The following is a 120,693-nucleotide window of genomic DNA, read 5'->3' as shown; positions in this document are numbered from 1 at the left end:
AAGTATGAATGTGAGTGTGAATGCTTGTTTGTCTATATGTGCCCTGTGATTGGCTGGCCACCAGTCCAGGGTGTACCCCGCCTCTCGCCCGAAGACAGCTGGGATAGGCTCCAGCATACCCCCACTCTAGTGAGGATAAGCGGTAAGATGGATGATCAAGGAGGGTTTGTTTTGTTGAAATGTTTTTTTTTTTTGCTCTTAATGTGATTTATTTGCCATTGAACTAGTTTGCCCTGTTCTGGGCATGCCCAGCCGGGAGAAGGCCCCGGGGCAGACCTAGGACACGCTGGAGGTGGCCAGGGTTTCCCTACTGAGACTTTTTACTATTTTTGGGGGGGTGTAAAAAAATGTTTTTACTTTTTCATACAATTTTTTTTTGGGGGGGGGGAATCTCAGTGCCCCCCATGAGACATTTTTTTAATCAATTTATCAAATTTATCATTTTTTTAGTTTTTGTTAATATTTTTGTTTAATATTTAATAATATGGGGGGGTGTAAAAAAATGTTTTTACTTTTTCATACAATTTTTTGGGGGGGAAAAAAAATCTCAGTGCCCCCCATGAGACATTTTTTTAATCGATTTATCAAATTTATCTTTTTTTTTTGTTTTTGTTCATATTTTTGTTTAATATTTAATAATATGGGGGGGTGTAAAAAAATGTTTTTACTTTTTCATACAATTTTTTGGGGGGGAAAAAAAATCTCAGTGCCCCCCATGAGACATTTTTTTTAATCAATTTATCAAATTTATCATTTTTTTAGTTTTTGTTAATATTTTTGTTTAATATTTAATAATATGGGGGGGGTGTAAAAAAATGTTTTTACTTTTTCATACAATTTTTTTGGAGGGAAAAAAAATCTCAGTGCCCCCCATGAGACATTTTTTAATCAATTTATCAAATTTATCATTTTTTTTAGTTTTTGTTAATATTTTTGTTTAATATTTAATAATATGGGGGGGTGTAAAAAAATGTTTTTACTTTTTCATACAATTTTTTTTGGGGGAAAAAAAATCTCAGTGCCCCCCATGAGACATTTTTTTAATCAATTTATCAAATGTATCATTTTTTTTTGTTTTTGTTAATATTTTTGTTTAATATTTAATAATATGGGGGGGGTGTAAAAAAATGTTTTTACTTTTTCATACAATTTTTTTGGAGGGAAAAAAAATCTCAGTGCCCCCCATGAGACATTTTTTAATCAATTTATCAAATTTATCATTTTTTTTAGTTTTTGTTAATATTTTTGTTTAATATTTAATAATATGGGGGGGTGTAAAAAAATGTTTTTACTTTTTCATACAATTTTTTTTGGGGGGGGGAATCTCAGTGCCCCCCATGAGACATTTTTTTAATCAATTCATCAAATTTATCATGTTTTTTAGTTTTTGTTAATATTTTTGTTTAATATTTAATAATATGGGGGGGGTGTAAAAAAATGTTTTTACTTTTTCATACAATTTTTTGGGGGGGAAAAAAAATCTCAGTGCCCCCCATGAGACATTTTTTAAATCAATTTATCAAATTTATCATTTTTTTTTAGTTTTTGTTAATATTTTTGTTTAATATTTAATAATATGGGGGGGTGTAAAAAATTTTTTTTACTTTTTCATACAATTTTTTGGGGGGGAAAAAAATCTCAGTGCCCCCCATGAGACATTTTTTAAATCAATTTATCAAATGTATCATTTTTTTTTAGTTTTTGTTAATATTTTTGTTTAATATTTAATAATATAACAATTTGTTTAATATTGTCTATCTTAATTTATACATAAAGCTCTGTGATTGGCTGGTGACCAGTCCATGGTGTACCCCACTTGCGCTTGAAGTCAGCTGGGATAGGCTCCAGCACACCCCTACAACCCTAATGAGGATAAGCATAGAAGATGGATGAATGAAATGTATACATATACTAGATTATAGATGGATCAACAGCGCCTCTGCTGGTTGCAGCCAAGTAGTGCACCCAGTCTGCCTCCATTGCTTCCAAACATGACACATGAATATACTTTCATACACACACATTGTGCACTAACTGTATATGTGTATGTGTGTGTGATTTATTCCTCCAGTGGTGGAGAAGGTGGCTGAAGGAGGAGGTGACTCAGGTAAATCTTATTGCCGTCACTGCCCCCCCCAACCCCCCACTCCCGGTCATGCTCTTGCTTGCGTCAAGACCTTTCAATTCCCATAAGCGCTGAGTAATTCCCTAAAGCCTCACCACGGAACCGCGAATACGGATAACCACAACGCTGGCTTCCTCCTCCTCCTCTAGGCGATGGCGGGAAGGCCGAGGCCACGCCGCGGCTCTCTCAGGCCAAGTTCAACATGTCCAGCTTCATCGGGGGCGTGGTGCTCGTGCTGTGTCTGCAGGCGGCCGGAGTCTTCGCCATGCGCTTCCTCAAATCCAAGGAGCAGAGCACCTACGACCCCATGTGAGTGCGGCTGCGTCAAACAGCGGCCTCTAGCGGCAGTTCAGTAACTGTGCAGGACTTCATTATCCACCTCAGCAGGACATGTTAAGACAAATGTACACTTTGGTGAGCAGCCAGGAAGTCCATGATGCCATTGTTGTGTGTGTGTGTGTGTGTGTGTGTGCAGAGAGCAGCCTCAGTGAAACGAAGGACGAGGATGAAGGACGCCACACGGGAATGACTCATGGAATTGTGACAAGTCACGGCCCTCTTCTGATTGGTCTCCACCACCCCCTACCCCCCACCCCCAGGCCCCCAGTCTCCAAATGCTACATAGTGTAACGGGTGCAAGTGTTGGTGTTTTTATTCCAGATTTTTGCACTACTTTTCTGATGTGATGACTTGTGAGCAGTCTAGAGTATTTTATGGATTGATTTATTATATTTGATTATGTGGATTCAATCACTTAATGCTGTGATTTGCGTGTGCTAACGCTGCACCATTATACCATCATAACATTCATAGATTACAATTATTTGGATTTGTGTTCACTCTGACCAATCACAATTATTATTATTATTATTACAATTACTATTCTTTGGATTTAGGAAAAATATTTCACGTAAAAATTTTAATTGTTATTCATAATCATTACATTAAAATAATTTTGTAAATAAAATTAATATAAATTATAATCTAGTAATATGAAATTGACAAACCATATTAATATGTTCTGTGGCCATCATAAAACCTTTATTAAAAGGGGACCTATTATGCTCATTTTTCGGCCCCTTTGTATTGAGTTGTGGACTCCTATAGAGCAGCTACACACAATAACCAGCACACATAGCTATCTAGTTCTTCCAGAATCTGCACCTATTCCGCTGTATTTTTGTTTTGATTTTGTGGTTCCTGTGAAAACTGTCGGTTTTAATTTATTACACATGTCTTCGGGGTACACTCTGGGCTGGTCACCAGCCAATCACAGGACACATATAGACAAACAAGCATTCCCATTCTTACCTATGTAGTACAGCAGTACAGAAAATGATTGAAAAAACAATAAATTTAAGCAAAGTTGATGAATCATGCCGGGGAGCCTGAAAGGCTTTGCAGTTCCGTTTCATGCTGTCAGAAAGAAGCCCCCGTTTGAGGCCTTTTAGGGGACATTTGGCGGGACATGCTACTTCCCGTCTGGACCAAAACCAAAAAGCATGAATGTCCCCACACAGAACTGAGCCGGCGATGGCAGCGGTCCAAATTTGTTGACACAAAAAAAAGAGTATAAAAAGGTTGTTGTCATTCCACTCACTCTTAATCAGTTGCAAATGGTGCCTTCAGGTGCTGTGGGATTTTTAAGCTGCGTTTGTCAACAGGATAGTCGCCACAACTTGGACAAGTGTGTGCTTGTGCTTGCGTTGAACGAGTCTTAACAGTTACTAGCACACAAAGCCACGCCCCCTCCCACACTGGCAGCCAGCAGAGGGCGTGGTCAGTCGGTGTACACAGCACCACTTTACACGCACACACAAACACCCAAGGCAACTTTGCACACCACTTCCCACGCATGTAGCCCACGGAGACTGCCGATTAAGAAGGTAAAGTAAGCTACTTTTGTGTTGTGTTTGTTGTGTTCGCTTGAACGCGCGACTGTCGCTTTAAAAGAAACATGGCGACAGGTGTCCCGTCTCACGCGCTCTCTGCTTATCACGATCAATAAGAAAGTAAAACAAGCTCGTTCGGGGAATTAAAGACGAGCAAAGTCGACGTCGGTATCCGCCGCTAGTGTACTTTTGCGTGGCATCAACAGGTGTCGGGTCTAGCCAGCCCGGTTGATGGTGGCTCACTTCCTGTTGGACGACTCAACGGCTGGCCACTGCGCATGCGCCAATTAACTCGAAGCTTACACGCCTGCCTCGGGCAACCTCCCCCCTTCACACACACGTTAGCTTCGGTGTGTTTTTTTAACAGGAAGTATAATAACTCACCTGACAGCATGTGACTTTTAAAAGTATTTCACACGAAGTCACCATGATGAGAGAAGTTGCTGAGTCACCTTCGGCTCAATTCGAGAGTCCCTGCCACTCACGAGGTCTCAGACATTCACGGATTTGTGGCAAAACGACGGTGGCTTTGAAGGTTTGGCCTTTTTTTTTTATTTCCGCGTGTGTTAGAAGTGTTTTTGGAGTTTTAAAAAATCTACATTTCTGAAAAACTTTTCATAAAAATGCTAAAAATGGAGGACCAAAGTGGTGGTGTTGCCAGTATGGATCCAAAATGGAGTCACATGACTGCACCACAGCGCCATCTTCTGGCTTGGCGTGCGTATTACGTGTGTTTTCACGCCTCGTTGTTGACATAAAAAGAGTATAAAAAGGTTGTTGTCGTTCCACTCACTCTTAATCAGTTGCAAATGTTGCCTTCAGGTGCTGTGGGACTAAGCTAAAGGATATTTTTTTTCCTGGCACAGGGATGGAGGCCGATGTGGAGGTGCAGGCACAGGGCTCCCTGGACCTGAGCCACCTGACTGAGGAGGAGCAGTCCAGCATCCTGCAGGTCTTGCTGCGAGACATGGACCTGCGGCGCCGCGACGAGGGACGCATAAGGTCAGAGGTGGCTGGCGGTCATTCGGGTAGACTCGGCAATTAGGTACAGCGGCGCGCTCTATTTGATAGTGAGCAGCGCTGATGGACTGAGCGTGATTATCGTGGGTTTGACGTCATGACAGGTGTACCTAATGTTGTGGCTGGTGAATGTATGTAAAACGTCATGCGTAGATGGCAATTAAATGCTGCTTGCTGGAATGTGTATTACGTGTAACAGGAAACACCTGTGTATCTTCTCGTCTTTCTTTGAACGGATCATTTCCTTCCGCCACACTTGTTCACCCTCTCTAATAAACGCATCATAATGTGGAACTGGAACTAGAACTAGAACTAGAACTGGAAGTGGTTCAGAGCGGTCAAGGTGTACTGTAGTATCCTTTCGATGACGTCCTCCACGGGCGTCCTCGTCGTGTTTGCTAACCATGCCTTGTGTCAACATCACCTCACAGGATGCTGCAGCAGACCAGGACCGACCCCACGCTCCTGCGCACCCTATCGGGGGCGTGGTTCAGCGAGGCGTCCAGCAGGCGCCACCGCAGCCGCATGTCCGGCTCGGACCTCGTCCACGCCACCATACGCCGCAAGACGTCAAAATGCAGCGGTCGGTCTTGGCGACGATGACGTAGTAACAGAACCAAGAGGTCATGCCTGACCATGTTGACCATGTTGCTTTTTGTCACCACGGTAACAGATGTGCCGATTACCAACCTGTTCAACGGGAGAAGGGAGGAGCAGGAGGAGGAGCAGCCGTCAAAAAGCCCCTCCCTCGAAGGGAAGAGTCGACTGAAGGAGTCGACGGAGGAGAGCGCAGAGTCAGTTAAGAACTCAAAAAACATCCTTTTATTTTTAGTTCTATCATGAAAAACACTATTAAATGTTTGATTTAACAAAATGACACTAATTATGATATATTAATTATATTAACATTTTAAAATGAAACCTATGTATTGCTACTAACGTGTATTTGTATCATTAACTAAATGAATATTATCCTTGCAAGCGCTATTAAAATTACTTGTAAAAATGAGGGCTGTCGCCTTAACAGCAGTTAAATTTTTAGTGTAATTAACACATGCACACGAGAGCAAGCACGCCTGGGGTCAGAGGTCGTACACACAGCTAAGAGACCTGAGCTCGATTCCACCCGCGGGGCATCTCTGTGTGGAGTTTGTATGAGTATGAGTATGTTCTCCGGGTACTCCGGTGTTTTCCTCCCACATTCCAAAAACATGCATGCTATGTACCTTTAAGCATGCTGGAAATGACATTTCCCTTAAATGACGTGATGTCTGTGAACACAACACCACTTATTGCTCATCATAACACCATTGAAAGTGGGATTCAAATGTTGTACTACTATTAAAGAGGCTAGTGTTGGACAAATAGACTTGTATTGTAGTATTGTATTATGTCAGTTCATTTGGAGCGCTCCATACTAATATATATCATTTATCTTTTTTTTCATTACAGTAAAAATAGGCATATTTCAGAAATAGTTGCTAACGATGATTAATCATGATTAGTTAAAAAGCTGTGATTAATCTCATAAAAATGTTTAATCTCGTGACAGCCCTAGTAATTTTTTTAAATATATTGCTAAAATATGTATACTATAATAAGAAGTAAATATGTTAATATAATAGATGAAAGTTATTAAATTACAATTATTAAAAAGATCATACATATCACATTTGTACATTTGTCCAGTCCAGGGTGTACCCCGCCTCTCGCCCGAAGACAGCTGGGATAGGCTCCAGCACCCCCCGCGACCCTCGTGAGGAAAAAGCGGTAGAAAATGAATGAATGAATGAATATTGCTAAAATATGTATACTATAATAAGAAGTTCATTCATTTTCTACCGCTTTTCCTCACGAGGGTCGCGGGGGATGCCGGCCAATCACAGGGCACATATAGACAAACAACCATTCACACTCACATTCATACCTATGGACAATTTGGAGTGGCTAATTAACCTAGCATGTTTTTGGAATGTGGGAGGAAACCGGAGTACCCGGAGAAAACCCACGCATGCACGGGGAGAACATGCAAACTCCACACAGACATGGCCGAGGGTGGAATTGAACCCTGGTCTCCTAGCTGTGAGGTCTGTGCGCTAACCCCTAGACCACCGTGCCGCCTATAATAAGAAGTAAATATGTTAATATAATAGATGAAAGTTATTAAATTACAATTATTAAACAGATCGTACATATACATTTGTACATTTGTCCAGTCTAGGGTGTACCCCACCTCTTGCCCAAAGTCAGCTGGGATAGGCTCCAGCATACCCGTGACCCTAGCAAGGATACACAGTATAGAAAATGGATGAATGATTAATATGGCAATAATGTGGCGATTAGCGCACTACTTTAAACAATTCAAATTCACTTAAAAAGATTTAAAAAAAAAAGAATTATAGTTGAATAATTTGGTGTGTGTGTGATTTCAGGAGTCAAGCCAGTTTTGAATCTGCGGCCATCAGGAAAAGTCCGACAACCAAGGTCTGTCTTTGCTTAAAAGTCATTCATTATTAATATTCATAATCCTATAAATCAGGTGTGTGTCCTGACTACAATAACATGTCGACCGTGTGGGTGGAAGATGAGCATTAGTGTGTCTCGAGTGACGTGTACGGTAATCCATGTGAAAGGCGAGAACGGAGCTCGTCTACAGCCACGGCCGCGGCGAGCTGCTGTTCTTGTAAGCACCCCCGCGTGTCCCGTGTGTCCTTTTAGGACGCGTACCAGCGGTACAAGAGGGAGTCTGTGTCGCTGTGCAGCATCCTCAGCGACTCGGAGCCGTCGTCTTTGAAAAGCAACAACTTTCACTCCAGCGCCGCGGTACACACACACACACACACTTGTGATGACTCAGCGGGCGCTGACGCAGGACTATGCGTGTCGTAGCTGGGCAGCGGCATGAGTCTCTTCAGCTCGGGGGTCTTCGGGGCGGTGGAGGTCAAAGGCCGTATGCAGTTCTCGCTGGCGTTCGACGGCCACAAGGAGGAGCTGCGTGTCAAGGTGCACCGCTGCGAGGACATCTCGTGCGTGGGCAACAACCGCTCTGACCCGTGAGTGGATGCCGGGGGGGGGGGGGGGGGGGGCGCCGCTGAGACATCACGCCATCACGCCCTCCATGACTGTGTGTGTGTGTGTGTGTGTGCTTGGCAGATACGTCAAGTCCTACCTGCTGCCCGACATGTCCAGTCGCGGCAAGAGGAAGACGGCGGTGAAGAGGAAGACGCAGAATCCCGTCTTCGAGCAAATTCTCAAAGTGAGACAGCGGTTCTGGCCAAACTTTATTTAGTTTACGGTCAGTAAAATGTGTTTTTTGTTGGGTTTCGCCTGCGGAAGGGAAGCCAATCACACCCTGGCCACGGGTGGCCACGCCCACGCCCAGTAAACATCCTGTGCATACATCATAAAACGCATCTGATACTATAAACGCCGGCCCGTGTCGTCGTCGCCATGACAACCTTTGATCCTGACATGTTCTTCATCAGTACAAGTTGCGAGCCAACGAGATGAAAAGCCGCACCTTGAACCTGTCGGTGTGGCACGCCGAGCCCCTGGGGAGGAACGTGTTCCTGGGCCAGGTGGAGGTGGCGCTGGGCCTCTGGGACTGGACCTGCACGCAGCCCCTCTGGCAGGACCTGCAGCCGCGGGTGGGCGGGAGTCAAGTTAGTAGCCACTTCGTTAGGTACACCCACACCGTCCAATACTGCGTCGTCGTGGTTTTGCTGAAGCACAGTGCTCCTGTCATATATAGAAGATCTTTGACAAGCAGTAGGCGAGCACTACTGCCTACTATTTGTTTTGCAGTTGGTCCTTAAAAACAAAAACAGCAAAGCACTCCTTTCAATAAATCTTTGGCTAGCATCTGTGCATCTAATCTGTGCAAAACATGCTCGTCAAAGATCTATTGAAAGGAGTGCTTTGCTGTTTTTGTTTTTAAGGACCAAGTGCAAAACAAATGCCAGTCAAAGATCCACTATATGGCAGTAGTGCTCTCTCCTACTGCTTGTCAAAGATCTTCTATTAATGACAGGAGCACTGTGCTTCAGCAAAAGCTGCTCCTGTCATTTCGAGGATCTTTGAAGCAGCATAAACATTGTTTTCATGTATGACTTTAAATTACAATTTTAATTGAAATGTGCAGTGATTGATTACATTTGAAATGATTGATTTCAATAATTGAATAGTCAATTCAATAAATGAACGTTGCTTTAACGATGAGCCATTTAGTGAGGTGTATGCCCCACAACTACCGTGATATCCTGCCATCATTTAAAGCCACTTTGAGTCCAGGCCTTTGCAGCCTCGCTTGAAGGCGGGCAGGGGAGGCGGCGTCTCGTCTTCGGTGCCGAGATGCGGACACGCTGTGAATTTCAACGAAGGTTTTTTTACGTAACCGTCTGTCCCGTGTCTCCTTGTGCCAGTTTTACGTGCCGCCGGAGAGCATCAGCAGCCGCGGGAGCCTCCTCTTCTCCATCAAGTTCATCCCAGAAGGCTTCGAGGGTAGGAAGCAAGTGGAATTCTACTTGAAGACCACAAGGCTGACATCTTTTTGCGTTCCTTTGTGTGTGTTGAGAAGGTGGCCTGCCGCTCACGGGAGAGCTCCACATCTGGCTGCAGGAGGCCCAAGGCCTGCTGTCCAAAAAAGGAGGCGCTATTGACTCGTTTGTGAGAAGGTTTGTGTTTGCGTGTCGTCACCTCATATCAGGAAGCGGCACGCTTACACGTTCCACTTTAACCCCCCCCTCCACCTCTTAGTTACATCCTGCCAGACGCCGGCTGTCAGAGCGGCCAGAAGACGCAGGTGGTGAAACGCGCCGTCAGCCCCACGTACAACCACACCATGGTCTACGACGGCTTCCAGACCAGCGACCTGGAGGAGGCTTGTGCCGAGCTGACCGTGTGGCAGCGCGAGGGCTTCAAATTGCACATGATAGGCGGGGTCCGCCTCAGCTGCGGAACAGGTCAGATGCCGTCAACGGCCGCACTGCGTGGAAAAAAAAAAAAACAAGCATGCTTAAGCCATCCTCGCGTGCAGGTCAGAGCTACGGCGACGCCGTCGGCTGGATGGACTCCACGGAGGAGGAGGTGTCCGTGTGGTCCTCCATGATCAAAAACCCAAACCACTGGGTCGAAACCACACTGCCCATCAGAACCAACCTCACGCAACGCTCCTCCAATTGACCGGGACTGAAAAACTTGTTACATTAGCTCACTTTTTTCTAACAATTCCCCTCCAAATAGACTTTGTGGACGAATGGATCACCTTTCTGTTAGAAAACCTGCTAGTTTTTATCTCGCGCGACGGCTGTGACCTTGTTTTCCTTCTTATGTAATTAAATAACAAACCTGTTTTCTAGGTTGGCTGCTCGGTGGAAATATTATACTAAACAGACACATTTAGTCAGATGAGCTGGGAATGCAGAAGAGCGGTCATGCCCGATACAAATGCAATGGTGACAATGCATACGCTACCGGTCAAAAGTTTAGAGACACTTGGTGCTCTCTTTCTCTCTCGCCTGTTCAGAGACCCATTCAACAGGATACTAAAGTGTCTCCAAACTTTTGACTAGCACTGTATGCCACTGTTATCTTTGGCAAATATAATAATACATGAATTTAACTAAAAGTTCCCTTTTTAGATACTAAACACCATGCAGTACTAAAATCTAAAACAAGGGGAAAAAAACATTACTGTAGCATTCACGCTAGGCCACTAGATGGCGGTGTGGTTACTTCTAATACAACTAATAGTACTATTAATTTGACTGTGACCTGATACAGCGTAAATATGGAGCCGGTAAAAGGTTTTTATCTACATAGTTGTGAATATCTAAATGACACAATGTAACAATATAATATGTGACCGGAAGGAAAGAAAACCTGTCGTGTCTCGGCCCTCCATAGCATTAGTTTGACGCCATTGCTGTAGACAGTAACGCCCATGCGCAGAAGTGAGCTCTCGGGGTCACTTCCGGCAACAAGGTGTCTACGGCGGGAACACGGACGGATAGACAACTTCAAAAGTCGGTCGTTAGACAAAGCTCATTGGCAGAGCGCATCAGACGTGTGTGGTGACGTCATCAAAGCCCTGTTGGCACAGCACGTGCGAGACGACGACGACGACCACGAGACGCGACCGCACTTCCTGTTTACTGTTTACTCCCTACGACATAATAGCTGGCCCGTGAAAGCGTGCTAGCATTAGCACATTTACTGTATTCATTAAGTATTAATTGTAATAAAATAAAAACAACTGACTGAGGAGAGACTAACAGGCTTGTTGGGAGCTTCCCCTCCCCACCGTTGTTGCCACGGTAACAAGGCTGTTAGCTGTTAGATGATGATCGGGATATGGATGATGGATGTAAAGGCTAAACGATGAAGTGCCACACTCAGGTAGATGAATATTCCGCATAACGTGTTTTTCTTTAGTGCTCACACTTGTTTGCTAGGTGCTTGCTAAGGCAACTCCACATCAACCTCGCTTGCCCTCTGCCTGTCTGGCCCATCCAGGTCGTCCCCTGTAGAGACGGCCAAACATGTCCAAGAGGTTGATCCAAAACCTCACCAAGGCCATCTATAAACATGTGCACCATTGTGAGTACCTTACGCCGTGTGGTGAGCCACGCGGTGGCCATGTGGTCGTGCTAACCCCTCCTGTCGTGTCAAGTCAATCAAACAGAGGTCGAGTGCCTCATTCGGGAGTTTTACAATTTGCTGGGACAGCCGACGAGCTCCGGGAAAAGCGACAACAACTTGGAAGAACGAAAGTTCAAGGCCATTCTGAAGAACGAATTTGGACTCACCAACGACATCCTCATGGAACGAGGTAACACCAACTTGACACACGCGCACTTGACATACAGCAGGTCTTCGGTCTGCGTGCAGGTTCCGGTGCTGTGACGTAAGTCAGAACTTCATTCATTCATTTTCTACCGCTTTTTCCTCACGAGGGTCGCGGGCGTGCTGGAGCCTATCCCAGCTGTCTTTGGGGCGAGAGGCGGGGTACACCCTAGACTGGTGGCCAGCCAATCACAGGGCACATATAGACAAACAACCATTCACACTCACATTCATACCTATGGACAATTTGGAGTGGCTAATTAACCTAGCATGTTTTTGGAATGTGGGAGGAAACCGGAGTACCCGGAGAAAACCCACGCATGCACGGGGAGAACATGCAAACTCCACACAGAGATGGCCGAGGGTGGAATTGAACCCTGGTCTCCTAGCTGTGAGGTCTGCGCGCTAACCACGAGACCGCCGTGCCGCCCCTAAGTCAGAACTTGTTTGAAAAAAAAAAAAAAAGCTACATTACGCAAGTGCTCAGAACACGTTAGAATGGGACTGTGTGTGGAACTCTGCTTGTTAACACGTCTCACACGCACCTGGTCTCCAAAGAATAAGAAGATGTAGCACGAAAGATTGGTCTTAGGGCTTATATTTAACAATCACATGCAATGAGATGCGATTGCTGCCTCAAGATCTTGCAAGATTAAAAACTGGAGAAGATTTCCGGTTAAGAAAAAAACATCTTGTGGACACAAAGCCTGGGCTGGCTTAGCTTAGCTTAGCTTAGCTTAGCTTTTATAAAGCACTTCTCAAGGCACCAAAAAGCGAACCCATTATTCATTCACTGCTCAGTCACACACTGGCGGTGGTTATGTACATCCGGGGGCACAGCTGCCCTGGAGTGGTTTAATGGAAACATGGCCGCCGGTTTGCGCCTACGGCCTCTCTGACCACCATCAAACATTTATTCCCAGTCAAACCCACGGGTAAACACGCAGGAAGAGGGTTCACTCTGTATTGATTTTAGCGCCTTGGTGGTTGCGTTTGTTCCATAGAACAGCGGCACGAACGGCGTGAGCCCTTTTGTCAGTCATACAGTCTTTGTCTCGCTGGGTGGAGGCGGGGCTGCTAGCATAAGTTAAAAAAGTTAAAATCTCGTTTCCTCTCATTCTCGTAGACCCAATCTCGTGTTTCGCCTCGTCCCGTGACACCGCCCCCCCCCCCCACGGGATTGATGAAAGGTATAGAAGTCATTTGTCTTCTTTTTAGTGGATCTTTTAAGATTTGTCAGCGTTAGAGAACATTATGTACATGTACAGTCGTCCCTCGACACATTGCGGTTTGAATTTTGCGGTCTCGCCATATTGTGTTTTTTTTTTTAACACTTATTAGTAAATAATTTGTCAAAAAATACTGAAAGACAAGTCCTATGTATTCATGTGGTCACTCGGCATCAGTAATGCTAGTGATGAGACATTACCTTCCATTAAGCTCCACATGGAGACATAACACAGTGAAAAAAGCTCTCCTCCCATTCTGTGTGGAAGTGGTATGTTTTTTTTTTGGGTGGTTGGCTTAAGTTTAGAGTAAATAAAGCGGAGGCTAGCCAGCGTCTTGTGACATGGCAGCTGTCGCTTGAGTTGTCTTATTGTCTTATGTTTACTATATTGAGTAATAGGCTTGTAGGGGTGTTATTTCATATATATAATAAATGTAAAAAAAACATATTCAGAATGTCATAAACTAAATATGACAATGTCATTTATTAATATTGAATCCTACTTCATGGAAATGAACTTATCGCGATCGAGTCTGGAAGCAATTAACTGGGGTAACCGAGGGACGACTGTATAAGCCATTAAGAAGCTGCATTCAAATTGTGAATGTAGTATTCTACATTGGCCACTAGGTGTCAGTAATTTCCTAGTGAGACAAACACGGACCAGCTGGGACACATTTATTGCAACACACCAGCACTATGTTGGCTAATGGGAGTGTAAAAGTGACTTTAGGGGTGTTATTTCATGTCTACAGGGCTCTAATAATGTTAAAATCCATATTTAGGTAACATGTTTTTTTTTGCCCTAATTATGAAAATATATAACATTTATGAATAAGGGATCCTACGGTCAGCGCTGGAACCAATTAACCGCCATCGATGACGGATCAATGTATAGCTTTTTAACTTTTGCGTGCGGTGTGTTCAAGGACCGCTGAATAAAGTGCAAAATGCTATCGCTTGATGGAAAAAACATCAACGAAGCAAAGACATAAACATGTCAAAATAATGTGGGCATGTGCCGCTCTCCTCTCACAGCGAGCAACGGGTGCCGCTGTGGGCCTCACGCCTTCTCAAAAGCACCCACAGGCGGCCATGTTGCTTGTAGTTCTAAACATTTTTTGCCCTTTTTATGTGTTTTTACTCACTTTTCCATTATGCAAATGGACACAAATGGACTGCTTTCCACACGTTATTTCCGAAAAACAATATTTCAGTGTAAAAAGCCATTTTCTCCCACAAAAATGATATTTTGCCCCATTATTGCGGTGATAACCTGCCCGCTGTGTTTTCCAGTCTTCAGGAAGTTTGACAAAGACAACGACGGCTTTGTCAGCGTCAAAGAGTGGGTGGAGGGCCTGTGCGTGTTCCTTCGTGGCTCCTTGGATGAGAAAATGAAATGTGAGTTAGCTAAAAGCTAAATCTTGCAGCCATCACCCCTCCCGCTGACGCCGCTTTTTTTGTTGCGCCGTGTGTGGCAGACTGCTTTCAGGTGTACGACCTGAGCGGCGACGAGCACATCTCCAGGGAGGAGATGCTGCTGATGACGAGGAACTGCCTGCGCCTCCACGGGGAGGAGGACCCGTTCGATGGGATCAAAGACCTGGTGGAGATCACACTCAAGAGGATGGTGAGATGTGGTGGGCGGGGATACGACATGGATCGATGAACCATCGATGATGCTATAAATGACGTTTCCTTCGACAGGACCACGACAACGACGAGAAGCTGTCCTTTGACGACTACGAAAAGTCAGTCAAAGAGTTGAACATCGTGCTGGAGGCTTTTGGGACCTGCCTGCCCAGCGCCACGGTAACGTCACGCTCATTCTTGACGTTGACAACGTGATCGGCAAACTTGACATTAAAGCTCAACTTTTCTCTCTCCCGAATTTCCCAGAGGGTTGAAGCGTTTGAACAGCGTGTATTTCAGGATAAGTCAGACCGCAGATGACTTCCACCCCCTCAAATCTTTTATTATACATATCATCCACGGCTCTTTGTGTTCCACTGAAAAATGTGTAAATAAAAATATTTTTCTAACATCATGCAGAATGCTGTATTTTGAACAGAATCATTTCTGAAGTGGATCAATTAACATTTATGGCGGTTAATCAGTTTAGAGCCCTCAGGCAGGGAATACCACCCCATGCTAAGGGAGCTGAGTGTGGGGCGGACAGGAAATGAGATCAGAGTTGAGCTTTAGCTTGGCGTGGCTTACGGCCCGCAGTGGACCTATCCAGTGATGTAACGTGTGGAGGTTCTACACAGTATGGACTCAAAGGGGTTCCTCATCAAGTGACCCGTTATGTCGCCATGGTTACACAAAATGGTCCAAACTATACACAACCCACAATAGAACAATAAATGTGAAGAATAATAGAATGGCTTTGCTTTGTATGCCTGTAATAAAATATCTAAAAATCAAAAAATTTTGTAAAAAATCTAAATTCACAGTGAAAATCATTTCAATTTGTTAATGTTGTGTTTGATTGTAAAAAGATATAAATTTCCCCTTGTCTATTGAGATGGGTCGTTGTTTTTGTATTTGAAAATATATTATTGAATGATATATATTTTCGTAGCTGCTCATTGAATCGTTGAATAAATCGATTTCAATCCTAAACATTTGATATCAAGTATATTTTACATTAATCATTTATTTTACACAATACACATAATTTAGTAAGAAATTAATTTAAGACATGTTCTCCATGTGCATTCACACAATGAGGAATCCTGCTTTGTAGGAGCAGCCAAACAACTGTTTACTTTTGACGCCATGTTTCTTGTAACTACTTCCTTGCTGTTTACACTTCAAAATAAAGGCCAGTCCTATCGGGACAACGGTGCATTCATTGAAGCATAAGCATTTATCTTTTTATTTTGAAAATGTTTACTTTTGCCGCCATGTTTCTTGAAACTACTTTCTTGCTGTTTACACTTCAAAATAAAGGCCAGCTCTGTCTGGACAACGGCGCATTCATTGAAGCCTAAAACATTTATGTTCTTATTTTGAAAAACTAACGACTTGCACATCCGTGTAGCAAAATCGCTACCAGAGCGCATCGATTGATTACGAGTATTTTGGACATGTAGCGGAAACATCAACGTGTACAAATCCAACGTGAGTGAGATATGTTTAGCAGTCACGGTATTCAACCCGTTACGGTTGTGCTCAGCAACACGAAAAACTGCTTCCTTCATCTTTCATCGAAGTTAATTTCCCACCTGTCACTGAACGAGGTAAGATGGCTAGGGCTAGCCGTCGTGGCTACACGGCTGACAGTAGTTGAAGTTAGCATAACATTTCCCCTGCTTTAAGCGTTATATATGTTATAACGCAGTTGACTGTTTTAATGTTTGAGAGTGTTTAAGGTTCCACTTTAGCGTAAAAGTAACACGATGCTACTGTTTTCATAGAATCAAGCCTTGGAGTTGTCCCGCAGTCATGGACCTTCAGTGTTCCTCAGCTGGACTCTCAACCGAAGCTCGTCCTCCAGCTTTGATAGCCACCGTGTGGAGATGTGCAGGCATCTGGGTGAGAAGCTGGGCCTGCGGGATGGAGAGGAAGTAAGTCTTTTGGATGCCCTGTCAGATAGTCTCCAGACTCAACAGGCAGTGTTTTGTGTCCTTCAGGGCTTCTTGAGACCTTGTCAGCAGGTCTCGTCTGTGCATCGTGTCTTCGTGGAGCCTCTGTCGTCTGATGACTGGGAGATCTTGGTATGTCATACATTGACATACTGAAGTCATGGCTATGATGATTGATGATGATTCTTTTTCTGTGTCCGACTCCTGCAGGAGCTCCACAGCGGCATGCTGGAGCAGCAGCTTTTGGATCAGATTAGAGTCGTATTCCAAGATGCTGTTTTTCCCGTGTGGGTGGACAACCACACGGTCATCTTCATCCAGATAGGTGTGATGTTTGTAACCACCATTCTTGAAGATTGAACCTTCAAACGTGGGTGCTAATTCATTACTGACGTTCTACAGCGCTGTTGTCGCCGTCTGTGCCTTATGGTCGCCTGGAGCCCTTCACAGAGCTCATCGTGTCCCCAAAGAACCACGCCGGCCGCCCCGAGGGTCCCTCTCAGCCTCCAAACTGCCTGTCAGACCCCCCGCCCCAAACCATGTCCTCTTCTGTGCCTCAAGGTCTGCAGTGGGGTGGCATCGCTGACATTAAAAGTCTGTTTGGCTTCATGACAACGGGCACATGTGACCCAATCAAGGAGATCCCTTCTGTCCCGGATGTCCCCGCCCTTCTCGAGGACTCCCTCTACAGAGTATGCGGCGCGGCTCCTCTGTCCCCCAGCGCCATGAGTCACATGGCGCCAGGCGTGCTTCACGTCTTTCCTTGGAGATCAGATTCAGGCATCGGCGGAGGTCCGCCTGCTGTGACGTACGGTCTGCTCTCCACAGTCCCGTCCCCCAAAGAGGCCAAGGACCGAGCCAAGCTGGCCGCGGAGAAGAAGGACGGAGCAGACAGAGACAAGGATGTGACATCAGAGGAAGTGACGGCGGTTCGTTTGATCTGCCATGACGTTGATGAGCTGGCAGAGGCGCAAAGGAGGCCCAGCGAGGGAACGCTCCACTGCGGCAGAGTCTGGGTGAGACGTCCGCGCTTTTCCCATGAAAGTCATCATCATGCTTAGTTTCCTGTTTGTCTGCGCCAGATTCCACCGCCGATGACCACAAGGATGAACATCTCGCCGCACTCCACTGTAAGAATCAAACCCGTGAGATCGACAGTGAAGGTAGCGTCCGCCATTCGCCTCCAGCCTGTAAATCCACTGGTGAGTTCCAAGACTCGGATGTGTCTCAGTGAACAACTGTTGGTCACTACAAGGTGGGATGGTTATTTTGGCAAAAATTGCACTGAAATGCCATCGATATTTCTGATTTGGAATCAGTGTCACTTTGAATACTCTTTGCTAGTTCCGTCTCACCGCACTCACTAGCAGCGCTCTGTGTGTACACCCCTAGCGCCAACAAACAATTTATTGCGGCACCAAAATCATCAAGTTGTTTTTTTTTTTTTATTGTAGGGCTGGGCCAGGGGTGGGCAAACTTTTTGACTCGCGGGCCGCATTGATATAACAAAATTTCCTGGGGGGGGGGGGCAGACTATATATTTTACACGTAACAGTCCACCTGGTATTATTGTATCTGTAAAATTGTCATGCAATCTGCTATTATTATTTATTATTTTATATTTATATTTAAATATTTTAAAAATAATAAAATATTACAATAATTAAAATAAAATTAAATAATATAAATAAATAATAAATAATAATAAAAAAAATAAATAATTATAATAATTATTATATTATTATTATGTAAAATATGCAAATATAACAATATTATTATATATAATTAATATAATAATTAGCATTAATATAATAAATATAATAATCATAATAGTTATAATAATAATAATATAAAAATTATTATTTACATTTTTATTATTATTATGTGCTATTATGTGTCCCTTTTTTCAGGAGCACTTTGTAAACAACAGACCATGTCAAACAACGAAATTGATACAACCATCAAAAGGTTGGCTCAGGCCATGATGCCAGCTTGTATGTTGAGTTTAAATGAAATACTTTTGAAAGATTGGGCGGGCCGTATTCAAACACTTGGCGGGCCGGATGTGGCCCCCGGACCGTAGTTTGCCCACCCCTGGGCTGGGCGATATGGGCCAAAACTCATATCCTGATATATTTAGGCTGAATATCGACGTTGCAAATAAGGCAGCCGCACACTAAAAGATGTCACCTTAAGAGCATTTTTTTAACCTTATTTTTTTAACATTTTTTTTAAAACAAAACATCAACATTAATTCAATCCAATTTCAGTCCTCAAATATTTATTTTTAATTTATTTATTTTAAACAAAACGTCAACATTAATTCAAACAAACTCAAAACAAAAAGGGGGACCTTTTTAGAGCAGTTTTAAGCCATAAAACGCCCCCAGGACATTTATGAGGCGCTTGGATCTTGTAAAAAGAGGAAGTGGAAGAGCATGGAGGAGTGTAACGTATTGCATGGACACACACACATAGTTTAGTTCCAAATGTGAAAAGTATAAATAGTTCATGGTGTTATATTGGTATATAAATTGTTATTTGATGTGAAACAAGGCTTTTTTGTGTTCTTTGTGTCGTGGTATAGTTCATGAAATATTTCAGGCTATTACAAAAGCCAAAAAAAACAGCAAAATCTTTTCACAAAAAGTTGTTTTTCTCCCTTTTTTAGTCAGGAGCTTATATTTTACTGAAACCTGCCTGTGTTCCACTGTCTGTTACTAAAGAACAGGCAAAGACAAGAGTCAAATAGACATAGAGACATAGACTTTCTTTATTGTCATTGCACAAATGAAATTGTGAAATTACCAACGAAATGACGTTGCGTGGCTCCCGTGTAATAATGAATAACAAATAATAAATAATAATGTGGAGAATAAATACATGACATCAAATACGAACAATGTACAGCGTAAACAGTAATTTGTACAAATAATTTAAATAATTTAGAATAAATAACAATAAATAATTATAAAATTAATTAATTAATAATTAATAAAATAGGCGGCATGGTGGTCTAGGGGTTAGCGCGCAGACCTCACAGCTAGGAGACCAGGGTTCAATCCCACCCTCGGGCATCTCTGTGTGGAGTTTGCATGTTCTCCCCGTGCATGCGTGGGTTTTCTCCGGGTACTCCGGTTTCCTCCCACATTCCAAAAACATGCTAGGTTAATTAGCTTTGACTCCAAATTGTCCATAGGTATGAATGTGAGTGTGAATGGTTGTTTGTCTATATGTGCTCTGTGATTGGCTGGCGACCAGTCTAGGGTGTACCCCGCCTTACGCCCAAAGACAGCTGGGGTAGGCTCCAGCACCCCCCGCGACCCTTGTGAGGAAAAGCGGTAGAAAATGAATGAATGAATGAATTTAATAAAATAAAGAAAATAAACAATAAATAAATCTTTCTTTTGGTAGGTTCCATTTGCATATTGCCATAGAACACAATATTCTGTGTGCCTTGAAAAATCAGTCCAAATCGTCCAAAATGGCCGCTACTGATGGGGTCTTTTAAAAAATGACTGACTGAAGTTCATTCTAACTGACTGTATGGATTATACAGCATTGTTATGGTGTTTGTCCACTCTACTGCCCTCTGGTGGCACAGTGGCGCATGACAGGACAACGAATTCATGCAGTTCTATTTTCAGGAATTTTCATCACCACTTTTGCTCATATTTTTCTTCCTTCATTTGTCAATGCATGTGCATGACTCAACATGTGCTTTATTAAGATTCGTGTTCCTCAAACGTCTACGCTATTGAGTTCCATTCGACGTATCCGTCATATTCTTTCCTTTTGTTATTTTTGATAATGTCTCCACAGGCGGAGGAGGAAGAGGAGGAGATCCAGGCAGCCTTCCTCAGCTGGCTGCACACTCAGTGTCACCAACCCTTGGCATGTTTGACGCCGCGCACCGGCTCCGTCCTCCTACACGCCGCCGACGGTGAGTCACGGCTACATAATCTCAGGAATACGCCACGCGGACAAAAAGCCTGGATGCGCTTTCTCGTCTCTTTCTTCCAGCCAAGTTAGAGTTTACTGTGACGGTCCTGAAACCAGACCCGGAACCAGAGACTGACCTGCCGGACCAGCTCTTTCTGCTCACGCCTTCCGTCTTGCAGAAGACACATATACATGTTAGTTGAATTGGATCTGCTGTTGAGATGCTTTGACGCTCACGTGTTGTTCTCCATGTTCAGGTAGTCAGAGAGCCTGCCGTCACATCGTCTGCCAACACGGAACCCGACACAGCAAAGCAAGAACTTCCCTCATTAGCTTCACTAGGGTGAGTCTCCAGTCTCCATAGAAGAGTTTATCACCGTAACAACGCTTTTGGTTCTTCTTCAGCGGTGTCGACGAGGCGAGCAGGAGAAGCTTTGAGTTCATCTCCCACAGTCTGCTAGCTTCGCCGTTGTCCCGAGAGCTGGGAGTGACGGGACGGGGCCTCAGAGGAGGAGCGCTGCTCATCACCGGCGCCAAGGTGAGACATCGGTAACCGGTTCTTGGTTGTGGCAACGTTTCCATTCCAAGAGCTCTTTCCATGGTTTGCATCAAAAATTAGCCTAAGAATTCCGATAGCGATCATCCAGTGAGTGAGATGGTGGGATACCCATCACATGGATTAAGGCTGCATTTTCAATGTACTCACGATGAGCGGAATTGGGCCCCGGTTAGACAATATTTCAAAATAAAAGAATAAATGGAGTGTCCAACCTTCATCACTATTACAGCTGCAAACCATCCATCCATCCATTTTCTATGCCGCTTCTCCTCATTAGGGTATGCTGGAGCCTATCCCAGCTGTCTTGGGGCGAGAGGCTTGTACACCCTGGACTGGTGGCCAGCCAATCACAGGGCACATATAGACAAACAACCATTCACACTCACATTCATACCTATGGACAATTTGGCTAAATAACCTAGCATCTTTTTGGAATGGGGGAGGATGTGGCAACACTACGTGCCACGGCAGACATGTTGGATTTGTTTGGAGGAGTTGCTGTCGAAGAGATCTCGGCAGACATTCTAACATCTTGTAGAACAGGGGTCCCAAACATGCGGCCCGCGGGCCAAATGTGGCCCGCAGGACACTAGTTTGAGGCCCCCGCCTTGATATGAAAGTCTAATGTTAGTGCGGCCCCGCGCAAGTTTGATATGGATACTGTATGGTATCATGTACCCAGAAAAAATTATTACGTTTGATTCATGTTCATGTTAAAGGTTAAATAACTGTTAATAGTTATCCTCCCTATCCGTGTGGAAGTGGTAAGTTTTTGGCTATTTAAGTTGAAAGGAAATAACTTGAAGGCCACCGTTTAGGTAGCTAGCTCTCTAGTTTGCGAGTTAGCATGTGTCTCAAGACCCTGCAGTTGCGCAATATGTTGTAAATAAGAAGAGTATAAATGTGACTATAGTCGTGTTTTGTCATGTCTACAGGGCTCTAATAACGCTTATATGCTTATATGTGGTTTCTTAAGTTTTTATTATTTGCCGTTTTATTATTATTATTATATTTATTTATTACTGATTGATTGATTTTCTTTATTCTTGATTTGTTTATTTATTTTTCATCTTATTTTGTGCAGAAAAATAAAAATTAAGATATTTGAGAACAGTGGAATGTTTTATCAGAGCTTTTATTGTAGAAAATCGAAACCAAAGCAAAGTTTATTCATTTTTCTGTTTTTAATAAATGCGTTTTTTTTTTGTTTTTTTTAAAACCTGATGCGGCCCAGCCTCGCCCAGACCCTAGCTCCAGTGGCCCCCAAGTAAATTGAGTTTGAGACCCCTGTTGTAGAACGTCCGATTTACAGAAAGGCTCAGTGAGCTTACCAAACACATTTAGTGATCCAATAATCAGTTCTAAAGGTATTCAAATCAATAAAACAACAAGGGTGCCCACATTTATGCACCTGGCTACTTTTCTTTACATAATGATTGCAGACTTTCTGTAAATCCTATAAAGTTCATTTCCCTTCTCATCTATCACTGTTTTACCTATATTTACCTGGAATGGCCGATCCCAACAAGCAGTCACTTAGAAAGGAACGTCAGGAACATTACCAGGGGTGCCCAAACCTTTTCACCCCACTGTATGTTTGTGAGTGTATGTCACCTCATCAAGGTGTGCGTTGTCTCCCCCAGGGCAGTGGAAAGAGCGTGCTCTCTAGGGCCCTCTGCAGGAGAGCAGCAGATGAGCTGGACGCGCACGTGGAGGTGTTGGAGTGCAAGAAGTTGCAAGGTGGCGAGACGACACGACACGACACGACACGACACGACACGCTTGTGCTGCATGGCGGGTTTAATGCGACAAGACAACGCGTGTGTGTTTTCTCCTCTCTCAGGAAAAAGGGCGGAGACGGTGCGACAGACGCTGCAGGACGTTTTCACGCAGGCGCAGTGGAAGCAGCCCTCCGCGGTCCTACTGGATGACTTGGACCACGTGACCCGGGCGCCCACCTCGCCGGAGCACGAGCACGGGCCCGAGGCGCAGCTTCACCTGCATGTGGCACAAAGTACACAACACACACACATTCATACGTAATCTTAAATATCGTGTAAGATGGCGGAGCCAGTCTTGGTGTTTTCAGGCTTGGTGGACATCGTGGACCAGCTGGTGGACAGCAACAGTCTCATCTGTTTGATCGTCACCAGCGTGACTCAGCAGTCCTTACACAACACACTCACCTGTGTGCGAGGCGCACACTTCTTCCAGGGATTCACACACGTGCAACCGCCTGACCAGGTTGGTTCGAGTTTCTTTCCTTCTGTCCAAATCACCAGACAAGACGATACACGGGATTTGAACCTTCTTTGTAAGACAAGTACCATGAAAAGTATAACAAAAATATGGCAGTGTTTAATGTATATCCTGGTACCTTGCATTGCCCCACGCTGTGTGTATGCTAGCGGGCCCCGCCTCCACCCACCCAGACAAACAGACTGGCTGTGTTGGAAACTGCATACTTACCTACTACTCATACTAACTGTTTTTGAGTATGCAGTATGCCATTTTGGGGTATCCGAGTATGTATCATCAGCTTACTACTCATACCCAAATTACCCAGGATGCAACATGACGTGACCGTGAAAAAAAAATGTTGGCTGACCACAGAGCAGCAGGATCAAACAGCAGGAAATATGACAGGATATATTACGAGTTGGTTGGCTTCTTGTTTTCAAAGTAAAAGCGGTGATTTATCACTATGGGTTTTTTTGTATGAGAAAAAATAACCGAAAGTGCTTTGCTCACTTAGGCTAGCTTAAATTTTGCCGAATTCGTCGTAACGAAATTGTAAACGGTTGGTATTTGGACAAGTATGAGAAAAGTAAAAATAACCGAAAGTGCGTTGCTCACTTCAGCTAGCTTAAATTTCGCCGAATTCGTCGTCACGAAATTGTAAACAGTTGGTATTTGGACAAGTGTGAGAAAAGTAAAAATAACCGAAAGTGCGTTGCTCACTTCGGCTAGCTTAAATTTCGCCGAATTCGTCGTAACGAAATTGTAAACAGTTGGTATTTGGACAAGTGTGAGAAAAGTAAAAATAACCGAGAGTGCTTTGCTCACTTCGGCTAGCTTAATTTTTTGCCGAATTCGTCGTAACGAAATTGTAAACAGTTGGTATTTGGACAAATAAATGGCACACTCGGGATCTAAACGGCCGCTTTCTCGCCTGATTTTAAAAAATCTCAATAAAGTGATGTATTTAAAGAGTTTAGAGCTAAAGTGAAATTAGCTTCAGCCTGTCGATTTCGGCTCGGGTAGCAGCGCAATGCATTGTGGGTTATGTAGTACGCAGTAGTGTAAACGCAGTATGGAGTGTGAATAGTATGCGGTTTCCGACACAGGCACTGTCTAGCTGAAAAAAAAGTTTCATTTTTTGTGTGATGGATGTTTTTATTATCATCCCGGGCTTGTTGCCCTCAAGGCAGGTTTCCTCAACCAGAAACCTTATCGTATTTTAACCTTGAGACGGTCTGACACCCCTACTATCTACACAATCACACACACACAAATACACCCCTCACCTGGACACACGTAAGAAGACCACGGGTTCAATGCCGCACCTCCACGCGTGTGTGTGTGCAGGCTCAGAGAGCAGACATCTTGCGTTGTCTGATCCAAACAAAGTGTCCCCAGAGCTCTGCCGCCTTCGACCTGGAGGCCGTTGCCAAGCAGACGGAGGGTTACGTGCCCCAGGATCTGGTGGTGCTGCTGGAGAGAGCCATCCATGCCAACGCTGCTCGAGGGGGACGCCATCACCACGGTAACCAACATCATAAATGTTGTCATGAAGCAGTAGTTGACTCGGGTGTTTTTCCAGGTGTGTGTGTATCTCAGCAGGACTTTGAGCAGGCTCTTACGGGGTTCACCCCTCCTTCCCTTTGGGGGGTGGACCTCCATACGCCGAGTGGAGGCGGGCTGGAGGGGGTGGGGGGGCTGACGGAGGTGCGACAGCAGCTCATGGACACCATTCTGCTCCCTGCCAAGGTTGAGTACATGCACATCCTCGGAGGAGGTCATAGTCGCTCACTCGTTGATTTTTTTTTTGCTGCAGTATCCCATCCTTTTTGCCAACCTTCCCATCCGCCATCGCTCGGGAATCCTGCTCTACGGCGCTCCGGGCACGGGGAAGACCCTGCTGGCCCGAGCCGTGGCCAAAGACAGCGGCATGAACTTCATCGCCATTAAGGTGAGCTTGGCTGTGGGTCTGCAGAGCCTCAGACCGGAATGAAGCAATACGTCTTGGTCTCCGTCAGGGACCAGAACTTCTGAGCAAGTACATCGGAGCAAGTGAGCAAGGGGTCCGAGATGTCTTCCAGAGGTGAGATTGGAGTGAAGTTGATCCCCGCCTCTTTGCGGTTTGACATAGTTTTTTAAAATTGTAAATCTTAACTGCTTTGATGGCGCCGAGTGCTAATAGCTATGGGTCCCCAAGAGGGCGCTGTCTCACAAATTAACCACAGAGCGGAGTCTGGAATCAGCACCCGTCAATCAGCAAAAAGTAGGATTTGTCCAACTTGATCATTATGCCGCTGCAATAAATTGGCATGTTGCACGGTGGACTAGTGGTTAGCGTGCAGTCTATGTCGCGTATCCACACTAGGGTTGTAGAGCAATGACACTAAATGATATCCAAGTTGGATTCCCCAATTGGGGGATACATTGTGGTGGTCTCCCTGCGTGCCCACATCGTTTGTGTTTATGTTGTCACGCAGGGCTCAGGCCGCCAAACCTTGCGTCCTCTTCTTTGACGAGTTTGACTCTCTGGCGCCCAGGAGGGGTCACGACAGCACGGGCGTGACGGACCGCGTCGTCAATCAGCTGCTGACCCAACTGGACGGCGCCGAGGGATTAAAAGGTGTTCCATGTGTACCTTTTGTATGTCGGGTCACATGGGTGCTCATGCTTTTATTTTTCAAGGCGTTTATGTCCTCGCTGCCACCAGTCGACCGGACCTCATCGACCCGGCCCTGCTGCGCCCTGGACGCCTGGACAAGTCGCTGTACTGCCCCCCGCCCCAACAGGTATGATCAGTTTCATAGCAGGACCGTCAATGTTGTCGTCTTGATGGTGCTGTCGACCCCCAGGAGGACCGGCTGGCCATCCTGAAGGTTCTGAGCGCTGGAGTCCCCATGGCTGCCGACGTGGACCTGGAGGCGCTGGCTGCCCGCACGGAAGGCTTCACCGGAGCCGACCTGAAGGCGCTGCTGTACAACGGCCAGCTGGAGGCGCTAAACAGCAGCCTGGATGCGGACGCCGCAACGCACGTAAGACAACGTAACAGCCCACACACCTTGACAATGATTTTTTTAAAAATGTGACTACTATGCTAATACATTGTATGAATGGACATATCGATGTGTTACCTACATCAGAAATGTCACTTTGTAGATTTCATATGATCTCCATCAGCTGACATGAAGCCCCCCCCCTCCTGATTCGCTCTTTTGCATGTTAATTATTATCATTATGTAATAAGTACAAGAGTGACTTTGGATGCTAATCGTTATGTAATGATTATACTGGACAAACATTGCCTTGGTGGAGGTAATGCTGTCAGATCCGGTCTAACACATTCCTCCTCTGGTGTCCATCTCAGGACGGGCTGCCGTGCGACCTGAGCCTGTCCTCCATGCTGTTCCCCAACCACAGCAGCAGCTCCGAGGAGCCGGCGGACGAGGGGGACGCCGGAAGAGAGAGTCCAGAACCTTCCAAGCAGCACCAACATCATGGCAGCGGTCTGTGGAGGCTCTACTTTGGAAGCTCCTTTGACTCGGAGTGTGGGAATCCACCACCGGCGGCGGCGGCAGACGGGGTGAGTAGGACGACTTCTGCATGTGTGGACATGACACACCTGCAGGATGCTAAGCTAAAAAACTAAACGTTTGAGTGGTAATGCTAAATCAGTTTCCTTCTCTGGCAGCGCCTTGCTCAACCCGCCTCCCTGACCTATGACCGCCCTGCACACGCTCTCGCTCCCACGCTGCCCCCCCTCGTCATGTCCTCCCTCCGTGGCGGCTTGGAGGAGCTGAGCGACGAGCGTCTGCAGCGCCTCCAAGAGGACGTCCGTCACATCAAGATCAACCACCGCCGATCCGAGGTAAGCCCGTGTAGTCATCCATGACTCTTTCCACTCCACGTGACGCATTCACTGACACGACGTGCGCAGGGGGTGCGAGCACGGGACCGGTCGGTCTCCGGACGGACGAGCTTCCTGCTGTGTCACGCTCACCTGCACGCCGCCCTGGACGTCACCAGGCCATCTCTGAGCACAGACGACTGGGGCAGATACACAAGGCTGTGAGTGGCGCCGCACACACACACACACACACACACGCCAACAACAACACACTAAAGTCCATGTGTGTGGAACTAAATGTTTCCAGGTATGAGGCCTTCAGAGGTTCGGGAGTGGGAATTGCGGCACAAACATTCCGACCTGGACAGCGTGTGACGTTAGCCTGACGACACGCCTGCGGTGATGGAACATAATTACAGTATAATTCACATTTCTCACTCTAACCTCCGTGCAATTCATTTAGATGATATTTTAAATCAAAGATAAAAGTATTTTTATTCTATAAATGGCGTACCTTCATGTTTGCTGTCATGTTGCCGAAAGAAGAGAAGACTCGCGTCGTGTTTAGTCTTTCAACCTTTAATGTAAACAGCAGTTTTTGTGGGGCTTTGGAGAACAAAAAAGACAAAACATGTTTTAAATAGGAAGGCAAAGGGGGGGACGGGGGCAGCGTGTAAATACTGTATATAGATATATAAAAAAAATGATACTAGAAATAACCGTGATCTGTTTTTAAATTACTAAAATACATCAACTTTCAAATTGGAAAGCTTCCCTTTGCGTGAGAAGAACACGTCATTGTAACAGCTCCACAATCCGAAAGGAATCGCCACATGATAGAAAGGAAATATTGCTCAGGAATGTCGAGTACAGCAGTTAAAAAGAGGGAAGGAAGGAAGGCGGGACGACAAAAAAGTGGTAACAGTCGTCAGCGGACAGGAAAAAAAGCACGTGTCGGGGAGTTTACGTTGAAAAAAGTACTTCAGCCGTGTGACGGGTAACATTTAGCTGCCACAAATACTGTGAAAATCTGTGTTTGTGTGTCATGTGACAGGAAATAGCAATAGCAGTGAGGACCGAACAAAGATGGCCGCCCCCATCCCCTCCCTCCACTGAAAGCCCTGAGGACAAATCATAAGAAAGCGAACGAGGAAGAAGGAATCGCGTGCTGGTTAGTCGTCGCCATGGTAACCAGCTCTTGTATTGTTTGGTGGCATCACAGTTCATCAAACCATCTTGGACAGTTTCGCTCCAGTTGTGGGGGTGTGGGGGGTGGTGGTGGGGGGGTCCAGTGAGAACAGCACAAGTGATTTGGAGGGGGCGGGGCCTAGTTACAATCGTAAACAAAGTCATAGTTACTAGGCTCTTTGGGAATGGGGGGCGGGGCCTCCGGGATCTGGATGTTCTCCAGGTCCAAGAGGCGGAGCTTCATCTCCATGGAGAGCAGTGTGTCCATGTCGGATTTGGTGTCGTTGCTGGTCATCTCCTTGCCCAGCAGGGCGTTCAGACCGTCCGTCCACACGCAGTACTACGCACATAAAACTCGATTAGCCACTCGCTCGCATCTTCAATGGCATCATCGTGGATCCATGATCAGGACCAGATTAGAACATTACTTATTGAAATTTGTACTAAGAGACTGTAATGGAGCCAGATTGGTGCGGCGCTAAATAAGATGTTACACGTCTTACCTCATGCTTGTCCGGAGCGATAAAGTTTAAATATTCATCCGACTCGTAGAGGATGGAGAAGGCCAGCTCCAGCACCTCCTGGAGAAGACATGATGGGTGGAAGAACATGTTAGGACTTGTCTTATCCTGCTGAACGTTAGCGACTCAATCAGAGAACATCAGGAACATCAGTCATGGTTGACTATGGCCTAGTATTAGTCCAAAAATATTCAAAGTTACTCTATGTGAGTCAAGTTATATGGGCCTGTTGCCCAAAGACAGCTGGGATAGGCTCCAGCATACCCCAGCGGCCCGATAAGGGAGGATAAGCGGAATAGAAAATGGATGGAAGTTACTAGGCATCACTAGGCATCAGTAATGTTACTCTTGTTACTGTTAATGTTATCTCCTCTCATTCCATGTGGAAGTGGTAAGTTTATCTTCTTTGTCTTTCTTCCCCAGTCCATCTGAAACACTTTAAGTTCACAGTAGAATAAGTGAATTAGGGTGGCTAACTCGTTAGCGCAGTGGCTTGCCATGCTGGCGGCGACCATGTTATGTCCCTGCAGTGATCCCACAGCCGGCGCAGTGTGATGTAAGTGACTACAGGGGTGTTATTTCCTGTCTACTGGGCTCGAATCGTGTTTCCTACTTTACGGGAATTCACCCATCGCGGTCGGGTCTGGAGGCAGCCGACGGTGATAAAGGAGGGACGACGGTAGATAATGTCATGCACTGACGCACCTTGTTCTGCTTGAGGGCGCCCTTCTCCTTCATGTGAGGACAGTCTTTGCCCGTGATGACAGCCTTGATGTCCGCCACCGGCACTGGGGAGGAAAGCAGGTCAGTATTTTACCTTCTATCACACACCGTCCCATTTGGTACTTCTACACTTTGGTACTTATACACACGGTTGTTACAGTCATCAGAATGAATGGCGGCTGTTTGGTGGTGGACTGTGGTCTGCTAGGCAAAACAAATACCAGCGATATGTAGCATTCTGGCCACTAGGTAGCATTTATGAGCCCTTAATACACTACCCTGCCCTGCATCCACGTAGACACCAGACATGAAAAAACAGCATGAAAAAAAGGTTCTCCTCCCATTCCGTGTGGAAGTGGTAAGGCAGGGGTGGGCAAACTTTTTGACTCGCGGGCCGCATTGATATAACAAAATTTCCGGGGGGGCAGACTATATATTTTACACGTAACAGTCCACCTGGTATTATTGTATCTGTAAAATTGTCATGCAATCTGCTATTATTATTTATTATTTTATATTTATATTTAAATATTTTAAAAATAATAAAATATTATAATAATTAAAATAAAATAAAAATAATAATTATATTATTATTATGTAAAATATGCAAATATAACAATATTATATATAATTAATATAATAATTAGCATTAATATAATAAATATAATAATCATAATAGTTATAATAATAATATAATTATTATTATTATAATTATTATAATTATTATGTGCTTGTGTCCCTTTTTTCAGGAGCACTTTGTAAACAACAGACCATGTCAAACAACGAAATTGATACAACCATCAAAAGGTTGGCTCAGGCCATGATGCCAGGTTGTATGTTGAGTTTAAATGAAATACTTTTGAAAGATTGGGCGGGCCGTATTCAAACACTTGGCGGGCCGGATGTGGCCCCCGGGCCGTAGTTTGCCCACCCCTTTGGTAAGGAGAACATTTGAGGCTAACTGGTTCACTCACATCTAGAGGCCCTGTCACATACTAGTGCAAGCGGTGTAAACAACGCATAATAATAGACGTGTAATTGACTATAGGGGTGTTATTTCATGTCTACAGGACTTCAATAATGTTAAAAAAACATTTAGAAAGTCATAGCTAGTTATTTTTTATATTATATTCATGAACATTCCATCCTATATCGGGGTCGGGTCTGGAAGCCGTTAACCGCCAGGAATGAAGGACGAGTGTACTTCTGCTGTAGTAAAGTTGCCTTCCAAAATAAAAGCCCCTTCACACTAAAAGTCCTATGTTGATGTTTCATGGGCAGAGTTTAGAATGATGCTAACTATGCTAGCTTCCTCTGCCATGTAAACATTCAGAAGGCTAATTAGAATTGAAATGAGAATCTAATTGGTTTCAAACGAACATTAAAAGACCATAGATTTGAAATGAATGAAAGAAGAAGCAGCCATCTTAGGCTCCACCTACGTTTGTCCTGCAGGGAGTCGTGGGGCACCTCCCCCTGGGGGCTCTCCTCCAGGTCTCCGTAGTGCAGGACTTTGTGGTTGGGAGACAGCCGGCAGTACCAGAACTTGTCTGCGGGGGGGGAGGGAAGATAAAGATGGATTTAAACAGGAAGTCAGCGGCCGCTGAGTCACGGTGGCATCTAAGCCGAGCTGGAGGAGAACCAGGAGGAGCAGACGGGCCGTGATGGTCTACGGAAACCTGACAGTAGCGACAGATTGAAGACGAATGTTTGCTTTGTCTGGTTGGAGGCAAGGGAGAAGGATGCTTGGAGCTGGTGCTCCTCTGGCAAAATAGGAGCCTTTTGGTGGAGCCATGGAGGCGGTGAGGTGGGTGTCATCTAGTGTGCATACAGACATACCTTATCAACACGCTCAATGACCTCACATCTTTACTCCTTAGCTGATCTCCTTCCTCCTTATCTGACCTTCCTCCTCGACATTCCTCCTTGGCTGACCTCCTTCCTCCTCAACTTCCCTCATTTGACCTCCTTCCTCATCTGATTTCCTTCCTCCTCAGCTGACCTCCTTCCTCCTTACCTGACCTCCTACCTCCTCAACTTTCCTCCTTAGCTGACCTTCCTCCTCAGCTGACCTCCTTCCTCCTTAACTTTACTCCTGAGCTGACCTCCTTCCTCATCTGATTTCCTTCGTCCTCAACTTTCCTCCTTAGATGACCTTCCTCCTCAACATTCCTCCTTAGCTGACCTCCTTCCTCCTCAACTTTACTCCTGAGCTGACCTCTTTCCTCCTCAACTTTCCTCCTTAGATGACCTTTCTCCTCAACATTCCTCCTTCCTCCTCAACATTCCTCCTTAGCTGACCTCCTTCCTCAACTTTCCTCCTTAGATGACCTTTCTCCTCAACACTCCTCCTTCCTCGTCAACTTTCCTCCTGAGCTGACCTTTCTCCTCCTCCAACTTTTCACCTGAGCTGGCCGCCTCCTTCTCATCTTTCCTCCTTGCTGGCCTTCTCCTTCCTCCTCAGCTTTCTGCCTGAGCTGGCCTCCTTCCTCCTCAACTTTCCACCTTGGCTGGCCTCCTTCCTCTTTAGCTGGCCTCCTTCTCAGCCTCCTGGAGCTGACCACATTCCTCCTCAGCTGCAGGTGTAGAGGTGTATGCCATGAGCTGTACATCCAAGTACATACTGTACTATACGTTGCCCCAAAACAAGTACATACTGTACTGTACGTAGTCCCAAAACAAGTACATACTGTACTGTATGTAGTCCCAAAACAAGTACATACTGTACTGTACGTAGTCCCAAAACAAGTACATACTGTACTGTACGTTGCCCCAAAACAAGTACATACTGTACTGTACGTAGTCCCAAAACAAGTACATACTGTACTGTACGTAGTCCCAAAACAAGTACATACTGTACTGTACGTAGTCCCAAAACAAGTACATACTGTACTATACGTTGCCCCAAAACAAGTACATACTGTACTGTACGTAGTCCCAAAACAAGTACATACTGTACTGTATGTAGTCCCAAAACAAGTACATACTGTTTTGTACTGTACGTAGTCCCAAAATGCAGAGTTCGTGTCTAGCACGACTCCAGTTCCTTTCTTCTGAGGCAGCCAATGGCTTCCAATTGACGAGCATCATAAATCATAAAAGCATGGCGAGCATAAAAGAGGACTTGGGTCCCACCTTGCCTCCTGCGACTGCTGATCTTGCGGAAGCAGGTTCCTTCACATAATCTGTTGAGCCTCTGTTGTTTGATCAACTCCATGATCTCTGGCTGGATCTTCTCCCTCAGCTCCCTGCAGGAAGGAAAAAAACACACACCAGCTCATACAACGTCATCCTCCATGGTCATGTATGAAGTATTCATGCACACGCATGACGAGCCACTGCTGCATTCAATGCAACTGCATGCATAAATTATGCAAATGAGGCAGCAAAGGACTGGATTTTGACGACAGGTGTGAGCTACTGCATTAAACGGGGGCGGGACCGGACCACGCCGTCCATTAGCGTGATCACTCAGTCACTCTGCGAGGACGCTAACACTTTTTTATTTTGACACGTTTTTCCCTGCAAAGACAAAGCGGGGGACGGCGGCGCCATTAAAAGGACGCTCAAAGATGATTGAATAGGAGACATAAAAAGAGACGCGCGCTTCACGAGCGCCCATGGTCTTGAGTATGCTTTAGTTTTGCTATAAAAGCTGATTGGCTGACTCACAGGATGGGGCGGGACTGGAAGTCCTCCTGATTCATTCTCTCCGACTGGCGTATCTTGAGGATCTCGGTGTAGCTCAGGTTCTGCAGGCGACTCTTGAAATGGTCCAGGGAATTAGGCTTGAGAGTGAGCGCTCGCATGATCTGCTCCCTCACCACCTGCATGACCTGCAACACAGGAAGGGGGGGGGGCGGAGGGGGGCGGGGTCACAAAGTCAAACAGATGACCTACTTCCGTTGGACATCGGTGTCGACCATTAGATTAGACATCCTTCCTCCTTCCGAGATGATTTCCTTCCTCCCGAGATGACCTCCCCTCCCTAACCTTCCTCCTTAAATCGTCTTTTCCGGGGCGTGACGGTGCCGAAAAACCCAAAGTGAAATCCGCCAGCCGACCTTCCAAAGCCTCTGGAGTCGCTACTAATCTGGACTAAGTGGCGGAAAATCGGAAGACGACGCGAGCGAGCGGTCGTAATCTTCTTAAAGCGGCCTCTTAATTTGTCAAGTTTAGAAAAAAAAAAAAACGCGGCGGTTCGCCTCGTGTGGCGATGGCAAAGAAAGGATTTGAAGCGTTTCTAAATGTAGATCTGAAAAGCCCCCAGGAGGTCTCACTCTGTAAAAAAAAAAAAAAAAAAATAATAATAATAAACCCACACATTCTTAGCAGCGACACATTGCGGGGATTAAAAGCTAAAGTGCTAAACTCGGCCAACTTCATCACTTTTAGGACGTTAGCCTGCTTGGTGGGCTCCTTTCTTTCAATGCTCTTAAACGTTTGGAACGTTTAAAACCGTCATTTGTGTTGATGAAGTGTTCCTCACTTTGAAAAACGTCCTTCCTCAGGCTTCGCTACACATGTGGGTGTGGACAAACGGTGCATTAGCATTAAAGCTGTATACACACACTCAGCTTGTTCCCTTGTTAAAAGCTGCCCAACATGCTATTGTAAACCCCCCCACCAAGTGACTGAAATATGTTACTTTTACGGTGTTTTGCGTACTAGTTAGTCCTTGATATGTGATGATGGTAAACATGTTGACAAAAGAACACCGTCGCTTTAAGAGACTAAAGCAGTTGCATCCCATAAGAACCCAAGGCATGCACCGAGCATCCTAGCTTGCCAAAAAATACATGAAAAAAAAAAAGAGTGGGAGGTGAGGCGTGCGGGACGACATAAATATCCCGTCTGAAGCCAAAGAAAAGGAGAAAGAGAGGAGAAGGGGTGGAGGGACGAGGAGAGGGTAAAATAGGAGACGCAAACAAAGACGCTACGAGAGCTCATCAAATCACAAAAAGAGGAGGAGGAGGGTGGCGTTTTATTAGTGGGAGGGGCTGGTCCCGATTGCACACGGTGGTGCAGCATGGACGTCTGCCTCGGCAAAAAATAAAACACAGCACCGCCATGTGATACCCGGGGGTGGGGGTGGAGGGCGTGTCCAGGTTGTACATCTCCGCACAAAGACAGCAGTGATGATGGACGATGGACGATGGATGATAGGTACTTGGTTGCTTTTCCTCCATTGATGGATGTTTCTATTTCAATCCTAGGGGGGGGACGTGTGCGTGTGGACGTCGGCCGCCCAGGACTTGATGGACGGGTTGTCGACATAAGCAGGTACATGCTTCGTGGGGTGCTATCCCAAATCTTGTACACTAACTGGAAAAGACGGTCGCCATATTTTCTTCTTTCCTTACCTCTTCTAGCCCCTATTCCTCATCCCTAACCCCTAGTCCTCACCCCAATCCCCATCCCTCACCCCTAAGTCCAACCCCCATCCCTCACCCCTAACCCTTAGCCCTCACACTAACCCCCATCCCTAGCCCCAATCACCCACCCCTAAACCTTACTACCTAACCCTTAACTGCTATCGATCACCCCAAACTCGCTACCTAACCTTAGCCCCAACCCCCATCCCTATCCCCCACTACCTAACCTTAGCCCCTATCCCTCACCCCGAACCCAACCCCGATCTCTCACCCCTAACCCTCACCACCTAACCTAGCCCCTGTTCTTCAACCCTAACCCTCACTTCCTAACGTTAGCCCCTAATCCCTCACCCCTAAAATTTTGGCCCTCACCCCAACTCCCCATCCCTTATCCCTATCCCTCAGTACCTAACCCCTAGCCCCTAACCCTCACTACCTAACCCCGAGCCCTGTTTCTAGCCCCTGACCTTAACATCTCTTCCTCACCTTAACCCCTATACCATCATCCTAACCCCTATCCCTGACCCCCTAACCTCCAACCTTAACCCCTATCCCTGACCCTCCGACCTTAACCCCTATCCCTGACCCTCCGACCTTAACCCCTATCCCTGACCCCCTAACCTTAACCCCTATCCCTGACCCCCTAACCTCCAACCTTAACCCCTATCCCTGACCCTCCGACCTTAACCCCTATCCCTGACCCTCCAACCTTAACCCCTATCCCTGACCCTCCAACCTTAACCCCTATCCCTGACCCTCCAACCTTAACCCCTATCCCTGACCCCCTAACCTCCAACCTTAACCCCTATCCCTGACCCCCTAACCTTAACCCCTATCCCTGACCCCCTAACCTCCAACCTTAACCCCTATCCCTGACCCCCTAACCTTAACCCCTATCCCTGACCCTAACCCCGAGCCCCCATCCTACCCCTACCCCACAGCCCCGCCCCTTGCCATGCGGGAATAAAAGAGGAATAAGAGATGATCCATGCAGATTATTTACTCCAGGACTCCCAGAGAAGATGAGCGCCATGTGACTCCCGGAGGGGCGTGTCCAGGTTGAAGGTCTGCACATCTAATGAGGATGCTAGTAGTCCCACACACTTCCATACTCTAACCAGTGAAGCATAAAGTCTGCCGTTAATCCCGTGTTTACCATCCGTCCACCCCCCCCCATGACGACAAAAATCACAGAATTTTCCAGAGGTGGGAACGTAATCCCGTTGATAACAAAGCCCCCCCTCCGTCACACACACACACACACACACACACAGGGATGCTGGAAAAGGGAGGGTTAGTCTAATCCAGTAGATTATATATCAAGATGGGGGTCGTCCTCCGCTAGGTGACCCCCCCCCCCCCACCATCGCCACCCACCCACCCACTCAACACCTCCTCCTCGTTTTCCTCCTCATGCATGTGGAGTACTTACATGTCACCTCCATGCTTGCACGCGTACGGCGATGCTCCACACTCACTGAATCCTAGCGGGACACACCGGGAGGGGGTGGCGGGTGGTGGGGGGGGACGACGAGGACGAGGAGGAGGAGGCAGATGGCCGTCTAGATGATGGTGGCTGACAGCTAGCGTTAGCGTCAGCCACGGCGTCCCTCCTGGCAAAAAAAAAACACCGCTCCTCTTCCCGCTCGGCCGTTTAATCCTGGGGATTTGACGCTTTGTGTGTATTCCGCTTCCTTGCTAGCGTCCTCCACCCTTCCCTCCCGTGCCTCCTTGCTCCCTCCCTCTGCGAGTCTGAGAGCATCAGGCAGCCTCGCTTATGTTGATCTGCTAGCTTCCGTCCTGATTGGATGCACGCCACCGTCACCAACGCCAATTGTGATGCAGCGAGTGGATCACGTGATGACACTGTGTGTGTGTGTGTGGATGTAGACGGCGGGGGGAGGGGCGGAGGCAGTCACTACATCAGTGTGTCCCCCCCCCCCCCCCAACAGAGGAGATGGAGGCGGATAAAGACGCTCGCGCAAACGCAAAAAACAACGCATGCGACCGAGCACCAAAGACACGGACGGCCGTGCAGGCCCGGTGAGCCCATAATTGGTTGAGGGTTGCTATGGCAACAGGAGGAAACGGTTGCCCCGGGAGCAGCATCGGCCTCGCCTCGCTTACAAACACACGCTTCACTCTGTAGACGACACGCAGCTTTACAGCTGACATCTTTAAGGAGGAGGCGCACTCACACATGCTAATGATGATGATGATGATGATGATCTCGTTATTATTTCCATATTTCCATATTCCCATCGGGTTTCTATCCCGGCCGTCTGAGTTGACGTACGCAGAAAGATGGAGTGACATCACCGACACGATGACGAATATGCTAATATGCAACAGCAGCCGTTTCATGCTAAAGCTAAAGTCTGCACATTTTTCATTTCATATTTAATGTAGTATTTATTATTTTATGTCACAGGGTTAGGACTAGGACTAGGGCTGGAGTTAAGGCTAGGCCTCGGGTTTAGGACAAGGCTTAGTATCCTGAACTAAGTAAAGGTAATATATAAGAGTTTATATATATTATATGTTATACACTGACAGTCAACAAAAAGTTTGAAACCGTATTTTTTGACTTTTTAAAAATTTGTTTTGAAGGCCTAACCTGGACCTCTGTCTGGTCCTGGACACGGCCTATGGTCTACGGCTCCTGTGGTGTTGTGGCGTTCATGCGGGTGTCTGATTGCGGCTTGGGAACACCCCATATGCCTAGCCATTAATGTCATAGATGTGACGTGATGGCGTTCACTGGACTAACAATGCTGGCCTTTTTTTTTTTTTTTTTTTCAACCAACCCTCAAATGATGCAATTTAATTGTTATAGCATATACTTTATATTGGAATTTTTTTGTTCATATTTGATTTTTTGGTTTGCGGCTTGGGAACATCCCATACGCCTGGACATATGGGTGTGCCTGGAGACGTTCATGTCATAGACGTGACGTGATGCCGTTCACTGGACTAACAATGCTGGCCTTTTTTTTTTTTTTCAACCAACCCTCAAATGATGCAATTTAATTGCTATAGCATATACTTTATATTGGAATTTTTTTTATATTGATTTTTTGGCTATATATTTTATGTGTGTTATATTTTTATATGTGTAATATTATATATAATTAATATTTATATTTGACATATCTTTACTTATACTGTATATAGTATAAATATATACAGTAAACCTGGGATATATCGGATTCAATTGTTCCCAATGGTTTTGTCCGATATAAGCGAAATCCGTTATATGCGTATACCGGAAAATGTCCGTTTTACGCATATATGGGATTTATATCCGGTATATGCGTAAATGGGATTTTATCCGTTATAAAAAGGCACTTCCTTGACTATGTTTCCAATGTACCTGGACGCGCAGGCAACGCTGCAAACGCTGCAAATGACGTCGTATAGCGGCCTGTCACCATTCGGCCAATCGGAGCGCCACGATGCGGCCATCCGATATATGCCAGGGAAATTTCATGGAAATGCATTGGAACGGGACTGGAGATTTTGTCCGAAATAGGCGAAATCCGTTATAAAAAATCCGATATATGCAATGAATTTTTATTGGAAATGCATTACAGAAAAATCGGTTCTTTTTTATCTGTCCGTTGTGAGCCAATTTCCGATACATCCGAGTCCGATATATATTTTTTATTTTTATTATTATTTTTTTATATATATATATAAATAATATTATATATATTTTTATGTTTTTATATATATATATATATATTATATATATATATTATAAAATTATAAAAATACATTATTATTTATTATTATTTTACTGTATTTATATTTGATTTAGATGAATTCATGTTTTAGTCTATGTTTTTAGTTTCCATGTCTATATTTTACATATATATTTATATAAATATATTTATAATTAAATACATTTTATTATTATTATTTATTAAATATTATTATAATTAATAATAATAATATAATAAATATTATAATATTCATTTATTCTCTATTTTATATTTTACATATATTAAAATATGCGGTAATGATGGATTATGCGGTAATCCATTCTATTATTTATTTTACATTTCCACTAATATATATTTTTAGTATCCAGGTCATAAGCTTAACCCCAGCCAGCCATAGTCGTACCGCCAACAAGGCTAGCTTAACCTCAAGCTAAAATAAATTCTTCCCCACGAGTGTCGGCGGCGAGCAGAGTTAGACGTACCTTGTTGAAGTCCTCGCTGGTGGCCCTCATCTCCTTCCAGGTCTTGTTGAGGAGCTGGATGCAGATGCAGAAGAACTCCTCGAAGGAGCGGTCGTGCGTGAAGAACATGGGGTGGAAGTCGTGGCAGTTTTCACCGGCTGCGGACAAGCAGATGGACGTGGATGATGGTTAGCGTGAACGTTTTTGTGTGCAACTGTTGAGCTAAAAGTTTGGCCTTTCTTCCAGCGTTTTAGGTGTCACGTTTGGGGGCGGAGTCAAAGACAAGCACAACGCGAGACGTGGAGCCACCCCCGAAAGCAGCAAGTAGTTGACTTGCAAGGTTTATGCAAACCATCCAAACAGACATCTTGTTTGCAGGTTGTGTACGCATGAATATTTCATCACAAACCTTCACGTCGGCCTACATTGTCGATATTTTGGGCTCATCTAAGCGACGCGGCGCCCTGCTTCACCGTAGCGACAAACACGTTTTGCTTTCCTGACCAAATGTCACCACGGAACCCGGCGTGCCGCTGCGACGTTTACGCCTGGGAAGATCTCAGAGTGCAAAGTCATGTCGCCGTCATCGGCTCACCGCTTCGAGGCGGCGGCGGCGTAATAACGTGGCGAATGTCACAAACCATCACATCTCGTGCGCTTTAATTCAGCTCGATGTTTCATCCTCTTCTTAAAAGCTTTGCGTGTGGAGCAGCGTTACGTCACACCCGCGTTGCCATCTTTGGCGCCGAGTTTCATAAGCGCGACACGCTAACGTTGCCTGCTTTTTGCCGGGGTGGGGGGGGGGGTCAAGGGACCACCAATGAACGTAAACTGATGCGCCCATAAAAATGTCTATTTTTATGGAAATTCCCTTCCAATTGGAGAAAAAATCATATCTTTGGTATACAAGCTGTACACAGACCACTCTAAAGGCGTAGTATATTCTCGTTGTCCCGACCAAAAAGGACGCCTCCTCTCATGGGATGATGGGATGTGCGTGCTGGCCTGCTGAGGTCAGGAGGCGAGCTGTCATCGTCCGACTGCAAGTCAGAGCATGTCTATTTTGGTGTCAGGCAGAACGGGGGTGGGGGGGGGGGGGGGGGGAGGGTGGGTGGTTGGCTACTCTCCGCCGACCGCTACCCCCTACAACCCCCACCCCCAAGGACTTGAAGTGACGTCAGCAGAGGAGCTCATTAGTCGGGCTGGCCACCATGCAAATGAGGCCTGCAGGGGCGTGGGGGGGTGTGGGGGGGGGGGGTGACTTTAGTGGGCCCGGCGCCATCCCTGACATCTGCCAAAGTCCACTCTGTGTGTGTGTGTGTGTGTGTTTAGGTGTGTGTGTGTGTGTGTGTGTGTGTGCAGAGTCACCTTGCAGCGATGCCACATGATGAATCCACAGTGAAAGATGTCATCCTCGCTCTAATTGTAGAACCCTCATGTCCAACTGTGACCAGGGGAAAGTGTGTGTCTGTGTGTGTGTGTGTGTGTGTCTGTGTGTGTGTGTGTGTCCAGCCAGCAACGTCAGCACCATTTTACAGTCCTGTGTGTGTGTGTGTGTGTGTGTGGCCATGTTTGAGAGGCTCTCTGCAGCCCTCAAGTGAATAATATATATGTATGTATGTATGTCTATATGTATATATATATATATATATTTGTATGCATACATACATGTACATATGTGTGTGTATATGTATGTATATGTGAATATATGAATGTTTTTATATGTATATCTATATATGTATACATCTGTTATCTATTCTATGTATGTAAATATGTATATTTTTGTATGTATGTGTATGTATACATGAATATATATATATACATATATGGTAGATATAAGTATGTCTGTATATATATCTATATATGTATGTGTGTATATATGAATGTATATGTATACGTAAGGGTTTTTTCAACGTAAGGGGTTAGTATGTCGTTTTTTTCAGTTTTTTCAACTTGAAAAAAATGCACTTTTCTGGTGAAAAAAACAGCGGAAACCTCACACACACTCAACAGGGGGCCCAGAAGAGCCCAAAAATGGCATAAAATGCCAGATTTAAATTTTGTGATTTTTGAAAAAAACGTAAGGGGTTAGTATGTCGTTTTTTTCAGTTTTTTCAACTTGCTGAAAATGCACTTTTCTGGTCAAAAAAACAGCGGAAACCTCACACACACTCAACAGGGGGCCCAGAAGCGCCCAAAAAGGGCATAAAATGCCAGTTTTAAATTTTGTGATTTTTGAAAAAAACGTAAGGGGTTAGTATGTCGTTTTTTTCAGTTTTTTCAACTTGAAAAAAATGCACTTTTCTGGTGAAAAAAACAGGGGAAACCTCACACACACTCAACAGGGGGCCCAGAAGAGCCCAAAAATGGCATAAAATGCCAGATTTAAATTTTGTGATTTTTGAAAAAAACGTAAGGGGTTAGTATGTCGTTTTTTTCAGTTTTTTCAACTTGCTGAAAATGAACTTTTCTGGTCAAAAAAACAGCGGAAACCTCACACACACTCAACAGGGGGCCCAGAAGAGCCCAAAAATGGCATAAAATGCCAGATTTAAATTTTGTGATTTTTGAAAAAAACGTAAGGGGTTAGTATGTCGTTTTTTTCAATTTTGTCAACTTGCTGAAAATGCACTTTTCTGGTCAAAAAAACAGCGGAAACCTCACACACACTCAACAGGGGGCCCAGAAGAGCCCAAAAAGGGCATAAAATGGCATTTTTAAATTTTGTGATTTTTGAAAAAAACGTAAGGGGTTAGTATGTCGTTTTTTTCCATTTTTTCAACTTGCTGAAAATGCACTTTTCTGGTGAAAAAAACAGGGGGAACCTCACACACACTCAACAGGGGGCCCAGAAGAGCCCAAAAAGGGCATAAAATGCCAGTTTTAAATTTTGTGATTTTTGAAAAAAACGTAAGGGGTTAGTATGTCGTTTTTTTCAGTTTTTTCAACTTGCTGAAAATGAACTTTTCTGGTCAAAAAAACAGCGGAAACCTCACACACACTCAACAGGGGGCCCAGAAGAGCCCAAAAAGGGCATAAAATGGCATTTTTAAATTTTGTGATTTTTGAAAAAAACGTAAGGGGTTAGTATGTCGTTTTTTTCCATTTTTTCAACTTGCTGAAAATGCACTTTTCTGGTGAAAAAAACAGGGGGAACCTCACACACACTCAACAGGGGACCCAGAAGAGCCCAAAAAGGGCATAAAATGCCAGTTTTAAATTTTGTGATTTTTGAAAAAAACGTAAGGGGTTAGTATGTCGTTTTTTTCAATTTTTTCAACTTGCTGAAAATGCACTTTTCTGGTCAAAAAAACAGCGGAAACCTCACACACACTCAACAGGGGGCCCAGAAGAGCCCAAAAAGGGCATAAAATGGCATTTTTAAATTTTGTGATTTTTGAAAAAAACGTAAGGGGTTAGTATGTCGTTTTTTTTCAATTTTTTCAACTTGAAAAAAATGCACTTTTCTGGTGAAAAAAACAGCGGAAACCTCACACACACTCAACAGGGGGCCCAGAAGAGCCCAAAAATGGCATAAAATGCCAGATTAAAATTTGGTGATTTTTGAAAAAAACGTAAGGGGTTAGTATGTCGTTTTTTTCAATTTTTTCAACTTGCTGAAAATGCACTTTTCTGGTGAAAAAAACAGGGGGAACCTCACACACACTCAACAGGGGGCCCAGAAGAGCCCAAAAAGGGCATAAAATGCCAGTTTTAAATTTTGTGATTTTTGAAAAAAACGTAAGGGGTTAGTATGTCGTTTTTTTCAATTTTGTCAACTTGCTGAAAATGCACTTTTCTGGTAAAAAAAACAGTGGAAACCTCACACACACTCAACAGGGGCCCCAGAAGCACCAAAAAAGGGCATAAAATGCCAGTTTTAAATTTTGTGATTTTTGAAAAAAACGTAAGGGGTTAGTATGTCGTTTTTTTCAATTTTTTCAACTTGCTGAAAATGCACTTTTCTGGTGAAAAAAACAGGGGGAACCTCACACACACTCAACAGGGGGCCCAGAAGCACCCAAAAAGGGCATAAAATGCCAGTTTTAAATTTTGTGATTTTTGAAAAAAACGTAAGGGGTTAGTATGTCGTTTTTTTCAGTTTTTTCAACTTGAAAAAAATGCACTTTTCTGGTGAAAAAAACAGCGGAAACCTCACACACACTCAACAGGGGGCCCAGAAGAGCCCAAAAATGGCATAAAATGCCAGATTAAAATTTGGTGATTTTTGAAAAAAACGTAAGGGGTTAGTATGTCGTTTTTTTCAATTTTTTCAACTTGCTGAAAATGCACTTTTCTGGTCAAAAAAACAGCGGAAACCTCACACACACTCAACAGGGGGCCCAGAAGAGCCCAAAAAAGGCATAAAATGGCATTTTCAAATTTTGTGATTTTTGAAAAAAACGTAAGGGGTTAGTATGTCGTTTTTTTCAATTTTTTCAACTTGCTGAAAATGCACTTTTCTGGTGAAAAAAACAGGGGGAACCTCACACACACTCAACAGGGGGCCCAGAAGCACCCAAAAAGGGCATAAAATGGCATTTTTAAATTTTGTGATTTTTGAAAAAAACGTAAGGGGTTAGTATGTCGTTTTTTTCAATTTTTTCAACTTGCTGAAAATGCACTTTTCTGGTGAAAAAAACAGCGGAAACCTCACACACACTCAACAGGGGGCCCAGAAGAGCCCAAAAAGGGCATAAAATGGCATTTTTAAATTTTGTGATTTTTGAAAAAAACGTAAGGGGTTAGTATGTCGTTTTTTTCAATTTTTTCAACTTGAAAAAAATGCACTTTTCTGGTGAAAAAAACAGCGGAAACCTCACACACACTCAACAGGGGGCCCAGAAGAGCCCAAAAATGGCATAAAATGCCAGATTTAAATTTTGTGATTTTTGAAAAAAACGTAAGGGGTTAGTATGTCGTTTTTTTCAATTTTTTCAACTTGCTGAAAATGCACTTTTCTGGTAAAAAAAACAGCGGAAACCTCACACACACTCAACAGGGGGCCCAGAAGAGCCCAAAAATGGCATAAAATGCCAGATTTAAATTTTGTGATTTTTGAAAAAAACGTAAGGGGTTAGTATGTCGTTTTTTTCAATTTTTTCAACTTGCTGAAAATGCACTTTTCTGGTCAAAAAAACAGCGGAAACCTCACACACACTCAACAGGGGGCCCAGAAGAGCCCAAAAAGGGAAGAAAATGGCATTTTTAAATTTTGTGATTTTTGAAAAAAACGTAAGGGGTTAGTATGTCGTTTTTTTTCAATTTTTTCAACTTGAAAAAAATGCACTTTTCTGGTGAAAAAAACAGCGGAAACCTCACACACACTCAACAGGGGGCCCAGAAGAGCCCAAAAAGAGCATAAAATGCCAGTTTTAAATTTTGTGATTTTTGAAAAAAACGTAAGGGGTAAGTATGTCGTTTTTTTCAATTTTGTCAACTTGCTGAAAATGCACTTTTCTGGTCAAAAAAACAGCGGAAACCTCACACACACTCAACAGGGGGCCCAGAAGAGCCCAAAAAAGGCATAAAATGGCATTTTCAAATTTTGTGATTTTTGAAAAAAACGTAAGGGGTTAGTATGTCGTTTTTTTCAATTTTTTCAACTTGCTGAAAATGCACTTTTCTGGTGAAAAAAACAGGGGGAACCTCACACACACTCAACAGGGGGCCCAGAAGCACCCAAAAAGGGCATAAAATGGCATTTTTAAATTTTGTGATTTTTGAAAAAAACGTAAGGGGTTAGTATGTCGTTTTTTTCAATTTTTTCAACTTGCTGAAAATGCACTTTTCTGGTGAAAAAAACAGCGGAAACCTCACACACACTCAACAGGGGGCCCAGAAGAGCCCAAAAAGGGAAGAAAATGGCATTTTTAAATTTTGTGATTTTTGAAAAAAACGTAAGGGGTTAGTATGTCGTTTTTTTTCAATTTTTTCAACTTGAAAAAAATGCACTTTTCTGGTGAAAAAAACAGCGGAAACCTCACACACACTCAACAGGGGGCCCAGAAGAGCCCAAAAATGGCATAAAATGCCAGATTTAAATTTTGTGATTTTTGAAAAAAACGTAAGGGGTTAGTATGTCGTTTTTTTCAATTTTGTCAACTTGCTGAAAATGCACTTGTCTGGTAAAAAAAACAGCGGAAACCTCACACACACTCAACAGGGGGCCCAGAAGCACCCAAAAAGGGCATAAAATGCCAGTTTTAAATTTTGTGATTTTTGAAAAAAACGTAAGGGGTTAGTATGTCGTTTTTTTCAGTTTTTTCAACTTGAAAAAAATGCACTTTTCTGGTGAAAAAAACAGCGGAAACCTCACACACACTCAACAGGGGGCCCAGAAGAGCCCAAAAATGGCATAAAATGCCAGATTAAAATTTGGTGATTTTTGAAAAAAACGTAAGGGGTTAGTATGTCGTTTTTTTCAATTTTTTCAATTTGCTGAAAATGCACTTTTCTGGTCAAAAAAACAGCGGAAACCTCACACACACTCAACAGGGGGCCCAGAAGAGCCCAAAAAAGGCATAAAATGGCATTTTCAAATTTTGTGATTTTTGAAAAAAACGTAAGGGGTTAGTATGTCGTTTTTTTCAATTTTTTCAACTTGCTGAAAATGCACTTTTCTGGTGAAAAAAACAGGGGGAACCTCACACACACTCAACAGGGGGCCCAGAAGCACCCAAAAAGGGCATAAAATGGCATTTTTAAATTTTGTGATTTTTGAAAAAAACGTAAGGGGTTAGTATGTCGTTTTTTTCAATTTTTTCAACTTGCTGAAAATGCACTTTTCTGGTGAAAAAAACAGCGGAAACCTCACACACACTCAACAGGGGGCCCAGAAGAGCCCAAAAAGGGCATAAAATGGCATTTTTAAATTTTGTGATTTTTGAAAAAAACGTAAGGGGTTAGTATGTCGTTTTTTTCAATTTTTTCAACTTGAAAAAAATGCACTTTTCTGGTGAAAAAAACAGCGGAAACCTCACACACACTCAACAGGGGGCCCAGAAGAGCCCAAAAATGGCATAAAATGCCAGATTTAAATTTTGTGATTTTTGAAAAAAACGTAAGGGGTTAGTATGTCGTTTTTTTCAATTTTGTCAACTTGCTGAAAATGCACTTTTCTGGTAAAAAAAACAGCGGAAACCTCACACACACTCAACAGGGGGCCCAGAAGCACCCAAAAAGGGCATAAAATGGCATTTTTAAATTTTGTGATTTTTGAAAAAAACGTAAGGGGTTAGTATGTCGGTTTTTTTTTTCAATTTTTTCAACTTGCTGAAAATGCACTTTTCTGGTGAAAAAAACAGCGGAAACCTCACACACACTCAACAGGGGGCCCAGAAGAGCCCAAAAAGGGCATAAAATGGCATTTTTAAATTTTGTGATTTTTGAAAAAAACGTAAGGGGTTAGTATGTCGTTTTCTTCAATTTTGTCAACTTGCTGAAAATGCACTTTTCTGGTCAAAAAAACAGCGGAAACCTCACACACACTCAACAGGGGGCCCAGAAGAGCCCAAAAATGGCATAAAATGCCAGATTTAAATTTTGTGATTTTTGAAAAAAACGTAAGGGGTTAGTATGTCGTTTTTTTCAATTTTTTCAACTTGCTGAAAATGCACTTTTCTGGTGAAAAAAACAGCGGAAACCTCACACACACTCAACAGGGGGCCCAGAAGCACCCAAAAAGGGCATAAAATGCCAGTTTTAAATTTTGTGATTTTTGAAAAAAACGTAAGGGGTTAGTATGTCGTTTTTTTTCAATTTTGTCAACTTGCTGAAAATGCACTTTTCTGGTCAAAAAAACAGCGGAAACCTCACACACACTCAACAGGGGGCCCAGAAGAGCCCAAAAAGGGCATAAAATGGCATTTTTAAATTTTGTGATTTTTGAAAAAAACGTAAGGGGTTAGTATGTCGTTTTTTTCAATTTTTTCAACTTGCTGAAAATGCACTTTTCTGGTCAAAAAAACAGCGGAAACCTCACACACACTCAACAGGGGGCCCAGAAGAGCCCAAAAAGGGCATAAAATGGCATTTTTAAATTTTGTGATTTTTGAAAAAAACGTAAGGGGTTAGTATGTCGTTTTTTTCAGTTTTTTCAACTTGAAAAAAATGCACTTTTCTGGTGAAAAAAACAGCGGAAACCTCACACACACTCAACAGGGGGCCCAGAAGCACCCAAAAAGGGCATAAAATGGCATTTTTAAATTTTGTGATTTTTGAAAAAACGTAAGGGGTTAGTATGTCGTTTTTTTCAATTTTTTCAACTTGAAAAAAATGCACTTTTCTGGTGAAAAAAACAGCGGAAACCTCACACACACTCAACAGGGGGCCCAGAAGAGCCCAAAAATGGCATAAAATGCCAGATTTAAATTTTGTGATTTTTGAAAAAAACGTAAGGGGTTAGTATGTCGTTTTTTTTCAATTTTTTCAACTTGCTGAAAATGCACTTTTCTGGTGAAAAAAACAGGGGGAACCTCACACACACTCAACAGGGGGCCCAGAAGCACCCAAAAAAGGCATAAAATACCAGTTTTAAATTTTGTGATTTTTGAAAAAAACGTAAGGGGTTAGTATGTCGTTTTTTTCAGTTTTTTCAACTTGAAAAAATGCACTTTTCTGGTGAAAAAAACAGCGGAAACCTCACACACACTCAACAGGGGGCCCAGAAGAGCCCAAAAATGGCATAAAATGCCAGATTAAAATTTTGTGATTTTTGAAAAAAACGTAAGGGGTTAGTATGTCGTTTTTTTCAATTTTTTCAACTTGCTGAAAATGCACTTTTCTGGTGAAAAAAACAGCGGAAACCTCACACACACTCAACAGGGGGCCCAGAAGAGCCCAAAAAGAGCATAAAATGGCATTTTTAAATTTTGTGATTTTTGAAAAAAACGTAAGGGGTTAGTATGTCGTTTTTTTCAATTTTTTCAACTTGGTGAAAATGCACTTTTCTGGTGAAAAAAACAGGGGGAACCTCACACACTCAACAGGGGGCCCAGAAGAGCCCAAAAATGGCATAAAATGCCAGATTAAAATTTTGTGATTTTTGAAAAAAACGTAAGGGGTTAGTATGTCGTTTTTTTCAATTTTTTCAACTTGCTGAAAATGCACTTTTCTGGTCAAAAAAACAGCGGACCTCACACACACTCAACAGGGGGCCCAGAAGAGCCCAAAAATGGCATAAAATGCCAGATTAAAATTTTGTGATTTTTGAAAAAAACGTAAGGGGTTAGTATGTCGTTTTTTTCAATTTTTTCAACTTGCTGAAAATGCACTTTTCTGGTGAAAAAAACAGCGGAAACCTCACACACACTCAACAGGGGGCCCAGAAGAGCCCAAAAAGAGCATAAAATGGCATTTTTAAATTTTGTGATTTTTGAAAAAAACGTAAGGGGTTAGTATGTCGTTTTTTTCAATTTTTTCAACTTGGTGAAAATGCACTTTTCTGGTGAAAAAAACAGGGGGAACCTCACACACTCAACAGGGGGCCCAGAAGAGCCCAAAAATGGCATAAAATGCCAGATTAAAATTTTGTGATTTTTGAAAAAAACGTAAGGGGTTAGAATGTCGTTTTTTTCAATTTTTTCAACTTGCTGAAAATGCACTTTTCTGGTCAAAAAAACAGCGGAAACCTCACACACACTCAACAGGGGGCCCAGAAGAGCCCAAAAAAGGCATAAAATGGCATTTTTAAATTTTGTGATTTTTGAAAAAAACGTAAGGGGTTAGTATGTCGTTTTTTTCAATTTTTTCAACTTGCTGAAAATGCACTTTTTTGGTGAAAAAAACAGGGGGAACCTCACACACACTCAACAGGGGGCCCAGAAGCACCCAAAAAGGGCATAAAATGCCAGATTTAAATTTTGTGATTTTTGAAAAAAACGTAAGGGGTTAGTATGTCGTTTTTTTCAATTTTGTCAACTTGCTGAAAATGCACTTTTCTGGTCAAAAAAAACAGCGGAAACCTCACACACACTCAACAGGGGGCCCAGAAGAGCCCAAAAAGGGCATAAAATGGCATTTTTAAATTTTGTGATTTTTGAAAAAAACGTAAGGGGTTAGTATGTCGTTTTTTTCAATTTTTTCAACTTGCTGAAAATGCACTTTTCTGGTCAAAAAAACAGCGGAAACCTCACACACACTCAACAGGGGGCCCAGAAGAGCCCAAAAATGGCATAAAATGCCAGATTTAAATTTTGTGATTTTAGAAAAAAACGTAAGGGGTTAGTATGTCGTTTTTTTCAATTTTTTCAACTTGCTGAAAATGCACTTTTCTGGTGAAAAAAACAGGGGGAACCTCACACACACTCAACAGGGGGCCCAGAAGCACCCAAAAAGGGCATAAAATGCCAGTTTTAAATTTTGTGATTTTTGAAAAAAACGTAAGGGGTTAGTATGTCGTTTTTTTCAATTTTTTCAACTTGAAAAAAATGCACTTTTCTGGTCAAAAAAACAGCGGAAACCTCACACACACTCAACAGGGGGCCCAGAAGAGCCCAAAAAGGGCATAAAATGGCATTTTTAAATTTTGTGATTTTTGAAAAAAACGTAAGGGGTTAGTATGTCGTTTTTTTCAGTTTTTTCAACTTGAAAAAAATGCACTTTTCTGGTGAAAGAAACAGCGGAAACCTCACACACACTCAACAGGGGGCCCAGAAGAGCCCAAAAATGGCATAAAATGCCAGATTAAAATTTTGTGATTTTTGAAAAAAACGTAAGGGGTTAGTATGTCGTTTTTTTCAATTTTTTCAACTTGCTGAAAATGCACTTTTCTGGTGAAAAAAACAGCGGAAACCTCACACACACTCAACAGGGGGCCCAGAAGCACCCAAAAAGGGCATAAAATGCCAGTTTTAAATTTTGTGATTTTTGAAAAAAACGTAAGGGGTTAGTATGTCGTTTTTTTCAATTTTTTCAACTTGAAAAAAATGCACTTTTCTGGTGAAAAAAACAGCGGAAACCTCACACACACTCAACAGGGGGCCCAGAAGAGCCCAAAAATGGCATAAAATGCCAGATTTAAATTTTGTGATTTTTGAAAAAACTGTAAGGGGTTAGTATGTCGTTTTTTTCAGTTTTTTCAACTTGAAAAAAATGCACTTTTCTGGTGAAAAAAACAGCGGAAACCTCACACACACTCAACGGGGGGCCCAGAAGAGCCCAAAAATGGCATAAAATGCCAGATTAAAATTTTGTGATTTTTGAAAAAAACGTAAGGGGTTAGTATGTCGTTTTTTTCAATTTTTTCAACTTGCTGAAAATGCACTTTTCTGGTGAAAAAAACAGCGGAAACCTCACACACACTCAACAGGGGGCCCAGAAGCACCCAAAAAGGGCATAAAATGCCAGTTTTAAATTTTGTGATTTTTGAAAAAAACGTAAGGGGTTAGTATGTCGTTTTTTTTCAATTTTGTCAACTTGCTGAAAATGCACTTTTCTGGTCAAAAAAACAGCGGAAACCTCACACACACTCAACAGGGGGCCCAGAAGAGCCCAAAAATGGCATAAAATGCCAGATTTAAATTTTGTGATTTTTGAAAAAAACGTAAGGGGTTAGTATGTCGTTTTTTTCAATTTTTTCAACTTGCTGAAAATGCACTTTTCTGGTCAAAAAAACAGCGGAAACCTCACACACACTCAACAGGGGGCCCAGAAGAGCCCAAAAAGGGAAGAAAATGGCATTTTTAAATTTTGTGATTTTTGAAAAAAACGTAAGGGGTTAGTATGTCGTTTTTTTTCAATTTTTTCAACTTGAAAAAAATGCACTTTTCTGGTGAAAAAAACAGCGGAAACCTCACACACACTCAACAGGGGGCCCAGAAGAGCCCAAAAAGAGCATAAAATGCCAGTTTTAAATTTTGTGATTTTTGAAAAAAACGTAAGGGGTAAGTATGTCGTTTTTTTCAATTTTGTCAACTTGCTGAAAATGCACTTTTCTGGTCAAAAAAACAGCGGAAACCTCACACACACTCAACAGGGGGCCCAGAAGAGCCCAAAAAAGGCATAAAATGGCATTTTCAAATTTTGTGATTTTTGAAAAAAACGTAAGGGGTTAGTATGTCGTTTTTTTCAATTTTTTCAACTTGCTGAAAATGCACTTTTCTGGTGAAAAAAACAGGGGGAACCTCACACACACTCAACAGGGGGCCCAGAAGCACCCAAAAAGGGCATAAAATGGCATTTTTAAATTTTGTGATTTTTGAAAAAAACGTAAGGGGTTAGTATGTCGTTTTTTTCATTTTTTTCAACTTGCTGAAAATGCACTTTTCTGGTGAAAAAAACAGCGGAAACCTCACACACACTCAACGGGGGGCCCAGAAGAGCCCAAAAAGAGCATAAAATGGCATTTTTAAATTTTGTGATTTTTGAAAAAAACGTAAGGGGTTAGTATGTCGTTTTTTTCAATTTTTTCAACTTGAAAAAAATGCACTTTTCTGGTGAAAAAAACAGCGGAAACCTCACACACACTCAACAGGGGGCCCAGAAGAGCCCAAAAATGGCATAAAATGCCAGATTTAAATTTTGTGATTTTTGAAAAAAACGTAAGGGGTTAGTATGTCGTTTTTTTCAATTTTTTCAACTTGAAAAAAATGCACTTTTCTGGTGAAAAAAACAGCGGAAACCTCACACACACTCAACAGGGGGCCCAGAAGAGCCCAAAAATGGCATAAAATGCCAGATTAAAATTTTGTGATTTTTGAAAAAAACGTAAGGGGTTAGTATGTCGTTTTTTTCAATTTTTTCAACTTGCTGAAAATGCACTTTTCTGGTCAAAAAAACAGCGGAAACCTCACACACACTCAACAGGGGGCCCAGAAGAGCCCAAAAAGGGCATAAAATGGCATTTTTAAATTTTGTGATTTTTGAAAAAAACGTAAGGGGTTAGTATGTCGTTTTTTTCAATTTTTTCAACTTGCTGAAAATGCACTTTTCTGGTCAAAAAAACAGCGGAAACCTCACACACACTCAACGGGGGGCCCAGAAGAGCCCAAAAAGAGCATAAAATGGCATTTTTAAATTTTGTGATTTTTGAAAAAAACGTAAGGGGTTAGTATGTCGTTTTTTCAATTTTTTCAACTTGAAAAAAATGCACTTTTCTGGTGAAAAAAACAGCGGAAACCTCACACACACTCAACAGGGGGCCCAGAAGAGCCCAAAAATGGCATAAAATGCCAGATTTAAATTTTGAGATTTTTGAAAAAAACGTAAGGGGTTAGTATGTCGTTTTTTTCAATTTTTTCAACTTGCTGAAAATGCACTTTTCTGGTGAAAAAAACAGGGGGAACCTCACACACACTCAACAGGGGGCCCAGAAGAGCCCAAAAAGAGCATAAAATGGCATTTTTAAATTTTGTGATTTTTGAAAAAAACGTAAGGGGTTAGTATGTCGTTTTTTTCAATTTTTTCAACTTGCTGAAAATGCACTTTTCTGGTGAAAAAAACAGGGGAAACCTCACACACACTCAACAGGGGGCCCAGAAGCACCCAAAAAGGGCATGAAATGCCAGTTTTAAATTTTGTGATTTTTGAAAAAAACGTAAGGGGTTAGTATGTCGTTTTCTTCAATTTTGTCAACTTGCTGAAAATGCACTTTTCTGGTCAAAAAAACAGCGGAAACCTCACACACACTCAACAGGGGGCCCAGAAGAGCCCAAAAAGGGCATAAAATGGCATTTTTAAATTTTGTGATTTTTGAAAAAAACGTAAGGGGTTAGTATGTCGTTTTTTTCAATTTTTTCAACTTGCTGAAAATGCACTTTTCTGGTCAAAAAAACAGCGGAAACCTCACACACACTCAACGGGGGGCCCAGAAGAGCATAAAATGGCATTTTTAAATTTTGTGATTTTTGAAAAAAACGTAAGGGGTTAGTATGTCGTTTTTTTCAATTTTTTCAACTTGAAAAAAATGCACTTTTCTGGTGAAAAAAACAGCGGAAACCTCACACACACTCAACAGGGGGCCCAGAAGAGCCCAAAAATGGCATAAAATGCCAGATTTAAAATTTGTGATTTTTGAAAAAAACGTAAGGGGTTAGTATGTCGTTTTTTTCAATTTTTTCAACTTGCTGAAAATGCACTTTTCTGGTGAAAAAAACAGGGGGAACCTCACACACACTCAACAGGGGGCCCAGAAGCACCCAAAAAGGGCATAAAATGCCAGTTTTAAATTTTGTGATTTTTGAAAAAAACGTAAGGGGTTAGTATGTCGTTTTTTTCAGTTTTTTCAACTTGAAAAAAATGCACTTTTCTGGTGAAAAAAACAGCGGAAACCTCACACACACTCAACAGGGGGCCCAGAAGAGCCCAAAAACGGCAAAAAATGCCAGATTAAAATTTTGTGATTTTTGAAAAAAACGTAAGGGGTTAGTATGTCGTTTTTTTCAATTTTTTCAACTTGCTGAAAATGCACTTTTCTGGTCAAAAAAACAGCGGAAACCTCACACACACTCAACAGGGGGCCCAGAAGAGCCCAAAAAAGGCATAAAATGGCATTTTTAAATTTTGTGATTTTTGAAAAAAACGTAAGGGGTTAGTATGTCGTTTTTTTCAATTTTTTCAACTTGGTGAAAATGCACTTTTCTGGTGAAAAAAACAGGGGGAACCTCACACACACTCAACAGGGGGCCCAGAAGAGCCCAAAAATGGCATAAAATGCCAGATTAAAATTTTGTGATTTTTGAAAAAAACGTAAGGGGTTAGTATGTCGTTTTTTTCAATTTTTTCAACTTGCTGAAAATGCACTTTTCTGGTCAAAAAAACAGCGGAAACCTCACACACACTCAACAGGGGGCCCAGAAGAGCCCAAAAAAGGCATAAAATGGCATTTTTAAATTTTGTGATTTTTGAAAAAAACGTAAGGGGTTAGTATGTCGTTTTTTTCAATTTTTTCAACTTGCTGAAAATGCACTTTTCTGGTGAAAAAAACAGGGGGAACCTCACACACACTCAACAGGGGGCCCAGAAGCACCCAAAAAGGGCATAAAATGGCATTTTTAAATTTTGTGATTTTTGAAAAAAACGTAAGGGGTTAGTATGTCGTTTTTTTCAATTTTTTCAACTTGCTGAAAATGCACTTTTCTGGTGAAAAAAACAGGGGGAACCTCACACACACTCAACAGGGGGCCCAGAAGCACCCAAAAAGGGCATAAAATGCCAGTTTTAAATTTTGTGATTTTTGAAAAAAACGTAAGGGGTTAGTATGTCGTTTTTTTCAATTTTTTCAACTTGCTGAAAATGCACTTTTCTGGTCAAAAAAACAGCGGAAACCTCACACACACTCAACAGGGGGGCCAGAAGAGCCCAAAAAGAGCATAAAATGGCATTTTTAAATTTTGTGATTTTTGAAAAAAACGTAAGGGGTTAGTATGTCGTTTTTTTCAATTTTTTCAACTTGAAAAAAATGCACTTTTTTGGTGAAAAAAACAGCGGAAACCTCACACACACTCAACAGGGGGCCCAGAAGAGCCCAAATATGGCATAAAATGCCAGATTTAAATTTTGTGATTTTTGAAAAAAACGTAAGGGGTTAGTATGTCGTTTTTTTCAATTTTTTCAACTTGCTGAAAATGCACTTTTCTGGTGAAAAAAACAGCGGAAACCTCACACACACTCAACAGGGGGCCCAGAAGCACCCAAAAAGGGCATAAAATGCCAGTTTTAAATTTTGTGATTTTTGAAAAAAACGTAAGGGGTTAGTATGTCGTTTTTTTCAATTTTTTCAACTTGCTGAAAATGCACTTTTCTGGTGAAAAAAACAGGGGGAACCTCACACACACTCAACAGGGGGCCCAGAAGCACCCAAAAAGGGCATAAAATGGCATTTTTAAATTTTGTGATTTTTGAAAAAAACGTAAGGGGTTAGTATGTCGTTTTTTTCAATTTTTTCAACTTGCTGAAAATGCACTTTTCTGGTGAAAAAAACAGGGGGAACCTCACACACACTCAACAGGGGGCCCAGAAGCACCCAAAAAGGGCATAAAATGCCAGTTTTAAATTTTGTGATTTTTGAAAAAAACGTAAGGGGTTAGTATGTCGTTTTTTTCAATTTTTTCAACTTGAAAAAAATGCACTTTTTTGGTGAAAAAAACAGCGGAAACCTCACACACACTCAACAGGGGGCCCAGAAGAGCCCAAATATGGCATAAAATGCCAGATTTAAATTTTGTGATTTTTGAAAAAAACGTAAGGGGTTAGTATGTCGTTTTTTCAATTTTGTCAACTTGCTGAAAATGCACTTTTCTGGTCAAAAAAAACAGCGGAAACCTCACACACACTCAACAGGGGGCCCAGAAGACCCCAAAAAGAGCATAAAATGGCATTTTTAAATTTTGTGATTTTTGAAAAAAACGTAAGGGGTTAGTATGTCGTTTTTTTCAATTTTTTCAACTTGCTGAAAATGCACTTTTCTGGTGAAAAAAACAGGGGGAACCTCACACACACTCAACAGGGGGCCCAGAAGAGCCCAAAAATGGCATAAAATGCCAGATTAAAATTTTGTGATTTTTGAAAAAAACGTAAGGGGTTAGTATGTCGTTTTTTTCAATTTTTTCAACTTGCTGAAAATGCACTTTTCTGGTCAAAAAAACAGCGGAAACCTCACACACACTCAACAGGGGGCCCAGAAGAGCCCAAAAAAGGCATAAAATGGCATTTTTAAATTTTGTGATTTTTGAAAAAAACGTAAGGGGTTAGTATGTCGTTTTTTTCAATTTTTTCAACTTGAAAAAAATGCACTTTTTTGGTGAAAAAAACAGCGGAAACCTCACACACACTCAACAGGGGGCCCAGAAGAGCCCAAATATGGCATAAAATGCCAGATTTAAATTTTGTGATTTTTGAAAAAAACGTAAGGGGTTAGTATGTCGTTTTTTTCAATTTTGTCAACTTGCTGAAAATGCACTTTTCTGGTCAAAAAAACAGCGGAAACCTCACACACACTCAACAGGGGGCCCAGAAGAGCCCAAAAATGGCATAAAATGCCAGATTAAAATTTTGTGATTTTTGAAAAAAACGTAAGGGGTTAGTATGTCGTTTTTTTTTCAATTTTTTCAACTTGCTGAAAATGCACTTTTCTGGTCAAAAAAACAGCGGAAACCTCACACACACTCAACAGGGGGCCCAGAAGAGCCCAAAAAGGGCATAAAATGGCATTTTTAAATTTTGTGATTTTTGAAAAAAACGTAAGGGGTTAGTATGTCGTTTTTTTCAATTTTTTCAACTTGCTGAAAATGCACTTTTCTGGTGAAAAAAACAGGGGGAACCTCACACACACTCAACAGGGGGCCCAGAAGCACCCAAAAAGGGCATAAAATGCCAGTTTTAAATTTTGTGATTTTTGAAAAAAACGTAAGGGGTTAGTATGTCGTTTTTTTCAATTTTTTCAACTTGAAAAAAATGCACTTTTTTGGTGAAAAAAACAGCGGAAACCTCACACACACTCAACAGGGGGCCCAGAAGAGCCCAAAAAGGGCATAAAATGCCAGTTTTAAATTTTGTGATTTTTGAAAAAAACGTAAGGGGTTAGTATGTCGTTTTTTTCAGTTTTTTCAACTTGCTGAAAATGCACTTTTCTGGTCAAAAAAACAGCGGAAACCTCACACACACTCAACAGGGGGCCCAGAAGAGCCCAAAAAAGGCATAAAATGTCATTTTTAAATTTTGTGATTTTTGAAAAAAACGTAAGGGGTTAGTATGTCGTTTTTTTCTATTTTTTCAACTTGCTGAAAATGCACTTTTCTGGTCAAAAAAACAGCGGAAACCTCACACACACTCAACGGGGGGCCCAGAAGAGCCCAAAAAGAGCATAAAATGGCATTTTTAAATTTTGTGATTTTTGAAAAAAACGTAAGGGGTTAGTATGTCGTTTTTTTCAATTTTTTCAACTTGAAAAAACTGCACTTTTCTGGTGAAAAAAACAGCGGAAACCTCACACACACTCAACAGGGGGCCCAGAAGAGCCCAAAAATGGCATAAAATGCCAGATTTAAATTTTGTGATTTTTGAAAAAAACGTAAGGGGTTAGTATGTCGTTTTTTTCAATTTTTTCAACTTGCTGAAAATGCACTTTTCTGGTGAAAAAAACAGGGGGAACCTCACTGTTGAGTACAGAGGGCCCAGAAGCACCCAAAAAGGGCATAAAATGCCAGTTTTAAATTTTGTGATTTTTGAAAAAAACGTAAGGGGTTAGTATGTCGTTTTTTTCAGTTTTTTCAACTTGAAAAAAATGCACTTTTCTGGTGAAAAAAACAGCGGAAACCTCACACACACTCAACAGGGGGCCCAGAAGAGCCCAAAAATGGCATAAAATGCCAGATTAAAATTTTGTGATTTTTGAAAAAAACGTAAGGGGTTAGTATGTCGTTTTTTTCAATTTTTTCAACTTGCTGAAAATGCACTTTTCTGGTCAAAAAAACAGCGGAAACCTCACACACACTCAACGGGGGGCCCAGAAGAGCCCAAAAAGAGCATAAAATGGCATTTTTAAATTTTGTGATTTTTGAAAAAAACGTAAGGGGTTAGTATGTCGTTTTTTTCAATTTTTTCAACTTAAAAAAAATGCACTTTTCTGGTGAAAAAAACAGCGGAAACCTCACACACACTCAACAGGGGGCCCAGAAGAGCCCAAAAATGGCATAAAATGCCAGATTTAAATTTTGTGATTTTTGAAAAAAACGTAAGGGGTTAGTATGTCGTTTTTTTCAATTTTTTCAACTTGCTGAAAATGCACTTTTCTGGTGAAAAAAACAGGGGGAACCTCACACACACTCAACAGGGGGCCCAGAAGCACCCAAAAAGGGCATAAAATGCCAGTTTTAAATTTTGTGATTTTTGAAAAAAACGTAAGGGGTTAGTATGTCGTTTTTTTCAGTTTTTTCAACTTAAAAAAAATGCACTTTTCTGGTGAAAAAAACAGCGGAAACCTCACACACACTCAACAGGGGGCCCAGAAGAGCCCAAAAATGGCATAAAATGCCAGATTAAAATTTTGTGATTTTTGAAAAAAACGTAAGGGGTTAGTATGTCGTTTTTTTCAATTTTTTCAACTTGCTGAAAATGCACTTTTCTGGTGAAAAAAACAGCGGAAACCTCACACACACTCAACAGGGGGCCCAGAAGAGCCCAAAAAGAGCATAAAATGGCATTTTTAAATTTTGTGATTTTTGAAAAAAACGTAAGGGGTTAGTATGTCGTTTTTTTCAATTTTTTCAACTTGCTGAAAATGCACTTTTCTGGTCAAAAAAACAGCGGAAACCTCACACACACTCAACAGGGGGCCCAGAAGAGCCCAAAAAGAGCATAAAATGGCATTTTTAAATTTTGTGATTTTTGAAAAAAACGTAAGGGGTTAGTATGTCGTTTTTTTCAATTTTTTCAACTTGGTGAAAATGCACTTTTCTGGTGAAAAAAACAGGGGGAACCTCACACACACTCAACAGGGGGCCCAGAAGAGCCCAAAAATGGCATAAAATGCCAGATTAAAATTTTGTGATTTTTGAAAAAAACGTAAGGGGTTAGTATGTCGTTTTTTTCAATTTTTTCAACTTGCTGAAAATGCACTTTTCTGGTCAAAAAAACAGCGGAAACCTCACACACACTCAACAGGGGGCCCAGAAGAGCCCAAAAAAGGCATAAAATGGCATTTTTAAATTTTGTGATTTTTGAAAAAAACGTAAGGGGTTAGTATGTCGTTTTTTTTCAATTTTTTCAACTTGCTGAAAATGCACTTTTCTGGTCAAAAAAAACAGCGGAAACCTCACACACACTCAACAGGGGGCCCAGAAGAGCCCAAAAAGGGCATAAAATGGCATTTTTAAATTTTGTGATTTTTGAAAAAAACGTAAGGGGTTAGTATGTCGTTTTTTTCAATTTTTTCAACTTGCTGAAAATGCACTTTTCTGGTCAAAAAAACAGGGGGAACCTCACACACACTCAACAGGGGGCCCAGAAGCACCCAAAAAGGGCATAAAATGCCAGTTTTAAATTTTGTGATTTTTGAAAAAAACGTAAGGGGTTAGTATGTCGTTTTTTTCAATTTTTTCAACTTGGTGAAAATGCACTTTTCTGGTGAAAAAAACAGGGGGAACCTCACACACACTCAACAGGGGGCCCAGAAGAGCCCAAAAATGGCATAAAATGTCATTTTTAAATTTTGTGATTTTTGAAAAATACGTAAGGGGTTAGTATGTCGTTTTTTTCAATTTTTTCAACTTGAAAAAAATGCACTTTTCTGGTGAAAAAAACAGCGGAAACCTCACACACACTCAACAGGGGGCCCAGAAGAGCCCAAAAATGGCATAAAATGCCAGATTTAAATTTTGTGATTTTTGAAAAAAACGTAAGGGGTTAGTATGTCGTTTTTTTCAATTTTTTCAACTTGCTGAAAATGCACTTTTCTGGTCAAAAAAACAGGGGGAACCTCACACACACTCAACAGGGGGCCCAGAAGCACCCAAAAAGGGCATAAAATGCCAGTTTTAAATTTTGTGATTTTTGAAAAAAACGTAAGGGGTTAGTATGTCGTTTTTTTCAGTTTTTTCAACTTGAAAAAAATGCACTTTTCTGGTGAAAAAAACAGCGGAAACCTCACACACACTCAACAGGGGGCCCAGAAGAGCCCAAAAATGGCATAAAATGCCAGATTAAAATTTTGTGATTTTTGAAAAAAACGTAAGGGGTTAGTATGTCGTTTTTTTCAATTTTTTCAACTTGCTGAAAATGCACTTTTCTGGTCAAAAAAACAGCGGAAACCTCACACACACTCAACAGGGGGCCCAGAAGAGCCCAAAAAGGGCATAAAATGGCATTTTTAAATTTTGTGATTTTTGAAAAAAACGTAAGGGGTTAGTATGTCGTTTTTTTCAATTTTTTCAACTTAAAAAAAATGCACTTTTCTGGTGAAAAAAACAGCGGAAACCTCACACACACTCAACAGGGGGCCCAGAAGAGCCCAAAAATGGCATAAAATGCCAGATTAAAATTTTGTGATTTTTGAAAAAAACGTAAGGGGTTAGTATGTCGTTTTTTTCAATTTTTTCAACTTGCTGAAAATGCACTTTTCTGGTCAAAAAAACAGCGGAAACCTCACACACACTCAACAGGGGGCCCAGAAGAGCCCAAAAAAGGCATAAAATGGCATTTTTAAATTTTGTGATTTTTGAAAAAAACGTAAGGGGTTAGTATGTCGTTTTTTTCAATTTTTTCAACTTGCTGAAAATGCACTTTTCTGGTGAAAAAAACAGCGGAAACCTCACACACACTCAACAGGGGGCCCAGGAGAGCCCAAAAAGAGCATAAAATGGCATTTTTAAATTTTGTGATTTTTGAAAAAAACGTAAGGGGTTAGTATGTCGTTTTTTTCAATTTTTTCAACTTGCTGAAAATGCACTTTTCTGGTCAAAAAAACAGCGGAAACCTCACACACACTCAACAGGGGGCCCAGAAGAGCCCAAAAAGAGCATAAAATGGCATTTTTAAATTTTGTGATTTTTGAAAAAAACGTAAGGGGTTAGTATGTCGTTTTTTTCAATTTTTTCAACTTGGTGAAAATGCACTTTTCTGGTGAAAAAAACAGGGGGAACCTCACACACACTCAACAGGGGGCCCAGAAGAGCCCAAAAATGGCATAAAATGCCAGATTAAAATTTTGTGATTTTTGAAAAAAACGTAAGGGGTTAGTATGTCGTTTTTTTAAATTTTTTCAACTTGCTGAAAATGCACTTTTCTGGTCAAAAAAACAGCGGAAACCTCACACACACTCAACAGGGGGCCCAGAAGAGCCCAAAAAAGGCATAAAATGGCATTTTTTAATTTTGTGATTTTTGAAAAAAACGTAAGGGGTCAGTATGTCGTTTTTTTCAATTTTTTCAACTTGCTGAAAATGCACTTTTCTGGTGAAAAAAACAGGGGGAACCTCACACACACTCAACAGGGGGCCCAGAAGAGCCCAAAAATGGCATAAAATGTCATTTTTAAATTTTGTGATTTTAGAAAAAAACGTAAGGGGTTAGTATGTCGTTTTTTTCAATTTTTTCAACTTGCTGAAAATGCACTTTTCTGGTCAAAAAAACAGCGGAAACCTCACACACACTCAACAGGGGGCCCAGAAGAGCCCAAAAATGGCATAAAATGCCAGATTTAAATTTTGTGATTTTTGAAAAAAACGTAAGGGGTTAGTATGTCGTTTTTTTCAATTTTTTCAACTTGCTGAAAATGCACTTTTCTGGTCAAAAAAACAGCGGAAACCTCACACACACTCAACAGGGGGCCCAGAAGAGCCCAAAAATGGCATAAAATGCCAGATTTAAATTTTGTGATTTTTGAAAAAAACGTAAGGGGTTAGTATGTCGTTTTTTTCAATTTTTTCAACTTGCTGAAAATGCACTTTTCTGGTGAAAAAAACAGGGGGAACCTCACACACACTCAACAGGGGGCCCAGAAGAGCCCAAAAAGGGCATAAAATGGCATTTTTAAATTTTGTGATTTTTGAAAAAAACGTAAGGGGTTAGTATGTCGTTTTTTTCAATTTTTTCAACTTGAAAAAAATGCACTTTTCTGGTGAAAAAAACAGCGGAAACCTCACACACACTCAACAGGGGGCCCAGAAGAGCCCAAAAATGGCATAAAATGGCATTTTTAAATTTTGTGATTTTTGAAAAAAACGTAAGGGTTTAGTATGTCGTTTTTTTTTCAATTTTTTCAACTTATTGAAAATGCACTTTTCTGGTCAAAAAAACAGCGGAAACCTCACACACACTCAACAGGGGGCCCAGAAGAGCCCAAAAATGGCATAAAATGGCATTTTTAAATTTTGTGATTTTTGAAAAAAAACGTAAGGGGTTAGTATGTCGTTTTTTTCAATTTTTTCAACTTGCTGAAAATGCACTTTTCTGGTCAAAATAACAGCGGAAACCTCACACACACTCAACAGGGGGCCCAGAAGAGCCCAAAAATGGCATAAAATGCCAGATTTTAATTTTGTGATTTTTGAAAAAAACGAAAGGGGTTAGTATGTCGTTTTTTTCAATTTTTTCAACTTGCTGAAAATGCACTTTTCTGGTGAAAAAAACAGCGGAAACCTCACACACACTCAACAGGGGGCCCAGAAGAGCCCAAAAAGGGCATAAAATGCCAGTTTTAAATTTTGTGATTTTTGAAAAAAACGTAAGGGGTTAGTATGTCGTTTTTTTCAACTTGCTGAAAATGCACTTTTCTGGTGAAAAAAACAGCGGAAACCTCACACACACTCAACAGGGGGCCCAGAAGAGCCCAAAAATGGCATAAAATGCCAGATTTAAATTTTGTGATTTTTGAAAAAAACGTAAGGGGTTAGTATGTCGTTTTTTTCAATTTTTTCAACTTGCTGAAAATGCACTTTTCTGGTCAAAAAAACAGCGGAAACCTCACACACACTCAACAGGGGGCCCAGAAGAGCCCAAAAAGGGAAGAAAATGGCATTTTTAAATTTTGTGATTTTTGAAAAAAACGTAAGGGGTTAGTATGTCGTTTTTTTCAATTTTTTCAACTTGCTGAAAATGCACTTTTCTGGTCAAAAAAAAACAGCGGAAACCTCACACACACTCAACAGGGGGCCCAGAAGAGCCCAAAAATGGCATAAAATGGCATTTTTAAATTTTGTGATTTTTGAAAAAAACGTAAGGGGTTAGTATGTCGTTTTTTTCAATTTTTTCAACTTGCTGAAAATGCACTTTTCTGGTCAAAAAAACAGCGGAAACCTCACACACACTCAACAGGGGGCCCAGAAGAGCCCAAAAAGGGAAGAAAATGGCATTTTTAAATTTTGTGATTTTTGAAAAAAACGTAAGGGGTTAGTATGTCGTTTTTTTCAATTTTTTCAACTTGCTGAAAATGCACTTTTCTGGTCAAAAAAAACAGCGGAAACCTCACACACACTCAACAGGGGGCCCAGAAGAGCCCAAAAAGGGCATAAAATGGCATTTTTAAATTTTGTGATTTTTGAAAAAAACGTAAGGGGTTAGTATGTCGTTTTTTTCAATTTTTTCAACTTGCTGAAAATGCACTTTTCTGGTAAAAAAAAACAGCGGAAACCTCACACACACTCAACAGGGGCCCCAGAAGCACCAAAAAAAGGGCATAAAATGCCAGTTTTAAATTTTGTGATTTTTGAAAAAAACGTAAGGGGTTAGTATGTCGTTTTTTTCCATTTTTTCAACTTGCTGAAAATGCACTTTTCTGGTGAAAAAAACAGGGGGAACCTCACACACACTCAACAGGGGGCCCAGAAGAGCCCAAAAAGGGCATAAAATGCCAGTTTTAAATTTTGTGATTTTTGAAAAAAACGTAAGGGGTTAGTATGTCGTTTTTTTCAGTTTTTTCAACTTGAAAAAAATGCACTTTTCTGGTGAAAAAAACAGCGGAAACCTCACACACACTCAACAGGGGGCCCAGAAGAGCCCAAAAATGGCATAAAATGCCAGATTAAAATTTGGTGATTTTTGAAAAAAACGTAAGGGGTTAGTATGTCGTTTTTTTCAATTTTTTCAACTTGCTGAAAATGCACTTTTCTGGTGAAAAAAACAGCGGAAACCTCACACACACTCAACAGGGGGCCCAGAAGAGCCCAAAAATGGCATAAAATGCCAGTTTTAAATTTTGTGATTTTTGAAAAAAACGTAAGGGGTTAGTATGTCGTTTTTTTCAATTTTTTCAACTTGCTGAAAATGCACTTTTCTGGTGAAAAAAACAGGGGGAACCTCACACACACTCAACAGGGGGCCCAGAAGAGCCCAAAAATGGCATAAAATGGCATTTTTAAATTTTGTGATTTTTGAAAAAAACGTAAGGGGTTAGTATGTCGTTTTTTTCAATTTTTTCAACTTGAAAAAAATGCACTTTTCTGGTGAAAAAAACAGCGGAAACCTCACACACACTCAACAGGGGGCCCAGAAGAGCCCAAAAAGGGAAGAAAATGGCATTTTTAAATTTTGTGATTTTTGAAAAAAACGTAAGGGTTTAGTATGTCGATTTTTTTTTCAATTTTTTCAACTTATTGAAAATGCACTTTTCTGGTCAAAAAAACAGCGGAAACCTCACACACACTCAACAGGGGGCCCAGAAGAGCCCAAAAATGGCATAAAATGCCAGATTTAAATTTTGTGATTTTTGAAAAAAACGTAAGGGGTTAGTATGTCGTTTTTTTCAATTTTGTCAACTTGCTGAAAATGCACTTTTCTGGTCAAAAAAACAGCGGAAACCTCACACACACTCAACAGGGGGCCCAGAAGAGCCCAAAAATGGCATAAAATGCCAGATTTAAATTTTGTGATTTTTGAAAAAAACGTAAGGGGTTAGTATGTCGTTTTTTTCAATTTTTTCAACTTGCTGAAAATGCACTTTTCTGGTGAAAAAAACAGGGGAAACCTCACACACACTCAACAGGGGGCCCAGAAGAGCCCAAAAATGGCATAAAATGGCATTTTTAAATTTTGTGATTTTTGAAAAAAACGTAAGGGGTTAGTATGTCGTTTTTTTCAATTTTTTCAACTTGAAAAAAATGCACTTTTCTGGTTAAAAAAACAGCGGAAACCTCACACACACTCAACAGGGGGCCCAGAAGAGCCCAAAAATGGCATAAAATGGCATTTTTAAATTTTGTGATTTTTGAAAAAAACGTAAGGGGTTAGTATGTCGTTTTTTTCAATTTTTTCAACTTGCTGAAAATGCACTTTTCTGGTGAAAAAAACAGCGGAAACCTCACACACACTCAACAGGGGGCCCAGAAGAGCCCAAAAATGGCATAAAATGGCATTTTTAAATTTTGTGATTTTTGAAAAAAACGTAAGGGGTTAGTATGTCGTTTTTTTCAATTTTTTCAACTTGCTGAAAATGCACTTTTCTGGTCAAAAAAACAGCGGAAACCTCACACACACTCAACAGGGGGCCCAGAAGAGCCCAAAAAGGGCATAAAATGCCAGATTTAAATTTTGTGATTTTTGAAAAAAACGTAAGGGGTTAGTATGTCGTTTTTTTCAATTTTTTCAACTTGAAAAAAATTCACTTTTCTGGTGAAAAAAACAGCGGAAACCTCACACACACTCAACAGGGGGCCCAGAAGAGCCCAAAAATGGCATAAAATGCCAGATTTAAATTTTGTAATTTTTGAAAAAAACGTAAGGGGTTAGTATGTCGTTTTTTTCAATTTTTTCAACTTGCTGAAAATGCACTTTTCTGGTGAAAAAAACAGGGGGAACCTCACACACACTCAACAGGGGGCCCAGAAGAGCCCAAAAATGGCATAAAATGGCATTTTTAAATTTTGTGATTTTTGAAAAAAACGTAAGGGTTTAGTATGTCGTTTTTTTTTTCAATTTTTTCAACTTATTGAAAATGCACTTTTCTGGTCAAAAAAACAGCGGAAACCTCACACACACTCAACAGGGGGCCCAGAAGAGCCCAAAAATGGCATAAAATGGCATTTTTAAATTTTGTGATTTTTGAAAAAAAACGTAAGGGGTTAGTATGTCGTTTTTTTCAATTTTTTCAACTTGCTGAAAATGCACTTTTCTGGTCAAAATAACAGCGGAAACCTCACACACACTCAACAGGGGGCCCAGAAGAGCCCAAAAATGGCATAAAATGCCAGATTTAAATTTTGTGATTTTTGAAAAAAACGTAAGGGGTTAGTATGTCGTTTTTTTCAATTTTTTCAACTTGCTGAAAATGCACTTTTCTGGTCAAAAAAACAGCGGAAACCTCACACACACTCAACAGGGGGCCCAGAAGAGCCCAAAAATGGCATAAAATGCCAGATTTAAATTTTGTGATTTTTGAAAAAAACGTAAGGGGTTAGTATGTCGTTTTTTTCAATTTTTTCAACTTGCTGAAAATGCACTTTTCTGGTGAAAAAAACAGGGGGAACCTCACACACACTCAACAGGGGGCCCAGAAGAGCCCAAAAAGGGCATAAAATGCCAGTTTTAAATTTTGTGATTTTTGAAAAAAACGTAAGGGGTTAGTATGTCGTTTTTTTCAATTTTGTCAACTTGCTGAAAATGCACTTTTCTGGTCAAAAAAAACAGCGGAAACCTCACACACACTCAACAGGGGGCCCAGAAGAGCCCAAAAAGGGCATAAAATGGCATTTTTAAATTTTGTGATTTTTGAAAAAAACGTAAGGGGTTAGTATGTCGTTTTTTTCAATTTTTTCAACTTGCTGAAAATGCACTTTTCTGGTGAAAAAAACAGGGGGAACCTCACACACACTCAACAGGGGGCCCAGAAGAGCCCAAAAAGGGCATAAAATGCCAGTTTTAAATTTTGTGATTTTTGAAAAAAACGTAAGGGGTTAGTATGTCGTTTTTTTCAATTTTGTCAACTTGCTGAAAATGCACTTTTCTGGGGAAAAAAAACAGCGGAAACCTCACACACACTCAACAGGGGGCCCAGAAGAGCCCAAAAAGGTCATAAAATGGCATTTTTAAATTTTGTGATTTTTGAAAAAAACGTAAGGGGTTAGTATGTCGTTTTTTTCAGTTTTTTCAACTTGAAAAAAATGCACTTTTCTGGTGAAAAAAACAGGGGAAACCTCACACACACTCAACAGGGGGCCCAGAAGCACCCAAAAAGGGCATAAAATGCCAGTTTTAAATTTTGTGATTTTTGAAAAAAACGTAAGGGGTTAGTATGTCGTTTTTTTCAGTTTTTTCAACTTGAAAAAAATGCACTTTTCTGGTGAAAAAAACAGCGGAAACCTCACACACACTCAACAGGGGGCCCAGAAGAGCCCAAAAATGGCATAAAATGCCAGATTAAAATTTGGTGATTTTTGAAAAAAACGTAAGGGGATAGTATGTCGTTTTTTTCAATTTTTTCAACTTGCTGAAAATGCACTTTTCTGGTGAAAAAAACAGGGGGAACCTCACACACACTCAACAGGGGGCCCAGAAGAGCCCAAAAAGGGCATAAAATGGCATTTTTAAATTTTGTGATTTTTGAAAAAAACGTAAGGGGTTAGTATGTCGTTTTTTTCAATTTTTTCAACTTGCTAAAAATGCACTTTTCTGGTGAAAAAAACAGCGGAAACCTCACACACACTCAACAGGGGGCCCAGAAGAGCCCAAAAATGGCATAAAATGACAGATTTAAATTTTGTGATTTTTGAAAAAAATGTAAGGGGTTAGTATGTCGTTTTTTTCAGTTTTTTCAACTTGCTGAAAATGCACTTTTCTGGTCAAAAAAACAGCGGAAACCTCACACACACTCATCAGGTGCCCCACAAGCACCCAAAAATGGCATAAAATGCCAGATTTAAATTTTGTGATTTTTGAAAAAAACGTAAGGGGTTAGTATGTCGTTTTTTTCAATTTTTTCAACTTATTGAAAATGCACTTTTCTGGTCAAAAAAACAGCGGAAACCTCACACACACTCAACAGGGGGCCCAGAAGAGCCCAAAAATGGCATAAAATGCCAGATTTAAATTTTGTGATTTTTGAAAAAAACGTAAGGGGTTAGTATGTCGTTTTTTTCAATTTTGTCAACTTGCTGAAAATGCACTTTTCTGGTGAAAAAAAACAGCGGAAACCTCACACACACTCAACAGGGGGCCCAAAAGAGCCCAAAAAGGTCATAAAATGGCATTTTTAAATTTTGTGATTTTTGAAAAAAACGTAAGGGGTTAGTATGTCGTTTTTTTCAGTTTTTTCAACTTGAAAAAAATGCACTTTTCTGGTGAAAAAAACAGGGGAAACCTCACACACACTCAACAGGGGGCCCAGAAGCACCCAAAAAGGGCATAAAATGCCAGTTTTAAATTTTGTGATTTTTGAAAAAAACGTAAGGGGTTAGTATGTCGTTTTTTTCAGTTTTTTCAACTTGAAAAAAATGCACTTTTCTGGTGAAAAAAACAGCGGAAACCTCACACACACTCAACAGGGGGCCCAGAAGAGCCCAAAAATGGCATAAAATGCCAGATTAAAATTTGGTGATTTTTGAAAAAAACGTAAGGGGATAGTATGTCGTTTTTTTCAATTTTTTCAACTTGCTGAAAATGCACTTTTCTGGTGAAAAAAACAGGGGGAACCTCACACACACTCAACAGGGGGCCCAGAAGAGCCCAAAAAGGGCATAAAATGGCATTTTTAAATTTTGTGATTTTTGAAAAAAACGTAAGGGGTTAGTATGTCGTTTTTTTCAATTTTTTCAACTTGCTAAAAATGCACTTTTCTGGTGAAAAAAACAGCGGAAACCTCACACACACTCAACAGGGGGCCCAGAAGAGCCCAAAAATGGCATAAAATGACAGATTTAAATTTTGTGATTTTTGAAAAAAATGTAAGGGGTTAGTATGTCGTTTTTTTCAGTTTTTTCAACTTGCTGAAAATGCACTTTTCTGGTCAAAAAAACAGCGGAAACCTCACACACACTCATCAGGTGCCCCACAAGCACCCAAAAATGGCATAAAATGCCAGATTTAAATTTTGTGATTTTTGAAAAAAACGTAAGGGGTTAGTATGTCGTTTTTTTCAATTTTTTCAACTTATTGAAAATGCACTTTTCTGGTCAAAAAAACAGCGGAAACCTCACACACACTCAACAGGGGGCCCAGAAGAGCCCAAAAATGGCATAAAATGCCAGATTTAAATTTTGTGATTTTTGAAAAAAACGTAAGGGGTTAGTATGTCGTTTTTTTCAATTTTGTCAACTTGCTGAAAATGCACTTTTCTGGTGAAAAAAAACAGCGGAAACCTCACACACACTCAACAGGGGGCCCAAAAGAGCCCAAAAATGGCATAAAATGGCATTTTTAAATTTTGTGATTTTTGAAAAAAACGTAAGGGGTTAGTATGTCGTTTTTTTCAATTTTTTCAACTTGAAAAAAATGCACTTTTCTGGTCAAAAAAAACAGCGGAAACCTCACACACACTCAACAGGGGGCCCAGAAGAGGCCAAAAATGGCATAAAATGGCATTTTTAAATTTTGTGATTTTTGAAAAAAACGTAAGGGGTTAGTATGTCGTTTTTTTCAATTTTTTCAACTTGCTGAAAATGCACTTTTCTGGTGAAAAAAACAGGGGGAACCTCACACACACTCAACAGGGGGCCCAGAAGAGCCCAAAAAGGGCATAAAATGCCAGTTTTTAATTTTGTGATTTTTGAAAAAAACGTAAGGGGTTAGTATGTCGTTTTTTTCAGTTTTTTCAACTTGAAAAAAATGCACTTTTCTGGTGAAAAAAACAGGGGAAACCTCACACACACTCAACAGGGGGCCCAGAAGAGCCCAAAAAGGGCATAAAATGCCAGTTTTAAATTTTGTGATTTTTGAAAAAAACGTAAGGGGTTAGTATGTCGTTTTTTTCAATTTTTTCAACTTGCTGAAAATGCACTTTTCTGGTGAAAAAAACAGGGGGAACCTCACACACACTCAACAGGGGGCCCAGAAGAGCCCAAAAAGGGCATAAAATGCCAGTTTTAAATTTTGTGATTTTTGAAAAAAACGTAAGGGGTTAGTATGTCGTTTTTTTCAATTTTTTCAACTTGCTGAAAATGCACTTTTCTGGTCAAAAAAACAGCGGAAACCTCACACACACTCAACAGGGGGCCCAGAAGAGCCCAAAAATGGCATAAAATGGCATTTTCAAATTTTGTGATTTTTGAAAAAAACGTAAGGGGTTAGTATGTCGTTTTTTTCAATTTTTTCAACTTGAAAAAAATGCACTTTTCTGGTGAAAAAAACAGCGAAAAACCTCACACACACTCAACAGGGGGCCCAGAAGAGCCCAAAAATGGCATAAAATGCCAGATTTAAATTTTGTGATTTTTGAAAAAAACGTAAGGGGTTAGTATGTCGTTTTTTTCAATTTTGTCAACTTGCTGAAAATGCACTTTTCTGGTGAAAAAAAACAGCGGAAACCTCACACACACTCAACAGGGGGCCCAGAAGAGCCCAAAAAGGGCATAAAATGGCATTTTTAAATTTTGTGATTTTTGAAAAAAACGTAAGGGGTTAGTATGTCGTTTTTTTCAATTTTTTCAACTTGCTGAAAATGCACTTTTCTGGTGAAAAAAACAGGGGGAACCTCACACACACTCAACAGGGGGCCCAGAAGAGCCCAAAAATGGCATAAAATGCCAGATTAAAATTTTGTGATTTTTGAAAAAAACGTAAGGGGTTAGTATGTCGTTTTTTTCAATTTTTTCAACTTGAAAAAAATGCACTTTTTTGGTGAAAAAAACAGCGGAAACCTCACACACACTCAACAGGGGGCCCAGAAGAGCCCAAAAATGGCCTAAAATGCCAGATTTAAATTTTGTGATTTTTGAAAGAAACGTAAGGGGTTAGTATGTCGTTTTTTTCAATTTTTTCAACTTGCTGAAAATGCACTTTTCTGGTAAAAAAAAACAGCGGAAACCTCACACACACTCAACAGGGGCCCCAGAAGCACCAAAAAAGGGCATAAAACGCCAGTTTTAAATTTTGTGATTTTTGAAAAAAACGTAAGGGGTTAGTATGTCGTTTTTTTCAATTTTTTCAACTTGCTGAAAATGCACTTTTCTGGTGAAAAAAACAGGGGGAACCTCACACACACTCAACAGGGGGCCCAGAAGAGCCCAAAAAGGGCATAAAATGGCATTTTTAAATTTTGTGATTTTTGGAAAAAAACGTAAGGGGTTAGTATGTCGTTTTTTTCAATTTTTTCAACTTGCTGAAAATGCACTTTTCTGGTCAAAAAAACAGCGGAAACCTCACACACACTCAACAGGGGGCCCAGAAGAGCCCAAAAAAGGCATAAAATGGCATTTTTAAATTTTGTGATTTTTGAAAAAAACGTAAGGGTATGTCGTTTTTTTCAATTTTTTCAACTTGCTGAAAATGCACTTTTCTGGTCAAAAAAACAGCGGAAACCTCACACACACTCAACAGGGGGCCCAGAAGAGCCCAAAAAGGGCATAAAATGGCATTTTTAAATTTTGTGATTTTTGAAAAAAACGTAAGGGGTTAGTATGTCGTTTTTTTCAATTTTTTCAACTTGCTGAAAATGCACTTTTCTGGTGAAAAAAACAGGGGGAACCTCACACACACTCAACAGGGGGCCCAGAAGCACCCAAAAAGGGCATAAAATGCCAGTTTTAAATTTTGTGATTTTTGAAAAAAAACGTAAGGGGTTAGTATGTCGTTTTTTTCAATTTTTTCAACTTGCTGAAAATGCACTTTTCTGGTGAAAAAAACAGCGGAAACCTCACACACACTCAACAGGGGGCCCAGAGGAGCCCAAAAAGAGCATAAAATGGCATTTTTAAATTTTGTGATTTTTGAAAAAAACGTAAGGGGTTAGTATGTCGTTTTTTTCAATTTTTTCAACTTGCTGAAAATGCACTTTTCTGGTCAAAAAAACAGCGGAAACCTCACACACACTCAACAGGGGGCCCAGAAGAGCCCAAAAAGAGCATAAAATGGCATTTTTAAATTTTGTGATTTTTGAAAAAAACGTAAGGGGTTAGTATGTCGTTTTTTTCAGTTTTTTCAACTTGAAAAAAATGCACTTTTCTGGTGAAAAAAACAGCGGAAACCTCACACACACTCAACAGGGGGCCCAGAAGAGCCCAAAAATGGCATAAAATGCCAGATTAAAATTTTGTGATTTTTGAAAAAAACGTAAGGGGTTAGTATGTCGTTTTTTTCAATTTTTTCAACTTGCTGAAAATGCACTTTTCTGGTCAAAAAAACAGCGGAAACCTCACACACACTCAACAGGGGGCCCAGAAGAGCCCAAAAAAGGCATAAAATGGCATTTTTATATTTTGTGATTTTTGAAAAAAACGTAAGGGGTTAGTATGTCGTTTTTTTCAATTTTTTCAACTTGCTGAAAATGCACTTTTCTGGTGAAAAAAACAGGGGGAACCTCACACACACTCAACAGGGGGCCCAGAAGCACCCAAAAAGGGCATAAAATGCCAGTTTTAAATTTTGTGATTTTTGAAAAAAACGTAAGGGGTTAGTATGTCGTTTTTTTTTTCAATTTTGTCAACTTGCTGAAAATGCACTTTTCTGGTCAAAAAAACAGCGGTAACCTCACACACACTCAACAGGGGGCCCAGAAGAGCCCAAAAATGGCATAAAATGCCAGATTTAAATTTTGTGATTTTTGAAAAAAAACGTAAGGGGTTAGTATGTCGTTTTTTTCAGTTTTTTCAACTTGCTGAAAATGCACTTTTCTGGTGAAAAAAACAGGGGAAACCTCACACACACTCAACAGGGGGCCCAGAAGAGCCCAAAAATGGCATAAAATGCCAGATTTAAATTTTGTGATTTTTGAAAAAAACGTAAGGGGTTAGTATGTCGTTTTTTTCAGTTTTTTCAACTTGAAAAAAATGCACTTTTCTGGTGAAAAAAACAGGGGAAACCTCACACACACTCAACAGGGGCCCCAGAAGGACCCAAAAACGGCATAAAATGCCAGATTTAAATTTTGTGATTTTCGAAAAAAACGTAAGGGGTTAGTATGTCGTTTTTTTCAATTTTTTCAACTTGCTGAAAATGCACTTTTCTGGTGAAAAAAACAGGGGAAACCTCACACACACACTCAACAGGGGCCCCAGAAGGACCCAAAAACGGCATAAAATGCCAGACTTAAATTTTGTGATTTTTGAAAAAAACGTAAGGGGTTATAACGTATGTCGTTTTTTTCAGTTTTTTCAACTTGCTGAAAATGCACTTTTCTGGTGAAAAAAAACAGGGGAAACCTCACACACACTCAACAGGGGCCCTAGAAGGACCCAAAAACGGCATAAAATGCCAGTGTTTGAATTTTTGCCAAAAAAACGTAAGGGGTTAGTATGTCGTTTTTTTCAATTTTTTCAACTTGAAAAAAATGCACTTTTCTTATTATTAAGATATGCCTTTATTCGTCCCTCACATATGTATATATGTAAAATTTGCAAACAAAAAGCTATGAATCCCTCAGGAAAGTGCTTACTACTCTTCTCCCAGCCTTCATTTTAAGATGTGTAGTGAAGCCTGAAGAAGGGAGTTTAACTAACGGCTTCCTGGTCTGCACGTTAATGGCGTCAATCCGGTGTAATCCAAGGAGGAGGAGGAGGTGGAGGAGGAGAAAAGTAGGCTGATGCCGCCGAAGCAGCGTGGGAAGATCTGCTCTCATCATCTCATCAGCTAATTCGCTTTTATTCTCAGCCGCCAATGACTTCAGACTCCGATTGTTTCTCATATCTTGTCACCACGGAAGCAGGGAAAGATTCCCGACAAAGTTTCACCACACAAAGCCAGACACGCTGCACAAAGGCAACAATGGGATCCAAATTTGGAGCCGGCGTGGTTGCCAGCCTGCCAGCACAGATGGAGACCGAGGAGTGGCCCATCAGCAGATGGAGGAGAGGATACTAAATAACTCAATATAGAAAGAACTAAATAAGACGGAGGCGGGCGTGAAATGGATGCGGACGGAGATGTGCAGGCCGACAAATTGAGCAAAACATCTGCTGTCAACAAAACGTCGGCAACCTCGAACCTCGGAATCGGAAAAACTAGTCTTCATTTGGGGCTTTTCATTTTCAGGTTGTTCCTGTCGTGGTTTGACGCAACACTTCATATGCTACATAGCGTGCTACATATGCTGGAGCCTATCCCAGCGTCACCACAGATAGATTGTAGTCCTGTGGAAACACTGATATGTTTAAGCATTAAGCATCATTCACTCATTTTCGACTGCTTATCCTCACGAGGGTCGCAGGCGTGCTGGAGCCTATCCCAGCCGTCTTTGAGCTGGTTTCCGGCCAATCACAGGGCTCGTATAGACTGATCAGAGTACCCGATATTCATAAAAACGATACGACGAGACGACGTGGAAGTGCACCGCATCGCAACTTGCTGAAAATGCACTTTTCTGGTAAAACAAAAACAGCGGAAACCTCACACACTCATCAGGGGCCCCACAAGCACTCAAAAATGGCATAAAATGCCAGATTTAAATTTTGTGATTTTTGAAAAAAACGTAAGGGGTTAGTATGTCGTTTTTTTTTCAATTTTTTCAACTTGCTGAAAATGCACTTTTCTGGTGAAAAAACCAGCGGAAACCTCACACACACTCAACAGGGGGCCCAGAAGAGCCCAAAAATGGCATAAAATGACAGATTTAAATTTTGTGATTTTTGAAAAAAATGTAAGGGGTTATAGTATGTCGTTTTTTTCAGTTTTTTCAACTTGAAAAAAATGCACTTTTCTGGTCAAAAAAACAGCGGAAACCTCACACACACTCAACAGGGGCCCCACAAGCACCCAAAAATGGCATAAAATGCCAGATTTAAACTTTGTGATTTTTGAAAAAAACGTAAGGGGTTAGTATGTCGTTTTTTTTTAAATTTTTTCAACTTGCTGAAAATGCACTTTTCTGGTGAAAAAAACAGGGGAAACCTCACACACACTCAACAGGGGGCCCAGAAGAGCCCAAAAATGGCATAAAATGGCATTTTAAAATTTTGTGATTTTTGAAAAAAAACGTAAGGGGTTAGTATGTCATTTTTTTCAATTTTTTCAAGAGCGCCCAAACGCAACATTTTGGATTTTTTTTTGGATGAAAATGCGTCTGGCGTTGCTGAAGTTACCCATTTTTCATTGCACTAAAATGAATATATCTGAAATATGTCTGCTCCTGCATATGCTCCATGTGCAATATTATGTGTACATTTTGGATATCTTGTATATATCAAATGTTAAATTGTCTTTTTTTTTTACTCTACTTTTTGTATACTTTTTTTTTTAACTTGACTACTGCACTGAAAGGAGAAGCTCTAATGACAATAAAGGCCATTCCATTCCATTCCATTCCAAGTGAAGTGAAGGCCCCTGCAATGCAGCTAGCTCAGGGGTGGGCAAACTACGGCCCGGGGGCCACATCCGGCCCGCCAAGTGTTTCAATATGGCCCGCCTGTTTTTTCCAAATATTTCATTTGAACTCAACATACAACCTGGCGTTCACTTTTTGATGGTTGAGGTAGCTGCTTTATCAATTTCGTTATTTGATGTGGTCTCTTACAAAATAATAATAATAATAATAATAATAATGTTGTCAGTAATGATAATAATACTACTATTAGATTAATATTGTTGTTAATAATATTAATATAATAATGGTAGTAATATTACAAAATACTCCTGGAAAAAGGAGCACAAGCACAATAATAGTAATATAAATAATGATAATAATACTACTATTATATTAATATTGTTGTTAATAATATTAATATAATAATGGTAGTAATATTATTATTATAACAAAATAATAATAATAATATAATAACATTACTATAACTAATAATAATAATTATTCTAATAAAAATAACAATAATAATAATAATAATACATTGAGAAACACACTTTACATCAAATAAATGATTTCAAAGTGCACATATAGCAGATTGCATGACACTTTTACATGTAAAATATGTGTAAAAATATAGGTGTAAAAATGGACTGTTATGTGTAAAATACTACATAATTCCCCCCCCGTCAATTTTGTTAAATTAATGCGGCCCGCGAGTCAAAAAGTTTGCCCACCCCTGAGCTAGCTACATGCACACACACACACACACACACACACAAAGTGAACTGTGAAAGGCGTCATACACCCCCCCCCCCCCCGCCCCATGGAGAGCAGCAGGGATTCAAGTCTGCAGCGCCGCTTCGAGCAGGAAAAAGACAAATGAAAAAGGCCGCATCCATTCACACTCCTTCCTTCTTTACGCTCTCCATGGTAGTAACATCGAGAGCTGCTTTACACTTTGTTAGCTTAGCCGTGTGTGTGTGTGTGTGTGTGTGTGTGTGTGTGTGTCAGACTTACGCAGCTCGCCCACTTTGAGGATCTCACAGAGCATCTTTGTGAGTTCGATGCTGCTGCGGCCAAACGGACACTCGTGCTTGTCTTCCCGGCTGCTGTTCTCCAGAACGATCTGGGAAAGAAACAAACGACAACAACAACAAAAAAAAACACGTTAGTCGTCTTCTTCAGGGACAAAACTAACTCCTATGCGTCTCATCTGGAAGAGAAAGATGTTCACCCTGACGTAGGCGTCCTGGTGGTGTCTGGCGAAGTAGAGCATGTTGTCCAGCGCCAACATTCCAGGAGGAATCTGGGTGAAATCCACAGCCGGGTTGACGTGGTTCTGCGCGTCAGGAAAGAAGGCAAAACGTTTCCAAAAGCAGAGTTTTTGTCGGGCGTGAAGGACGTGAAGGACGTGAAGGACGTCTTACGATGAAGCCCAGCTTCTTGTAGTCGCGCGTGTACATGGACTTGCGTTTCTCCGTGCCGCCGCTGTGGTTGGGCTCGCACTCCACGTCGAAGGCGATCCTCCTCAGCTCAAAGATGATGTCCCGCTGAGCCTGTGAAGACAACTTTATAGGTCATTCTATTGGAGGGTGGGGGGGGGCACCGCCACACCGAACCCACCTGGTCCTGGGGGTCCATCTTGGTCATCATGCGGTCCTCCAGCAGGTTAAAGGTGAGCACCTGCAGCACGTACAGCTGGTGGGCCATCTCGTCGTTGATGGGCGTGGGGCTCCGGATCACGTTCTGCAGCCAAGATGGAGGATGAGGAAGATGGAGGGGGGGGTGCTTGGTGGTCATCAGTGAAGTACCATAAACATGCCGGCTAACTCCTTGGCGGAGGTACGGCTGGGAGAGGCACAAAGTGGGCGGAGTCAAGCTTACACTGAGAATGATGGAGCGGAGTTGTTTCTGGGCCAAGATGTGGGCCATCTCCTGCACACACAAACACGCCATGGTCACGCCAAAAACACGCTGGAAAAGGGATTCAAAGTAACCACTGTGGATGCCAACAAAGCATAGAAATAATCTAAGTGCCATCAACTGGAGGGATTATTAAAACCACACAGGAAAAAGACATTTTATGTAAACGTCAAAAAAACGTCAAAATTTTCTAAACAAAAAAAAAATGAATTTAGCATTAAAATTTAATTTACACACAAAAAAAACATACATTACTATTTGTTTGTTTGCGTCATACCATTTTACATTTCCTAATATTCACTTTTATTGTGATTGCATTACAGTTTTATTCATGTAAAATTATATTATCCTAAAATTTTTAACTTTATTCCATTATTAGTACTTTTACGTTCCCTCAGGGGACCTATTATGCTTTTCCAAAACATTTGGAACCGAGTCCTGAAAGATGTCAAAACCGTCAAAACCGTCGGTTTCAAAAGGCGTGGTAAAACTGCTCTCTCTGTGATGTCACAGACGGACAGACTTCCTTATATGGGCGTGGCTGTAAGCCGGATAAGGAGTGTATTTTAATCCGTTAAGGGCATTTCACACTGGAGTGCTTAGTGAACAGAAAAGTGATTGTCTGTGTAGCATTATAGAGTGTGCATACAGGGAGCGGGGTCGCTAACCGGCATTTCCCGTCACAATTAGTGGTCACATTAGAGACGTTGTAGGAAACCTAATGCTAAAATGCTAAAGCGTCGCGGGCCGCATTGATATAACAAAATTTCCGGGGGGGGGGCAGACTATATATTTTACACGTAACAGTCCACCTGGTATTATTGTATCTGTAAAATTGTCATGCAATCTGCTATTATTATTTATTATTTTATATTTATATTTAAATATTTTAAAAATAATACAATATTATAATAATTAAAATAAAATTAAAATAATATAATATTATTATATATAATTATTATATATATTATTATATATAATAATTATATAATTATTATATATAATTAATATAATAATTAGCATTAATATAATAAATATAATATAATAATATAATATAAAAAATATATATATAAAATAATATAATAAAATATAATATAATATAATCATAATAGTTATAATAATAATATAATTATTATTATTTTAATTTTTATTATTATTATGTGCTTGTGTCCCTTTTTTCAGGAGCACTTTGTAAACAACAGACCATGTCAAACAACGAAATTGATACAACCATCAAAAGGTTGGCTCAGGCCATGATGCCAGGTTGGAAAGATTGGGCGGGCCGTATTCAAACACTTGGCGGGCCGGATGTGGCCCCCGGGCCGTAGTTTGCCCACCCCTGGTCCAGTCTCTAATTCCGGATCGGATTCAGGATCCAACACATACGGCTGAATGTTAAAATCCCGCATTTTAAAAAGATAAGTCGTCGTTTATCAACTCTAAAAAAAAGCTACTTGGGAGTGTCGCCAACCACAGCGGAGGGGGCGTGCCCGGAGGCGGGGCCGTGGGTGGAATACATTAAAACGGACCGTTTTCGCAGGAATGAAGAAATCCAATACAGCTGAATAGGTGCAGATTCTGGAGGATCTACAAAGCTTTGTATGCCGTTGTAGCTTTCATGTGTAGCTGCTCTATAGGAGTCCACAACTCAATACAAAAAGGGGCAAAAATGAGCATAATAGGTCCCCTTTAGGGCTTTTTCTTGAGAAAGGAATACAAATATTATTCTTGTTTTATTATGGTTTTATTTATGTAATATTGAAACATGATTCTGATTAAAAACTTTAGAACTTCCATTGTTATTTTATTTTTTTTAATTGTTTTATTAAAATTTTATTTATTATTATTTTTTATTGTTATTATTATTTTATTATAACATTATTATTATTTTTTATATATATATATTTTAATGGTAAAATGACATTTAAATATGTTAATGTGGTAAAACGTGTCATTGTACAATCACACCTCTTAAAATAAAAACTTTTAATTTCTTACTGCAATATTAAGATTGGATTATTCTTTCAATAATATTTAAAAATTAAGTTATGTTATTTTATTCTGGTCATATGACATTCTTTTCTTGTAAAATTGCAATTTTATTATTGAAATATTCGAGTATTATTTTCCTAAAAATGTCTGTTTGGTGATTTAGTGAAAGATGGAGGAATAACAACATCAAATAAAATGGATTTTATTATTGCGCCTTGGTTGGGGCGGTGTTGCTTTTCGACGCAAAGGTCGTCGCCCCATACGTGTGGGGGTGCGGGCGGACTAGCAAGGGTGCTCGGGGGGGAGGGTCCACTTACTGTCAGGGGACAATTTAGGATGTCCGGCATGTGCTGGTCAAACTAGCGTGTCGTGTGTAGCGTGAGGAAACAAAGTCAGAAAGACAAACAAGGTGAGTGAAGGTGGAGGAAAAGAAAAGAAAAGAAAAGAAAGAAGAATTAAGGCTGATGGGAAAACTGCTGGGGGGGGACCAAGTGTCATGTGGGATTATTTATTTATTTGTTTTTTTTTTTTTAAAGGAGGGGGGAGTGTGATGTCATTCCAATGCGGCATTCCTGCATGGCGTGTCTGCAAGGAGGAAGTGGGGGCGGGGCTTCATACATTATTAAAGCGCACAGATGGACTGTGGTGCTGATGCAAGGAGGGAGGGGGGGGGGGCGGTGGGGGTGTCATGTGACCAGCAGGCTAAAGCAGGTGAGCGAGGAAGGAGGGGGTGGGTGGAAGGAAACAGGATGCACAAACAAGGAAGGGTTTCTGCTCACTTGTCTCCTCTCCTCAGGGGCTTTGAGAAAGAGGGCGTTGATGACGGCGATGGTGTACGTCTGGATGTCCTGGTCCGTCCTGGTGAAGGACACAGGTCAGAAACCGACCCGTACGAGCCTCCACCCCCCCCCACTCACCCCTGGAGATGCGGTATGAGCTGTCCTATGGTGATCTCCTGCGCCACCTTGTGGTAAAGGTCCTGGCTGTTGAGCACCATGGACTCCAGGATGGCCAGCGAGCGCTGCAGCACCGCCGTGTCCATCGCCGACTTCACGTAGCTGGCGATCTGTCACACGGCACGGGATAACATTTTAGTCATGTAGCATGAAGTTGGAAAATTAGTTTTGTAGTTTTTATGGAAATTAAAATAATCAACAATGAAAAAGGTCATTTTGGCATCATTAGGTTGTCAATAAAGTTATCATATTATAGCATTACCGTGAAAATAAACCGACAACTCCATGAAGAAATGTTAGCGTGTCATTGAACATTTAAACAAAATAACAAATAAAGTTGTAATTTTGTTATGTTATGGAAATGAAGTCATATTACGGACAATAGCTGCATTTTTATGAGAATAAACTCATAAAACCATAGTCGAAAAATCTTTATTTAATTTAAAAATTTGTATTTAGTTCATTCATTTTAGTAGCGCAGGGTTGAAATAGTAAAGGAAAAAATATGCTACGACTTTTGAACAAACAATTTCCCCTCCCCATAATATTACAAGAAGAAATTTGAAAAATTGGAAAAGCGGAAAATTTAGAAACAGGAGCAATTGAAAAAATAAAGAATATTTTCAGAATAAAGTCAAAATGTTACAAAAAAAGTAATATTCTAACGAGCAAAAAAACTGTACATTTATGAGAATAAAAAAAAAATAAATTTTAATAGCATAGACTTGATATATTACAGAAAAAAATAATGTGAGAAACAAATTCAAAATCAAGTGGCGATTTTTGCAAAATTATGTTGTGAAAAAGTGACAATAAAGTCAAAATGTTATGGAAATAAACTCATAATATAACAAAATGAACCATTTTAGAAGAAGACTGAAATATTTGAAAATAAAAAACAAAGAAAAATGAGGGCAAAACCTTTGGACACACACGTGCTTGGCAGTCCTTTCAAGGTGTGTACCAAATTTGACCTTAATTGGACCAAAAACCCTGAAGTTCCAATTGGAAAAGCGGAAAATTTAGAAACAGCAGCAATTGAAAAAGTAAAGAATATTTTCAGAATAAAGTCAAAATGCTACAAAAAAATATTCTAGCGTGCAAAAAGCTGTACATTTATGAGAATAAATTGAATATTGAGGAAAAATTACATTATAATAGCATGGACTTGAGATATTACAGAAAAAAATTATGTGAAAAACAATCAAAATCAAGTGCCGATTTTTGCAAAATTATGTTGTGAAAAAGTGACAATAAAGTCAAAATGTTATGGAAATAAAGTCATAATATAACAAAATGAACAATTTTAGAAGAAGATTGAAATATTTGAAAATAAATAAAAGCAAAAATGAGGTGGGGGGGGGGGGGGGGGGGGGGGCCTTTGGACACACACGTGCTTGGCAGTCCTTTCAAGGTGTGTACCAAATTTGACCTTAATTAGACCAAAAACCCTAAATGTTCCAATTGGAAAAGCGGAAAATTTAGAAACAGCAGCAATTGAAAAAGTAAAGAATATTTTCAGAATAAAGTCGAAATGTTACAAAAAAATAATAAGAGAATAAATTGCATATTGAGGAAAAATTTCATTATAATAACATAGACTTGAGATATTACACAAAAAAATTATGTGAAAAACAATCAAAATCAAGTGGTGATTTTTGCAAAATTATGTTGTGAAAAAGTGACAATAAAGTCAAAATGTTATGGAAATAAACTCATAATATAACAAAATGAACTATTTTAGAAGAAGATTTAATTATTTGAAAATAAATAAAAGCAAAAATGAGGGGGGGGGACAAAACCTTTGGACACACACGTGCTTGGCAGTCCTTTCAAGGTGTGTACCAAATTTGACCTTAATTAGACCAAAAACCCTAAATGTTCCAATTGGAAAAGCGGAAAATTTAGAAACAGCAGCAATTGAAAAAGTAAAAAATATTTTCAGAATAAAGTCAAAATGCTACAAAAAAATATTCTAGTGCACAAAAAGCTGTACATTTATGAGAATAAATTGAATATTGAGGAAAAATTACATTTTAATAGCATGGACTTGAGATATAACACAAAAAAATAATGTGAGAAACAATCAAAATCAAGTGGCGATTTTTGCAAAATTATGTTGTGAAAAAGTGACAATAAAGTCAAAATGTTATGGAAATAAAGTCATAATATAACAAAAAAATGGGGGGAGGGTGTCCCTGGAAAAACCTTTGGACACACACATGCTTGGCAGTCATTTCAAGGTCAAATTTGACCTTAATTGGACCAAAAACCTTAAAGTTCCAATTGCGTTTTGTGAGAAATTGCAAGTGGGGTTTAATCACAGCGCCCCCATGTGGTGTAAGTCATAAAAGTAACAGCACAAGTGACACATTTCAGCTCGTTGTGGCCATTTTTAGCGGCCAAAAACTGACCTTCTTGATGAAGGCCACGGAGAAAGTGTCCCAGGAGACGATGCCGTGGTCCATGAGCTCCACGAAGGCCGTGAGCGTGAAGGAGAGCAGGTCGCCGAAACTACAAGACAACATAACACAGACACATAAAATTGTGGTTGTGCAGCCATGACACTTCGGAAGACGAGCACGAGCGAGCGAGCGAGCGGCCGGCCGAAGCTCTGCGTTGCAACCACGCTTGCTGGAGAGAAGCGGGAGGAAGAGACGGGAACACGGCGGCGGGAAGCAAAGTCATCAAAGGTCATGCAGAGGAAGAAGCCACAATAACAAGCCGCACATTCAAAATAACACAATAAGCAATCATTATTTGTGTAATGATACAAATACAATTACTGTTATTATTTACATAATCAAAAATGTCAAGACCAGTTGAAAGATGCCAAGAATGTACCTTCTGCACCGTTGGATCTTAAGGAGGTTCTAAGTAGGGCTTCAAAATACAAAAAGACGAAAAGTGAAAAGCCAAAGATTCAAACCAAAAATCGGTATGCGGATCGAAAATAGATCCGCAATGAAAAACCGAAAGAAACAAACATTCAATACATATTTTGGCCAACATTTTGCCTTTTAAAGGCTCAGATTTCTGATCAGAAAATGAAGGCTTCTTTGCAATAAATTGCTTTTTTGTGTCTCACTCCCATTTATTCTTTTTCTATTTTGAGCTTCTACTTAGAACCTCCTTAAGATTTCAACTGGTCTTAACGTTTCCATGTTAAGACCAAGAGTGTATAATTATTATATTCCATATTTTATGTCAACCTGGCACAGAAAATTTACGTATTTTGAGTTTCATGAAAATACAAATATCGATTATTTAATTTGAGTGTGAAATATCAAGTTGAAATGTTTTAAATGTTGACATTTTAAAGCCTAGCTTCCCTTCTCATTGATAAGCTTTACAATGGCGACCTCTAGCGGTCCAATGCCAAATTGCAAGTGGTATCCTCACACAGTGTGGTAGATGCAGCTAAATGACACACAGCAGCACAAACCCACCCCCACCCCGCCCCCTCCTGCTAAGTGTCCATCATCCTGGCAGCTGATCAACAAAAAGTCATGAAAACCGAAAATGAGAGAATCAAAACCAAGATGGAGGATGAGGCTTAATGATGGATGAACCCAAAAGAGCAAAATGCCCCCCACCCTGACAGGAAATAACACCACCACCAAGATTTAATCCATCCACGGATTATTATCCTGCTTCCATTCAAACATCAAGAAGTAAATCTTGGTCACTTTATTCCCATTGTAGTGTCTTTATTCCCAAATATTACAAATTTTTCCTTTTTCCAAACCTAAATTCCCAGAAAGTTAGTTTTCTTTCGGCTGTTTCCTGATTGCGGAGTCGCCACAGCGAAAGTACAATTTAATTTTGTTTTGTTTGTTTCATATTTTACAACTTAAAAAAAAAATCTCTACAATATTTTTTCTAAAATGACATTTTTCCTCCTCATATTACAAGTTTATGCTCATAATATTTTGTCTTAATTCTCAGGAAATGGCCGCTATTTTTCACATTTCTGCATTTTTAAAATTTGACTTTTGTACCTATTTATGAATTTACTGCCTTAATATTTTGACTTTATTCTCCTAACATAACTTTTTCTCTTCATATATAGTTTTTGTTATTAAATAATATATTTGGAATGTGCTGCGGGTCAATTAAAAAAAAAACCCAACACACAGTCAAGCGTACCACAAATGGCCCCTGGGCGGGACTTTGGACACCCCTGATGTAGACGATATCATCCTCTAACTCTAAATCATCAGCTATGACGCGTGTGCATGACTTGTTATACCCAAGATGTGTTCAAGGACAGTCCCGTCATCATGTGTTTCTGGTCGAGGGCCAACAGTGAGTAAATGTATTTGTGGCGGTCCAGACTTAAAGTGTGAAATGGAGCGGATGAAGGATAGAAAACATTTCCAAAAAAACACATGCAAAAAAAAAATTAAAAAATTCTGATGTGTGTGATTTCCCATGAGGCATTGCTGGTCTTTAATCATGCAGACCGCAGCAGATCAGATTAGATTAGATTAGATTAGAGCAGAGAAGCGTCCACCCGGCCTGGATAAGCAGAGGAGGAGGAGGAATGGAAGGTGGAGCAGGTGGGGGTTGGGGGGGGGGGGGGTCTTACCAGGGCTTCATTATCTTCTGGAGTTTCTGATAGCGCCTGCAAAGATTTGAGAAACTTTGGTGTCAAACGCGTCATTGTGAGACAACAAAATGAATATATATATTTTTTTAAATTATATTATTATAATTAAATTATTATTATAATAATTATTAGAATTATATTATAATAATAATTATATTATTATATATTTTTTAATTATAACACAATCTACAAACAGGTCTGCTGTGAGGGGGGAGGAGACCACTGCAGGTCAAAATATCCTGCACACTTTTTAATTAGGAAGCTAGTTCAGGATTCTACCACTAGAGGGCGCTGTCCGCCTTTGACTACTGAAATAAACACCAGGCAACATCTGTGGACAAGATCACTCTCCCGGCGTGGAATCATGACAGTCCACTACACGGAATATCAACAGGAAGCATTAACTTCCTGTGTGGGACATCAAGGTGAGCGTGGGGGCCGGCAGCCATCACTGCAGGCGAGGGGGAGGAGCATAAACTGCATAAACATAAACATAGATTTAATCCAAAACAAGTCCAATTTCAATTACAATGAAAACTATTTCAAAGTAATTCACATCATAATTGGGGGAGGATGGGGGGGGGGGGGGGTCCTCCATGCAGACACAGCACTTCAGTTGGGATAGGCTCCAGCATACCCTCATACAGCACGACCTGGCGTTCACATTCAATCCACTCCGGTCTCAACACAAATGGACAAAAGTACCGGGACACGTGGCACGAGTCTTCGCAAAGTGGTTCAGGGCTCGGTTCGATTCCACCGGTGTGAAAGAACACCCCAGCAAAGACAAGAGATGACCTCAAACGGACCAGTTCAAGCTCCTCATTTTCTTCCCCTTTCACTTCCTGTATGTGTCCCAATACTTTTGCCCACATCACTTCCTCAGGACTGCATAAAAATCCCCCATGATGCAATAACAACGTTTTAACCACGTTCTCACATTACAATGTGTCCCTAGATCCGCCCCCAGGCTTCACTACACGTCTTAAAACGCAGCTTTGACAACCATCCCGCAGCCAGCTACGGACATGATGTGTTGTTTTCCTTCAGCGAAGATGCTAACCTAGCATAATGTTGCTGTTAAAATGTCATGTTAGCACTTAAGCTTACATGGCTATGCTAACATAGTTAGCAAGTTGGATGTTTCGAGCAATTTTAGAAGCTTATTTAACCATAATGTCTACAATGACATAAAGCAGGCTTCGCTACACATCTTAAAATGCAGCCCCGCCAATTGATGATTTTTTTTTTCCTTGGCGTGACGTTACCGTTAAAGTGTAACGCTAGCACACGGAGCTCTGCTAGCACACGGAGCTCTGCTAGCACTTGCTAAGCACTTACTCCGTGCCGCTCTCCACCATCTGCGTCAGCAAGGAGATGCCGTCCAGGTTGATGAACTCCATGGCGAAGGTGATGTCCCGCGAGGCGCTGGCCAGGTCCTTCAGAGCCTCCAGCTTAGCGTCCATGCTGGACGACTGGATGCGCTCGTGCAGCTGCACCGCCGTCTGGTACTGGACGGGGGCGAGGGGACGAGGGGGGACAGGGGGGGGACATTAAAGGGAGGAAGGAGTGACTGATGGTGTTCTTCTCCCGGGGAACTAACTCACGGGGGAGGTGGTCAAGCGCAGGATGGAGCCGTTCTTGATGTCGTTGCGGTTCTGAGGCAGATAGAAGATATCAATAATGAAATGAATACGCTAGAGTTGACTTTTATGCAACTTTAACCATGGACGCAAACCTTCTCGGTGATGTAGAAATTGGTGGCGTCGGCAATCTGCAGCGCAAAGTTTTCATGGTTCCCCAACGACCACCTTGACAGGAACATGACAGCATCATAAAACATCAAGCAGGACGTGACGTTGGTTTGTTTACACGGCAAACGTTGATCTAAATACCACATCTTGGCTACCAGAAGGAGAAGAGGAGGAAGTGGAGGAAGAGAATGATGGAGAGGCAGGAAAGGAAAGAAGACGGACAAGAAGAATAAGGAAGAGGAGAAACAGAAAGAGAAGGAAGAGAAAGAAGGTATAAGGAGAAGACAGACAAGTAGAAAGAGAATAAGAGCAGAAGAAGAAAAAGAAAGTTAAGAAACAAGAAAAGGGGGAAAAGGTGAAGGAAGAAAAGGAGGATGTAGCTTAGATGTAGCATGTAGCATGTCGATGTAGCGTTACACAACATCTTAGATGTAGCATGTCGATGTAGCGTTACACTACACCTTAGCTGTAGCATGTAGCATGTAGATGTAGCGTAAGCTATGCTTAGCATGTCGATGTAGTGTTACACTACACCACTACACCTTAGATGTAGCATGTAGATGTAGCGTTACAGTACAGCTTAGATGTAGCACGTCGATGTAGCGTTACACTACAGTTTAGCTGTAGCATGTAGCGTTACACTGCAGCTTAGATGTAGCATGTAGCGTTACACTGCAGTTTAGATGTAGCATGTAGCGTTACACTGCAGTTTAGATGTAGCATGTAGCGTTACAATGCAGCTTAGATGTAGCACATAGATAGAGCGTTACACAACATCTTAGATGTAGCATGTCGATGTAGCGTTACACTACAGTTTAGCTGTAGCATGTAGCGTTACAATGCAGCTTAGATGTAGCATGTAGCGTTACACTGCAGTTTAGATGTAGCATGTAGCGTTACAATGCAGCTTAGATGTAGCACATAGAGCGTTACACAACATCTTAGATGTAGCATGTCGATGTAGCGTTACACTACAGTTTAGCTGTAGCATGTACCTGTAGAGTAAGCTATGCTTAGCATGTACATGTAGCGTTACACTACACCTTAGATGTAGCATGTCGATGTAGCGTTACACTACAGTTTAGATGTAGCATGTAGATGTTGCGTAAGCTATGCTTAGCATGTACATGTAGCGCTACACTACACCTTAGATGTAGCATGTAGATGTTGCGTAAGCTATGCTTAGCATGTACATGTAGCGTTACACTACATTTTTGATGTAGCATGTAGGCTTAGCATGTAGTAGCTGTAAAGTAAGCTATGCTTAGCATGTAGTAGCTGTAGAGTAAGCTATGCTTAGCATGTACATGTAGCGTTACACTACATCTTAGATGTAGCATGTCGATGTAGCGTTACACTACATCTTAGATGTAGCATGTCGATGTAGCGTTACACTACAGCTTAGATGTAGCATGTCGCTGTAGACTAAGCGATGCTTAGCATGTAGCATGAAAAACACTTACCCTTCACACACTTCCTTAATGATGGCCGACAGAGGTTTTTTCTACGGGATAACAAAGTGGGACATCAAAGGTTAAAGGTTAAACCTTCCGGTGTCCAAACGCAACATCAGCAGCACTTTAATAGGATGGGGGACGGGAGCCATGACACGCTGGTCTTTGGGTGCTTGAACCGGTCCCCAAATAAGTCTTGTTGATGTGGTACATACTGATATGTAGATAGTATTACCTCCACCAGGGAGATTTCCATAGCCAAGTTTGTTGTGTAGTCAGTAAAAAGAGTCGTTCAAATGAATCACTAATGGCCTGATATGATGCGAATCTGCATCACTCCTGTCAACAACACAGGTGACCACATAACGACTCGCGCAAAGATGCTGACCAATCATCTTTTCTGCAGCAATGACACACATACAAATAGTACACACACACATACACACACACACACACACACACAGTTGAAGTAAATCCACACACTCATTGAAGAAGAAGCGGCAAATCCTTATCACATGACTCACAGCGCCATACGCCACCACGGGCCTTTTGTATGACCAAGCTGATAAGGAGTTTGTGTGTGTGTGTGTGTGCGTGTGTGTGTGTGTTGACGACGACACGCCAAAACGAAGAGGAGAACAACGCAAGAGCAGCTGTGTGATGATGATGATGATGATGATGATGATGATGATGAGGGCGGAGAGCGCGCTGCCGCATCCCGGCGCCTCTGAGGCAGGAAGACGCAAAACATCCGCAGAGGTTCATCCGCCCAGGCCGAGCGTGGCGCCCGTCGCCATGGTGACGTCGCACCGGCGTTAGTGTAGCCGTGTTATCCCCCCCCCCACGCCCCCCCCACACATCCCAAAACACACACGGTGCTTATTATCATATTACATTTGCTTGTCGGTCATCGTGAATAAATTCTTCCTACAAACGGCAGCAATCAGACTTTCTTATGACAAAATGGGACATTTATATTATTTTAAATTTTAATAAAAATAGTTCATAAAATATTTGTAAAATGTAATTTTGTATCATGTTAGTTTATTTCATAGTTGAATTAGGAGTATACTCAATGCCATATATTTACAATTCTAACATTCAACAGAATAATATCAATAAAATATATTTATTGATTTTTAAAATAAAAGTTTAAAATATAAAATATTTCCTTTAATGTTGCATCACTTTATAGTTACCACATTTACAAATGTCATAATTAATCACCTCATAAATTAGTTACCGCCGTTAACGTGTTTGATAGCCTCAAAAGAATAATATCAATAAAATATATTTATTGATTTTTTAAATATTTTTAAAATAAAATTTTAAAATATTAAATATTTCCTTTAATGTTTTTATGTCATATTATATATATACGTATGTTATACATATAATTTTAATCAGATTAATCACGGGTTTCAAAATAATTAATCACCTCATAATTAGTTACTGCCATTAACACGTTTGACAGCCTCAATAGAATAATATCAAAATATATTTATTGATTTTTAAAATAAAATTTTAAAATATAACATATTTCCTTTAATGTTGCATCACTTTATAGCTAACACATTTACAAATGTCATATTAAATATATATATGTATGTTATATATATATAATTTTCATCAGATTAATCACGGTTTTCAAATTAATTAATCATAATTAATCACCTCATAAATTAGTTACCGCCGTTAATGCGTTTGACAGCCCTAGTGTGTGTATATGTATATATATACGTATATATATATATATATAGTATCTGAGTATTGAGTTTAGTTCCCCCCCACTGTCAAATTTAAATTGCTTTATGATTTAATAATTGATGTTGACTATCACAATAAAAGATAAATAAAGGTAATAAATAATAAAGATAATAAAAGGTAAATGTGCTTATGAAGAAAGAGAATATTGTGTAAACACAGAGGGAGGTATGGTATATGCAGTATGTTGTGATGTACAATATGAAGTATTATGAAGTATATGAATATGAAGTATTGATGGGTTTTATGAAAGAATGTTCTTTAATGAAGCCTAACCATGACTTTCCTGCCTCGTGATGCTTTTGTGGGCTGCTTGATTAAAGGCCCCCCCCATCACGATGTTGTTGCTGACGTTCCTGTTCAACATGTGGACTTCCTGGAGGCGCTAGACGAGGCGTAGCCGCATCCGCATCACGCACACCAACCCCCCCCCCCCGTGTGTCCTACCTGGTCTATCTCCATGAGTTTAGGGAAGGCCCCCGGCCACTCGATGGCCACCTTCACGATGTCCGCGGGCGGCGGCATGGCTGCGGGTCCAGGGGGGCGGCGAGGTCTCCTTCTCCTGCTGGATGGGGGCGGGGGGTCATCCAAATCTGTCCGGGAGCAGGAGAGAGGAGAAGAAGAGTTTAGCCGCCTGCAGCAACATTTGCTTCACTCTTGACCTTAAGAGCGGACCACTTTATGCTAATGAGGGAAAGAAACGCTAGCTAAAAAACGAGCTTTTATTCCGCCGCTTATTCAACCGACAGGAAATGTTAGCACGACTTAGCTAACCGCGTCACAATGATTATTAGTACTGATTATTTGCCATCCCTCATTATAATAAGACTGTTAGCGTGTCCTTCCACCTCTGTACACTAGGGGGCATAGTAACGCTGCTTCTTAGCACACCTCATACAAACCTGCTCTGCCAGAGAAGAATAAGATGTAGCAGGAGGGATCAGTGGTGCCAACTTATTTAGCGTCTTATTTAGGTCTTACTGTCCCCCCTCCTCCCCCATCCTTAAGAACTCACATGTGCGTCCATCTTGCTTGTGGCATTAAAGGTTTGGGACATTCATAGCGAACCATAGCAATGAAAATGATTTAAAAAATACAATAGAATAAAAAAAAAATCACTGTAGAAACGGTCACTTTTTACAATTCATGACACTAATTTTAATAACTATAATTTTTATAAATTGATTTAGTATTTTTTAAAATGTATTTCTAAACATAATTGCCATGCCAAACATCAAAATCATTTTTTTTGGGGGGGGGTTGACATGCATAATGCTGAATAATAAAAAGCTACTTTTTAAAAATAAAAATCACCGTACAAATTGTAACCTCTTTATTATTTTTTATAACAAGTGCACAAATGTTTTTAATTACAATTTGAACTGAAAATCAACTAAATTCAATTATTATAATATTTTTAATAAACATATTTATTTACAAAACATGACTGCCAAAATTACATGGATGGGGGGGAATCCTATTATGTGTACATATGTATATAACATATTGTATATTGTATTAAATATCGAAATAACTTTCAGGGGTTCTGACATTAAAGTTAAAAAAAAAATTAAAAAAAATTATATTTAAAAACTACAAATAATGGTATACAGTCACTTTTTTTTAATACTAATCACTAATTTTACTCGTAAAATTTGTAAAAAAAAATATGCCATATTCACATTATTCCCATATTACATTTTGTGTTTTTTTAGTAGACACACATAACTGCCTAAAATTTAAATATTTGTTAATAATACAATAATCATAGAAATTGTCACAACTTTAAGAAAAAATAATTACACAAATTTTATTCATTACGGTTTAAACTTAAAGTTGACTAAATAGTTTTGGGGGTTGTGACATTATTATTATTATTATTATTATTTTACATATTTTTAAAATATACTAAACATTGTATTATCTAATTTATTTCACTTTCCTCTTTCGTTGTGCCATAAACATGGCATGCACATGCAGCATGAACAATTATGCAAATGAGATCCACCCGTCCCTGCAAACCCCCACCACAGATAGGTTGCAGCCCTGACAAATGTTTTGCAGCAAAAGATAACAAGTAATAATAATAACAATAAGTATAATCTTCATCTTTCTAGGCAAGCACTTTTCATTTGCACGCTTCCCGCTTCATAAACAGCCGCTGTGATGTGAGCGAGGAGGGACCAACGTGGTCGGGATATTCCCCAAACTGGGGAGGACATCAATAATTTAGCCTCCCTCGCCCGTCTGGAACAATCGGATCATCTTGGTCTGGGTACATATTTATTCTCCATCAAAAATGCATGAGGATGCGGCTAATTCCTGGGAATATTGATTTTTTTTTTTCTGTTGTGTGTGATGTTAGCACGTTTAAAGATAGCGTACGACGCCACGGTGGCCCCGGCGTTAAGAGTGAGTCACCCCATAATAATCCACACAACCTTTATCGCATGGAGGCGTCGCCATGGCAGCCGCTGCATCAATAGCCGAGCAGACGGGCGGGTGCATCTTTCTTTCCGAGGCCTTCCACGCCAGTCATAACACCCCTCCGCCCTAAAAAGTGACTCACTGGCCCCTCCCTCTTCACACGCATGTGCTCATTGAGGAATATTTCCTTCGACGGAGGACGGAAAAACACACAGCTTGTGTGTGTGTGTGTGTGTGACTCGTGTTCGTCATCTACACACTCCATAGAAGCGGTCAAAGCACAGCAATCGGACTAAACAAACATGCTAACATGCTAACATGCTAACATGCTAACATGCTACGTAAAGTGGAGCTAGCATCTGTTTTTTTTCATCTCGCCGCCGTCTTCTTTCATGTTGGCCTCCATCAACATTTATACAAATTTTTGAAAAACATAATTGGCATAATTTGGGGGGGGGGGTTCACATTCCTAACTCTGAACAATAATAACAATAATAATAATAATAATAATAATAATAATAATAAAAACACTTTCAAAATAAAAATAACCATAGAAATTGTGACTTTTATTTATTTTTTCAACTAATTAAACTACTTTTACTAATTACACTTTTAACCTAAATTGACTATATTCTTGCGTGAACACTTTTGTCATTTTTCAAACATACGTATCTGCGTTATTATGAAAAAAGAATGAAAAAAATATTTATTATTATATTTATTATTATATTATTATTCTATTATATAATTATTATGACAAAAAGTTATATAAGAATAAATTATATATCATGAGGAACAATCATTTTATTTTAGTAGGAAATCATTGAAATATTATATAAATAATAATAATAATTAAATAATATTTAAATTAATATTAATTCGATTAATTAAACATATTTATCTGCGTTCCTCCCCCATTCCAAAAACATGCTAGGTTAATTGGCCACTCCAAATTGTCCATAGGTATGACTGTGAGTGTGAATGGTTGTTTGTCTATATGTGCCCTGTGATTGGCTGGCCACCAGTCCAGGGTGGACCCCGCCTCTCGCCCCAAGACAGCTGGGATAGGCTCCAGCATCCCCGCGACCCTCGTGAGGATAAGCAGCATAGAAAATAGATTTATAAACATAGTTGCCAAAAAAACTGCGTTCTCAACCTCTCGTCTGCGTGTCATGTGACGCCTCATCACACACATGGTGGTCATAAGTCGTCCATCTTCAGCCACAACAAAGCGATGGTGGGTGGGGGCTCACGTTACACCCCCATCCCCGGGCCGGACATGTGATCTGCCTTCCAGGGCTCGGAGGACAAAGAAGGTCACGCAAAAGAAGAGCTGAGATTTGTCAGGCTCCGCCTTTTCACCTCAATAATTCATGACGTGTAATTTGAGGGTCACGTCCTCCATGGGGAGAGCCAATACCCGGGGGGGTTATGTTGACCCAATATGTGGGGGGGGGGGGGGGGGGGGGGGGTCTGGGGTTGTTAGACTTCTGTATTGGATAAACGATCAATGCATGACACTAACATTAAACTTCTACTTCACCAAAGCACTCTGCAAAGATCCTCTATTCAACACGAGAGCTCCACTCTTTTTTAAGAACCTCATCCAAAACACTAATGCACTAGTCAAAGATCCTCTATTCAACAAGAGCGCTACACTCTTTTTAAGAACTTCAACCAAAACGCTAATACACTAGTTAAAGATCCTCTATTCAACAAGAGAGCTCCACTCTTTTTAAGAACCTCATCCAAAACACGAATATATTCGTCAGAGATCCTCTATTCAACACGAGAACACCACTCTTTTTAAGAACCTCATCCAAAACACTAATACCCTAGTCAAAGATCCTCTATTCAACAAGAGAGCTAGACTCTTTTTAAGAACCTCATCCAAAACACGAATATATTCATCAGAGATCCTCTATTCAACACGAGAACACCACGCTTTTTAAGAACCTCATCCAAAACACTAATACCCTAGTCAAAGATCCTCTATTCAACAACAGAGCTACACTCTTTTTAAGAACCTCATCCAAAACACGAATATATTCGTCAGAGATCCTCTATCCAACACGAGAACACCACTCTTTTTAAGAACCTCATCCAAAACACTAATACCCTAGTCAAAGATCCTCTATTCAACAAGAGAGATAGACTCTTTGAAACCCCTGCTCTGTATGGCAGGAGTGTCTTGCTGTTTTTAAAGGATAAATAGTACTGGTATAAAAAACACTAGCCAAAGATCCTCTATGTGACAGGAGTGCTCCGCTGCTTTTTGGAATCTAATACAAAAACGCCAGTCAAAGATGCTCGACGTAACAGTAGTACGACACTGTTTTTAAGGATCTGTTGCAAAAACGCTAGTCAAAGATCCTCTATGTGACAGGAGCGCATGGTTTAAGGACCTACGGCAAAAACAATACTGAAAAGATCCTCACAAACACTTGATATGACTTGATATGATAGTGCATCGCTCTTTTTAGGCACGGCCAACAAAAATGCCCGTCAAAGATCCTCTATATCAGGAGCACTGCTGTTTTTAAAGTTGTACAACAAAGGTTCTAGTCAAAGATCTTCTATAAGACAGGAGTGCTGTGCTGTTTTTAAGGACCTACTGCAAAAACAATGGTAGCCAAAGATCCTTTATATGTCAGGAATCACTACTGGTTTTAAAGTTGTACGACAAGGGTTCTAGTCAAAGATCTTCTATAAGACAGGAGTGCAGCGCTGTTTTTAAGGATCTACTGCAAAAACAATGGTAGCCAAAGATCCTTTATATGTCAGGATCACTACTGGTTTTAAAGTTGTACTACAAGGGTTCTAGTCGAAGATCTTCTCTAAGACAGGAGTGCTGTGCTGTTTTTAAGGATCTACTGCAAAAACAATGGTAGCCAAAGATCCTTTATATGTCAGGAACACTGCTGTTTTTAAAATTGTACTACAAGGGTTCTAGTCGAAGATCTTCTATAAGACAGGAGTGCTGTGCTGTTTTTAAGGATCTACTGCAAAAACAATGGTAGCCAAAGATCCTTTTTATGTCATGAGCACTGCTGTTTTTTAAAATTGTCCTACAAGGGTTCTAGTCGAAGATCTTCTATAAGACAGGAGTGCTCCGCCGTTTTTAAGGATCTACTGCAAAAACAATGGTAGCCAAAGATCCTCTATATCAGGAGTACTACTGGTTTTAAAGTCGTACGACAAGGGTTCTAGTCGAAGATCTTCTATAAGACAGGAGTGCTGCGTCGTTTTTAAGGACCTACTGCAAAAACAATGGTAGCCCAAGATCCTTTATATGTCAGGAGCACAAGTTGTACTACAAGGGTTCTAATCAAAGATCTTTTATACGACAGGAGTGCTGTGCTGTTAATCAAAGATGGTCTATACGATGATGTATGCCGTTGTTTCCTAACCTATTTTGTCCCAGAGGCTTTTTATCGTACCATGAGTCCCCACCCCGCCCACTCTTACATGTTGATAATTCTCCAAAAGCAGAATGTCAGACAGCGAGGCTGTGTCACAGGTTATTGTGTCCCCGGGGAAACAAGCTGGAACACACGCAAGTTCCATTGGACTGTCTGTATGGCTTCATAGGAAATGAATGTAAAAAAAAGTTTTACTTAGCTTGGAAATAACATGTTTCAATGTAGCATCTGCAATTTGCTCATGTACCACATGAGGTACACGTACCCCTGGTTGGGAATCAGTGATTATATGAAAATTGAACCTTTGACCACGGCCAAGCAGAGCATAAATGGACTGAGCTTTGTGGTGAGGATACACAGCCTGCATGGGCGTGTCCTTCTGGGTGGGCGTGTCCACATTAACCTTTGAAACAGAAAGGGGGACCGGCTCTTCATCTGATGCTTCTACAAAGGATCTACGTGTGTGTGTGTGTGGGGGGGGGGGGTGCTTTCAAGAGAAGAGAGCGTAGACAAAAGTGCAAGAGGACAAAAGTTGCGCCTCCACAGACGCCGCGGCCGCAAGATGCTCGTGTTACCCCTTGGGGATGGGGACGCACACATGAAAGCAATACACACAAAAACACACACAAAAACACACACCGACACCCGAGAGGAAGAATCCGAACGCGCCGCCGATGCCGCCAGCCCACAGGAAGAGGCGGGCACCGACGCACAAAAGCCTGACGAAAAGAAAAGAGGAAGACAAAAGGCAAAAAGCTCCAGCGTGCCGACGAGGCGCAGGAAGTGCGAGGCGCTGGAAGACGCTTTCAAGCCAACACAACAAACAACACACGCGGACACAAAGCGCCGGAGGATGGTGTCCTACCCGTCGCTCAATCACCATGTGGAGCTGTCCGTCTCACAACAACAACAACTTCTTAACACCTTTACACCGTCTTTTTTGTAGAAGAAATATGAAATATTAAAAAGGGACCTATGATGCTTTTACACTTTTCTGACCTATAAAAGTAGTAAAAATTTTATATTCCGGTGTTAAACCGTGCCAAAGTTTCACATCATGAGGTTTTGAGCATTTGGAAGTGAGCCCTGAAAAACTTTTGGGACGGCTCAAAACGCTCGTTTTCAAAAGGTGTGGTAAAACTCCCACTTTGTGATGTCACAGAGGGGCAGACTTCCTTATATGGGCGTGGTTGTAAGCCGTATAAACTCTCTGCCCTCTGCTGCCCAAGCTCTGATGCTCTGTTTACGAAACAAGCTCAGGCAGAAGTTATTATATTTGGTGATTCCCAGCAAGAGAAAAATATTTTCATATGTCAGCAGCATTCCGCTTGTTTTTGTGAACATGAATATGAAATACAAAGGGTCGAAAAATTAACATAGTAGGCCCCCTTTAAAGAAAAATACCTTAGGTCGTACCTTTTAAATGCTAATATTATTTGAGAAAACAAAATTTAAAAAGTTGGAAAATTCAGTTGCAGAAAAAGCAATATTTTGTAAGAAAATAATTTAATAATTTTTTTAATATATTTTATAAGAAAATTTATAAGAAATTTATAAGAACTTATAGGAAGAAAAGTTGAAGAAGAAAAGTTGCACTAATTGGACATACAAAAAAATAACAGCAGCAAAAATGGGAAAAATAGCTGTACAAAAATAAAAACAACATATTACCAAAATAAGTAAAAATATTCCAACAAGAAAAAAGTTGCAATTTTACAGAGAATAAACTTTTAATAACGCTGAATAATTAGAAGGAAAAATGATATAATGAATAATTACATTTATTAAAAAATTTTTTTTAGCCTTTTTTCATCTGTATTTTTAAAGTAATAATATGAGAAACAAAATTAAATTGAGAAAAAAGTTTCAATATTATGAGAATAAAGTCAGAATTATGGGAAGAACTTTTACAAGAAGAAAGTCGAAATAGTTTGAAAAAAACTGCTGTAATGTTACAAGAATGAAGTCAAAATATGATTTTAAAAAAGTCAAGAAAATGTCACATTTTTACGAGAATAAACTGGTAATATCATGAGGAAATAATGTCATTTATAGTAGCATAGAGTTCAAATATTAAACAAAATATGTTTTTAGGTTTGTTTTTTAAAGTGCTAATATTATGACAAACAATCAAAACTAAATAAAGTTGTGATTTTTGAAAAATTAGGCTGGGTAAAAAAAAAATCAAATTTTAAGGGAATAAAGTATAAATATTATGGCATAAAGTCATAGTTACAAGTTGAACATTTAGGAGAAAGTTGGCATATAAAACAGTTATTAAAAGAATTATGAAAATTTATGAAGACAAAATATTATGTATAAAAGTCAGAGTAATATGAGAATAAATTATATATCATGAGGAACAATCATTTTATTTTAGTAGCAAATAGTTGAAATATTAAAATTAAATGTAATTTTAAATATTAATTAATTAATTAATTAATTACGTGATTTAATTAATTAATTAATTGCAATTAACCTAGCATGTTTTTGGAATGGGGGAGGAAACCGGAGTACCCGGAGAAAACCCACGCATGCACGATGCATGTGGTGTAGATGCATGCGGTGTAGATGCATGTGGTATAGATGCATGTGGTGTAGATGCATGTGGTGTAGATGCATGTGTTGTAGTAGATGCATGTGGTATAGATGCATGTGGTATAGATGCATGCGGTATAGATGCATGCGGTATAGATGCATGTGTTGTAGTAGATGCATGCGGTGTAGATGCATGCGGTATAGATGCATGTGGTATAGATGCATGCGGTATAGATGCATGCGGTGTAGATGCATGCGGTGTAGATGCATGCGGTATTGATGCATGCGGTATAGATGCATGCGGTATAGATGCATGTGTTGTAGTAGATCCATGCGGTATAGATGCATGTGTTGTAGTAGATGCATGCGGTATAGATGCATGTGGTGTAGATGCATGCGGTATAGATGCATGCGGTATAGATGCATGCGGTATAGATGCATGCGGTGTAGATGCATGCGGTGTAGGTGAAGGCAGTGTCACAAGGCCGCTCTGGGCTGGGCTGTAATGCCGCAAGCAGGATATCCCGTCGACACCTAGCATGAGTAGCCAGTCGGAGTAGCAGCGAGCCGTGGAGCTCCACTGCAACCACCAACGAGACGCGACGCAGAGCAGAAATATTCCACTAACTAGTACATCTGGCAACCCGGAGTCCAACCATTACACAAACACAAAGTGGGACATTTATAGCAAGGCTGACGTTACCAGGAAGAAACTTTCCAAGTTCCATCTTTCTCATCATATTTCTTCTCCTCCAGTGTGTAAGTACGTGCACATCAAGATGTCACACACACACACACACACGTGCGGACACACACACACACACACACACACACACACACACACACACCCCTCCCAGCAGAAACTCACCTCAGCGGTGCTGCTGTTCCCCCCGACCTGCTAGCAAATAAAGATGTCCTCTTCACAAGAAGACGCTTTGTGCTGCACCTCGCCCGAGGCTAAAGAGGGCGGGGGCAAAGAGGGGGGGGGGGGGGGGGGGGGGAAGTAGGTGTTTGTCAAGAAAAGAGGAACCAAGTCCGTCAAAGGCGGCAAAATAGAAAGCCAGCAGACAAGAGGAAGCCGGACATCAGACGTCCGCGCCGCTGAGCTCACAAGTCAAATATGTCCCACAAGCGCCCCGCCATAGACCATGGGGGGGGGGGGGGGTCACACACACTTCTTGCCTCTCAAAGGCCAGTCTGTGCACATCACATGCGCACGCTTGCTCCGCCCCCCTGCGTGAGGTCAAGCGCCGCTTTGGCCGAGCCTCATAAACACAAACTCTGCAGTCGTGAGTCACAAGTCCTGCCGAGGGCGAGCCCAGCGAGCACGCCAGTTTCATTCCTGGTGGCCCGCCACTGTTACATTTGGACCGCCACAGATGCAATGGATGCTGTTTTTTTGGCATTTCCTGTTTGCAACACATTATGATGGGACTGTCCAGGTCCAATTATGCAAATTAAAATAAATAAGATCTTTTGGCACCCTTCTGTTGGGGTGCCCTTAAGGGGGCGGAGCTAGACAGCGCCATGTGTTGACTAGCGGACAGCACAGAGAGGAAAAAAAAAATCCCATTTCCCGCCACTCGCATGTCCTCCATTGTTGTTTAGCATCTCCAGTAAATATGCAAATTAGACGCCACCGTCGCCGCTGCTCACCAAGTATGGTATAGGTGACTTCCTCTTTCCTTACGCTTCCATTCAACCCTCCTCGATCGCTTGTCGGGCGGCGAAGGATCTTCTGGAACACCTCCAGGGAACATCTATTATTCAATGCTGCCGTCCAAAGCAATCTCGCTCCGTGAAGAATAATATTCCAAGTCGCCGCTTATTATCCCGGCGTGAATCGCTGATGAAGTTGTGAAACCTCAACACGTTCCTCTCCCAGCAACACAATGTCAACCCGATCATCTACCTGCGCTGGTCCTCCAGCATCCACGGAGATAACGCAGGACGCTTACTACGGGAGCCAAGCAGAGCAGAACAGGAAGTCTGCGTTGGATTAACATCTCCACGTCATTGCATCACATCCTGGACCACAAAGCATCAACGCTAATGCATGATTGGGTTGCAAACATCTAACCTGCAGGACTTTGCTAACCATTCAGGAACAATCAAACAACATGCTAGCAGTTAGCTACGCTGATATCAATAATGATAACAGGACCGCCATAACTATAACCATATCATGCTCTAAAATGTTTTATTTTGAAATCTTTAATGGGGACCTATTACGCTATTATTATTTTTCGGCCCTTTGTATTGAGTTGTGGACTCCTGTAGAGCAGCTACACACAATAACCAACGCAGAAAGCTTTGTATTGCTTTCAGAATCTGCACCTATTCCGGTGTATTTCTTTGAATTTCGTACTTCCCAGGAAAACTGTCTGTTTAAAAAAAAAAAATTCCATCCACAGCCCGCCTCCGGGCTGAAAAGGAATTCCGGTTTGTGTCGCTAACTGAAAAACCCGACTTTATAGGAGCTGATCATAAACAGTGATGTATCTTTTTGAAATGTGTTGGATCCCGAATCCGATCCGGAAGTAAAGACTGGACAGTTTTCTCAAGAAAAGACGTTACTTCAAAATGTCTCTCAATGCTAAGTAGCTTCATCATTTTAGCGTTAGCTTTTCGACAGCATTGGTAACGTCTAATGTGGTCATTACACATTTTTTGCAGGAGTACTAGCGTGTAAAAAAAAAACAGCAGGCGCGTAAAATCAGCTGAGCGGGAAGCCGCGAGTCTTGCTAGGTTGTGCTTGAACACAATAGGAATGAACTACGTACTGTGTCATTGTGGCAGAAATACTAGTTAAGTACACAAATGCAACAATGCCAAGTAAAAGTACAAGTATCACACTGAAAGTATCACAGTGTATTTCTAACACAGGCACACAAAAACAGTCCAGTGTAAATTTTTGTAAGACAACCACTAAAAATGTAATTTTTGGAAAATTAGGTTGCGGGAAAATAAACAAATTTACACTAATTAAATCAAATTAATCAAATATTTTGATTAGTTTGATATTTATATGATGGGGGGCGTCTTTAGGAATCGGAAACAAATGTGGCTTTGCTAGCAAGTAAACAGAGGAGCAGAGCTTGGGGTTAGTGCAGAGAGTTTAGCTGGAGTACAGCCACGTCCATATAAGGAAATCCGCCTCTCTGTGATGTCACAAAGGTACAGTTTTACCACGCCTTCTGAAACAGAGCGTTTTTAGTCATCCCAAACTTTTTTCAGGACTCACTTCCAAATACACAAACCTCATGATGTGAAACTTTGGCATGGTTTAACACCGGAATACAACATTTTAACTACTTTTATAGGTCAGAAAAGTTGAAAAAGCATCATAGGTCCCTTTTAAAATTGAAATAAAATTGTGAGTTTTTCTACTACGGTAATTCAAAACATGACTTTTGTGGAAAATTTCAGCAACAAAGACGCCGGACAAGACAAGACGACAGTGATTAGAATGCATGACACACACTTCCTGTTTCCTAAGTGGCCAAAGTGGAGCTTAAATTTGAAAAAAAAAAAAAAAAAAAAAAGACATTAGGCAGCAATAAAGCATGTGCTCATGATAACTATAGTCATTAAATCTAATCTGGGACATCACACACACACACACACACACACACACACACACCATTAATCACTACTGTGCGTGTTATGTGTGTACTGCACTTCAGGTGTGTTACATAAGGTGACCATGACACATGTTTGTGTTTTTTTTTTTTCCCCCCCGACTAAAACCCAACACACGCGTCTCACAACACATTTTAAAAATAACACATTGTCCTCCCCCGTTATGCAAGCGTGGCGTCAAGGTCAGCGGAGAGAGGAGACACAAAAACAAGGCAACAATTAGGTGTTTACCCTGGAAGCCTTTTCTCCGTATTGTTAGGGAAAACGTGTGTGTGTGTGTGTGTGAGTCAGGCTGGAGGCTACATCGGCATCCGATGGTGCCAGCTTCAGCGCCTTGGCTCCTCCGCCCCGTCTGAAGCGGCCTATCAAGGTCAAACATGCTTTTTCTCGCAATCTGGCACGTACGGCAAAACAAGCGCACACAATATTTCCTCTTTCCGGGAGCACAAAAAATTAGAAGACCATTCCTCGTTATGCTGCCTGTGTCTCGTTACAGCTTTTATCCTTCATGCAGTGATGGCCTCCAGCCACTAGAGGTCATTATCGGCATCAGCGACGGCGGATTATGAACAGTAAAATAGGAATAACGACAAATTAAAGCTGCAAGCAGGCTAAATGGGTCCTTGCACCCTCATGAGGTTCACACGACTTGAAGGGCCACCCCCTGTCACCAATGGGGGGGGGGGGGTTCAAAGTGTTAAGAGTGAAGTCAATATTATTATATAAATAGTAAATTTATTTATATAATATAATATAAAATAATATAATGGCGTATATAATGTACAATATAATATAATGGCGTATATAATACAATATAATATAATGGCGTATATAATATGGCGTATATAATATAATATAATGGTGTATATAATATATAATATAATATAATGGCGTATATAATACAATATAATATAATGGTGTATATAATATATAATCTAATATAATGGCATATATAATATAATATTATATAATATAATGGCATATATAATATAATATAATGGTGTATATAATATATAATATAATATAATGGCGTATATAATATATAATATAATATAATGGCGTATATAATACAATATAATATAATGGTGTATATAATATATAATCTAATATAATGGCATATATAATATAATATTATATTATATAATATAATGGCATATATAATATAATATAATGGCGTATATAATATATAATATAATATAATGGCGTATATAATACAATATAATATAATGGTGTATATAATATATAATCTAATATAATGGCATATATAATATAATATAATATTATATAATATAATGGCATATATAATATAATATAATGGTGTATATAATATATAATATAATATAATGGCGTATATAATACAATATAATATAATATAATGGTGTATATAATATATAATCAAATATGATGGCATATATGATATAATATAATATAATATAATATAATATAATATAATATAATATAATATAATATAATATAATATAATATAATATAATATAATATAATATAATATAATATAATATAATATAATATAATATAATATAATATAATATAATATAATATAATATAATATAAATACGACATTACCTCAATCTTCCCGGAACAATACCGTTAACTCATTGATGAATTTGTCATCCATTAGCTAATGTGCATTAGCGCCTATTAGCGTGTAAACAGGCTAACCACAGGCACATCATGCTAACAGCGCCATTGCAACGCGGCCCCAACACCTCCACACTTATTGATCGACATTAGCCTGCATTAGCATCCCCCCCCCCCCCCCCGTGAGCTCCTGTGGGCAAATCCCCGCCGCCACGCACGTTCCCGCCTAACGATGCGTGCGTTTCCGAGATAAATGTCTCTGGGTTGCGGCCAAAAGTGGCAGCCATCATTCCATAAATCAATGAAAGAGGCGAGAAAACGACAATAAACATCAGGGGTTCGTTCCTCCCTGCTTGGGTCCTGACCCCCTAATTAGGGCTGTTAAGGTGACCCCCACCACCCGCCCATCCTTACAGGTCCCCTAGGGCTACTTTGAAAATCCTGACCTTTAAGGACTGTAGTGCCAGCTTTGTCCTCAAGGGGCAACAATGAGTGTAATAATTTAAAAGGTGGGGGGTGGGGGGGGTGTTTGAGTCATGCTGGAGGTGGGGGTGGGGCGGGGGTGTCAATGAGGGCCTGCTGGAGCCGTCTGGCAAGCGGGGCCGTGTCATCTGGACCAGCAGAAGCAAAGCTTATGAATAATAGAAACTTTAACCCGCTGTTGCATGTGACACCTTGAAGCAGAGAGGGCCAAACTGCGGCGCGGGGGCCAGACACAGCCCATGGCACAGTCCAAAAATAGCATTTAACAAGACAAATAAAAGAAAAAAAGGTATTTTACAAAAATGAAGTCTAAACATGAAGAGAAAAGTGATCCAACAAGAAAAAGAGGTAATTTAGTACCATCAAGTCAAAATTATTATTAGTTGTTTTTTTTAATAATGTAATTATTAGACTAATGTAAAAAAAATAATTTTTGGAAAATTAGGTTGTGGAAAAAAATCTAATTTACAAGAATTAAATAAAAAATAAGAAAGTTGAATAGGTGAAAAAAATAATAGAGAAAACAGCTCTAATTTTATGAGAATAAAGTCAAAATATTCAGAGAAAAAATAATGTAATAATAATAATAATAATAATAATAAGTCATTTTAGCAGCATAGAGTTTAATTATTAAATAAATATTTTAGATTTCTTAAACTTTATTTAAAAAAAAACAAAATAAAGTTGCCATGACTGTAAAATTTGGTTGGTGAAAAAAGTTATAATTTTATGAGAATAAAGTCAAAATATTCAGAGAAAAAATTATGTAATAAATAATAAAAAGTCATTTTAGCAGCAAAGAGTTTAAATATTAAATAAATATTTTAGATTTCTTAAACTTTATCTAAAAAACAAAATAAAGTCGTCATGACTGTAAAATTTGGTTGATGAAAAAAAGTTGTAATTTTATGAGAATAAAGTCAAAATATTCAGAGAAAAAAATAATGTAATAATAAATAATAATAATAATAAGTCATTTTAGCAGCATAGAGTTTAAATATTAAATAAATATTTTAGATTTCAAAAACAAAATAAAGTTGTCATGACTGTAAAATTTGGTTGGTGAAAAAAGCTATAATTTTATGAAAATAAAGTCAAAATATTCAGAGAAAAAATAATGTAATAATAAATAACAATAAGTCATTTTAGCAGCAAAGGGTTTAAATATTAAATAAATATTTCAGATTCCTTAAACTATTTAAAAAACAAAATAAAGTTGCCATGACTGTAAAATTTGGTTGGTGAAAAAAAGTTATAATATTATGTGAATAAATTCATAATATTGGAAAAGAAATGGACAAAGATGGTTTAAGGAAAAAAACAAAGGGATAAAAAAGAGCCGAGTCAAGTTACTATTAATGGCTTCTTTCACTTCTATGACAAAGCTGAGTTGCACTTTCTTTTCTTAAAAGAGGGAAGACACCAGTCGGTGTCCTGTATTCGGGCACACGCTCCGAGCGCCCAGTGTGATGTCACAGACGTTGCTGGCAAACTGTTTGCACTTTTCAAATGCGATGCTGCTGTTTCAGGTGGCCCATGGTTTTTTCCCTGCCGTGGGTCGTTTGGTACGAAATGTCTCTGAAACAGTGAATTTGTTTAATAGTCCAAATAGGTGTGTCCCGTGGTGGGCTTTGTAGCTCTCTCATGCTAACTGTTTCTCTCTCCTTAGACGCACAGAAAAGGGAAAGACTGTGCTCCTGTTTCACATACGGATTATGGATGATGGAGAAACTTTTAAAAAATTAATGAACCCAACAAACTAGATTTTCTTCAACACCAAACACTCACAGGAAGCCACTAAATTGCTTTGAATTCTAAATTTCTGCTGGTCCGCTTTTCTAGAACGGATGCTGAAAACGAAACACCGGAAGTTAAACGTTTCATTTTTGCAGGGAGGAGGGGGAAGAAACTAATTAAAGTTTTCCCAGCAGGGAGCCCCCAACCCATCTAGTCCACCCCCCCATTCCCACAATTCATCAGCTCTTTCCACTCACTGATCATCATGAGCGACAATGACGGGAGCCTCCGAGGCCACGCTTCAAGGAACACGCCGCCCCGAAAAAAGAAGTTCACAGGATCCGTCTGTAATGTGTGTGTGTGTGTGTGTGTGTGTGTGTGTCATGAGGGGAGGGGCTGGGACAAAAAAAAAAAAAATCCATCCAGGTCACGTGACTGAGTCAGAGATGAATGGTTGGGCGGAGGAGGAAGTCATGGTAACACGTCTATAGTTCCATTGTCTAACTTTGTGTGTTTGTTCTTGTCTTTTTCCGCTAATGAGGCCCCGCCCTCCACATCCCACCTTTATTGTGGGGACATTTGTCTTTGTTGAGGACATTTGTGTGTATTTGTGTGTGTGTGTTTTTCATTCACAACAAAAAAGAAAAAAAAAAAAAGTCAGCCCCACCATCACAAAGCCGCCACGACTACTCCGGCAGAACAACATCTTTCACACCCCCACCATCACTCCGAGTGGGTGCCGACAATGGCGTGAACTAACTTTAACACACACACACACACACACACACGTGTGCTGCAGCGAAGCAGGGCTTCATTGAGGAAAAAAAAAAAAAAAAAAGGTCAGAATGACTCGCTCTACTTTCGGCATTGGGTAACTCATCAAAGCGTGCGAGTGCAGAGTACAATCAATAAGGATAGCGCCTCTAAGCTAGCCTGCTTTACGCTCTTAAAACTATTTCAAAACCAAAATGAATCACATGACCCCAAGCGATGAAATGGTGCCTGGATTGTTCCAGACGTCGGAAGCCCAGGAAACAGGAAGCCAACTTCCTAAAAACTAAAAGTAGACGGCAGGAAAAGAAAGAAAAGCACGGCAGGGATACGCTACAGTTGGTGATCATATTTTTTGGTAGGGTTTTAGGGGGCCCCCACTAGGGGTGCCCCAAATGCTCATACATGTACTGCACAAAAAACAACAACAATGGGTATTTACGATGCAATTATGAAACAACCACATTGCAAACCCCCTTGGGGGGGCAAGGGGGCCCCCTGCATCTGCCGTCAGCGCCATTTGCGTCAATCGCCACTGCACACGGCACAGAAAGCGTTGACATTTTTTCATTTATTTTTTACATTTTTATTTGCATTATTAAAAGGTTATTTATTATTATCATTTATTTATTTATTTATTTTTTGTATGATTTTTTTTATCTGAATAGATTTTTATTTGAATTGATGTTTGTTTTATTTTTTATTTTACTTTATTTTATTTATTATTTTATTTTAGCATTTTATTAATTGAAGTTTTTACATTTAATTTATTATTTTTTTAATTTTTTAAATTAAGTTTTTAAATTTTTATATAATTTATGTACATTTAGTATTTGATTGAAGTAAGTATTTATTTGCCTGATATTTCACCCTTCCAAAATGTTATTTATTTACAATTATTTTCCATGTATTTCTTACCTTTAATTAGCATTTATTTAGCTATGTATTCATAATAACCCCCCCCCCCCCCCACCAGCTGCTTGTTGAGAAGAGCAATACGTGCTTTCACAAAGGTCTGAAAACTCTAAATATAGCGACAGTACCTGATCCCTCCTGCTACGTCTTCTTATTCTCTGGCATGTTACAGAGAAGACACGGATATCTGTGCAAATCCAACATCTCCCAAACCTTGAGCTGGATGATCCCCAACTGTGGGATTCGCACGCCGCCGTGACGACGCGTACGTGCTAATTGGGAGGTGGCAGCGGGCGGTGGCACGGGAAATGACGCCGTCACGTCAAGAGCGAGGCGCCGTCCCGACGAGGCGGCGTGCGAGTTCCAGAATAGAAGCAAGCAAGCAAGCACCGTCATGCTAGAACAGCGCTGTCGCTTAAAGGCTAGCGTTGGACTAGCGTTGCACGGAATGGCTAGCCCTCCAGCACGCGCCGACGTGCACGCACCTCCTTCTGCATGAGCACACGTGCACACAACATTTTTATGATATTTTGCTGTTTTGACCTGATTTTTATGTTGTTGCGTCGTGTTCTAAATGAGTTATGACGAGTTAGTAGGAGTAAACTGCACGGTGGTATCGTGGAATTTGGAGTTTGATGGAACCTGGTGGTGAACTTGGGCCACTGCAGTTTCAGTTAAATAGGCTCCCAGGGGGGATGCTGGAGCCTATCCCAGCTGACTTTGGGGAAGAGGCGGGGCACACCCTGGACTGGTAGCCAGCCATGCATAATTAGCCATAATTAGCTTTTAGAAGCGATAGGTTCTCTTTTGGTCTCCAAAAGCGTCGAATAAGACTAGAAGATGGATGTAAGATGTATCACCGTGTGCTCGGAAGTGTCCGGCTGGGCTGGCATGCGCTCCGTCTGGTTAAATGGGACGTGAAGGATGGGGGCATCCCGGGTCAGGGAATTTCCACTGCAGATGCTAGCCGAGCCCCCAGAAAGCAGACACAGCCGGGCGAGGAAAAAAAGATGTGGAGCATTCTAGGACAAGGTCCACACGTCAACGTTAGGGATGCTACTGTAACCATAGAAATCACACCTGAACTAAAAACAACAAAAATAGCCACATAGCTGGATGCTAATTTAGCTAAGCACTACAATGAGTTCAAACGCTAACCCCTTTATCCTATCTACCAGGCTCAAACAGTGTATGTTAGCCACTTTAAAAGTAGCTTTAATGCTAATGAGCTATGTTTGGCCACGCCTCTCTCCATTAGTTAGCATTAGTTAGCACTTTTTGTGACGGCACACGTGCCCAACACAACTTGGTAAACGTTAGCAACACTGTAATGTGCAACAAGTGCTAACATTACACTCATATTTTGACAGCAACATCATGCTAGGTTAGCGTAATCACTGGAAAAAAAAAAACAACTTACGGCTCCCACGTCTTTAGCTAACTGTCGCACAGTTAACAAAGCTTAATTTACAAAGCTGTCATCTAGTTTTTGTGACAGCACACGTGCCCAACACAGCTTGGTAAATGTTAGCAACACTAGCAAAGCTATGTGATGCTAAAGTGCCAACATTACACTCATATTTTGACAGCAACATCATGCTAGGTTAGCGTAATCACTGAAGAAAAACAAAGTACCAACTTACAGCTTCTATACGCATCTTTAGCTAACGGTCGCATAGTTAACAGAGCGTAATTTACAAAGCTGTGCTCTAGTTAGCACTTTAGCATTTTTGTGACGGCACACGTGCCCAACACAAATTGGTAAACGTTAGCAACACTGTGTAATGTGCAACATTACACTCATATTTTGACAGCAACATCATGCTAGGTTAGCGTAATCACTGAAGAAAAACAAGAGGAGCCAACTTACAGCTCCCGCATCTATAGCTAGTTAGCACTTTAGTTAGCACTTTGGCGTTTTTGTGACGGCACACATGCACAAGTGAAGTAAATGATTCCATTTGGTGACGATAAACATAGACCATATTAAAATTAAAAACACCTTTCATTTGAAGCATGCACACTTAGCTTCCTGCAAACACGCTCTCCACTTTGCTAAATTCCGTAGCTCAGAGGATTAGCACCGAGGCGTGTAATAACTCAAAGGTCATATCATCATCATCATCATCATCATCATCATCACAATCTGCCGCTGCTGCCTCTTTAATAGCTTCCAAAGTGTGTCACGACCCAGAAGTGGGACCACCAGCACTCCTATGTTTCTACTTCCTTTTTTGGAATGAGTGCCAATGACTGTCAATCATTGTGGTCAAGCTTTTCCTTTGGAACGCTGCAGACCCCCCCCCCCGAAAAAAAGCCCCCGCTGACTCGTACACGCCCGCATCGAGATGCACAAAGAGGCCGGGAACGTTTGGGATTGATTTGTGGCTATTTTTACTTGTCCTACTTGAACTAAATGGCTCAGACGCTCGCAGAGGAAGAAGTCGGCGGCGACCAAAGGCTGCTTGAACCTCGGAAAATGCTAAAGTAAGGAACGCCGCTCTTCGGGAATAAATGAGGACTACTACTCCTGAAGAACTGCACATAAGAAGGGTGACAATGTGTCACAACGTGCACCCTTGATGTGTTGCATGGGATGTTACTTTTCGGACAAACTTTTTCGGACTACTTCAAAATATGTAGGCTTCACTGCACATCTTAAAATAAAGCTCTGCCAACCATGCGTCAAACAAACGAGGGACCCAGAAGTTTGATCGCATTAGCCGTTATGCTAACCCGGCAAATGTGAGTGTAATGTTAGCACGCTAGTCTTAAATAGCTATGCTAGCAATGCTAATGTTTATGTCCTCCTGTCCCCGCTCCTTAATGTTACATCGTTGTATGTGATATACTGTATGGCATCGATTACGTGTGATGTTATAAAATGCTAACGTGCTAACTGGTGCTGTCGGAGGCGGAAGATGACTAATTCAAAATATGTAGGCTTCACTGCACATCTTAAAATAAAGCTCTGCCAACCAATGCGTCAAACGAGGTACCCAGAAGTTTGATCGCATTAGCCATTATGCTAACCCGACAAATGTAAGTGTAATGTTAGTGTTATGTTAGCTAGTCTCAAATAGCTATGCTAGCACTGCTAATGTTTATGTCCTCCTGTCCCGCTCCTTAATGTTACATTGTTGTATGTGATATACTGTATGGCATCGATTACGTGTGATGTTATAAAATGCTAACGTGCTAACTGGTGCTTTCGGAGGCGGAAGGTGACTACTTCAAAATATGTAGGCTTCACTGCACATCTTAAAATAAAGCTCTGCCATGGTGGTGCCGTTATTTAACCCCCCGTGAGTGGGATTTACTTGAAATTTCTCATACAATTCGACATAAAAATCAACCACATCAAGCAAAACGTCTTATATTGATATTGAGAAGATATGATTCCCAAAAAGACAATGGTCCGACTTGCAACTTTGTGGGAAGACTTCAGAGAAGGCATTAAGTGAACAATAGGGTGCTGGCAGCAATAAAAGGCCCCCGTGATGGCACACAATGGACACGGTTTAATAAAAGGCAAGTGTTTCTCTGGTGACTTAGCGTCGTGATAAAGCGCCTTTTACGGCGCCGCTCTTGACGAGGGTGGACGATTACTGGTCTTATTAAAGCATCACTCAGGAGCGCCTGCAAGAGCGGCTCATTAACAACGCTAGCGCCCCCCCCAGGACCCCCCCCCCCCAAGACCACAATCATACCTACCTTCATCATAACAGTACGTGTTAAAGGTTGGCGTCTCCTCAGAGATCATACCACCGTGACTGTCACAAGTCAGCTCTTTAGTGAGTTTGTCAGGGGTGTCCAAAGCATGCCCCTGTGCCATTTGTGGCCCACTCTAGAATACGTGGTTACCCCCGCCCTCCAAAAAAAACAACCATCTATAGTTTACTTCCAGTCGTGTCGTCCCTTGAGAAGATTCCGGGCTATGTTTGGCTACGCCTCTCTCCATTAGTTAGCATTCGTTAGCGCTTTTTGTGACGGCACACGTGCCCAACACAACTTGGTCAACGTTAGCAACACTGTGTAATGTGCAACAAGTGCTAACATTACACTCATATTTTGACAGCGACATCATGCTAGGTTAGCGTAATCGCTGAAGAAAAACAAGAGGAGCCAACTTACAGCTCCCGCATCTATAGCTAGTTAGCACTTTAGTTAGCACTCTGGCGTTTTTGTGACGGCACACGTGCCCAACACAGCTTGGTAAACGTTAGCAACACTAGCAAAGCTATGTGATGCTAAAATGCTAACATTACACTCATATTTTGACAGCGACATCATGCTAGGTTAGCGTAATCACTGAAGAAAAACAAGAGGAGCCGACTTACAGCTCCCGCATCTATAGCTAGTTAGCACTTTAGTTAGCACTCTGGCGTTTTTGTGACGGCACACGTGCCCAACACAGCTTGGTAAACGTTAGCAACACTAGCAAAGCTATGTGATGCTAAAATGCTAACATTACACTCATATTTTGACAGCGACATCATGCTAGGTTAGCGTAATCACTGAAGAAAAACAAGAGGAGCCGACTTACAGCTCCCGCATCTATAGCTAGTTAGCACTTTAGTTAGCACTCTGGCGTTTTTGTGACGGCACACGTGCCCAACACAGCTTGGTAAACGTTAGCAACACTAGCAAAGCTATGTGATGCTAAAATGCTAACATTACACTCAGATTTCGACAGCAACATCATGCTAGGTTAGCGTAGTCACTGGAGAAAAACAAGAGTATCAACTTACAGCTTCCGGCCCGCATCTTTGACTCTTATGAACCCAATTGTTGCCCCTTGGGGACAAAGCTGGCACTACAGTCCTTAACCCTAGTGCTAGGAGATGGAGCTAACTAGCCACCGCTAACTACTCCAAGTTTACTACAAAAATAAAATGTAGCATTAAAATCTGCATTCATAATAAATAATTACAATTAATTAATTTTCAGATTAAATAATAAAATGAAATCGATGAAATTCAATATTACAATTACCTTAAAAATATTTTCAAAAAAATGAAATATGTATAATCACACACACTTTCTCTCTCCCTTGACAAGACAGTAACAGTAATGGCTGTAGTCGCCGCCACGCCCATCCTGTGGCTAAAGCCATCAATTTGCTGAAGCCACAGCCTCCCAACTTTAGACTGCTTCTCTATTATTTATTCATTCATCCACCGCCCCCCCCCCCCCGACAGTTTAACACAAGCCCCGCCCAGGAACCTCCCAAACCTTTACGGGCAAACAAACCACACGCTGAGGCTGCCGGCCGGGGGCCCGGCTGGGGGCCTCCGCCTGGGGGCCTCCGCCCTGGCACCGCTGACGAGCGGGTGCGGCCTCCTGCTGCGGTGAACGTTCAGGGTTATTTATGGACTCCAAGGAGTTCATTTCAGCCTCTTTATGGCTTCCCGGGATGCGTACGCACAGAACAGGAAAAGAGGAAGTTAAAGGATGGGAGGGGGGGTGGGTGGGTGGGTGACGGAAGGTTGCGGGAAAGAGGAAGACATTCCTTAGGGCGGCCGTTTGTGATGTCATGGCGAGGATGTCAAACGCACGCTTCACTCAGCCTGCCTTTGCATCGAAAAAAAGCCCGCCGCCTTTCACTTAACGTCTCCCTGACGACAGGAAGTGAGTCAAGGCGGTGACAGGAAGCGGTTCGGCGAGGAGGCATCACTTAATGACACGATGTGTAAGTCGCGTTCAAGGCTTTGTATTTTTAGAGCTCGATGTTACGCCAAGTAAACACAATGCAAGACCTCCATCAGAAATTCAGCCATTTTAAAAGACAATGTGTGTTGTGATTGGCTCCGTCAGAAAGTTAAAAGGTATAGATAGTCATGTGAAAATATGTTTATTTCTGCGCCGCATCACCCCGAATGATACGTCTAAAAACCTGAACCCATCATGGAGCAAAGTAATCCCACTAAAATATTTCAAAAGGTATCATTTGTTAAATGATACATTTTCAGTGCTGATCTTGTATGGGATTTCATTAACAGGCGTATGTAAGAACCTTCACCCCGAATTTCCACTTCCTGATGCGTTTCTTTGTGATGTGAAACTACCCTCTGCACTTCCTGTGCTTCTGGCATGCAACCAGCAAATTCCGCACACGCAATAATTCAAACACAAGGGGGGGGGGGAGAAGGTGGCGGCAAACTTCCTCCTTCCGGACAACAACACAACAGACACAGCAAACACGCCCTGAAGGCAACACCAAAGCTACAATGCCTCCCCTTCTCTGCATCGGCCGTGGCCGCCCGGCGGCCTCTCAGGCGACCACTCAGGCGGTCCAGGTGCTTTGCAGATGCGCTCGGGCGGCGCCAACGGAGAACAGGAAAGGATTGTATACGTGAACGATCAATGAAACAACAACAACAACGTTTTCATGACAACGAACAAACAAGTTGAGAGTCGATATTGTTGGGCGACAAGATGGCCTCATTTCAACTCATAGCTTTCTTTCCTTTGCTTTCATTATTAATAGATTTGGCACTAGCTCATAAACACATTATAATGGGACTGAATGGAGCTCGTATTTCCATCCTAACTCTGCTTCTGAACACACCTCATACGCCCCTGCTGCGTCAGAGAAAAAGAAGATGTAGCAGGAGGGACAAAACAACATTCAAGTTTTTTTTTGGAACACTGCAGTGTTCTTTGACATAAATAACCTGAACTACGTGGTTTTTTTTTTTAAATAATGTACAGATGAAGTATATATTTTGGTCACTAGCTTGTTTTTCCAACTGCTTGAACGAGTACAGCCTGCAACCGGGAGTCACATGTGACCCAGCTATAGCCAACCCTTTCACTTCCTCAGTCACAAAGATGCTGTTAGGTACCGAAATACGGTAGGGTTTGAGTTGATGTATTTTGGTACTCAGCAGTACAGACAAATTTGGTCGCTTACAGTATAAGTAAAGTACTTTTTTTTTTAAATGGTATGTTTTTTCCAGTTTTCTGACCTATAAAAGTAGTTGGAATTTTGTATTCCGGTGTTAAACCATCCCAAAGTTTCACATAACAAAGTTGGGGCATTTCGAACTTAGCCCTGAAAGAAGTTCGGGATGGCTCAAAACGCTCGTTTTCAGAAGGCGTGGTAAAACTGTCCCTTTGTGATGTCACAGAGGGGGGAATTCCTTATATGGAAGTGGAACTGGAACTCTTTGTGTACACTCAGCAGAGTGGGCGTGCCTGGAATATATTAACTAAAAAATCCTCAGAAATACAACTGAATAGGTGCAGATTCTGGAAGTGCGTAGGTGCTCTATAGGAGTCCACAACTCAATACAAAGGGCCCAAAAATTAGCATTATAGGTCCGCTTGAAATATTTTTTGAGCTATCAATGTATAGATTTTCACCAAAAATTAATTAAAATCCCCATCTAGGGCGAACACGTAGAACTTTTATGGCGGAACAAACGACAACAGCTAACATGACTATAAAAGTAGTTAAAATGTTGTATTCCGGTGTTAAACCATCCCAAAGTTTCACATAACAAAGTTTGGGGCATTTCGAACTTAGCCCTGAAAGAAGTTCGGGATGGCTCAAAACGCTCGTTTTCAGAAGGCGTGGTAAAACAGTCCCTTTGTGATGTCACAGAGGGGGGAATTCCTTATATGGAAGTGGAACTGGAACTCTTTCTGTGCACTCAGCAGAGTGGGCGTGCCTGGAGGCGGGCCGTGGGTGGAATATATTAAAACAGACCGTTTTGGCGGGAACCAAAAAATCTATAATAATAAATACAGCTGAATAGGTGCAGATTCTGGAAGTGCGTAGCTGCTCTATAGGAGTCCACAACTCCAAAAAAAGAGCATTATAGGTCCGCTTGAAATATTTTTTGAGCTATCAATGAATAGATTTTCACCAAAATTAATAAAAATTCCCATCTAGGGCGAACAGGTAGAACTTTTATGGCGGAACAAACGACAGCAGCTAACATGACTTTAAAAGGTTATGACCTATGAACATGGCCTCCTCTGTTGGGATTTATCGACGGTGAAAAGGCCGAGTGATCCATAAAGACGACCTTGGCTGACTCCTCCCCCTCCTCCTCCCCTTTCCCACACAGCCTTGACTCTTAGTGGCTGATGGAAAACGCCGGGCTGGGATGAGGACACTTGCTTCACGAAAGCGCATGGAGTCAAATCCAAAACGTTTACGTTACGTTTGCCTTCACTGAAGATGGAATTCTTAACATGAACGTTCCCGAAGACACAATGTGGCAGCGAGACACCACACCAACCCCATCCTTCCTGTTACGCCATCAGTTATTCCTTCAATTCAATAATGTTCCTCACCTCAGTTACCCAAAATTACCCAATTTCCCACAGAAAGTTTGAGGTGCCAGCATTTGGATATCATTCATTCATTCATTTTCTACCGCTTTTTCCTCACGAGGGTCGCGGGGGGTGCTGGAGCCTATCCCAGCTGTCTTCGGGCGAGAGGCGGGGTACACCCTGGACTGGTGGCCAGCCAATCACAGGGCACATATAGACAAACAACCATTCACACTCTCATTCATACCTATGGACAATTTGGAGTGGCTAATTAACCTAGCATGTTTTTGGAATGTGGGAGGAAACCGGAGTACCCGGAGAAAACCCACGCATGCACGGGGAGAACATGCAAACTCCACACAGAGATGGCCGAGGGTGGAATTGAACCCTGGTCTCCTAGCTGTGAGGTCTGCGCACTAACCACTAGACCGCCGTGCCGCCCATTTGGTTATCAAAAAGGTGAAAAACGAAATAATTGAATTCAAGAAAACAAAACAGGAAGATGGTGCCTGTGTGGCGTCTCGCTGCCACATCCTGTCTTCGGGAACGCTCATGTCAGCAATCACGACTTCTATGGAGGTAAATGGAGCCTGAATCAGGGGGGGCCACAGTGCGGACGGCGGGGGCCAATTGCGGCCCGTGGCTTTTTAATTGGCCTGCTGCAAATTCTCAAAATATAATTTACCAAGAAAATTAAAAAAAAATGTTTTTATTTTTTTTTAAAGCAAACATTGAAAAATCAGAAGTAATTTTACAAATTAAAGATGTCATTTTGGGAAAATTAGGTTGTGGAAAAAGCAATAATATTATCAGAATATGGTCAAAATATTATGGGAATAAAGTCATAATTACAAGAAGAAAATTTACCAAAAGAAACTTTAAATAGTTGAAAAAAAAACCACCAGTAATTTTAGAATATGTAAAATAAAATAAAATAAAATAAAATAAAATACAATTAAACTAAATTAAATTAAACTAAATTAAACTAAATTAAACTAAATTAAACTAAACTAAACTAAATTAAATTAAACTAAATTAAATTAAATTAAATTAAATTAAATTAAATTAAATTAAATTAAATTAAATTAAATTAAATTAAATTAAATTAAATTAAATTAAATTAAATTAAATTAAATTAAATTAAATTAAATTAAATTAAATTAAATAAAATAAAATAAGAATTTTAAGAATAAAGTCAAGCCGTATTCTAACAAGAAAACAAAAAAAATTCACAATTTTATAAGAATAAAATCATAAGGACAACTTTTAGTAGCATAAAGTGGCGATGAAGGAAAATATATATTGTATTACATAAATACAATAATAAAAACAAAGTATTATGGGATATCACCAGGAAAAATTTAGCCATACATTTTCTCTGCTAACCAGGGCGGACGCTAAGCGAGGTTCCACCGTGAAGAAGCTTGAGGTGTTTGTTTGTTTAGGATAACGCTGAAGAAATTTGGGTGGTCACGTGACATCGTCCAAAAGGTCATTGGCGACCCACCGCGAATTGCCCCTCGCTCGTAAAAAAAAAAAAACGTTAGTAGCGCAGGAAAACGGCGTCTCCAACGGCGACACTTGGTCGTTATACGACACAACTGACTTTTGGGGACATGAAAGCACATATTGCGCCCCGCCCCCCTCCCTCCCTGCGTGCTCCCACAGCTGGAGTGTTGAAGAACCGGTTCTACTGTGGGACTTGGTAAGCGACCCGGGTCAAGTAGACCATCGAGTTCTCAGCTGGGTGATGCCAAGTACCACAAACATGCGAGAAGAAATTCCATAATGCCAGTTCTGGAATGCAGCGAGACGTATCAATTTTCCGGGGTCACTTCAGGCTAACCGCCCCCCGCCCCCCCCCCCCCCCCCTCGCAGTGACGTCTAAACATCCTTGTCCGTCATGCATCAGCGGCGTTATGGCAGGTCATTACCAGCCCACACCTTCGCTTTCGCTTTGGCATCAAAACATTCCGTTCGGCCTCAGGCGGCCGTCAGGGACGGGGCGACGGGGTGGGGGGCAGGGGGGGAGGGGCGTTCTCACCCGCTCCCCACCACAAGTGATTACGCAACACCACCTTCATCTCGTTGCCTGCCGCAAATGAATGTCACCTCAAACTGCCGACACCCCACCCCCTACCCCCCCCCAAACACCAGCACGTTGGTACTCGAAAGTGAGCTTGGGGGGGGGGAGGGTGCGATTGGGGGGTGGGGGGGTAATGCGAGTTCATTAAGATGGACAGATAGCAGGCCGGGTTTGCATCAGGAGGGGGAAAAACAATTTCCATTGGAGTCTTTTCCGTCTGGGAACCAGAACGGAGCGAGGATGCCGACCCACCAGGTGGGGGTGCAGGCTTGTGGGAGTGGGGGCGGTGGGGGTAGTGGGGGTGGGCGTACCAGCTAATGAGAAAACATAACATTAGCATCTTTGTCACTCAAAAGTGACTCAAAAGCATGTTTTTATTTGTGAAAGATAACATTATAATTTTTTTTTAATTCATACATAGACGGAGTATTGGTATGAAAACGCATTGACATCGCCCCCTAGTGGACTGGCATGCATACTGCAGCATTTCCAGTGAAATATTAACTTGGGAGGGGCGACAAATGCAATATTTATCTGGACTGTAGCTTATAAAAAGCATCTCCATCCCCTTTTGATGTATGGCTCCCATGAGGGGGGGGGGGGGGGGGCGAAGGGGGGGAGTGTTATTACTGCGCCGGCACGGTCCAGATGAAGCGCTCGGCTACCGGCGAAAAGCCGCACTTTATGGGACGATGTTTATTGCTGAAGCGTCAACACGGGAGACTCGCCGCTTTAACACCGTACCCTACATCTCTTATTTAGCGGACGCCAGGCGTGCCCTGCGAGACGCCGCAGTGAACATTTTGTTCAAACCCCCGACTTGGTCTCTGAGGAAACGGAGAAGGACGGCGTCCAAAAAACACAATCCTGATTCCATTTCTTGGGGCTTGGTAAAAAAAAACCTTTTTGCTACCTTTTCCAGGAAGTGACTTCCTTCACACTCTGATCCCTTAAACTAGACCGAGCTTTAGGGGCTAGGGCGCCACCTGTTGCTTTGGCATGCAAATGGATTTTTTAAGGAAATTTCATTCCGAAAAAACATTTTCTCCAGGAAATGGCTTTCTACCTGCTTCTCATTGGCTAAAACCACCTTACTGTCAGACGCCATAGCGCCTCCTGGTGCTTTGGCATGCACACGACAGGCTGTAAATGTCATTGTTGTTGGTTGTTGACATTTTAATAAAACATTTGAGAATCAGCTTTTCAAAACAATCAACAGGAAGCGCTAAAATTGACTTCCTGTGAACACATTTTTTTAACCAAATACTCAAATTGAGTTTTTTTTCTCCAGGAAACGACTTTCTTCAAGCTTCTAATTTGCTAAAACGGCCTGTTTGTTAGCGGCGACAGCGCCTCCTGGTGCTTTGGCATGCACACGACAGGCTGCAAATGTCATTGTTGTTGGTTGTTGACATTTTAATAAAACATTTGAGCATCGCCTTTTCAAAATAATCAACAGGAAGCACTAAAATTGACTTCCGGTGAACACATTTATTAACCAAATACTCAAAATCAGTTTTTTTTCTCCAGGAAACGACTTTCTTCAAGCTTCTAATTTGCTAAAACGGCCTGTCTGTTAGCGGCGACAGCGCCTCCTGGTGCTTTGGCATGCACACGACAGGCTGTAAATGTCATTGTTGTTGGTTGTTGACATTTTAATAAATCATTTGAGAATCAGCTTTTCAAAACAATCAACAGGAAGTGCTAAAACTGACTTCCTGTGAACACATTTTTAAAACCAAATACTCAAAATGAGTTTTTTTTCTCCAGGAAGCTTCTAATTTGCTAAAACGGCCTGTCTGTTAGCGACGACAGCGCCTCCTGGTGCTTTGGCATGCACACGACAGGCTGCAAATGTCATTGTTGTTGGTTGTTGACATTTTACTAAAACATTTGAGCATCGCCTTTTCAAAACAATCAACAGGAAGTGCTAAAACTGTCTTCCTGTAAGCACATTTTTTCAACCAAATACTCAAATTGAGTACTTTCCAAGAAACAACGTTCTTCAAGCTTCTAATTTGCTAATACGGCCTGTCTGTTAGCAACAACAGCGCCTCCTGGTGGTTTGGCATGCACTTCCCATTCCCATTCCCATTTCCATGTGGACAGATACAGATTTTAACATTTTAAACATTTTAAAAACACCATATTTTAATTTACGGTAGATCTTTTGCAAAGAAGAAGCGCTAAATCAGACATTCTGGTAAATAAATAAGACATAAAACATAACAACTAAGGACTTTTCTAATGACGTGGGAATTACAGCACCACGTTTCACGTACAGGAAGTGCCAAAAAATATGAATGAGGCTCAATATGATGTGATTATTATAAAGGTTTTTAAAGAGAGGAAACGGAAAATGTGACGTTTATGTCTCTGTTGAGATTTTTGATGAGTTACAACCGGAAGGAGGGACGATGATTGCCATCGGAGACACCTGTGTGTGTGTGTGTGCGTGTGTGCGTGGGGACGCCTTTTCATTCACGGCCCCAACTTTTAGTGCTCTGAATTAGAGCTAAATGCACAGAAATACAACAGGCAGCAAGCAGGCGTCAACACACGCACGTACGCGCGCACACTGCAGCAAAAAAACACACACACATACACACAACTTGCACCGTGGCGTGGACGTGCGCACTAAAATGAAGGCATGTCACTTTGAAATGCCGGAAAAGTCACACGACAAACGCGGAAAGAAAGCACGATGTGGGGGGCGTGGGGGGGGGGGGGGGGGGGGAGGACAAGATCCGCAAAGCAAAAAACACACAACGCGCCACACATACACACACACACACACACATAGCGAACAGCAAACGATGCGCGACGTTTGGCGGCAGGAATTGGATTGGAAAAAGAAGACAAAAGATAAGAATGCTTTGACATACCTGCTGCAGCGAGGACACTTCTCCAACTGCCGGAGTTTGTGTGTCGCCCAGTGTGCGTGTGTGTGTCACTCTCTCTCTCTTTCACCGTCTGTGTGAATGTATGTGTGTGTGTTGTGATGTGGAAGATAATGCTGATGTTTCCGCTTCCTCGTCTCTTCCGCCCCCTGCTGGCCGCCGCCGTCATGACACCCCCGGCAGCTGTGCGGTTCCTCTCGAGGCTGGAACACAACACTGCATTGTGGTGCTTAAAAGGCTGACAATTAACGTACATTTCGTGTTTTTTTTTTACCCGAGCCTAAATATGATAATACACAGACGTGTATTTGGCACATTTCAGGCCATTTTGTTTCGTTTTTTTTGTA

At 41.1% G+C, this 120,693-nt stretch overlaps 4 protein-coding genes and 1 long non-coding RNA gene across 20 annotated transcripts; 3 read left to right on the top strand and 2 right to left on the bottom strand.

The window, feature by feature from the left end:
• The first annotated feature begins 3,846 nt into the window (after positions 1-3,846).
• Positions 3,847-10,591, top strand: LOC131102366 (synaptotagmin-like protein 2). 7 transcript variants are annotated; one of them, XM_058047977.1, is made up of 14 exons: positions 4,072-4,552; positions 4,656-4,790; positions 4,884-5,019; positions 5,469-5,620; positions 5,711-5,831; positions 7,470-7,521; positions 7,756-7,860; positions 7,927-8,090; positions 8,191-8,293; positions 8,523-8,699; positions 9,459-9,537; positions 9,611-9,710; positions 9,793-9,998; positions 10,073-10,589. In XM_058047977.1, exons 3-14 carry the CDS (start codon positions 4,886-4,888, stop codon positions 10,216-10,218), a joined length of 1,539 nt encoding a protein of 512 aa, XP_057903960.1. In that variant the 5' UTR covers positions 4,072-4,552; positions 4,656-4,790; positions 4,884-4,885; the 3' UTR covers positions 10,219-10,589. The 7 variants fall into 7 exon arrangements, with proteins under 7 accessions (XP_057903962.1, XP_057903963.1, XP_057903957.1 ...); XM_058047979.1 differs by lacking the exons at positions 4,072-4,552; positions 4,656-4,790 and adding an exon at positions 3,847-4,011 and having other exon boundaries at positions 8,523-8,684; positions 10,073-10,591; XM_058047980.1 differs by lacking the exons at positions 4,072-4,552; positions 4,656-4,790 and adding an exon at positions 3,848-4,011 and having other exon boundaries at positions 8,523-8,684; positions 9,614-9,710; positions 10,073-10,586.
• A 190-nt stretch (positions 10,592-10,781) lies between these two features.
• LOC131102371 (calaxin-like) lies at positions 10,782-15,560 on the top strand. 2 transcript variants are annotated; one of them, XM_058047983.1, is made up of 7 exons: positions 10,782-11,433; positions 11,551-11,634; positions 11,708-11,866; positions 14,405-14,509; positions 14,590-14,738; positions 14,816-14,920; positions 15,008-15,560. In XM_058047983.1, exons 2-7 carry the CDS (start codon positions 11,577-11,579, stop codon positions 15,059-15,061), a joined length of 630 nt encoding a protein of 209 aa, XP_057903966.1. In that variant the 5' UTR covers positions 10,782-11,433; positions 11,551-11,576; the 3' UTR covers positions 15,062-15,560. The 2 variants fall into 2 exon arrangements, with proteins under 2 accessions (XP_057903966.1, XP_057903967.1); XM_058047984.1 differs by having other exon boundaries at positions 11,490-11,634.
• A 589-nt stretch (positions 15,561-16,149) lies between these two features.
• Positions 16,150-28,536, top strand: LOC131102363 (peroxisomal ATPase PEX1-like). 4 transcript variants are annotated; one of them, XM_058047966.1, is made up of 25 exons: positions 16,150-16,353; positions 16,531-16,680; positions 16,747-16,830; positions 16,909-17,023; positions 17,101-17,714; positions 17,781-17,900; positions 20,521-20,641; positions 20,722-20,834; positions 20,898-20,983; positions 21,046-21,178; positions 22,843-22,939; positions 23,043-23,213; positions 23,289-23,443; positions 24,839-24,965; positions 25,023-25,189; positions 25,257-25,391; positions 25,459-25,523; positions 25,918-26,060; positions 26,123-26,226; positions 26,290-26,469; positions 26,802-27,017; positions 27,126-27,302; positions 27,372-27,502; positions 27,589-27,699; positions 28,336-28,536. In XM_058047966.1, the coding sequence occupies exons 1-24, from the start codon at positions 16,246-16,248 to the stop codon at positions 27,665-27,667; spliced, it is 3,591 nt and encodes a 1,196-aa protein (XP_057903949.1). In that variant the 5' UTR covers positions 16,150-16,245; the 3' UTR covers positions 27,668-27,699; positions 28,336-28,536. The 4 variants fall into 4 exon arrangements, with proteins under 4 accessions (XP_057903949.1, XP_057903948.1, XP_057903947.1 ...); XM_058047965.1 differs by having other exon boundaries at positions 24,788-24,965; XM_058047967.1 differs by having other exon boundaries at positions 16,155-16,234; positions 24,788-24,965.
• On the bottom strand, positions 22,970-24,546 carry LOC131102372 (uncharacterized). The gene is made up of 3 exons (XR_009119427.1): positions 23,577-24,546; positions 23,386-23,465; positions 22,970-23,197 (listed from the first exon to the last, which is right to left on the bottom strand). It is a non-coding gene; the product is annotated as an uncharacterized LOC131102372 (long non-coding RNA).
• On the bottom strand, positions 27,845-120,473 carry LOC131102365 (engulfment and cell motility protein 1). 6 transcript variants are annotated; one of them, XM_058047968.1, is made up of 23 exons: positions 120,332-120,473; positions 89,988-90,133; positions 87,786-87,826; positions 86,307-86,379; positions 86,176-86,226; positions 85,910-86,079; positions 84,548-84,583; positions 82,371-82,470; positions 79,918-80,066; positions 79,780-79,858; positions 79,318-79,359; positions 76,970-77,020; positions 76,709-76,831; positions 76,513-76,641; positions 76,320-76,424; positions 76,103-76,211; positions 39,296-39,432; positions 33,386-33,549; positions 32,849-32,961; positions 31,156-31,263; positions 29,696-29,778; positions 28,973-29,050; positions 27,845-28,809 (listed from the first exon to the last, which is right to left on the bottom strand). In XM_058047968.1, the coding sequence occupies exons 2-23, from the start codon at positions 90,063-90,065 to the stop codon at positions 28,609-28,611; spliced, it is 2,220 nt and encodes a 739-aa protein (XP_057903951.1). In that variant the 5' UTR covers positions 90,066-90,133; positions 120,332-120,473; the 3' UTR covers positions 27,845-28,608. The 6 variants fall into 6 exon arrangements, with proteins under 6 accessions (XP_057903951.1, XP_057903954.1, XP_057903953.1 ...); XM_058047971.1 differs by lacking the exon at positions 120,332-120,473 and adding an exon at positions 98,796-98,883; XM_058047970.1 differs by lacking the exon at positions 79,318-79,359.
• Between the last annotated feature and the right edge of the window lie 220 nt (positions 120,474-120,693).

Source organism: Doryrhamphus excisus, chromosome 14 (genome assembly GCF_030265055.1).
Source record: "Doryrhamphus excisus isolate RoL2022-K1 chromosome 14, RoL_Dexc_1.0, whole genome shotgun sequence".
In the NCBI taxonomy this organism is placed as follows: Eukaryota; Metazoa; Chordata; class Actinopteri; order Syngnathiformes; family Syngnathidae; genus Doryrhamphus; species Doryrhamphus excisus.
The sequence above is the reverse complement of the archived record's forward strand: the minus strand, read 5'-3'. Positions and strand labels throughout refer to the sequence as shown.

What these genes read in the sequence shown, in the direction of transcription:
- LOC131102366 (XM_058047977.1), top strand. Translation starts at nt 4,886, where the DNA reads ATGGAGGCCGATGTGGAGGTGCAGGCACAGGGCTCCCTGGACCTGAGC. An exon ending in TCGACGGAGGAGAGCGCAGA is followed by an intron (nt 5,832 to 7,469) that starts GTCAGTTAAGAA and finishes GTGTGATTTCAG; the next exon opens with GAGTCAAGCCAGTTTTGAAT. An exon ending in TCTTCGAGCAAATTCTCAAA is followed by an intron (nt 8,294 to 8,522) that starts GTGAGACAGCGG and finishes GTTCTTCATCAG; the next exon opens with TACAAGTTGCGAGCCAACGA.
- LOC131102371 (XM_058047983.1), top strand. Translation starts at nt 11,577, where the DNA reads ATGTCCAAGAGGTTGATCCAAAACCTCACCAAGGCCATCTATAAACAT. An exon ending in CTATAAACATGTGCACCATT is followed by an intron (nt 11,635 to 11,707) that starts GTGAGTACCTTA and finishes TGTCGTGTCAAG; the next exon opens with TCAATCAAACAGAGGTCGAG. An exon ending in CGACATCCTCATGGAACGAG is followed by an intron (nt 11,867 to 14,404) that starts GTAACACCAACT and finishes TGTGTTTTCCAG; the next exon opens with TCTTCAGGAAGTTTGACAAA.
- LOC131102363 (XM_058047964.1), top strand. Translation starts at nt 16,246, where the DNA reads ATGTTTAGCAGTCACGGTATTCAACCCGTTACGGTTGTGCTCAGCAAC. An exon ending in CCCTCATTAGCTTCACTAGG is followed by an intron (nt 20,984 to 21,045) that starts GTGAGTCTCCAG and finishes GTTCTTCTTCAG; the next exon opens with CGGTGTCGACGAGGCGAGCA. An exon ending in TGCTCATCACCGGCGCCAAG is followed by an intron (nt 21,179 to 22,842) that starts GTGAGACATCGG and finishes TGTCTCCCCCAG; the next exon opens with GGCAGTGGAAAGAGCGTGCT.
- LOC131102365 (XM_058047968.1), bottom strand. Translation starts at nt 90,065, where the DNA reads ATGCCGCCGCCCGCGGACATCGTGAAGGTGGCCATCGAGTGGCCGGGG. An exon ending in CCGTGGCCTTCATCAAGAAG is followed by an intron (nt 80,067 to 82,370) that starts GTCAGTTTTTGG and finishes GCCGTGTGACAG; the next exon opens with ATCGCCAGCTACGTGAAGTC. An exon ending in CCCCTGAGGAGAGGAGACAA is followed by an intron (nt 79,360 to 79,779) that starts GTGAGCAGAAAC and finishes ACGACACGCTAG; the next exon opens with TTTGACCAGCACATGCCGGA.